Source organism: Crinia signifera, chromosome 6, assembly GCF_055691185.1.
Source record: "Crinia signifera chromosome 6, ASM5569118v1, whole genome shotgun sequence".
NCBI lineage: Eukaryota > Metazoa > Chordata > Amphibia > Anura > Myobatrachidae > Crinia > Crinia signifera.
Window position 1 is genome coordinate 269,076,125 of NC_139222.1, and position 118,494 is coordinate 269,194,618.

At 46.5% G+C, this 118,494-nt stretch overlaps 1 protein-coding gene across 1 annotated transcript; it reads left to right on the plus strand.

Moving 5' to 3' along the window:
• Positions 1-12,194: 12,194 nt before the first annotated feature.
• LOXL4 (lysyl oxidase like 4) lies at positions 12,195-93,880 on the plus strand. Its single transcript, XM_083149570.1, has 14 exons — positions 12,195-12,522; positions 14,708-14,877; positions 18,680-18,888; positions 52,779-52,817; positions 55,529-55,742; positions 60,022-60,205; positions 62,000-62,154; positions 74,637-74,804; positions 76,659-76,821; positions 77,820-78,063; positions 82,913-83,028; positions 84,020-84,156; positions 89,455-89,566; positions 93,518-93,880. Exons 1-14 carry the CDS (start codon positions 12,237-12,239, stop codon positions 93,586-93,588), a joined length of 2,268 nt encoding a protein of 755 aa, XP_083005696.1. The 5' UTR covers positions 12,195-12,236; the 3' UTR covers positions 93,589-93,880.
• Positions 93,881-118,494: the final 24,614 nt, after the last annotated feature.

The following is a 118,494-nucleotide window of genomic DNA, read 5'->3' on the forward strand; positions in this document are numbered from 1 at the left end:
TCCCCCCCATGCCATACGGTCTGCAATTCCCAATATGACATGAAGAGGTTTGCATAGCTGGGGGCAAACCTGGTGCCCATAGCTGTTCCAACCCGCTGAATGTAATAACATCCATTAAAGTAGAAATAATTATTCCTCAAAATAAACTTTATACTGTCCAAAATAAAGTTTTTCAAATCCTCTGAATGTGAGGTCTGATTGAGAAAATATTGTACCGCCTCTACACCTTTCTCCTCTTTAATAATAGTATACAGTGTAGAGACGTCGGCCGTTGCCATAATGTAGCTTTCTTTCCATGTTACTTCCTCCAAGAGTTGCAACACTTCATTTGAATCCCTAACATAAGCAAGGGTGTTTTTAACTAATGGTTGTAGATAATGGTCTACTAAAGCGGACAGATTTGAAGTAACACTATTTGTCCCAGAAATTATGGGCCTTCCGGGGGGGTGGAGGGGGTCCTTATGGATCTTTGGGAGGACATATATAGTTGGGGTGGATGCATCAGATATATTGAGAAACTCAAATTCGGATTTAGTTATCACATTTTTTTCTAATGCTTGTGTGGTGAGCACCAATAGTGCTTTCGAGATCCGTGTTAATGGATCACTTTTTAGTTTCTCATATGTTTTTCCATCTCCCAATTGTTTATTAATTTCCATAATATAGTCCTCAACATCCATAAGGACCACCCCTCCACCCTTATCTGCCGGTTTGATTATTACCTCTTTTTGTTTTTTCAAAGACTCCAAGGCCTGCCATTCTTTTCTGGTGAGGTTACAATTCTTTCTCTTTTTTTTGAGTGTTTTTTCCACTTCATCTAACACTATTTTATTAAAGCATTCAATGAATGCCCCTTTTTGGTGGGCGGGGTAGAATGTTGATTTGGGGCGAAATTGATTTGATTGGACCTGAGTATTTTCAACTTCTGCACCATCTTTATTTAAAAAGAACTTTTTAACAGTAAGTTTCCTGATGTATTTTTGGAGGTCCACATAAAAATCAAAGCTCTCCAATTTATTTGTTGGACAATATTTTAATCCCCTTTTAAGGACATTTTCTTCTGCTTTAGTTAGAGTTTTTTTGCTCAAATTAAAGATTTTTATGCTGTTTTCATGGGGTTCAACATTACAATCATTTGTTTGTGGATTGATTATTTTCTTCCTATTTTTATTCCTTCTGTTATTGAGACCTCCTCTTTTACCTCTGATTTTAAGTTTTATTTTTGTGTTCCATTTTGATTTCTCCATCTGGTTTTTGGGGCAAATCTGGGAAAAGGGGATCTGATCGGAATTTCCCTTCTCAGGGGTTCATACCGATTTGGTTCCTCATAGTTTTCAAACCTAGGGGAATCGTATAGTCTCCTATTAAATTGATGGTTATTTTCTTGATAATTAGGGTTATATCTCCAAGGAGAGGAATCCCTATCATCAGAGGGATTAAATCTAGTTCTCCAATTATTTTTAGGTCCCTTCCCTCTTTTTTGAAATTTTTGTGTGCGAGGTTTTCTATAGTTGGGGGTACCTAATTGGGGATTTAATGGGGTTGGTGGTGCAACTGAATTAGGGATATCTAGAGTGGGAGTATTCTGTATTTTTAGATCGTTAAGGTCCCTTTGATATTTTTTCCTTTTTTTATCTTTCAGTTCCCCAGTTTCTTTATTTAATTTCCTCATAATTTCTGTTTCTATCCTTTTATAGTCTTCTAGATCTTTTAATGGTTCTAAAACTTTTTGTAATTGAGTTATTTCCTCATTAAATTCTATAAGATTCCTTTTGCGTTCTCTGATTATTAGATTCATCAATTTCAGGGAACATTGTTCTAAAATTAAGTCCCAGTCTTTTTTAAAATCTCCATTGGTGGGTGGAAATGATGGGGCTTTTTGAATTTTAAGGCCTCTTGGTACTAAATTTTCAGATAGATACCTCTCGAGTGTGCTCACTTCCCACCAACATCTATTTTCTTTTAGAATAAGATTTTCTAATTTTCTCATAGTGGTGGTTAAATCAGTGTCAGCAACATTGGATTGCATATCATTATTGAATAAATCCTTCAGGAGATCTCTCCTGTTTTCTCTAAACGAGAACATTGTGCAGCTAGGGTATAAGGTGATGGTGAAAGAGTCAGAACAGAAAGAAGAATTTTACCAAATAACCCACAGCGCAAAAAACTCAGCCCAGGAAATACAACAAAAGCCTTCACCGTGGCTTTAAAACATAGACCATACAACAATTTTTGTGTATATCCACTGGCGAGTTTGCAAATATATAACACTTACACAATGTGCTAAGGTATATTCATAAAGAGTCTCTGTGATCTACAAAGAAACTCAAAGAGAAAAAGACCATAGTGCAATATTGTCTGAAATCAGATGCTGGTTTGATGCTGTAATTAATGCACTCACATTTCAGATAGATATTGTAGGCATATCACAAGGTCTTTTCCATCCTCTCCGGTAATTCACATGCAAATGTCCATGTGGTAGATAAAATCAAGCAGAAAAAACCCTCTCAGGGTAACAGGATCCCGGAACTGTGCCCTGGGACATGCAGGTCCTTCAAGCAACCGACCAGCGGTGGATGTTGGAAAATGCAGTCCCCCTCTTGCGGCCTCAGGAACAGGATCCGTTCGGTGGTGTTCACTCAGCTTAAGCGCGCTTTCGGGCTAATATGCCCTTCCTCAGAAGCGTAGTGGACACCATCGGACGGGGCCTTCTTATACCCCCCCCAATACAATTTAGCAGACTCTCATCAGCTGTTGCGGCTCCGATCGCCCGGAAGCCGCGCTCCGGTCTCAGTACCCGGAAGTGACGTCACGGGCGTCACGTACATGTTCCTCCGTCAGTTTCCTGGCTGTGGAACGCACAGTTTCTTACTTCCGGAACGCACCACCATTATTCATGACGCAGATCGCATTCAATTCATTTCATTGGTGAAGTCCAAGTTAGACATAAACAATGGGGCGTGAGTCCATTCAGCTCACGAGGTGCAGTCCATATTGTGGATATATGTAAAGAATATATGCAGAAAAAACGTATCAGTTACGTATATGCAGGAATTCATAAAAATAGTAATGCAATATACAACAATACTACATATCATAAATAAGGTAAAAAATGAATGAAATACATATGTTTAAAAGGAAGAAAAAAACATATATACATACATTATCAAAAAGATAAAAAGAGGAAAAAGAAGACTATTTCAGGATAAAAGGTACATGTCTACAAAAACCACTTGAGCTCAAACTCACTGTTTAAGCCCAGTGGTACTAGAGTGTGTAGTTTATAAATCCATTCCATTTCAGTCCTTGCTAATCTGGAGGCTATATTATTATACCTCCAGCTAGGACTGATGGTCTGGATCCCCCAAAAAGTTCTTATACACCCAGGATTTGAGCCATGTACCTTCTTAAAATGTGCAGACACCGTGTGATTTTCAAAGCCTTTTTTGATGTTATATATGTGTTCCGCTAAGCGGACTTTCAAACATCTCGTGGTTTTGCCTACGTATACTAATCCGCAATTACATTCCAGGGCATGTAATTGCAGATTAGTATACGTAGGCAAAACCACGAGATGTTTGAAAGTCCGCTTAGCGGAACACATATATAATATCAAAAAAGGCTTTGAAAATCACACGGTGTCTGCACATTTTAAGAAGGTACATGGCTCAAATCCTGGGTGTATAAGAACTTTTTGGGGGATCCAGACCATCAGTCCTAGCTGGAGGTATAATAATATAGCCTCCAGATTAGCAAGGACTGAAATGGAATGGATTTATAAACTACACACTCTAGTACCACTGGGCTTAAACAGTGAGTTTGAGCTCAAGTGGTTTTTGTAGACATGTACCTTTTATCCTGAAATAGTCTTCTTTTTCCTCTTTTTTCCTTTTTGATAATGTATGTATATATGTTTTTTTCTTCCTTTTAAACATATGTATTTCATTCATTTTTTACCTTATTTATGATATGTAGTATTGTTGTATATTGCATTACTATTTTTATGAATTCCTGCATATATGTAACTGATACGTTTTTTATGCATATATTTTTTACATATATCCACAATATGGACTGCACCTCGTGAGCTGAATGGACTCACGCCCCATTGTTTATGTCTAACTTGGACTTCACCAATGAAATGAATTGAATGCGATCTGCGTCATGAATAATGGTGGTGCGTTCCGGAAGTAAGAAACTGTGCGTTCCACAGCCAGGAAACTGACGGAGGAACATGTACGTGACGCCCGTGACGTCACTTCCGGGTACTGAGACCGGAGCGCGGCTTCCGGGCGATCGGAGCCGCAACAGCTGATGAGAGTCTGCTAAATTGTATTGGGGGGGGTATAAGAAGGCCCCGTCCGATGGTGTCCACTACGCTTCTGAGGAAGGGCATATTAGCCCGAAAGCGCGCTTAAGCTGAGTGAACACCACCGAACGGATCCTGTTCCTGAGGCCGCAAGAGGGGGACTGCATTTTCCAACATCCACCGCTGGTCGGTTGCTTGAAGGACCTGCATGTTCCAGGGCACAGTTCCGGGATCCTGTTACCCTGAGAGGGTTTTTTCTGCTTGATTTTATCTACCACATGGACATTTGCATGTGAATTACCGGAGAGGATGGAAAAGACCTTGTGATATGCCTACAATATCTATCTGAAATGTGAGTGCATTAATTACAGCATCAAACCAGCATCTGATTTCAGACAATATTGCACTATGGTCTTTTTCTCTTTGAGTTTCTTTGTAGATCACAGAGACTCTTTATGAATATACCTTAGCACATTGTGTAAGTGTTATATATTTGCAAACTCGCCAGTGGATATACACAAAAATTGTTGTATGGTCTATGTTTTAAAGCCACGGTGAAGGCTTTTGTTGTATTTCCTGGGCTGAGTTTTTTGCGCTGTGGGTTATTTGGTAAAATTCTTCTTTCAGAGGTGGTGGGGAGCAGCAGAGGTGATGGGAAGCAGCAGAGGTTATGGAGAGCAGCAGAGGTGGTGGGGAGCAGCAGAGGTGATGGGGAGCAGCAGAGGTAATGGGGAGCAGCAGAGGTAATAGGAAGCAGCAGAGGTAATGGGGAGCAGCAGAGGTGATGGAAAGCAGCAGAGGTTATGGGGAGCAGCAGAGGTGGTGGGGAGCAGCAGAAGTGATGGGGAGCAGCAGAGGTTATGGAGAGCAGCAGAGGTGGTGGGGAGCAGTAGAGGTGATGGGGAGCAGCAGAGGTTATGGAGAGCAGCAGAGGTGGTGGGGAGCAGCAGAGGTGATGGGGAGCAGCAGAGGTGGTGGGGAGCAGCAGAGGTAATGAGGAGCAGCAGGGGTGCTTAGGAACTGAGCACCTAGTGAAAGAAGCAGTGAGCACAGAATGTGCACTGGAGGCTGCTTCTATATGGGAATAGCCAGTATATGGCTACAAGAATGGAGGTCCCACTGTTGCCCCCAGAATACTGGGTATAAACAGTGGAAGTGGGTGCGTGATTTCTATGTCATCCTCGTTGCCTACACCAGTGTGCTTGCTCCCCCATCTCCCCCCTTAGTACAACCCTGATTCCAGTACATTTCTATGGCAATGCTTATACCAAATTTATTTTAAGACTGCAAGACTAGTGAATTGTAATTTTAGCGTTGGCAGTGCCAGTCTGCGGTCAGACCAGCATTTAGATGGCAGCCTGCACGGATACATACTGTACCATCATTACAGAGCTACAATATCTGCTTAGTTACATGTTTATCTAAATGGCTGGGTACGGTTCCCAGTTCTTCCTTTTATAGGTGTTTTGTCACTTAGTATATGTGCATGTGTACAGGGGGTGATTCTGATTGACTTGCTCTAATGCTCCCCGGATTCTTACATTCCCAGCGCTTTGCAAATGGATGTTTTGCCTATACTTTCATTTTAAGGGTAGCGTATAGGGGCCGAAGTCATTTGATGTATGCAAACGCCCCCTGCCCCCCCCCATTCGAGCGCCATGGCAACTATGCAAGTCATCGAAGGCGCCTGCACAGCAGCCCTGCACATACGCATATGCGAATATGTGCCGTGTGTTAACATCGGTCCCTGTTGCAAATTCGCCGTGGACGGAATAGACCAGAATTAGGGCCCATGATGTAATTTTTTAGTTACATTCTACCCCTTACATCCCCATTTATTGATCCCTGAAATCAAGACTTTTAAAAAGGAATCAGAGGCTTTGGACCAGGCATCAGTATAATACTATAATTAATAAACATATCTAACAGGGATCAGTAGAAAAGTAAACCTTTCAGTACAGTAAACATCTTACATACAGTAGTTTCCCATTTGCTTTGCAACTGGAATATTTTTGTCACAGCCGGGCTTTGGGCCTTCAGGGGGCAATACGAGGCTGTGGAACACCTTTCTGTGGAAGTTCTGACAGTCTACCTTGAATTAAGTGGGAGGGTATCAAAAGCTACTCTGTGACTTAGGAGCAAACATCTCAGTGAAAGCCAGTCAGTCATCCCAGGCTGTGAATGTATATTTGGGGAAGAGGGAATCAGGCTGGAATTTTGGCATAGAGAAGGAATTTCACTGAGCAACCCGGCTGCTTCTAACCACTTTCTGGTGAGTGAACACTTTTGCTGCTTTTGCATTATATTAATGATGTCTTATCACCTCTTTTTTATATATAATCTTAAATTGCGGACGCGCACATATCGCCAACAGTCCATTTCCCCTATATAATAATCCCTCTCACAACATGTGACAGTTGCTGAATAGAAGTTGAGGTGACAGCTTTTAAATGGGTCATTTTAATAAAGTGTGCATTTTTAAAAGTGAGAGATGTTTCCCATAGCAACCAACCGGATTTAATGATTATACTCTAGAAAGTGCTAGATAAATAAGTCGAATTTGTTTGGTTGCTATGGGAAACATCTTTTACTTCTCAAAACTAACACTTTAGTAAATTTATCCCTAACTTACTTGAAAATAAATGGATAATTTTAAGATCAAATGTAATTGAAATGTTATTATACTTGTAGGGGGGGTTAAAAAGTTAATAATAGTTTTAAGACTTTTCCGTATTCCAGGTACTCGTTACTTACGGTCACCGATGGCAGGAACGGTATTTCTGTAAGAATGAACGATGAAATGAAATGCTAATTAGAATTACTTTGTTCTTTTCTAAACTTCATTTTGAATTCATTGACTGAGAAGCTCAATATTCCGCTCCTGTGATGTTTGTAGCAATCGCAAGAATTCAAAGTGACAGCAAATTAACCCTTTAACTTACATAACAGTTTGTCCTGTCATTTTATTCCTAGAAAACTGACCTTTGAAATATTAGGAGTAAATGTAGCTTTAAGAAATCCTCTGTTTTGAAATTACCACCATGATGGCGATGATTTTGTCAGGGAATGTTGGCTTATTCGAAACTTAATTGACTTAGAAGAAAAAGTTTCAAACCAAAGTTAAGCTAAAGTTAAATAATGCATAAAGAAAGGCAACACTGTAATACTACTTGTCTGAATATGATATTGTCCTAGACTCTGTTTTCTATGATGTGTAAAAACCTTTGTGGGTCAGGAGAGTGCTTGGTAACCAAACATTTACACAGCAGTTTCGCACTGGATGGGGGATCTCTTGTGACCTTTTGTACATAAAACAAACTAATGTGGGAGATTTTAAATGTCAGTTCCTATCTTGCCCCCTCTCAGAGCCAATCTTTGCAGAATGTGGAAAACTTGGCGGAGGTGACACATGGAAAAAAGATTTTGGACTTTCCTAAACCAGTACACACACATGGCAAATGTTAGAGAAAGGCAAATAATGTTACACTGTAATACAGACATTTCCTGGGGTTTGCTTATCAGGCACGCGCGCCCTCTAGCTTTGTAAAACTACACATCCCAGCATGCCATGCAATAGTATAGCATTCCCTAATAGCAAAACTGTGGCAAGGCATGATGGGACTTGTAGTTTCACAACAGCTGAAGGGCCATAGTTTGGACATGCCTGGGTTAGATAGTCAAAGATGAATGCTACACAAATGATTATTAATGTTATTTATGACTTTTAAATGTTTTTCATTTCCAGATAACAAGGGGCCAGATGCACTAAGCTTCAAAAGTGATAAAATGGAGAGTGATAAACAACCAGCCAATCAGCTCCTACCTGCCATGTCACAGACTGTGTTTGAAAAATGTCAGGCAGAAGCTGATTGGTTGGCTGTTTATCACTATTCCATTTTATCACTTTTGAAGCTTAGTCCATCTGGCCCTGTATCTGTAATTAAGCATGTGTTTTGTGAATTGGATTATCGGCCCTGTGTAGATGCAATGGGGGAAATTTTTATATGAAGGAATAAGGAATACCCACTGAACGATATTGTTAGCGATTTCGTTCAGTGTGTATTCCTTATATCGTTTGTCTGGGAGCTATGCTGAGATTTTTAAGTATATTGTCGATGCCGCAAATCGTCTAGTGCGGCGTTTTCCGACCACTGTTTAACTGTTAATCACCGGTCTCTTGTTTTCATGTGAAGGCCAATGTATTTTATTTTTGTTACCTGTGGGGACCATTTTTTTCATATGGGGGCTAATAGGTCTGTTTTTTTTTATCTGCGGGGGCCAATGTGATTTTCCCTGTGGGGGTCTGATAGTGTGCCTTGGAAATGTTAAAATTGTGTTTGGTGTGCCGCGAGGTTTGAAAATCACTTATCTGGTCTGTACCCAGCTTAAAAACCTTGATTTTTCCTTTTGCAGATACCTCTTACCCGGTTCTGCAAATACAACATAACAAGCATTTGATGATCTACTTACTAAGTGAAAACCTATTGTCCTACACTGAATAAAGCTGGCCCCTCTAATCATTGCTGGAGAAGACTGAGCAGGTGAGTCACTGAGCAGGGAACACTTGTCTCTGTCTTTTCTGTTCTTCCAGTTTTATGTAGAACCACTGATCTCCCTGACGAGGGATTGAATGCTATTTTAAGGATGAGATTAACACTGTGTTACAAGGAGTTGTGGCAAAGGTTCTAAACCAGGCGTCTTCCGTTTCCTAGTGTAAACCTCTGTACATAATCGCCCTATTTGATCGTCTGCCCTTCTTTGCTCCTGACGCCCTACTAACTGCCCTCTTGACCCAAATTTGTGTTTCCTCAAGCTCACTTTTCTAAAGCCTGGATCTTTTTTTTTTTAGCCCACTTTGAAAACTCTTAAAGAGCGCTTCTCTTGATCTGACTTCCTTTTGAACACGCGGCCTTGAGTGTAACTTCCTGTTTCCAGCACAACTTTGAGAACCGCTGGTCTATAGTGGTCTGATCTGCTGTGTACAGTAGCTGCCCTCCCTCTGTTGGGAATCTGGATTCAGCCCACTACCATACATGTCACTAAAGTATCCAGTACTGCTGATAACTGTAACAAGTCCGGAAAGTGTCAGCTGTCTCAGGCCGCTTCGGCTTAGAGCACTTTTGGGACAGATGTATAAACTCTTTGAGTGCCAACATCTGTGTGAGAAATGCGCAAAATATCCACTAAAAAGGCCAACGTTGCTCACATTTGTTATATAAATTCAAATAAAAAAATGTGTAAAAAAAAAAAGATATTTCCTATATACAGTAAGGTAAACATTACACAGGTCAATATGATGAATAGAATTGTTTGCTTGGCAATTCTCACACCTATTTTGACAAATTCACTTGGCACTCAAAGGGTTAAGCCTGGTAAAGTGATAAAAAAAAAGTGGTGATAAAGTGGAAGGTGATAAGTTAACGCACCAGCCAATGAACCTCTAACTGTTGTTTTTCAAACACAGCTGATTGGCAGGGGTGTTATCACCTTCCTCCTTATCACTGCTTTATCACTTTACCTGGCTTAATACATCTGCCCCAGAGTCTGAAGGCCCCCATACACTAGGGCGACTTGTCCTTAGGACAAGTCGCCCCCGACTTCCCCCTGAGCTTCCCCGGCTGCTCCCCGGGGGAGCTTGATTAGATTGGCACTTGATGTGCCATTTTTTACATGTGATAAAACGTCTCGATTTATCACATGTAAAAAACCCGGGGAGCAGGGGGGGCTGCTGGTGGGAGCAGGGGGGCTGGGGACGCTGCGGGGACACAGACGCTCAGCCAATCACAGGCCGCCCATTCATTGTATGGGCTTTTTTTTATTTATTCAGTGCTGACAGCTCCCGGCTCCCCCTGCCTGGCTCTATGCCGCCTGTGTCCCTCGCAGCGTCCCCAGCCCCCCCTGCTCCCTCCACCGCCGCACCGCCCCACTAGGTCCCAAGTCGGGTGGTCGGACGTGCAGCAGGTCCGACCACCCGACGCAGATCCGATGCGCACGGGACCGCGCATCGGATCTGAGGGGACATCAAAACTAGCCGATTTTGGTCCGATTTAGGCCTGATCCGACTGATCTGGCCGAAATCTGACCAAAATTGGCTAGTGTATGGGGGCCTTGAGTTCCTAATGCGACACCTTCAATTCTAAATTACAATTCTCTTACAGGTCCTATCAGTGGCGTAACTACTGTAAGGCAGCCCCAGTTGCCGCTTGGGGGAGCAAGCCACAGTGGGGTCTATGTGGGCGCTGGCACCCGCTGGATGCACTGACATGCTGCTGCCTGCCACTGTCCGCTGGCTGAGCACCAGAGGCGAGTCAGCCTCAGCGCAGGTGCGGCCATGGCAGAGACGACAAATCCCCCCACTGATTCAATTGACTGTACACAGAGCCGGCTATTGGCTACTGTGTACAGGATGGGCAGGCAGATGGGCATGCTGGTGCGGTCTGGGATGCGTCGGAGCCAAGGGAATCAGCAGTGTCTGCTGGTTTCTCATCCTCTATCCTGCTTCAGCTATTTGTTATGCCTGTGACGTCATCACACCACACACTGGGGAAACGCGCTGGTGAGGAGCCCAGGGGAGGAGGGGAGGGGTGCCACAAAGTTTTTGGCAGAGGGGAGCAAAATTTATAGTTACGCCACTGGGTCCTATCGCCTCTCTACTTTCTCTTTCTGGTATGTAGCCTGGGTCCAGTGCTGGGACATTTGTGTTCTCACATTATACTTCCCTTTGAAATACATTTATTGCATACAGTACTTGCCTACTTTTTTTATCCTCTCCGGAAGATTCCCGGAGACTAGACCAGATGCCAGTCAAATGCGGCAATTCGCAGATTGGGGGAGGGGCTAAAACCTTCCTGGGGGGAGGGGATTTTCAGGAGTCTCCTGGTCATTCTGGGAGAGTAGGCGAGTATGATTTATTGGTTTCGGTGATTGGTACCTTAGCTGGCTGATGAATTCTATATCAGCACGGAACATGTGCGCTCCTCTAGATAACACAACAGGTTGTCTCAGCTTCTGTGACTTGAAAGTAAACGTCTCTCATATCAAACTGTCTATGTTATCTCTTTAAGGGGCCCTTTTATCATAGGATCACATTTTCACTGCAATCTGGATGGGATCTACCGCCCAGGATCGCACTGCAATAGGTGATCCTTTTGTGCCAATGTATGATCCTGCAGACACAGGGACCTAGGCTCCAAAATTAGCCTGTCCCTGTGATCTGCTTTGCTGTGTGTCGAGGGTCTGCGCTGACCCCTGCTGACTGCACTGCCCCGCCGGAAGTGTGGTCTGTAGTATAATAGATAGAATGACTGGTTGCCCTTAGCAACATCCCATCTTCAATAGAACTCCCATCTTAGTAAATAACCCCCTGGGAGGCAGGTAGGGAATAGTGCCCCGCTGCTCTAATTGTAATTCACAATCAGGATGGCCGGGTAACATTTTCGACTAGAAGCTCTGGAGACAGATTCCCCCACCCGCCCGGCTTCCCAAACTAGCCAGCCCCTGCTTGAAGGCCCCCAGAATTGAAAGGCCCTAGGCAGTTGCCATGTGCACCTATATGTAAGATGCCCTTAGGTGGATCATTCTCTGGGGACTCATTGGACTGCATGAACCTTGCGGGTGGCTGTATGAAGCAGTGATAAGGGAGGAGAACTGAGCCAGAGGAGAAGTGCCCATGGCAACCAATCAGCACAGAAGTAACATCTATAATTTGCATACTATAAAATTATACAGAGCAGCTGATTGGTTGCCATGGGCCACTCCTCCTCTGGCTCACTCCCATATCACTGCTTCATACATACAAGTTGCCTGTAGAAAAAAAGAACAAATCCTTGTCAAATAATTGCATTTCCTTATATCCATTCTGTTTTTGTTTGGTCCCTAGGTGTAATTATCGAAATACATCATCCACTAATCACTGTGAGACCAAGTCATGGAAGCATCCACGTTCGCTGTATCTTTATTTATTGCATCCCTATCGTGTCTGATAGACTTATGCCGACCGCAGCTCCAAGCGGGAGCACCGCAAATCCAGCTGCGTCTGGTTGGGACATCAAGGGTCCCCAACGAAGGTCGCCTGGAGGTTCTGTACAACGGTCAGTGGGGCACAGTTTGTGATGACGACTTCAACATAGAGGTGGCAAATGTGGTCTGCAAACAACTGGGCTTCGAGATGGCAATGAACTGGGCACATAGTGCGAAGTATGGACAGGGAGAAGGTAAATGCATCATGTATTGTATGCATATATTGTATGTATTGTATGTATGTTGTATGTATGTTTACTTAGTATGTGGTGGTCACCTCTTGAAGCATGTAAGACAGCAGGTTTGAAGATATTGCAGTGCATGTCTTGTTAAAGTCGGTGAGATCCTAGTTAGAATATCCAATGTTATACCTGTTTCGGCTGTCTGCATATCTTACTGTTCATTGTACCCTCACGTACCTTCCGATATTATCTGGTATCCATTTGTTCTGCACACACTACACTAGTTCCTGTACGTGTTCTAGGCTCTTCACACTACCCTGCGTATACCATTATGCACATGTGCAGCCACCTGGTGCGAGCAGGTGCCGCAAACTGCTTGTTCGCCATCTCGTTCGCACCTAGCAGTGCGGGAAGTGCCCATGGGCGTTCCCATGAAACTGCTGGGCGTTCCTATGCTAATGCATCCGTGACGAAGGTGTGGGGGGGGGGAGGGGCAGCTGATGTCAGTAGATGTCAGTCAACCCTCCCGCTTCCCTTACTGGGCGCCCACAGTTAAAAGACACAAGAGAGGTGTCTTACGTCTGCGAGCGCCTGCAAAATCATTTCATGGTCGGCGACCACGGTGGTGCGGGCAGCATTGGAATGACATGCAAAGCTATGAATATCGCAGCTTGGCATGGCCGCTTTCTGTACACATTATATCTTGTTAGACCTTAATAATAATTCAATAAGCAGAAATAATACATTTTCCCATTTTTTTTTAAAAAGTGGCAATCACGTACACTGCAAATCATGTGCATACACCGGGTGCGTACGGCCATGGCGAACAGACTGTTCACCGGGCACATGCACCCAAGACTGCGGGCAGGGGGGGATGGGACAGCGGCGGATAGTAATGCCCATGGGAACGCCCAGCATTTCATGGGCGTTCCCATGGTAATCGGACTGTGATGTGGGTGCTAGGGGCGGGCAGATGACATCACCGGATGTCCGCTGCCCGCCCACTTCCTGGCGAATGTGCACGGAGATCTAAGGTGATTTGAGAGTCACTATGGATATGCGTGCACTCACCACATCATTCGATCTCCAGCGACCATCGAATGATGTGGGTGTTGACACATAGCCTGCGAATAGATGTTCATGTTAAACATCCATTCACAGCCAGTGCGATCGGACACGGCCTATAAGGGGGGGTCGCTTCGGCATTCGACGGGTGGCGTCTGGGGGAAAAATCCGCAGCCTTGCAAATCGACCAGAATAACCCCCAGTGTGAGAGTGCCGCAGTGGGAGACGCTAGGTTTCCATTTAGCATCAGTGAGACTATTTCTTATTTATTACCAGTTTATTAAATAGCGCACACATGTTCCGCAGCGCTGTACAGAGAATAGTTGAACATTCACATCAGTCCCTGCCCCAGTGGAGCTTACAATCTATATTCCCTACCACATGTACACGCACACACAGACATTCTGGGGTTCATTTTTGTTAGGAGCCAAATAACCTACCAGTATATTTTTGGGTTGTGGGAGGAAACCGGAGTACCCGGAGGAAACCCACGCAAGCACGGGGAGAATATACAAACTCTGCACAGTTAGAGCCATGGTGGGGATCGAACCCATGACCTCAGTGCTGTGAGGCAATAATGCTAACCATTACACCGTCCTATCAATGGTTCCCTTGCAGATGGTGTTGCACCATTGAGGTGACCCATCAATGGTACCATCAATGGCAACCATTGATCAGTAACCAATCAATGGCCATCACTATGCACCACTACTTCATACCTACATACACACTGGCTGCTGTGCTGTATGACACCCGGCTCTGCTCCTCTCCATTTATCAGTGTCTATAACAGTGAGTACGGTAGTACCCAATTTAACTTAAAAAGAAAATCTTTCCACTGGTTTAATAACTGGACTGTTCATAGTTGTCAGGCATCTGCTGGAGTATACAGAGGCTCTGCTACATCCTCAAAGCCATACACAAATGTTTGCAACACAAATTGTAAGGATCTCCATTGCCGCATCCCAATAGCTGTAAACATCGCCCAATGTTTTACCTGGCGCCAGTTCTGAATCACCCACACAGAGAAATATTCCAATTGCACAGGTTGTCTCGGCTGAGTCTTAGTGGTCCGTAAAATCCAGTTTCCCCATGAACAGCAAGGTCTGAAGCTTGTTTATTGGTTTCCATAGGTCCCATCTGGTTGGATAACGTCCGCTGCTCAGGTGCCGAGAGCTCGCTGGCAGAATGTGAATCCAACGGCTGGGGTGTCACTGACTGCAAGCACTCCGAGGACGTTGGCATACTGTGTACAACAAGTCGCCTGCAGGGAGCAGCGCAGCCGCAAACAATAACTGCGCAGGTATCCGCCAAGCTCGACGCCAGATTACTCTTGCGGGCATTCATTTTATTGTGCTCATGGAACTAAATAGGAAACTCTGTTATCTAGTCCAAACATATGTTCTGCTGGTGCTGAAACATATGTTCTAAGAGAGAAGGAAGCTCCTGGTTATTAAGTATTGTTCTAGAGAACATTTTAAAGGAATCAACGGGTTTTACCTATTTATGATTACCATTAAGGTACCAACCACACATAGGGGTAGATGTATGAAGCAGTGATAAATAAGGGAGAAGTGATAAAGTAACTGGTACTTTATCACCGGCCAATCAGCTCCTGACTGTTGATTTTTAAACACAGCCTGTAACTTAACAGTCAGGAGCTGATTGGCCGGTGATAAAGTAACAGGCACTTTATCATTTCTCCTCCCTTATCACTGCTTCATGCATCTACCCCTAAAACAGACTAGGATCTTCAGCAGAGACACATTTTTATTTTACATTTGGCCTGCAGCACAGTTTAAAATTTGGAATATGTCTATCATTTTCTAGGATGCAATAGAGAAATTAAGGACAGAATCTTATCGGTTGCTATGGGAAACATCATTTCTTTTTATTCTTAGAAACTTTATTACATTTTCCCTTGAATCGCTGCAGATGCTTCGGGGCATGACCAGCATAGCTGCCTATACTCCTGCCTTCTGCAGGAGACTCCCTGAAAAAGCAGAAATCTCCCTCTCTCCCTAATTAGTCTAGCAATCTCCCTCATTTCACCTAGCCCACATTACACTGTTACATCATAGTTACCTCCCCTCCTGCATTCTGCAGGAGACTCCCTGACATAGCAGAAATCTCCCTCTCTCCCTAATTAGTCTAGCAATCTCCCTCATTTCACCTAGCCCACATTACACTGTTACAACATAGTTACCTCCCCTCCTGCATTCTGCAGGAGACTCCCTGACATAGCAGCAATCTCCCTCTCCCCCTCATTAGTCTAGCAATCTCCCTCATGTCACCTAGCCCACATTACACTGTTACATCATAGTTACCTCCCCTCCTGCATTCTGCAGGAGACTCCCTGAAAAAGCAGAAATCTCCCTCTCTCCCTAATTAGTCCAGCAATCTCCCTCATTTCACCTAGCCCACATTACACTGTTACATCACAGTTACCTCCCCTCCTGCATTCTGCAGGAGACTCCCTGACATAGCAGCAATCTCCCTCTCCCCCTCATTAGTCTAGCAATCTCCCTCATGTCACCTAGCCCACATTACACTGTTACATCACAGTTACCTCCCCCTCCTGCATTCTGCAGGAGACTCCCTGACATAGCAGCAATCTCCCTCTCCCCCTCATTAGTCTAGCAATCTCCCTCATGTCACCTAGCCCATATTACACTGTTACATCATAGTTACCTCCCCTCCTGCATTCTGCAGGAGACTCCCTGACATAGCAGCAATCTCCCTCTCTCCCCCATTAGTCTAGCAATCTCCCTCATGTCACCTAGCCCACATTACACTGTTACATTTTTGGGAAAAAAGGAATGAGAGACAGATACATTTACATTGAATCATCAGCACCATTTCCCAGCACATTACCAAGTACAGTATAGTAACTCTTACTAACTGCTTTGGGGATCATCTACATTTGGATCTAAGTCATTTTATAAGATTCCTCTCAGATGTAGCAGTACACACCCACACTTCTAGGTGCCACGTTCACAATCTCTCCATATATGGAACTAGACACACCCTTTAGGTGGAGCATGACACACCCCCTCAATGGAGCGCTGTGCAAAATTCTACTACCAACTAGAATCTCCCTGAAACTAGTTATCAAATGTAGTCACGTAAGATCCATCCGTAAAAGTAACTCACACACATCAGCACGTCTTTGACTAATCTGATTCTGGAAAACCTTAATTATTTGTTATCTTCCGAGACTTTAAAAAGGGCCCAATTCACACCTATCTCGCTAGACTGCATACATTTGCAGCCCAGCAAGCAGGCTGACTCCACCATGGCAAATCCCCTCGCTTCACCCGCACCGTTAGGAGCTGGTTGGTTGGTACTTTACCACTCTCCACTTTATCACTATCCATGCTTAGTACATCTGGCCCTATATGAGAGGCTGCATGATATCAGGGGCTGTGTGTATGAATACTGCGTATTATACTTGCTGCTATCACCTCACCCCCACCCCTTCCTGAGATGCCACTGGCTCTGCTTCGCATGCCAGGCCTTCACGCTGTCATTTGTGCAGATTGCCAGGCGCAGCACATTGTACATGACAACAAGCCAGAATTGTGTCTCCTCTCCGGGGAACATGTGCCTTCAGTTCCCTATTGGGAGCAGCAATCATTTTGTAAGCAGATTTCATTGGGCAGTAATAGCTGCAGAAGACACTCAGATACTAATCTAGGCTGGAAGATAAAAGTCCACATGTTCCTACCTGCAGAATTGTGATTGTACCACTACGTCTCTGACATTAAATGAATGTTTGTTTAAATTGCAGCCTTGTTCATTTTTCCCCTCCGCGCAGCAACTGTTGCTGTCTATTCAGAGATAACAGACACCTACAAAGCTCTGCACGCTCTGTACAATGCCACACAGACCCCTTCCATCAGATTTGTCTTTCATTACATCAATACAATGTTTCTGGTGTGTACGCCGGCTGGTTACAGTTGTACACCTCAGGTTACATTGATTTTTCTATAGATAATCCAAATTATCTAAACAGCGTAAATCCCCTGCTTAGCGAGCCATCTAGCGCCACTTGCTGGGCGAGTGGGCTAACGAACGGGTACATGCACGGCACATTGCAAATGGATGTTTTGCAGACGTCCCAATCCCGCACCCCACCTCTGTGCGAACACCTTGGCGACTGTGCAAGTCACAGAAGGCGTCCGTACAACAGCCCTGCACATGCGCATATGCTAATCAGGACCGATGTGACATAAACCGCTTGATGCAGCCGCTGCCGAGTCCGGGGGGTGGGTGGCGGTAGCTTGGTGCAGCGGCTGCTGAGTCCGGGGGAAGGGGTTGATGCGGACGCCGCTGAGTACGTGGGGAGGGGGATGCGGCTGCCGGACCGTGGTTGGGGGGGGGGGGGGGCTGCTCCCAAATGCCGCCCTCCAGTGGCCGGCGCTCCAGGTAAATGCCTAATGCTGCCTAGTGGTGGCGCCGGCCCTGATACTAATATACACCTGTGCAGAGGGGACCAAACGAACCAGGATCATTCCCTGTATTTTTAATGCAACACTATCTACATACTGTACATATACAAGGCAAACTACTCAGCTCTATGATGTGAAGTACGGCCAGAGACCACTAGAGGTCACTCAATGGACAAAATTACTCCTCTGTGTGCTAAAAAAATGTCATAACAGAAAGTGAAATCCATTTTTGCAGGGACACTAATCTGTGATGAAAAAGAGTGGAGCTAGGAGCAGATAGGGACTGGGGATGGGGTGGAGAGTTTGTGGTCAAGAAACGGTCACAGCTCAAAGTGAAAGTAAAAACTGTCACAGCTCAAAGTGAAAGTAAAAACTGTCACAGTTCAAAGTAAAAGTACATTGCAGAAGCTGTCATTTTGACGGGAATGATGATCCATCTGTGGATATGGGTAAATTCCCATATTCAAGAGAACTCCCATTTTAGTAAATTTACCCCTTACTGTCATTTTATAGAATATACTTGATACATTCTATATAGGAGTTGAATACTTGCAGCATTATGGGAAACTTCTCCATTTTATAGAAGGTTTAATACATTTTTGTTGTGTACTGTATATAGTAACTGGATCATGTTATTGTATTTTGTTCTTTTAGCACACAAAGAAAATAGAAGGTGTTAGACTGAAGCCCATATCGGCCCACGCCAAGGCTCGCCTCCCCGTCACCGAGGGCGTAGTGGAAGTGAAGCATCATGGCCGATGGAGGCAGGTCTGCGACCAAGGTTGGACCCTCGAAAACAGCAGGGTCGTGTGCGGAATGCTCGGATTTCCCGGAGAAGTGCAACCCAATAACAAGTTTTACAGGTAATGTACTATAACCGGGTCGCCACTTTTTTTGGCAACTTACAAAAGTTTCCTGTTAGGAGTTGATTTTTTTTAAAGTTTTTCTTTTCTAAATGTGTAAATTAAAGTTTATTTTATTTACTTTCATACAGGGCTGCCATCAGAGGGGGGGGGGGGGGGGGGGTAGGGGTGGTCGAGGGGACTGCCAGGGCTCCAGTCCCAGGCCCGACAGACAGAAGGCCTGGGACTTGATTGAAACAATAAAGAGTTAAGGTGTCCACACACTAGAAAGGTGTGCGCATAAGACGTGCGCATAAATCAACCTTAAAATATTTTGTCCTTCCTGGACAAAAGATTTCAGGCAAGCGCACATCTTTACCAAAGATTTATCTTAAGATCCCGTGTGCGTTCCTGTGGATATTTTTCTAATTCTTCTGATCTTTCATGCAGGATCGAAAACGAGATAGCAATTAGCCAATTTGCAACCAATTTCGCAATAAAAAAATCGACCGATCGTTCGGAAATCGGACTATCAGCAAAAAAAATCGTTTTAGTGTGTGGTCACCTTCAGATAGGTGCGTACACCAAAGGTCTCACCTGGTTGCCTATTCTGTCAGTCCCGGCTCTACCATTTCTGATGGCAGCCCTGCTTCCTTAAATAATTTATCAGCCCCCTAGACCTTCTGTTCTCCATCATTACTCACAAAGACACTTCGAAAGGTCATCAAATGATATCTGGATCTTAGAGTTCATTTCCGAGGTCCCCCGTTAGATTTGCTAAGGAAGAGACTCTCCGTTTTGGGAGAGCGTTGTTTTGTAGGTCAGATGCCGTATGAGGACAGTACTTTTGCAATGCACAACAGTGTTGAATGCCACGTTTGTTGTCCAAAATATTTCAAACCCGCTATCAGCGGCGAAGCCTAATTACACATTGTACCTCGCAGGAAAAGCCTGTGGTTAGGAAGAGTTGGATGAGTATAAAGAATATGTTTGATTGCTCCATGTAATAAATGTGCTATTCTTATGGGCACTCCTATGTAATTTATTCCTGTCCGATAGTGTTGCTTCATAACATAAATCTTTATGGGAAGCTGTTTGTGTTATTGTCTCATCCCGGAGGTTTTTGTTTTTTTTGTTCCGTCGTGTTCCATCCCAAACAGTGCGGCAGGAGTCATGGGCAAGAGGGGATAATGCGGAGAAATTATAATTTTTTAAAAATCCATCTTCAGAATTTCTTGCTGCAATTGAACAAATTGTAGTTGTCGGATAGATAATGTATGATAATGGGAGATAATAGAGGTGCTTAACATTTTTGAAAGCTCTTTTTGAATGGTTGAAGTGGTTTGAAAGGTCGCTAGAAATTCGAGCAAAGGTGAAAAAAGTTGAATGCTCTGCGCCGATGTTTCGTCTTCTTTCACTGGATTCCCTTCCCTTACAGGATCCACAGTAGTTTGAGTGCGTATAATCACTTCCTATCGAGCAGGTAACTCCGCCCCACCAAACGTCCACCCCTCCCACTAGCGTGCAAGGAGATTTGTACGCTAAAAAAAAATTATTCGATGGTCGCTCACATTGATTTTTCCAATGTATGCTAAGAAAAGTCAGTTTATGTTAAGTTGTGTATTCTGATTTCATTTTAGAAAGATTATGATTGTTATTTGTACCCCTGGATGTTTTTAAATGTATTTATTGTGTCCTCTACTGGAAGAGAGTTCCACAGTTTGGCTGCCCTGACCGTTAAAAAAAAAAAAAAGTCCTTCTAAGGGTGTGAAATCTTCTCTCCTCTAGTTTGAACTCATGCCCACGTGTCCTAGAGTCCTTCCTTGAAGCAAAAAAGAGCACCTGATAGTTCCTTATATTGGCCCCTGATATATTTGGACATGTTAAGTATGTCTCCCCTTATACGTCTCTTTTCCAGAGTAAACAAACGCATACCTCCCAACTTCTGTCCGAATAAAATAGGGACACTGCCTGCCGCGGGTGGGACAGCGGGACAGGACCCGAAAATCGGGACTGTCCCTCTAAAATCGTGACAGTTGGGAGGTATGCAAACCCAATCTGTCTTCTAGCTTAATTTATCCAACCTTATATTAGCTTAGTTGCTCTTCTTTGGGCTTTTTCTAGTTCTATGAGGTCCTTTATGTACCGCGGGGCCCAGAATTGTACTCCATATTCTAGATGCAGTCTAACCAATGCTTTGTACAGTGGCATAGTTACATTTGAGTCCCTAGTCTCTGTACCCCTTCTTATACAGGCTAGTATCCTGTTGGCCTTATTTGTTGCTACATGACACAGAGCACTACACCCTAGTTTGTACACTGAGCACTACACCCTAGTTTGTACACTGAACACTACACCCTAGTTGCTACATGACACAGACCACTACACCCTAGTTTGTACACTGAGCACTACACCCTAGTTTGTACACTGAGCACTACACCCTAGTTGCTACATGACACAGACCACTACACCATAGCCATACTCACTGTTACATTTCTTGATAGATGAAGCGTAGCTTGAAGTGGGGTTGGGTGCACACAGACAGGGCCGCCACTAGGATTTGCGGGGCCCGGGACTGACCTTAAGTCCGCCCCCTGCACGCTCCCGCATCATCGCAGGGAAAGCCGCTCGTCTGCTGGTTATACCAGCAGATGAGCGGCGTTGAGGACGGCTTTGCATAGCTCTGCGCTATACAACGCCGTCCTCCCCCCTTCCGTCGGCGCCAAGCAGGGGGAAAGCCGCTCAGTGTGTATGGTCCTTTAGCTTGAAAAGGCCGCATTGCAAAAAATTTTTAACATTTCTAAGATTCGTGAACTTTGAATTGCAAATATTCGTGATAGAACCCCAGAGGCAGAGAAGGATGAAGGCTTTCGAGTGTCCTGTACGTCCGTACCGTGAAAAAGTCGGCTTTTTCAGTGTCAACCATGTCCATGTCGACCTTGGGCTTGTCTCAACCTTCTGGCAACGTCGGCCTATGGAATGTTGGAATGGAATGTTGACCATTTTAAGGTGTCGCCCTAGTCACCATTAGTGGTCCACCTAGCGATTATTGACCTAGACATTACTGACCCACTATACTGTAACCATTTCTGCAGCTCTAGAAATGAACAAATATTTCTGTTGCTCAGTAATATCTATAATAGACATTGATCTGTATTATCTGTAACGAGGCTCGAGGTGCTGTAGCTTCTTATTCACTTCTTATTCCTGCTCCAGATTCTTATTTAGAACATGTTCTATTAAAATGATTAAAACAAGTTGGATCACAAAGTTACCACTGCATATACAAAAAGTGGGGGTTATTCTGGTTGGTTTGCAAGGCTGCGAATTTGCGGCCTTGCAAGTCCACCAGACAGCCGCCCACCGAATGCCGGTACACCCCCCCCCTCTCGCACAACACGTACACTCGCACGGGCTTGCGATGTTCAACATATCCATTCGCAGGCTGTGGGGGAACACTTACATCATTCGATGGTTGCCAATTATCGAATCATGTGGAAGGCCCACAGACGTCTAAGGTTACTCTTAGGTAACCTTAGATATGTGTGGCCATTTGGCAGGAAGTGTGGGGGGGGGGCAGTGGGCGGGAAGTGGGTGGCCGGCTGACATCCGGTCATCCGCCTCCTGCACCCACGTCACGGGCCGATTACCATGGGAACTATCCGCCGCCGCACCACGCCTTCTGTCTTGGGTGTGTGCACCCAGCGAACAGTTTGTGGGGTGGAGCTACCGGGTGGGTGCGGTCTTGGCCAGAGTTAGCGTTGCCTAGCGATCATGGCTGCTCCAGAGTACGCCGGCTGCCGTGATGTCCGGCTCCCTCCAACTCCCCCCCCAGCCGGGGGACACTGACACCTGCAGGAGGGACAGCAGGTCCAAATAGCGGGACTGTCCAGCTGTAATCGGGACAGTTGGGAGGTGTGGCATTCCTATATAGATTACTATACAGTGTCTTATCACTCCCCAACCAATTACAGAAAATGTCTTATTAACGTGCAATGTTCAGGGTCGCCTTATGTAAGTGACAAACCTTGTTGGGCACAGGCAAAAAAATCCAAGTGACATGTGAAATCACGCATACACACTACGCGACTCGCTCCCCAGGCGATATAGTTTCTCTTCTCCTCTGCCTGGCGCTCGCAACCACCACTTGACCCAGGAGCCATCAGAGAGAGGGGATGCCAACGTCAATGGCCCGCCCCGTCACGGATACGCCTGCGTTTGCCGGGCCCACCCAGCATTTCTCTGGGTGCGCCCACCATTTTTGTGGGCATGCCCATTCAACGCTGGGGGTCCACCCCGGAAAGCCCCCTGCCTGTTACTCAGGTTGCGAGATCCTCTACGAAGAAAAACTTAGACGAAGGAGCTCCGAGCCGATGCGCATTGGCGACAATGAGACCCAAATATTGTCACAGGGTGCGCGAGTTTGGAACTGCTGCAAGCACATCTGAATCGCCCCATGTCCAGTAGGTGGCAGTCACACAGAGCGCTGGGAAATGTCGGATGACGCATAACGTTTGTTGGAACACCTGGTAATATAATTGGGTCCTGTTGGCAGAAAAGAACCGGAAGGTGGCGGATAACCCTATCCTTGTGATGCTGATTATATTTCTTTTTGCCACTTAAGGCACCTTGTCGCAGTGATGCAATTAGATGATGCTCACGGCAGGCCGCTGTAATCCTCAGCACGAAGACCCTTTGTTTAAAATATTAGCTTGACGCGGCCTTCCATTCTTACAGTAAGTAGACATTCCATAATCAGTGTTCTTCTTCGCCCCTCCTCCCCACAGTTCTGACCCGCGCCGCTCTGATTTGTTACGTGGGGGTTTTCTTGCAAAGATAATAATAGATTTTCTGGTACACGTAGAACTAATTCTGTCTTTAAATATATCTTTTGTTCTGCATCCTTTACGTTTCCACGGTCACAGAAATAGTCGTTAGCGTGTTACGGTAAACGGTCATTGTGTGATTATAGTAAGTGCGAAGATTGTATTTCTGTAGTCAGAATGGAAATGGCTGCCAAAGTCTGAGTAAGCACAAATAAGAGGAAGTACATTCTCAGTACTATACCCGGAGACAGGTCAATTTCTGACTTGCAGGAGATAACTCTCAGCGAGGCTGGAACATTAATTATCTGAGCAAACCTCAGAATTGTTCTCTCCACAAATAGATTTGGCTTCATCGTAAGTCTCTTCGTTTTCCATGCATTGCTATCTACCGGGGAATGTATAATACGCAGCCGACCGGAAAAATTTTGTAGTGTGACGCTCAAGTTGCACATTCCACACAGATTTTGGGCCCAATTCGGACTCAGTAACACCCCCACATCCCCTTACATGTCCCCCCCCCCCCCTGCGCGCCCATGCCGCCCTCCCTCCCATATGCGATTAGTATCAATGTGATGTACCGCAATTGCTTAGTACAGTCCATCCCACCAGGGGTGTTGACAAGTCACCCAGGCCCCGGTAGAATGGAGGGGGCATGGTCACACCCCCATGAAAAAAAAAAAATGAGAGGGTGATAGATGACAGGCTGCCGCTGCAGCTGTCTGTATCCCCAACTCAGCATACGGAACTGAGCAGTGTGTGCTGAGTTGGGGGGAGAGGCTGTGCTGCAGCGGGAGCCTGTCATCTCTCTCACCACTACCCAGCTCCCTGCAATGGGAAAGAGGAGAGAGGACCCTCCAGCAGACCTGGACTGAGGTAAAAAGTACCCGACCCCCCCCCCCCACCTCTTGACGCCACTGCATCCCGATTGGAACAACAGTGGATGATAATTGACAGTCATAAAGGTGGGAGGGCCCTGCTCCCAAGCTTACACTCTATAGGGAAATAGGCTTAGATACACAAGCATAGGCGATATCTATTGCACAATGGTCCACCAGATTGCAGAGGTTCTTGCTGTGCTGTATGATATGGTGACCCAGCAATGGTTGCTAGGGTTCAGACTGATGGGAAAGAGTAGAAAAAGAAAAAAAAAGTCTATGGGGGAGATTCTATAAGAATCTCCGCCCCCCTTCGCCGCCCATCGCATATTTAATTATCACATATGCTGTAACATATGCTATAATTAAGGCAAAGGACAGCTCTTGCGTTAAGAGCTGTCCTTTGCGGTGAGAGTCGCCGGGTCCCAGCAGGTCCCGGCGGCTCTCCCCTCCCTCCCACACCCGGCGCTGCTGCTGCTGCGCCGGGCTCTCCTCCTCCCTGCACCCGGAAGAGGATCAGTGCAGGGAGGAGGTCACAGGTCTGGGCAGCACAGCTCTGTACTGCCCGGACACAGGTGAGGGGGCGATGCGGGGCGGCGGGGGGTCGGCGCGGGGCGGCGGAGGGTTGCGATAAAAGCCCATTGGCTTCTTTGGGGCATCGCCAGATTTTTCTGGCGATGCCCCCCGCCGCGGTAACCTGGCGGGGGATGCATACAGCATCCCAAAATGCGGTAAAAAACGATAACGGGGTTTTTACCGCATTTTTAGCTTAGAGAATCTCCCCCTATGTGGGTATGTGTGGACTGTGCTGTGATGTAATTAGATATGAGTATTTATGAAGGTTATATGGGTGGTTCTGGAATTAGATTAACTTCCTGAAGAGGTGAGTTTTCATGGAAGGTTTGGAGACTAGAGGGAAGTCTTATTGTGTGTGGGAGGGCATTCCACAGAGATGGAACATTCCTTCAATCATAGTAACATAGTAATTAAGGCTGAAAAAAGACGTTAATCCATCGAGTTCAACCTATCTAACTTGTAACTACTGACATGAGTAAGTCATATCTATAGGATTCCCTTAGTAGACAAAAATGCATCTAGTTTTGCTTTAAATTCATTAACAGTAGTTGCTGTAATCACCCCCACCGGCAATGAGTTCCAGAATGTTACTGCTCTAATGGTGAAGAATCCTCTTCTTAATTCAGTACGGAATTTATTTTCCTCGAGCCTCAGTACATGCCCGCGTGTCCTAAGTATAGGCCTGTTAGTGAACAAATCATCTCCCAGTTCCATATGATTCCCAATACTGTATTGGAACATACTAATCATATCACCTCTCAACCTCCGTTTCTCCAGTGAAAACATATTCAGCCTGGTTAACCTATCTTTGTATTCTAGTGATTTTACTAGCTTAGGCGCCCTTCTCTGTACCTGTTCCAATTCATTTATGTCCTATTTGAGGTGCGGTGCCCAGAACTGAACATAGATTGTAAGCTTGCAGCAGGGCCCTCTTACCTCCATGTCTGTCTGTTGTTACCCAGTTTGTTTTATCTCTGTTTACATTTGTAAAATGCAACGGAATCTGCTCCGCTTTATAAGAAACTGTAAATAAATGAAATAATAAATAAATATTCCAAGTGTGGTCTCACCAATGCCTTGTAAAGAGGCACTATCACATTGGCATCCCTTGAATCCATACCCCTTTTAATGCATGCCAGTGTCCTATTTGCTTTTGCTGCTGCACTTGAGCAGTGTGCACTATTACCTAATTTTTCATCTATGATGACCCCCAAGTCCTACTCGACAGCAGAATTCCCCATAATAACTGCATTTAGCCTATAAGTAGCTTGTTCATTTTTGTTGCCATAATGAATTACTTTACATTTTTCAACGTTAAACTGCATTTTCCACCTTTCTACCCACCTTTCCAGTTTATTTAAGTCACTTTGTAGAGTTTCCACATCCTCGCCTGAGTTAATTCCTTAATCAATCTCGTGTCGTCCACAAATATTGCAATTTTACTCACTAAGTCACTTTCAATCTCATTAATGAATATAATTTTAAACAAGGTGGGTCCTAATATTGAACCTTGCGGGACTCCACTTGGGACGTTACCCCAGCTGGAATGTATGCCATTTACCACCACTATCTGTCCCCGATTGTCAGGGCCGGACTGGCCATCTGGCACTTCTGGCAAATGCCAGAAGGGCCGATGGCCTTGTGGGCCGGTTCTGTGCAGACTGAGCGCAGCGCGGTAATTACATATCGACGTAATGACACTGCAGCGTCATGACGCGACAGTGTAAGCTGCACCAGCGGGGGTAGCTGAGGTGCCGACCGCGGGTGGGAGAAACTGAAAGGTCCCATGGAGGAGACAGAGAGAGCCGACGCTCCCTGCTCTGCATCCTCTATCATTTCTGCTGTGCTTCCGGTCTGCGCTGCACTACCTGTCACACTAGTCACAGTGTGTATGACAGGCAGCAGCAATGGAAGCCTTACCCACAAAGCTGATCACCCCTCCCAAGATGTCCGCGCAGGCTGGCTGTAATACCTGCATCGTCTGCCTGCTGCATGATGGATTTCTCTTCCTGCTACTAAGCACGGAAGTTTTCACCCTGCACTCCAGTCTCCTATTGCAAGCCCGGCCCTCCGTCGCTACAAACTGCTGCTTCACATCACAGGGAGCCAAGATAGACAGGAAGATTTAACCCTCTGCCATCCTGTTTTTTTACAGTAAGCTTCAAAAGTGTGTTTCATTTTTGTGTGTATGTGTGTGTGTGTGGGGGGTAATGGGAATAATGTATTGTGTCATATTCTGTAGTGGGCATTACAGTTTGTGCCACAGTGTGTAATGGGCATTATGGTGGGTGCCATGATGTGTAGTGGGCATTATGGTGGGTGCCATGATGTGTAGTGGGCATTATGATGTGTGCCAATGCCAAAATGTGTAATGGGCATTATGGTGGGTGCCATGATGTGTAGTGGGCATTATGATGTGTGCCAATGCCAAAATGTGTGATGGGCATAATGTATTGTCATAGTCTGTAATGGGCATTACGGTGTGTGCCACCATGTGTAATGGGCATAATGGTGTGTAATGCCTCCATAATGTGTAATGCCTCCTTTTTGTAATGCCACACCTCCTTTCCATGAGACCACGCCCCCTCTTCACCGCGCAAGGTGGGCCTGTGTGCTCAAAAATGCCAGGGCCGATTTCTGTTCCCAGTCCGGCCCTGCCGATTGTGCAACCAGTTTTTAATCCAATTACAAATTTTATCTCCTAACCCTAAATTACCTAGTTTCCTTAATAACTTTTTATGAGGCACCGTGTCAAAAGCTTTAGTGAAATGAAGCATTACTACATCAACAGATTTCCCTAAGTCCAACTCCCTACTGACTGCCTCATAGCAGCTAATAATATTAGTCTGACATGATTAGTCTGACATGATGAGGCCAGGTTTAGAATGGCAATCAAACAAACTAAAAATATAATTACCACAAACTGTGTCACTGGTAAAGTCACAGCACCCCCGTTGACACCAACAGTTGCTGGCAGAACCTGGGGTCCCGGCACACAGCAACTCTCCGGTTATGCAGGCTCAGTCAGTTGCTTTGTTCAGCACTCGATTCCTCCAGACTATGGCAGACTTTACAATCAATCTAAAATCCTCACAGCAAAGAACTGATTGTCGAGCAGTGCTTTGCATTGAGGAATTTAGATTTATTGTAAAGCCTAGATCCACCACTGAGCCCAAGTCCAGCTGCAGAGCAGTTGCACAGCGGGCCAGTATGTGGGTGGGTAGTAGAGGAGATGGTCAAGGGAGTGGCAGGTGGAAGGACCCAGGTGGAGGTCTCTCAGCACCTCCTCAAATGTTGTGCTCCCCTAGCCCTCCCTAGCTGCGGCCCTGGAGAAATGCGTTTGGTTGAGAGACGCAGATCTTGTCCAGAGCAGGGAGGTTTGTAAGAGGCTTGCACCATAATAGTGCCAATTTCTTTAAAAATATTATCTTAACTAATTCTATATGATTATTATAGCACCACGAAGGAACCGCAGACCTGATTCTCAAAGTCGTCAGAAAACCGTCTGGGAAAGTCATTTTACGATATATTTCATGTGATCCCAGCCGAGCCCGCATTAGGGGGTCTGTTCATTCAATAGCCCTAATTCAGACCCACTCGACCCTGGTATGGGTCTGCACATAAGTATCAGCACATATACACATGTATACACATATACACATATACAGTAGCTTGTCGCAGTAATAATTATACAATAATATAACACACTGCAGGGTGAGGCGCACTACAGCCACCTTTGTAAACGTGCACCTACTCTACCAAACCATAATAAATATCTGCTTTTTTATAAGAATTTTTATTTTAATTTAAAATGTTTCGGGACGACAGCCATGTACAATATTATTTGCATGCATACAGCACTCTCGCTCCTCGTCAAAAGAAATACGCATTACCCACATTTCACTTTGCAAACCTGAATAATTTTAGCTCTGAGGCATACTGAAATTAAAATTGAGAATGCAACATGGTTTTAAGGGCTGCATTATTACTGTATAACAGCGACCAGGAAAAAAAAAGGACAATACTAGTTTATGAATCTGCTGGAATATAAACCCGGCATCTGAATGTGTTACAGCAGGAAGATATTAGAACAGACGGCACATTTATGTAATACAGTATAAAGCAATGCTGAGACTTGTAGTACCACACAGAAAAAAAAGAGAAAATGCATGTAGACACTCATGGCCCTCCAGCTGTTGTGGAACTGCACATCCCTGCATGCCCTGCCACAGATTTTATATAATGGATTGCTAAAACTGTGGCTGGGCATTCTGGGACGTGTAGTTCCACAACAGCTGGAGGGCCATGCGTTTGAAACCACTGCTCTACACACTGTGGGCCTGATTCTAATTGCTTCTGTCCCCGGTGCAGTCCGATGTTGAGCCTCTGCGCCAGTGGTGCAGCTATAGTACCGCAGCCCCCGCAGTGGCGGGGAGGCACTGAGAAGGTGTGGGCTGCGGGGCTATAGTTACCCACTGCCGTCGGCCCCTGCCGCCGGCGCGGCGCTTCTGTCGGGTCCGGCTCCTGCAGCTAATAAAAAGTGACAATCAGAAAATGGCCGCTGCCTACTCTAGCATCCTCAAAAACTGTCTGCATTATGGGGGCAGCCATTTTCTGAGTGTCACTTTTTATATGCTGCAGGAGCCGGGAGTGCCGGGACCTGACAGAAGCGCCAGCGGCAGGAGGTACCGGCTGCACAGGGAGGGGGGGGTGTTAACCCTAGGGGTTGGAGGGGGGTTTGTTAACCCTCAAGGGGGGGGGGGGGGCGCAATGCACATGTGCAGGGCTGCTGTACGGACGGGGGGGGGGGGGGGGGCAGACGGGGCCCGGCGTATGTGGACGCCAAGCATTTCCTGGTCATACCTACGCAAACGCTGGGTGCGCTCAGGAAAACGCTGGGCGTCCAAATGCAAAAGCAACCAGCCAGCTGCCTGCTGGGGGACTGGCGGCTGGGATGTGTAGACCACAACGTTAGTTAGTTCTACCGTAATGAGTCAACCAGAATCACCCCTAAGACATACTTGCCGACTTTGTAAAACTCCTCTCCGGGAGAAGGCCGGAGAGGAGTGAAAGGGGGGCGGGGCGAGGCTACGTTTTGGGGGCGGGGCGAGGCTGCCGTCACCAAGCCCCGCACCCATGACAGGCACCAGCATCAATTTGCAGGTCCGTAGATGGGGGAAGGGGCTAAAATTACGCGAAATGATGCGATATTCGTCATATTAGCCCCTCCCCCTTCTTGCGGACTCGTGAAATTCGGAGTTTATTACCGCGGGGAAGGAGGAGCCGGGGCTCCTGCGAAAAAAGGGGGGACTTGCCCACCTTCCCGGGGGGCCGGGAGGGGGACCCGATTTGCGGGACCCTCCCGGCCATTCCGGGAGGGTAGGCAAGTATGCCCTAAGAACCAGGGCCGGATTTGTGCCTAGGCCCGTGAGGGCGGCACCAATTAAGGGCGGCAGGCAGGCTGACATTCTGATAAATAGCAGCATGGCACAGCGGGTGGGCAGCAGCGAGTGACGAGCGCCGCCGCCGCAGACATGAATTATCATATGTCGGCGGCAGCTCCTTTGGCCAAGAAACACGATGTCCAAGTACACGCTTAACGCGTTTCGGAAAAACTTCCTTCGTTTTTCCGAAACGCGTTAAGCGTGTACTTGGACATCGTGTTTTCTGGCCAAAGGATTGTGGCAGTGGAGTTCCGCGGACTGAGCCCCCCTTGCTGTCCGGATGCAAGAGACCCAGACCAGAGGACTTCACACAGACATCTATTTGCCTGCTGTTTGCCGGGATTACTTTGTCATATGCTTTTATGAAAGTCACCACTTTGTAAGTGCGCTGTCTTATTAAAACCTTTTATACTTGATTGATCTGCACTATGTTGCCTATTATTTCTCCCCCTCATACAGAATAAGGGGAGAAACTGTGGAAGTTGAATCATCCATCTCAATACCTACATACCTGTCGATTTCAGATGTGTAAAGTATAGGTTTATGCATGGTATCATATCGATTATACTTTGCTATATTCCTTTAATTGGTTACCTCTGAGCGCTATTGCACTTACTCATTCTCTTTCACAACCAATGTTGGGACCTGAGCAAGTGGACTCTAAATCCAGGGGCACCACATCCCAAGCCACACCCTGGATTGGTGCATTCCGTACTTTTGTATCACCAAATTGTGATGGATAGCATGCGTCCCTGCCACCCAGGAAGGTCCCGGGCGGCTCGCTAGGTATCGGGTGTCCGTACACTGCTGTCAGTGTATGGACACCCGATACCCACAGCAGTGTATGGGCACCTTAACATTTATTAACACTTTAGTCATACTAAAGTGTATTATAGTTTGTAGTAGAATTTTGCACAGCGCCCCATTGAGGGGGCGTATCATGCTCCACCCAAAGGGCGTGTCTAGTTCCTTATATGGAGAGATTGTGAAAAGAGATTGTGAACGTTGCACCTAGAAGCGTGGGTGTGTACTGCTACATCTGAGAGGAGTCTAGTAAAATGACTTATATCCAATTGTATATGAGCCCCAAAGCAGTTAGTAAGAGCTACTATACTTGGTAAAGTGCTGGGAAATGGCACTAATGATTCAATGTAACGGTATCTCTCATTCCTTTTTCCCCCCAAAATGTAACAGTGTAATGTGGGCTAGGTGACATGAGGGAGATTACTAGACTAATGAGGGAGAGAGGGAGATTGCTGCTGTGTCAGGGAGTCTCCTGCAGAATGCAGGAGGGGAGGTAACTATGATGTAACAGTGTAATATGGGCTAGGTGACATGAGGGAGATTGCTAGACTAATGAGGGAGAGAGGGACATTGCTGCTATGTCAGGGAGTCTCCTGCAGGATGGGAGATAACTATGATGTAACAGTGTAATGTGGGCTAGGTGACATGAGGGAGATTGCTAGACTAATCAGGGAGAGTGGGAGATTGCTGCTATGTCAGGGAGCCTCCGGCAGAATGCAGGAGGCAGTAGCGCACGCAGGGGGGGTTTCTGAGTACCCAGAAACCCCCCCAGGAGTCTAAGGGTCCTAGGCTGAAAGCTGAGGGTCCCCTCTTTCCATGGGTACAAGAATTTTTCAAATCGGCCCTTGGGAACCGGAGATATCTGATTTCAAAGCAGTGGTCCCCATCCAAGCCTGTTAATTGCTCTTCCCAGTCAGATATTTCAGGTTCTGTCTGACTTAGAGTTTTTCTGAGGGTATATTCCAAAAGCTGGGACTCTCCCCCTTTAAGGGACATTATAAGCTTGTCTCTTCTTTTCCCAGCACCAGAGATATCAGCCTTCCAGCAGCTGGTTACTGCTCCAGCTCCTCACACCTGGTATGTAGTTTTATATACTCGTTGGCAGATTGCTCTGCCTCCTGCACTCTGATCCCCTAGTCCCCAATACCATTTGGTAGGTGGGATCCTCTAGTGTTTAATTCCATTAAAATCTAAGAAATCTATTTCTGGGAACTGGAGATATCTGCAGTCAAGCAAGCTGTCCTCCCACCAGAAAATTATGAATAATAAGCCCACTCCACTATACACCCCTCCTCTGCATATTAAACATCCTCTACCACCCTGGAAGTTATGTATCAGGGCCCCTTCATTCAGCCCAATGCCCCCTTCTCCCACCATCTGTGCAGTAAAGGGGTAATTAGTGAAAATTACTGATCCAGGCCCTACATGATGAGCGGTTGATATGATACCCCTTCCACCCGGGGGACATCAAAGCTTCCCCCAGCCCTACCGCTGGAGGATCGGTAGGGGTCCCAATACATTGCTATGCCCAGGGGTCTACACTGCTGTTGATGCCCCTGTATGTATATATACTGTATATATATATATATATATATATATATATATATATATATATATATATATATATATATATGTGTATATATATTTTTTATTATTATTATTATTATTATTTATATACATTTGGTCTATCTATAATACTACTTTAACTGACCCGGCATATACTGGGTCACCTAAGTGTCCATCTCCGTGCTTTGCTCCGCCCCTCTGGAAACCCCCTTCTGAAAATCCTGCGTTTGCCACTGGGAGGGGAGGTAACTATGATGTAACAGTGTAATGTGGGCTAGCTGACATGAGGGAGATTGCTAGACTAATGAGGGAGAGAGGGACATTGCTGCTATGTCAGGGAGTCTCCTGCAGGATGGGAGATAACTATGATGTAACAGTGTAATGTGGGCTAGGTGACATGAGGGAGATTGCTAGACTAATCAGGGAGAGTGGGAGATTGCTGCTATGTCAGGGAGCCTCCGGCAGAATGCAGGAGGGGAGGTAACTATGGTGTAACAGTGTAATGTGGGCTAGGTGACATGAGGGAGATTGCTAGACTAATGAGGGAGAGAGGGAGATTGCTGCTGTGTCAGGGAGTCTCCTGCAGAATGCAGGAGGGGAGGTAACTATGATGTAACAGTGTAATGTGGGCTAGGTGACATGAGGGAGATTGCTAGACTAATCAGGGAGAGTGGGAGATTGCTGCTATGTCAGGGAGCCTCCGGCAGAATGCAGGAGGGTAGGCAACTATGGATTAAACCCAATTAACATTTGATCCTATATTATTGTTACTCTATAATTATAATACATAGCTAACCTAGAACACTTACTGCTGAACAGGACATGCTATACTCTAATGACAGAAAGTGCTGAGCTTCATAAATAAAAGTGCAACAAACTATGGTGGTATATCTATAAAATAAGCTGAAGAGTGTTTTTGTGTGTGTGCCACCAAATTCAGCAGCAAGATACCTCTGGACCCGGTGGTGTGCACCTCGAAGCCGTTTTTAAAAAACACCAAGTTTTAATTTGCCTTCATTGATGATTTGGGGAAAAGATAGACGATCTGGGAAACCGTTGACGAAGGAACAACTACACCTGATTTCATTGCTGTCATTGAGTATGAATGACACATTCTAACATTATGATGAAGGCTTTAAAACAATTAGGAATAGAATATGAAACATAGAATTTGACGGCAGATAAGAACCATTTGGCCCATCTAGTCTGCCCCTTTTTTTTACCCTTCAGGTAATCTCAACCCTTTTTAATCCTTATTTCTTTGTAAGGATATTCATATGCCTGTCCCAAGCATGTTTAAATTGTTCTACTGACTTAGCCTCTACCACCTCTGATGGGAGGCTATTCCACTTATCCACTACCCTTTCTGTGAAGTAATTTTTTCTAACATTTCCCCTGAACCTACCTCCATCCCAGAGGCGTAACTAGAACTTTGTGGGCCCCATAGCAAAATTTATAATGGGGCCCCCCTGGCAATGCCCATTACACATTATGCGACACACTGAAATGCCCCTTTCAGAATATGCTACACACCATATTACCCTTACACATTATGCGAAACACTGCAATACCCTTACACAATATGCGACACACCATAATACTCTTACACATTATGCAACACACCGCAATGGCCATTACACAATATGCAACACACCGAAATACCCTTACACATTGTGTGACACACCGCAAGGCCCCACACATTATGCAGCCCACCGTAATGGCCATTACCAGCTATGCCAATAGTCACAGCCTGATAAACACATAAAAAAAAGAAACACATAAACACAGATTATGGTTTTTGGTTTGTGCTGCGCTCTGCCCTTAACTGTACTCCTAAGTGAGTGGCATCTGTTATCTTACAAGAAGTATGAAAAATAGTGAAAATTAATAGAATATAAAAAATATAAAACTAGATCTGAAATTAAATGAATAAATATAGATAATAGTATTTGGCTCTGTAATATCTGGTATATCTGTAGGGTATTAAGATAAAGATGAATGTTTGGCTAAAATCAATGGTACATTTATTGTACACATCTAAAAACAATATTTTTTAAAAATCATGTCAATATTTGGCATACACATAAGGAAATATAAATATCAATCATAAAATGTAGGTATTCCATCCATTGCTACGAAAGGGTTGTGAACAAATGGGTGTTCCCAGTGATTGTGAAATTGATGCAATCACTTGAAGTCACTCTGTTCTTAATCCATAAATATAACCCGCTTGTCGGGGGATTGCTGGCTATTTGAAACACAGTATGCAGTCGGATTACTGGTATAGTTTACAGTATATGATGTTAAGCATACCGCTGGTGGATGGCCAGTCTGAGGCAGGATGGAGGACGCCGGGCGGACACCAGCAGGCTCCGTGCACTGTGCATCACTTCTCTCCCTGTTCAGCTTCTCCACTCCCCCCCTTTTCCGGCCCGGCTCCTTCTGCAACAGTGCACACTCACAGCGCCAATCCCGCCCCGGCTCGGCCCGGCTCGGCCCGGCTCCTTCAACACGCTGCTTCCCCTTGCCTGGCTCCTACTTCACGGCGCAGCATGGCGCGCCGCTACCCATGTCTGGCTCCTTCCCCACGGCGCAACCCCCACCGGCGGCTCTATAATAAACGAATGAAGCTACCGAGGGTGCAGGGGACTGCTTGCTGTCCATGGGGCCCCCCAGCCGCCGGGCCCCATAGCAGCTGCACCCCCTGCGCCCACGGTAGTTCCGCCACTGCTCCATCCAGTTTCAGTGCATGTCCTCGTGTTCTATTACTTCTTTTCCTTTGAAGAAAATTTCCCTCCTGTACTGCATACCTCCCAACTTTGGCACTCGAAATTTTCGGGGGGGGGGGGGTGGGGGGTTGGTGGCCTAATTTGAGGGTGTGGCCTATACTCGCGGCTCTTTCGCGAGGCCACGCCCCCATTTTGCCGCTATGGGGGCATGACCCAGAGGCTCTGTGAGCCTCTAGCCATGCCCCCAGCCCCCTGGCTGCGGGAATAGACGCTGTGCGCATGCGCACAGCGTTTATTCCCCGCTGCTTAGCAGCTGACAGGGGGGACTCCCAACAGCCCCCCCACACCGCGGGACACTGCCGCCCGCGGGTGGGACAGCGGGACAGGCCCTGAAAATCGGGACTGTTGGGAGGTATGGTACTATGTTAAAACCCTTGATATATTTGAAGATTTCTATAATCGAATAATTGAGGATATACATAGACTACACATAACAACCACACGTACACATTGTACACGCACACACACACACAGTACACCACATATGCACACAACACACACATATATACGTAGCGCACCTCACACACTTACACATTGGACAGATACACACAACAAAACACACACATAACACACCACATGCAGTACAACACAAACCCATATACACTACAACACACACCCAAAAACAGTACAACAAACACACAGAACACACACACACTTAAACATTGTGCTGATACAGAAACACACAGAACACACACACTTAAAAATTGTGCAGATACAGAAACACACAGAACACACACACTTAAACATTGCCGGGATACGCACAGCACACTACACACACATATATATATGTAGCGCACCTCACAAATTTACACATTCGGCAGATACACACAACACAACACACACACATAACACACCACTCACAGTACAACACACACCCACATTCACCACACACACCCAAAAAACAGTACAACACACACAAAACACACACTTAAACATTGCACAGATACACAAAGACACAATACACACATACACATACTGTATATAGATAGCAAACCTCACACACTTACGCATTGGACAGATACATACAACACAACACATACAACCACATACACTACAACACACAGACACACACACAAACAGTACAACACACACAAACACAGAACACATAAAAAGAATTTGCCATTTATTTAACAGTCTGTACCGGCAAATAAAAACTGTACCTAATGTAATTTTTTTTTTTTTTTTGCACTGCTCTGCCTTAACGGTTTCTCAGACCCTTTTGGTTCATAGATAATGTTTGGTCGGGTGTGGTACAGAGGTCCGATAGTCGGGATCCCGACAGTCATTAGCCTGACGTCGGGATCCCGACTGACCAGACCCAGACAGCATGGTGTGCGCAACTAAGCCTCTTGCGGGCTCGCTGCGCTCGCCACCTATTCTATTCTCCCTCTATGGGGGTCGTGGACCCCCACGAGGGAAAATAGCAGGTGGCCTTCGGGAACCCGGCTTTCTGTGTTTTGACAGTTGGGATCCCGACATCGGGTAAATGCCTGTCGGGATCCCGACTGTCGGGACCCCGTCCGGCACCCGTTTGGTCGATGGGCATGAACGCTGCATGTATTTGTTTGAATGTTATGAGTGTAAGAAGTTGAAGAATAAGACTGAGATGAAGATTTGTCACGTTATCGTGTACAATTTACTCAATAAATCGTGAAATAAATATAAGTGTACATAGAAATACAATGAAGAAATGAAAGTAGGATTAAAAAAAAAATTCTGATTCAAACTGATAATTGTTTGGATGTGGGTGGGTTGCGAAACAAATCTATAGGTGGAGGGGGGTATGGATATTGTGGGCATAATTGGTGTTTGGTACACCTACAGGGGGTCCCCAGTTGATGATAAATTTTCACTACAGTGTCACCGTAGGGGGATTTCCAATTGGGGTTCAGGTGGTCTTTTAGGGACCCCTTTACAATCCTGTTGGTCTCTTCTCCTGGAGCCTACAGTCTCCCTCAGTGATTAACTATCATTAAGGGAGACCATAGGCTCAAGGAGAAGAGACCTATGGGATTGTAAAGGGTCCCTAAAAGACCACCTGGACCCCAATTGGGAATCCCTCTCTGGTGACACTGTGACCGTGACACTGTAGTGAAAATCCCATCAATTGAGGACCCCCTGTAGGTGTAACAAACACCAATTATACCCACAATATCCATACCCCCCACCTATAGATTTGTTTCGTAACCCAAACAATTATCAGTTTGAATCAGAACTTATTTTTAAATCCTACTTTAATTTCTTGATTGTACTTCTATGTACACTTATATTTATTTTCACGATTTATTGAGTAAATTGTACACTATAACGTGATAAATCTTTATCAGTGTTATTCTTCAACTTCTTACACTCCAAACCTTATCAATACCAATCCACCGGCCAATGGCTGGATCGGCCAATCCAACGATCCAGCTATCGCAATTATCAATGGGTGTATACCCATTGATGATTGCGATGGCTGGATCGGTGGATTGGCCCGGCGGGTGTAGGGAAGAATTTGGCCCATTGCACCCATTCCCAGTGGTACATTGCAGTCCAGGTAGTGTGCCTCGCGTCATAATATCATGTGGCCAGGCCCGTGGACCTGCTCCCACACTCAGGGCCTGACCCACTGTTTGGTAGAGATGGCCGGTGCATGTGCTTTACAAATCTCCAGACCTCAGAGACTGCTGCAGGCAGCATCTGTGAAGGGAGTGGCATTGTCAGGGAGCGGTGAATTTTTTATTAATTATAGAAACATAGAAACATAGAATTTGACGGCAGATAAGAACCACTTGGCCCATCTAGTCTGCCCCTTTTTTTAAACATGTTTCCATCAAACCATATTTGATCCTTATTTTTTTTGTAAGGATATCAATATGCTTATCCCAAGCATGTTTAAATTGTACAGGTTGAGTATCCCGTATCCGAGTATCCGTTATCCGAATTATTCCGAAAACCACACATTCCAGAAAGTGAAAAAAAAAAATTTTTTTTGCTAAAAACTCACTGGGGACATTTGTAACAGCACTACTGGTGACATGATATGTAACTGGCACTATATATGTGCAAGAAAATTATTGCTTGGCATTCAAATTCAATATCTGAGATAGTACACAAATTTTGTTTCATGTTTTGAAACCTTGTTTTTTGAACAAATAAAATATATTTGTGTGTATTTTATGTGGTAATAAAATATATTTGTGTGTATTTTATGTGTTTATACAGCATACATGCAAGATACTTCAACATACATAATTGAAATATTAAAATATTCCGAAATATGGAATAATCCGTTATCCAAAATTCTCCTGGTCCCGAGCATTTTGGATACGGGATACTCAACCTGTACTACTGTATTTGCGTCTACCACCTCTGTTGGGAGGCTATTCCACTTATCTACTACTCTTTCTGTGAAAAAAATCTTCCTCACATTTCCCCTGAATCTTCCTCCCTCTAGTTTCAGTGCATGTCCTAGTGTTCTGCTGCTCCTCTTCCTGTGAAGAATGTCTCCCACCTGTACCTTGTTAAAGCCCTTGATATATTTGAAAGTTTCTATCATGTCCCCCCTTTCCCTTCTCTGCTCTAAAGTATACATATTAAGATCTTTTAGTCTTTCCTGGTACGTTTTGTGATGTAGGCCATGCACCATTTTAGTTGCTCTTCTTTGTACAGTCTCTAATGTATTTATATCCTTCTGGAGATATGGCCTCCAGAACTGGACACAGAACTCTAGGTGAGGTCGTACCAATGACCTATACAGTGGCATTATTACTTCTTTCTTTCTACTGCTGATACCTCTCCCTATGCAACCAAGCATCTGACTTACCTTCTTCATTGCTTTGTTACATTGCCTACCTGCTTTTAACTCCCCTGAAATAGTGACACCTAGATCCCTCTCTTCCTCAGTAGTTTCCATTATAGTGCCATTTATACTATATTGAGTCTTTGGATTTCTGAGACCCAAGTGCCTGATTTTGTATTTTTTGGCATTAAACTGTAGTTGCCATTCTCTTGACCATTTCTCTAATCTACCTAGATCATCAATCATTTGTTTTACCCCTCCTGGTGTGTCTACCCTGCTGCATACCTTTGTGTCATCTGCAAAAAGGCACTCCACGCACTACACACCCTATAAACTGTACCATTGAAAGTATAGATATGGAGGTGTGGTCTAGCCCCATTTCCCGTGGCCATGTCCCTTTCTGATTTTGTACCGATTTCTGACCCTCAGATGTTGATGTCATAGGTGCTAAATCTCAGGAGTGGATGTGGAATTCATCAATACATAGAAGTTATCAACTCAGGAGCGTTGTGTTTCAAACAACAACACCACACCTGATTTCATTGCCGTCATTGAGTATCAATGCAAACACATTCTAACATTATGGTGGAATCTTTAACAAATAACAATCTTAGGTCTTTGGCACAGCATATTGTAAGATGACATTTTTCAGCAATTTTGGAAATAAAAAAAGGTACTTGTTTCCTAGCACGGCCACACCGATTCAGATCGGGGTGGTCGTGTCGGAAAAATCGGGTCGATCGCATCGCATGCGATTTGGTCGCATGCGATGCGATCGACGCGACCGACCGATTTTTGACCCGATTTTTTTCATTGAATCCAATGTAAATTGGGTCCCTGGGACCCAATTTTACATTGGATTCAATGAAAAAAATTCCCAACCCCCCCAAATTTAAGCGCGTTAACCCCAGCCCACGATAGACGCCAACCCGAAGCGTGGCGAGCGCAGCGAGCCCGCGAGGGGCGGCGGTACGCGTCCTCCGACCTTTTCATGCCCTACTATCCACGTCGGCGTGGAGTGAGAATAGAATAGTGTGGCGAGCGCAGCGAGCCACCGAGCCCGAAGCGTGGCGAGCGCAGCGAGCCCCGCGTGGGGACGCGGATACCTTCACAGGTAAACGCGTCCCTTCGCGGGCTTCACAGGTGTCCGCGTCGCCACGGACACCTGTGAAGCCCGCAAGGGGACGCGTATAACTGTGAAGGTATCCGCGTCCCCTCGCGGGGCTCGCTGCGCTCGCCACGCTTCGGGCTCGGTGGCTCGCTGCGCTCGCCACACTATTCTATTCTCACTCCACGCCGTCGTGGATAGTAGGGCATGAAAAGGTCGGAGGACGCGTACCGCCGCCCCTCGCGGGCTCGCTGCGCTCGCCACGCTTCGGGTTGGCGTCTATCGTGGGGTGACGACGGGGACATCTATAATGTGAAATGGGTCATATTGGCCCATTTCACATTTTTTCACATTTTTACAGCATTTCAATGTTAAAAAATATTTTAACATTGAAGCCTATGCAAAAATCGGGTGCATCGCGTCGCATCGCGTCGGGACCAATGTTAATGGTCCCGACCGACGCGATGCCCCCGATATTTTACCTTTCCCGACAAGATTTCAATGTTAAAATATTTTTTAACATTGAAGCCTATGGAAATATCGGGGGCATCGCGTCGGTCGCGTCGGGACCAATGTTAATGGTCCCGACCGACGCGATGCCCCCGATATTGTCTCCTAGCCGGCAAAATGGACCTGATTTCAAAAGAAATCGGGTCCATCGGGGGTAATCGTGTCCCTTAAGTAAGGGACACGATTACTTAAGATTGTGGCCGTGCTAGGAAACAAGTACCTAAAAAAAACCCAAAGTTTTCCCGGGCAACGCCGGGCGGGTCAGCTAGTTAATAATATAAGGTGTAACAGCATGGGATTCCTTCCTGTCCCCGCACTGATTGTGTAACCATACTGGACGCTGCGTGACCTGCTGAATACAGGAGAGGTTTAATGGGTCATGTGACCGACTTGGGAAACATCTTATTACTATGGACTGACTGCTGTAGCCTGTTATTTGCAGAAATGCTCTCTGGTATATAGTTTACTGTGATTGAAAGTATTCCCTGGCTGTACCACAATGGATGTTCTTTACGTGGCAATAAGAACAATTATCCATGAAGACAACTGGAGGTCTCAGGGTGACTTTCGCACATAAAGGTCATTTAACAAATAACTACTTATTGTATCCAATTATAAATGACCTAATTGGCGACTCTGCAGGACCTCCATCAGTGGCATAACTACCGGAGGTCCATGTGCCGGAGGTCCATGTGACTTATGCATTTTTGTGTCATGCATAAGGACAAGGAAAGAGGCCCCGTGGTGAGTATTGCTGCTGCACAGTCCTGCAGCCTTGGGATTGTGGACAGGATTCAGAACTGGGACAGCGCATCGGATTCACAAATAGAATCATAAATAAATGACATACGATTTGACACTATTCACAGGATTTATTGGCCCAGTGCTAGAAAAGTGTCATATCGTACAAGTGTATGACAGCATTGTACTTGTGGACAGATGAAAGTGGAACTTTGATAAGGATTCTTATGTTTATCATGAGCTAGTGTTTATCTACGCTATGGTGTCAGGTGACATGCATGTAGGTGTTCAGGTGACATGCATGTAGGTGTTCAGGTGACCAGGTGACATGCATGTAGGTGTTAAGGTGACCAGGTGACATGCATGTAGGTTAAGGTGACCAGGTGACATGCATGTAGGTGTTAAGGTGACCAGGTGACATGCATGTAGGTGTTAAGGTGACCAGGTGACATGCATGTAGGTGTTCAGGTGACCAGGTGACATGCATGTAGGTGTTCAGGTGACCAGGTGACATGCATGTAGGTTAAGGTGACCAGGTGACATGCATGTAGGTGTTCAGGTGACATGCATGTAGGTGTTAAGGTGACCAGGTGACATGCATGTAGGTGTTCAGGTGACATGCATGTAGGTGTTAAGGTGACATGCATGCATGTGTTAAGGTGACCAGGTGACATGCATGTAGGTGTTCAGGTGACATGCATGTAGGTGTTCAGGTGACCAGGTGACATGCATGCAGGTGTTAAGGTGACCAGGTGACATGCATGTATATGTTAAGGTGACCAGGTGACATGCATGTAGGTTAAGGTGACCAGGTGACATGCATGTAGGTGTTCAGGTGACATGCATGCATGTGTTAAGGTGACCAGGTGACATGCATGTAGGTGTTCAGGTGACATGCATGTAGGTGTTCAGGTGACCAGGTGACATGCATGCAGGTGTTAAGGTGACCAGGTGACATGCATGTATATGTTAAGGTGACCAGGTGACATGCATGTAGGTGTTAAGTTGACCAGGTGACATGCATGTAGGTTAAGGTGACCAGGTGACATGCATGTAGGTGTTAAGGTGACCAGGTGACATGCATGTAGGTGTTAAGTTGACCAGGTGACATGCATGTAGGTGTTCAGGTGATATGCATGTAGGTTAAGGTAACCAGGTGACATGCATGTAGGTGTCCAGGTGATATGCATGTAGGTTAACGTGACCAGGTGACATGCATGTAGATGTTAAGGTGAGCAGGTGACATGCATGTAGGTGTTCAGGTGACCAGGTGACATGCATGTAGGTGTTAAGGTGACCAGGTGACATGCATGTAGGTTAAGGTGACCAGGTGACATGCATGTAGGTGTTAAGGTGACCAGGTGACATGCATGTAGGTGTTAAGGTGACCAGGTGACATGCATGTAGGTGTTCAGGTGACCAGGTGACATGCATGTAGGTTAAGGTGACCAGGTGACATGCATGTAGGTGTTCAGGTGACATGCATGTAGGTGTTAAGGTGACATGCATGCATGTGTTAAGGTGACCAGGTGACATGCATGTAGGTGTTCAGGTGACATGCATGTAGGTGTTCAGGTGACCAGGTGACATGCATGCAGGTGTTAAGGTGACCAGGTGACATGCATGTATATGTTAAGGTGACCAGGTGACATGCATGTAGGTGTTAAGTTGACCAGGTGACATGCATGTAGGTTAAGGTGACCAGGTGACATGCATGTAGATGTTAAGGTGAGCAGGTGACATGCATGTAGGTTAAGGTGACCAGGTGACATGCATGTAGGTTAAAGTGACCAGGTGACATGCATGTAGGTGTTAAGTTGACCAGGTGACATGCATGTAGGTGTTCAGGTGATATGCATGTAGGTTAAGGTGACCAGGTGACATGCATGTAGGTGTCCAGGTGATATGCATGTAGGTTAAGGTGACCAGGTGACATGCATGTAGATGTTAAGGTGAGCAGGTGACATGCATGTAGGTTAAGGTGACCAGGGGACATGCATGTAGGTGTTCAGGTGACATGCATGTTGATGTTAAGGTGACCAGGTGACATGCATGTAGATGTTAAGGTGACCAGGTGACATGCATGTAGATGTCAAGGTGACCAGGTGACATGCATGTTGGTTAAGGTGACCAGGTGACATGCAAGTAGGTGTTAAGGTGACCAGGTGACATGCATGTAGGTTAAGGTGACCAGGTGACATGCATGTAGGTTAAGTTGACCAGGTGACATGCATGTAGGTTAAAGTGACCAGGTGACATGCATGCAGGTGTTAAGGTGACCAGGTGACATGCATGTAGGTTAAGGTGACCAGGTGACATGCATGTAGGTTAAGGTGACCAGGTGATATGCATGTAGGTGACCAGGTGACATGCATGTAGGTTAAGGTGACCAGGTGACATGCATGTAGGTTAAGGTGACCAGGTGACATGCATGTAGGTGATCAGGTGATATGCATGTAGGTGTCCAGGTGATATGCATGTAGGTTAAGGTGACCAGGTGACATGCATGTAGATGTTAAGGTGAGCAGGTGACATGCATGTAGGTTAAGGTGACCAGGGGACATGCATGTAGGTGTTCAGGTGACCAGGTGACATGCATGTAGGTGTTAAGGTGACCAGGTGACATGCATGTAGGTTAAGGTGACCAGGTGACATGCATGTAGGTGTTAAGGTGACCAGGTGACATGCATGTAGGTGTTAAGGTGACCAGGTGACATGCATGTAGGTGTTCAGGTGACCAGGTGACATGCATGTAGGTGTTCAGGTGACCAGGTGACATGCATGTAGGTTAAGGTGACCAGGTGACATGCATGTAGGTGTTCAGGTGACATGCATGTAGGTGTTAAGGTGACATGCATGCATGCATGTGTTAAGGTGACATGCATGTAGGTGTTCAGGTGACATGCATGTAGGTGTTCAGGTGACCAGGTGACATGCATGCAGGTGTTAAGGTGACCAGGTGACATGCATGTAGGTGTTAAGTTGACCAGGTGACATGCATGTAGGTTAAGGTGACCAGGTGACATGCATGTAGATGTTAAGGTGAGCAGGTGACATGCATGTAGGTTAAGGTGACCAGGTGACATGCATGTAGGTTAAAGTGACCAGGTGACATGCATGTAGGTGTTAAGTTGACCAGGTGACATGCATGTAGGTGTTCAGGTGATATGCATGTAGGTTAAGGTGACCAGGTGACATGCATGTAGGTGTCCAGGTGATATGCATGTAGGTTAAGGTGACCAGGTGACATGCATGTAGATGTTAAGGTGAGCAGGTGACATGCATGTAGGTTAAGGTGACCAGGGGACATGCATGTAGGTGTTCAGGTGACATGCATGTTGATGTTAAGGTGACCAGGTGACATGCATGTAGATGTTAAGGTGACCAGGTGACATGCATGTAGATGTCAAGGTGACCAGGTGACATGCATGTCGGTTAAGGTGACCAGGTGACATGCAAGTAGGTGTTAAGGTGACCAGGTGACATGCATGTAGGTTAAGTTGACCAGGTGACATGCATGTAGGTTAAAGTGACCAGGTGACATGCATGCAGGTGTTAAGGTGACCAGGTGACATGCATGTAGGTTAAGGTGACCAGGTGACATGCATGTAGGTTAAGGTGACCAGGTGACATGCATGTAGGTGATCAGGTGATATGCATGTAGGTTAAGGTGACCAGGTGACATGCATGTAGGTGATCAGGTGATATGCATGTAGGTGACCAGGTGACATGCATGTAGGTTAAGGTGACCAGGTGACATGCATGTAGGTGATCAGGTGATATGCATGTAGGTGTTCAGGTGATCAGGTGATATGCATGTAGGTGTTAAGTTGACCAGGTGACATGCATGTAGGTGTTAAGTTGACCAGGTGACATGCATGTAGGTGTTCAGGTGACCAGGTGACATGCATGCAGGTTAAGGTGACCAGGTGACATGCATGTAGATGTTAAGGTGACCAGGTGACATGCATGTAGGTTAAGGTGACCAGGTGACATGCATGTAGATTTTAAGGTGACCAGGTGACATGCATGTAGGTTAAGGTGACCAGGTGACATGCATGTAGGTTAAGGTGACCAGGTGACATGCATGTAGGTGTTAAGGTGACCAGGTGACATGCATGTAGGTTAAGGTGACCAGGTGACATGCATGTAGGTGTTAAGGTGACCAGGTTTACATGCATGTAGGTGTTAAGGTGACCAGGTTTACATGCATGTAGGTGTTAAGGTGACCAGATGACATGCATGTAGGTTAAGGTGACCAGGTGACATGCATGTAGGTGTTAAGGTGACCAGGTTTACATGCATGTAGGTGTTAAGGTGACCAGGTTTACATGCATGTAGGTGTTAAGGTGACCAGGTGACATGCATGTAGGTTAAGGTGACCAGGTGACATGCATGTAGATGTTAAGGTGACCAGGTGACATGCATGTAGGTTAAGGTGTCCAGGTGGCATGCATGTAGGTGTTAAGGTGATAAGGTGACATGCATGTAGGTGTTAAGGTGACCAGATGACATGCATGTAGGTTAAGGTGACCAGGTGACATGCATGTATGTTAAGGTGACCAGGTGACATGCATGTAGGTTAAGGTGACCAGGTGACATGCATGTATGTTAAGGTGACCAGGTGACATGCATGTATGTTAAGGTGACCAGGTGGCATGTAAAATAGATGTTAAGGTGACATACAAATCAGAGTGAGTGGTGTCTTTAAGACATATTATACTTTACTGCCTCCAATAGGTTCAATCCCCCCTCATGACTGATGGGTGTGGAGTTTGTATGTGCTCCTCTGTTTGTGTGGGTTTCCTCCAGGAACTCTGGTTTCAGATTTCTGATGGAATAAAGGTAAAAGTCCATTCAAGACCAGCCTGATTATGATTCCATAATATCCTAGACAAAATACCATGTTTGAGCCTCGCACACCCTTCTGTTTGTCAAAATACCATACAGTGCATAATAATGTACCATTTAGCGCCCATTAAGACCTGGCCGAAAGTCTAGATTGTCCTGCATCATAGGACACAGGGATCGGATCACTGACTCTTCATTGGGTAGATTGCCTCTCCCAGCCCCCTTATCTATGTATTCACAAACTGAGGTTGTCGCCGATTCGCCGCCCCCAAATGTCATCAGTCTGTCAATCACTGACAATCTAATACCAGACTGCATCCACTATTGCAGGGCATGTTCACTCACGGGCAGGATGCGTCCTCAGGGCCGGCAACAGAAATCTTGTGGCCCTGTACACTAATATTTCTGGGGCCCCCCACGTAATCCCAAACCCACACATTTTGTATTGCGGTGGTACAGAGACTCAGAGTGCACGCTAACTTTCCCTTACTATTATGGTGCCTCCACCGTTATCTGCGGCTTCTACTGCTGGGCGATCACCAACAGAACATATTTTTAAATTACAATATCTGCTTTTTGGGATTTACAGAAGTTCCTATAAAAGTATTCTTGTTGATCGCCCAGCAGTAGAAGCCGCAGATAACAGCGGAGGCACCATAATAGTAAGGGAAAGCTAGCGTGCGCTCTGAGTCTCTGTACCACCGCAACAAATAAAAAAATAGCTGTACCATTACAATCTCTTATTTATTTTTATTGCTATTGCGTCTTTATTTTGATGCTCTTTTACACACCATGGGGTGAGATTTAATAGGATGAGAGTTTCAGAAAGTGAGAGATTTCGTGAGAAATCTCCAGGTTTTTTAAAGCGGCAATCATTTACACTGCAAAATCAGGTTTACAGTGGCGTAACTATAGCACCGCAGCCCCCGCCACCGCGGGGGGGCGCTGTGCATGTGGGGGCGCCGGGGGCTGCGGTGCTATAGTTACACCCCCCCCCCCCAATCCCCTGGAGACTTACCTATCTCGCTGGTCCTGGCGACTCCGTTCTTCCGCTGAGAACCACCACAAAATGGCCGCCCCCATATAGCACACAGTTCTCTGAAACTGTCTGCTGAATGGGGGCAGCCATTTTGTGGTGGTCCTCAGCAGAAGAACGGAGCCGCCGGGACCAGCGAGATAGGTAAGGCTGCGGGGGATTGGGGGGGGGGGTTTGCATGGGTGGCGGGGCGGGGAGGGGGGGTGCTTGGCAGGGCGGCGGCGCGGGGGGGGTGTGTGTGCTTGGCAGGGCGGTGGCGGGGCTGCCTCTGCCTCCTGCTGCGACAAGAAGACACTAGGTAGCAGTGCTGAGCAGATTTCACAATAGGGCCGCGCATGCGCAGTAAGGTCTGTGCGCAGTGCAGAGCAGACAAGAGACAGCCGTCTCAGCCACCGAGTGGCTGCTGCCTGCTGCACTGTATGCACGGACGGTCACGGACAGACACTAGTCTCCAGTCCCCACACATGTCACTCACAGCAGCTGGAGAGACATAGCGGCGGCGCGTGGCTGCACACTGTGTGCACACAGACATGGGCCGGGGAAGAGCGACTACATCCTAGAGGGCCACAGCGGGGGTAACACAGCTTACAGCCAGGCCCTGGGCGGGCTCTGGGGCCCTTCAGATTGCCGGGGCCCATCACACATGTCCCCCTTGACCCCCCTGTTGCCGGCCCTGTGCGTCCTGCACATGCACAACTTACTAGACCTGAATGAGGTCCCATGGTCACACAGATCATGCTTAGAACCTCCTTGATTAATATCCACCTTCTGCTTCTACGTGTGTGTATATGGCACAAGATTGAAGGGTACTTGTGTAGTTTGCCCTCACCATTTTACTTAGGTTTATTTAGATCATGTTTTAATCCTATGTTATTTTGCTGCTCCATTTTGGATGCAAAAAGTTGATCATTGCGGCATCAAGTTTTTGTTTTACTTTACTGCATTTTTATATTTACTTCTAAAACTAAAAGTTTTTCTTCCAATTTTTTTTTTTTTTTAGTGCAGATCAGTGGAAGAAGCTTTATTAATCCCCAGCTTCAGTGTCTGTCAGGAACCTTTGGTTCCGAAACAATTTAACATTTAACTTGCTCATCTTTGAAAGTAAATTAAATATCAGAAGTCTTAAATATTAATACACATTTAATTAAAAGTTTGGGGACAAGAATATGTGTATCATTGCCTCTTTAATTAGCAGGATGGTTTCCTACGCTGTGCGAATGTTCTGGTTATGCCGCATGAATGATGCATCTCTGTGTTTGCAGCACTTACACCCCCAAAAAGTGATGACAAAGTGCGACAACAATTAACAATCTTGTTCGCCTAAGAATACACGCACATTACAAAAATACAGAAACGCCAACATCGCCAAAAGCAATTAACCCTGCGAGAGATTTGCAAAATATCAGTTGATGCCGGCGTCGCTCACATTTGTTATGTAAATTCAAATAAAAAATGTTGTGTAAAAAAAGGTTATGGGTGACATTTAATAGGATACGAACATTTTTTAGCGATATTTAAAAAAAAAAAAAAAAAAAATCAGTTTTCGCATACGGTTTTTTAATGAGGTGCGAAATGCGCCAAAAAAACACGCATTTTGCCCATTCTGTAGTGGCGATTTTTAGTAACGCCAGAACTCGCATCCAGATGTTTTCCCATTAAAAAAGTATGCAAATCGCATATTTAATGGAATGCAAAATCGGGAAGAGGTTACTAAAAACCGCCACACAAACAGACCATGTTGTGATGGGTGAACTTGACAGAACCATGCACAGAGCAGTGTGATCTATGCATGGTTCTGTTCCTTAAAAAAGAAAAATGATTAAAAACAGGAAAAAGTGGTGTGGGGTCCCCCCTCCTGAGCATAACCAGCCCCAGACACAAAGAACTGCTCCTGGTTTCATGAAATCACAGGGCAAAAAAAAATAGGGGACCCCTAGATTTTAGAAAACCAGCTCCAGGCTCAAGGGCCGCTCCTGGTTCCCAAAATACAGGGGGCAAAATGAATAGGGGTCCCCCATATTTCAAGTACCAGCACTGGGCCCAACCAGCCAGCAGGGTAATGCCACAGCTGGCGGAGACTTTTTATACAAGTCCCCCCTGGCCAAAGCATTCACCCCCAGACCAGTCAGCATGGGCAGGGGTCCTGGGGAAGTGGGGACCCCCAAAGAAGGGGTGTCCCTCTCCAGAACTTACCTGCCCATGTTGAAGCCAGGGGCTGTCCCCGATGCTCGTGGGCGGTGGGCATCGGGCTGATAAATTGTGTAAAATTAGAAAAAACTATTATGTATTGCTGTGGAACTGGGAGTCCCAGCAGGCAGGGACTTGGAGAACTACAAGTCCCAGCATGCAGGGAAATAAAGGGCCCCCTGGGACTTGTAGTCCCACAGTAGTACAAATAGTAAAAAAACACACACACACTTACAGTACAACTTTATCACACACGGAGCCCATTCATTCATTACTCACCTATGTTGCCACAAGCATCGGTCTCCTTCTCCAGTAGAATCCATTTGGGGTACCTGTGGATAGAAAACATACTCACCAGATGTCATCGGTGCTTCTTCAGGAATCCTGCTCCGCTGTAGCCATGCTACAGTGTCCTGTTTACTTCTGGGGCTCCGCCCCCCCCTACTGGGGCTTAGGCTCACCCACCAGCCAATCATGGTCCGGCATCGGTATTTCCCGTGATTTTATTAAACCAGTACTGGTTCTTTGAGCCCGGGGCTGGTTATGCTCAGGAGGGGGACCCCACGCCATTTTTTAAAAAGCTTTTTTGGTTTGGGGGGGGGGGGGTATTCAATTTGTGGTAATATTTCCTAACAGGGGAAATATCAGCAATCCCTATTCAATGCTGCCATTAACAACAGTATTGAAGGCTGTCAGAGCTGACTTTTTTTAAAAGTTGGATCTTTTTTGTCAGAAACGGCCATGGATTGTCCAATTCACGGCCGTTTTTGGACAATCCGCAGCCGTTGTCGCCGATCCACTGACTTTTCGACGCTCAGAAACATTCAATTCCAACTGTCGAGTAACTGTCGGATCAGACGAAAACTGCCCGGGATTCCGACTGTCTGGACAATCTAACAGAACCCCAAATTAAATACCCACTATAATTCTCTCTAGTTTTTCTCTCTCCAGTCTTTAATAAACCTCCAAAATATAATTCAAACACTGCTTAATTAGTCTAGTGATGATGACCTCCTTGCCCTCCTATACTCCAAGTATTTTATCCCTCCCAATCCCTAAACTGTCAATTGTCATTTGCTCCCAGAAATTCCCAACTCTCTCTGGTTATACAATTTGTATATAAAAAAAATAAAAAAAATCAATAAATGCAAATTTTAATTTTGAATGTTTTTTTTTTATTTTGAAATACAGAGATTGTTATTTAAAAAAAAAATTAAATATGAAACAAACAACAACTATTTAATGCACATTTTAATTTAGGAAATGTTTGTTTTCATTTGATACCCCTTTCACATCGCATAAATAACCCTTTATCATATAAATCACACTGTACGTTGACCCAGGTCTACCCAACCCAGGTCCGACCCAGGTCGACGTGAAGTGTAAAAGCACCACTAGTCAATAATCCGGGTCGACCAACGCGGGATTTGAACCGGGTTGTTGTGTAGTTAAAAGCTATTCAACCCAAATCTGTGAAAAAGGATGTTGATTGGCTGGGAGGGGGGTTGCTTCGGTGGGGTGTCATTTAGGTGCTCCCTAGGTAGCGAATATATGCAGTGGGCGTGGGGCAGGATCATACAGTACTTTGTGATTGGAAGCCATAAGCCCTGGTTTTGCCTATAATTTGAGTTGGTCATGGACCACCAACCGAGACATCCCCGCAAGTTCCCTGCAGCACCCAGTTTGCGAATGAATGATCTACAGTACGTACAAAATTTCCAATATTTCTTAAAACTGTTAAACCAAAATTGACTTTAAAAAGATGTCACAAGAGATTCACAGAAAGGCAATTGGGGTCAAAATATTTACAGCACAGGACATTTAAAAACATCAATGCTTTCCTTTGTGATTTAAGAAAGTAAAACGCGTCAGTAAAAACACATTTCATTGTTTTCAGCAAGTATGTGAGAACAAGTTAAATGATGAAAGCCCTATTAAGAAGTGGGACAGAATGTGTCTCCGTTGGTAGTTAGAAATCTGTTAATGAAATATTATTACTGCAGCTTGGCTGACGGTTCGCAGATCTTATTTAGAAACAATCTTTTTTTCTTTTCTTTTCGGTGGTTGTTTCCATTCTCTTGCAATGATCCTTTTTTTTCTGCTTCATAAAACAGCTGAAACCGGTCTCTAAGCTTCTTTTAATGGAACAATAAAACCTACGTATATTTTCTCCCACTTTGATGTATACTGATTCTCCTCTGTCCGCAGTTTGCTGGAGCTGTGGAATTATCATTCTCCAGTTTCTATTTCATAGACCAGCATCTTAAGCCACATAAGTTTGTTGTTGCGCTTTGTCGCCGGGGATGACAGCGAATGTCGGTTTGATGCTTGCAATCTGGTGTGCAGATAAACAAGGTGGCTTATTCTCTAGAATATAATCTACGGCATCAATGATTGCTCTGTTCTGTAGACCGGGAGTAGAGATGTAACCGCTTGCTGTCTACATGTTTAACCCTTTGAGTGTCAATATCTCTGTGAGAGATGTTCAGAATATCAGCTGAAAATGTCGGCGCCGTTCACATTTGTTATATAAATTCAAATAAAAAATGTTGTGTAAAAAAAAAAAAAGAGTCACATTTTCCAGAGCACCATGGTGATGCATTGTACATGGCAGGTGGAGATTTTGCTACATAAGGAAGAAACCATTTAAAATGCCAACTGCGCCCGAGTGAAAAAATCATAAAATTCGCCACGCCTGTGTAAATATGGATGCCTCTGCGTTCCTATTTAGATCAGGCTCATTGTGTGCCAAACGCTGAATAGCTGTGAGCCTGACCAGGACAAATACTGACTCGTCCTTTACCTTTATTGCAGGAAACTTTGGAACATGAAGATAAAAGTACCAAAATCTAGGTAAGTGCACAATGCTCTGTGACATATTACTGTATTATGACATAATAATATGTATTAGACATAATAAGTCCCTAATAATACATCCATATGGCACTTTACGCTAGCCCACACGACATGACAACTGTGCAACATCCTGTGGTGCCTGACTGTACCAGCTAACTAATATAATAAATACTAAAATGTACTTATGTTCCATAGTTAATTAGCACATTATAGTACAGTATCTATATAATAATTCGGTACTTGTTTCCTATCTGGGCGCCCGCTAAGTTAATTGCGCACCATGCTATTCTCCGTAGAGAAATCGGATCGCATCGCATCGTACACATACACGATATTGAACGATGCGATGCGATGCGATGCGATCCGATTCGATTTCCCATAGGAAACAATGTTAAATGGCTCAATTTAGCCAAATTATCATAGGAAAATAGTAAATGGGCCAAAAACACCCCTGAACATTGAAATGTCCCCCCAAAAGTAGTTGACGCCACCCCGCCATCAACGTGAACCCGAAGCGTGGCGAGCGCAGCGAGCCCGCGAGGGGCGGCGGTACGCGTCCTCCGACCTTTTCATGCCCTACTATCCACTAGGGCGTGGAGTGAGAATAGAATAGTGTGGCGAGCGCAGCGAGCCACCGAGCCCGAAGCGTGGTGAGCGCAGCGAGCCCCGCGAGGGGACGCGGATACCTTCACAGGTAAACGCGTCCCTTCGCGGGCTTCCCAGGTGTCCGCGTCGCCATGGACACCTGGGAAGCCCGCGAGGGGACGCGTATAACTGTGAAGGTATCCGCGTCCCCTCGCGGGGCTCGCTGCGCTCACCACGCTTCGGGCTCGGTGGCTCGCTGCGCTCGCCACACTATTCTATTCTCACTCCACGCCCTAGTGGATAGTAGGGCATGAAAAGGTCGGAGGACGCGTACCGCCGCCCCTCGCGGGCTCGCTGCGCTCGCCACGCTTCGGGTTCACGTTGATGGCGGGGTGGCGTCAACTACTTTTGGGGGGACATTTCAATGTTCAGGGGTGTTTTTGGCCCATTTACTATTGTTCCTATGAGAATTTGGCTAAATTGAGCCATTTCACATTGTTTCCTATGGGAAATCGAATCGGATCGCATCGTTCAATATCGTGTATGTGTACGATGCGATGCGATCCGATTTCATTACAGTGCCGTACGTAGAAAACCTGGGCGCCCAGATAGGAAACAAGTACCAATAATTCATCAAATCTCCAACATACAAGCTCAGTGGGAGGGAGGTGGCACAGACCATGCACCACAAAAGTGGAAAATTTGGACGGCTACCAGGAACTGGGTAAGTATGGGAATGGGTGGTGGTGTGGAGCACAGGAAAAGGGGGAAGGTGGTTGGGACAGAGCAAAAGGGCAGGTGGGAATCGGAGGCGGTTCCAGAGTTGGGGCTGCTGGGCAGTCCAAAATTCAAATAGAGGAGCCACATCAGATATCAGCATGGGCGGCAGACAAGAAATGATCAGGACAAGCAGAGACCAGAGTAGGTATTTTCCAAACTGGTAGAGGACAATGCCGCAGTGATCTAACCCTATAATAAGCAAAGTTCAAAGACTGTTATAAAGCAGCAGTAGCCGTTCCTAGCAGCAGACCAACCAGCCCTCACATTGCGCCTGAGTGTCAGAGAAATTAATAAATGTCACAGCAACAAACTCATGTCGACCTTTTCCCATTCTCTGGGCTTTCCTACCGCCCCACGGCCGCAGTCTTGGGTGCAAACAGATTGTTCGCAGTGGCTGCATGCACCCGACGTATGACCATGCACAGAAATGCGACTGCCCATACATCAAATATCGGTCCCCTGTGCGAACAAACGCCGCTTGCGAACAGACCAGAATAAGGTCCATTGACTATTGTCCTTTTTACTGTAGATCTAATGACCCGTACCCGTGTAAGCAATAGTAGCACCTTAATGGTCCACTCTTTCTATCCCAAACTGTGGTTTTTAAGCCACGCACCTCCAGACACCCAGCTTGTTCCTAGCAAGAGACGATGCAGCCCATAATCACAGTTCCACCCACTATTTTTTCAATGTAACTCAATTTTCTTTAGGACCGATTCAGACCCGTCAGCATACACATCCCCTCCATTGTTAGAGAAGGGATTCGATCAGTGGGGGCATTCGGCACTGCAGCGTTTACCTGTTGACTAGTCTGCGAATCAGGTCCTTCATTTCTTACGTTCCTGAAGTGTTTTTTTCTTATGGTAATAAGCCAGCTGTAACCTGAATATGTATGTTGGTCTCTGATTGTAGAATGTAAAGTACCCAGACCCTTTAAGGAGCCTTGAACCTGTGGAATTATTATTTCATACGGCTACATTAGGCCCGACTTACAGCACTTACTGTATGGATTCATAAAAGCATTCAAGGCTTTTTTTTTTTTCATTAAAAGCTTTATTAGTCGGTGAATGTTGAACGCAACTTCATGAAACAAACTGAAAGAAGAACCTTGAAAAGTTATTATTCATTTCTGTTACAGACTGCCTGCATGATATTACTGCATAGCAACAAAGCAAGTAGACCTAGCCAGCGATAAAATGTACATTTAATATAATGTATCTTTTTACTTCAAGTGTTTTTACACAGAATGGGATGTTTAATTATTATTCTCTATTAAAAGGAATTTTATAAATGTATTAATTTTTTTAGAGTGTACTAATATATATGACATGTCTATCTCCCAGGTTACAAATGCTGAGTCAGAGGAAAATGTTCTGGATCCACAAAGTCAGCTGCTCAGGAACGGAACCCCACCTCGCTAACTGCAATGTCCAAGTTTCACCCAAAAAGCTTAAACCAGCTTGCAAGAATGGGATGCACGCTATAGCGAAATGCGTCGCGTCGCCCAGCTTCAGCAACGGAAACAACAATAACTACAAGAAAGCATTCAGGTCTATGGTAAGAGATTTATGATATATTAATGTTAAGTAAACTAATATGCTTTCAAACTAATAGTAAACTATAATAATATAACCAATGTTTTTATTAAATGTTAAAATTTATATCTAGAACTTCCTCTAGGCTCCCTTCTTCTTTAACTAATGGGAAGCTATTGGTGTCTTATGGCAGTGTCATCATACTTAAGTGCTTCTCTAATATATACTGTATTATTTCCTTTCCCATTCTCTAGAGCAGCGGTTCCCAACCTTTTCTCTCTTCCATACCCCTTGATTAGGCTTCTCATTTATGAGTACCCCCTCCTCTCAATTTGAAACATCCACAGTACTTACGAGTGGAGTGGCAGTGGGCGGTATGCATATCGTTATAGTAAGGAGTAGCAGAGGAGTAGTGTGCGGTCAGGAATCAGTTCCCCCTGTGTCTGGCCGCTGGCTGTGTACTGTCTCCGGTAGCGGAGGAGTAGTGTGCGGTCAGGAATCTGGTCCCCCTGTGTCTGGCCGCTGGCTGTGTACTGTCTCCAGTAGCGGAGGAGTAGTGGGGGTTATTCTGATTCACTCGGAAAGGCACAATCATTCTCTAATGGACAAAACCATGTGCACTGCAGGTGGGGCTGATGTAACGTGCAGAGAGAGTTAGATTTGGGTGGGGTTTTACTTCAAACTGATATCTATATTGCAGTGTAAAAATAAAGCAGCCAGTATTTACCCTGCACAGAAACAATAAAACACCCAAATCTAACTCACCCTGCACATGTTACATCTACCCCACCTGCAGTGCACATGGTTTTGTCCATTAAAGAGTGATTGTGCCTTTCCGAGAGAATCAGAATAACCCCCAGTGTGCGGTCAGGAATCGGGTCCCTCTGTGTCTGGCCGCTGGCTGTGTACTGTCTCCAGTAGCGGAGGAGTAGTGTGCGGACAGGAATCAGGTCCTCCTGTGTCTGGCCGCTGGCTGTGTACTGTCTCCGGTAGCGGAGGAGTAGTGTGTGGTCAGGAATCGGGTCCCTCTGTGTCTGGTCGCTGGCTGTGTACTGTCTCCGGTAGTGGAGGAGTAGTGTGTGGTCAGGAATCGGGTCCCTCTGTGTCTGGCCGCTGGCTGTGTACTGTCTCCGGTAGTGGAGGAGTAGTGTGCGGTCAGGAATCAGGTCCTCCTGTGTCTGGCCGCTGGCTGTGTACTGTCTCCAGTAGCGGAGGAGTAGTGTGCGGACAGGAATCAGGTCCTCCTGTGTCTGGCCGCTGGCTGTGTACTGTCTCCGGTAGTGGAGGAGTAGTGTGTGGTCAGGAATCGGCAGGGGCTGGCTGGCAACTTTCAGCCTGGGGGGCAACACAAGCAAGTGGCCCACCACCATCGCCATCGTTTCACCACCCTAAGCTCTCCCTTCTCCCCTCTAGTATGCAGCAAAGATTAAACAATCATCCCCCCCCCCCACACACATACACCAGAAACGGGGACAGTGCGTGCCGAAGGCACGTTGCAAAAATTTACACTGTAATGCCGATTACACATAATGCCACACACCGTAATGCCCATCAAACATAATGTCACACCGTAATGCTCATTACACATGATGCCAACACCGTAATGCCCATTACACATATTGCCGCACACCGTAATGCCCATTGCACATAATGCCACCAGCGTAATGCCCATTACACATAATTACACATAATGCCAACACCGTAATGCTCATTACACATATTGCCGCACACCGTAATGCCCATTGCACATAATGCCAACAGCGTAATGCCCATTACACATAATTACACATAATGCCAACACCGTAATGCTCATTACACATGATGCCAACACCGTAATACCCATTACACATAATGCTGCACACCGTAATGCCCATCACACATAAAGCCAACACCCATTAAACATAATTTATAGGTATATTGCTCGTTGTCATGGGTTACATGCTAATTGCCAGGCAGTTTATGTACATATGACAGATGCAGTATATGTATATATGAGAAAGGTAGTGTATGAATGTATATATATGTATGGAGGCCGTGGATGGATGTATGAATGTGTATATACTGTATGAGAGGCAGTGAAGGGATGTGGGGACATACAGTAAAAGGGGGGTGTCAGACTTGGGGAGGTACAATGAAGTGGGTCAGGCTGGGGCACATACAAAGGGGGGCAGGCCTGTTGCATAGTATATTTCATCTTCCAACAGCATAACAGACCCTCTCTGTATATTTTTTATTTATTTATTAGCAGTTTCTTTAAATAAATTAATATGTGGGGTACTGGGAAGAGGGTATTTGGGGGAGCAGGGGCGGTATTCTGCAGCTTTGCCTAGGGTGTCTATAACCCTTGCGCCGGCCCTGCCTCTGTCACCACTGAACCTCTCCATCCCACTGCACCTCTATGCCCGTTACCCCTGCACTTCGCCCCATGTCACCGCTGCACAGCACACATACACCCCCTAACAGCTATCACCATACTCCTATAACCTTACATTACTCCCCCTGACCACCCACACACTACTTCTGCCCATGTCTTCCCACATGCACCCCATACCCCTCTAGCCCCAACATACCCTACTCCCCCTATCTCCTACAAACACTCTATATACCAACACATCCTGCACTTCAGTTCCTGTCCCCCAATATACACCCCATAATAACACTCTACCCTGGCCACAGACACATTCTGATAGCCACTGACAGTCCCTAACATTCCTATACACATCCCATAACACCCTCCTTGCCCCCTTTCTTCATATAACACATTACCTTCTTTATATTTGCTGGTCGTGGTCCCTTCTGGTAGCCACATTGTGGGAGCTGGGCAGGAGGAGGTTAGCTGCGGCGGGCGGCTGTCAGCTGGATTTGTTCACCATCCTGCAGCCTGTGCAGGCCCTGCGCAGGCTGTACCATTACAGACAGGTCAGAAGTCAGCCGTCACAGCCCGCACTGCGACGGCGGTTGTGACGGCTGTAACTGGGCTGGGAGAGCGGGCAGGCAGGCGGGAGGGGTTGGGGGCAGCCGACGGTTTTAGGGGGGGTGGCGCCGCGCCGCGCCACTGAACTTTAATAGTAAAAAAAAAAAAAGCACACAGAAATGATAGCCGCCTCTGTGGCTAGGGGTTCCTCTTTAATCAGCGCGCCAGCGCTACCCGAAACCGCACCTCCGGGTAGCGCTGGCAGCACTGACAGACACTAGAGGTATGGTAAGACCTCTAGTGTCTGTCTCCTCCAAGTCGGCGGCCATTTTTGGAGGGTCGCCTTACAGAAGGCTGAATGCGGGTGGACCCGGAGGCGGCAGCGACGACAAGATGCATTGGGCACAGCGGCAGCCGGCCCAGCCCCAGCAGGTAGATACCGGCCCGGGGGGCATTTGGCACCCTGCCCCCCGGCCCAGCCCGCCCCTGGGAATCGGGTCCCTCTGTGTCTGGCCGCTGGCTGTGTACTGTCTCCGGTAGTGGAGGAGTAGTGTGTGGTCAGGAATCAGGTCCCTCTGTGTCTGGCCGCTGGCTGTGTACTGTCTCCGGTAGCAGAGGAGTAGTGTGCGGTCATGAATCAGGTCCCTCTGTGTCTGGCCGCTGGCTGTGTACTGTCTCCGGTAGCGGAGGAGTAGTGTGCGGTCAGGAATCGGGTCCCTCTGTGTCTGGCCGCTGGCTGTGTACTGTCTCCGGGATTCCCGCTAACAACTGTAGGATTAATGCAGCTGATTGCTCCAGATGAACGCTGATGTCTGAGAGCAGCGCAGGTAGCTCCCAGTGGATTGATGGTGCGGCAAAAGCTTGAGGAGATGCTGATAACGGAACCGGAAGTGACCCAATGTGCTTCATCTCCAACGGTAGACTTCTTCCGCCATCGGGAGACTTCTTCCTCATCTTCCACCATAATTTCAAGTACCCCAAGGTTACGAACCACATGCTCTAGACACCCCAACATTCTTATCCTATGTGCAAGGCCGTAACTGCGATCAGTTTCTCAGGTGACACTTTTGTGCAGATGAAAAAATAGGGTCCTTATCAAGTTATATTAATGCATACCACCCAACTTCCTCGTTAAGAGGGGCCATGTAGTTTTCGTCACCATGTGGTAATGCCTATTGCTTTTGCATTACATTTCACCAGCAGCATCTGATTGGTTGCTATTGGAAACATCTCTCACTTCTAAAAACTGTCAATTTAATAAATTTACTCCTACTGTAAGTGTTGATTTACAGTATCTGTAATCTGTTTTTTTCCACTGCTGATAAATAGTTTCTTAGGTTGTAAATTTTGGAAATAAAAAAAAAAAAAACATTTTCATTCTTCTCAGGAACCTCTGGTAAGATTAAGGTCTGGACCACACGCTGGAGAAGGGAGAGTGGAGGTGCTAAAAAATGGAAAATGGGGAACAATATGTGACGACAAGTGGAATCTCCTATCCGCCGGCGTGGTGTGCCGGGAGCTGGGCTACGGATCGGCTAAAGAGGCAATTCTAGGCGCTCAGTTGGGACAAGGTGAAAAAGCGTAACGCTGCGAAAATGATCCTCCTCCTAATTAACACACTTTCAATTACGCTTTATTAATCCGGCATGCTAAAATGTAATCGTAGTAAAACATTTACGAGAATATAATTACAATACTAACATCGTACTTGTTACAGCAAGCTAGTAATTATGCAAGCAGTAAACTATTAGACTTAGCAGGAGATGTGAGAATGCAGAATTATTGGTATTTGTTAAATGTCACTATGCAAATGTTATACAGACATAACACTTATTTCTCAGCTCAGAGTTTCCTGGAGAAAGTGGTTCTTAATCAAATCACATTCAACCATTAATTCCTCTTTGTACTTGGGAATGTTTTGTACATGCGGTGCTTTTATCTTCCGAGTGTTTGTTTATTATCTGTTTTGTAGCTGCCATTTTTCCTTGTTATCCCCGCGTTACCAGAAAGGCCTGTCATTTATTTATGCCAGGAGAGAATTAGAAATAGCAGCACATTATTCATTGAAATGTATCGTCTTTATTTCAGCCATTTGTTGCTGATGAAAGTGGCGGTAACAGAACTTATTAAGCACGGTGGTCCATTTAAAACGTGGTCGGGCTCAGTGGTGGCGTAAATAGTAGAAATTTTGTGCACGCCCTACCAAAAAAGTTTCCAGTGTCGCCCCCCATCCATTAATTAGAATTTTTTTAACTGCATGCTTGTTGCCAGGGTTTTTGGCTTGTTGCCAGGGGTTACATGGTCATTGCCAGGGGTTACATGCTCGTTGCCAAGGTGTTACATGCTCGTTTCCAGGGGTTTTTTGCTCATTGCCGGGGGTTTACATGCTTGTTGCCAAGGTGTTACATGCTCGTTTCCAGGGATTTATTGCTCATTGCCAGGGGTTTACATGCTCGTAAACCCCTGGCATAAGACCTCTAGCTTCTATCTTCAACAATGCAGTGGCCATTTTTGGAGAGCCATTTTAGCAGATTCCATGCAGACATAAACGCCACATGGAATCTGCAGAGACCCTGCGCTCCCGTGCCTGTTGGTTCCTCCAAGCCACCGCTTGGACTGCGGTGCTATATTTACACCGCTGGCTGGGCTGACAGCACTGTAAAACTAAGAACACCTTTGTGCATTTAGTGCTACTTTTACAACTGGTGGGTATGTCCTTGCAGTAATGTACCAAGGGCTTTGTATGAGCAAAGGGGGCGGTGCGGGCTGGTAGGGAGTCTGAAGTCTCCTTCCCACCAGCGCATGAGCAGAGTAGACTTTGGCCCCAAGTGCACAGGAAGCGGTTGAACGGTCTCCAGTTTCTAGGTACACAGTCAATAGGTCTAAACACAAAAGGTTCTAAACATTGCAGACCTTTCAACCCAACCTCTACTGCACATACCGCTGGGAAAATGTCACCATTAACCTAGTGATTTTACTGTCATGTATTCCCATATCTCCGAGAAAAAGGAGCTGGCACATTCGCTCAATGGTTGGAAGGGGACGGGCATGGGGCGGAACTATAAAAGGCCGGGCGTACCCCTGCTGATGCAGGGGTGTTAACCCCTGCTTGAGGAGGGTGGCTAAGTGCCCAACCCCTTTTTGGCCTAGTGAATGGATTCGTGGGGGCGGGGGCAGGCATTCGGCAGGGCGGCAGGCAGCGTTTATCTGTTTGCTAGGCTGCGAACATACGCAGCCTAGTGGAAAGGTCTGAATCAGACCCATTGTGTGAGCACTGCTACATCTGTGTCTCTAAAGCTCCTCCCCCATCCTTCTCCTACCCAGTACCGTCTGCTTTTCACCAAGTGCTGTTTTGTGTAATCCAGGGTTAGGTCCTATACACATGAACGAGGTTCTCTGCACCGGTCGGGAAAGGTCCATCACCGAATGCAAGTTCAAGGAGGCGAGTATCGCAGGGTGTCAGCATGAGGAAGATGCAGCCGTCAGGTGTAACATTCCCCACATGAATTACAGCAGCCAGGTAAGAAATAACCATGATACAAATGTAGTAGATCAGAGGTGGCCAAACCGGTCTTTGAGATCTACCAACACGCCATGTTTTCCAGGCAACCTGTGGATCTATAGAATGTGGCAGTTAGGAAAGACTGTACCTGATCACCAGCTAGGGAGTCTGGGAAATGTGACAGTAATGACTACAGCTGTGCACCAGCTAAGGAATCTGGGAAATGAGGCAGTTAGTAATGACTGTACCTGATCACCAGCTATGGAGTCTTGGAAATGTGACAGTTAGTAATGACTACAGCTGTGCATCAGCTAGGGAGTCTGGGAAATGTGACAGTTAGTAATGACTACAGCTGTGCACCAGCTAGGGAGTCTGGGAAATGTGACAGTTAGTAATGATTACAGCTGTGCACCAGCTAGGGAGTCTGGGAAATGTGACAGTTAGTAATGACTACAGCTGTGCACCAGCTAAGGAGTCTGGGAAATGTGACAGTTAGTAATGACTACAACTGTGCACCAGCTAGGGAGTCTGGGAAATGTGACAGTTATGAAAGACTGCATCTGATCACCAGCTAGGGAGTCTGGGAAATGTGACAGTTAGTAATGACTACAGCTGTGCACCAGATAGATGGTCTGGGAAACGTTGACCTGTTGGTAGATCTAATTTAAATTACAGTGGATCCAGCATGCACTAGTGCAACCGTCAATAGGTCGACACAAGCAAATGGTCGACATTGTAATAGGCGTCACATAAAAGGGTCACCATGCTTTGGCACCTGGCCTAAAACATAGCAAAGGAAGAGTTTTTGGACAGGGGGAAGCTAAATGTATAGTAACGCCACACTGCCACATGGAGCTGGTACTGTGATACTATGAACAGTCTACATCACCGCCAGATCATAGTAAAGCTTTGGCCCTCATTGTAGTTGACACCGTAAGCTGTGAAGCTCGCAATTTACCGAGTCCTACAGGGCCCGCCCAGCTGAATCACCCTCAACGCCGTATCCCCTCGCAGCTATGGCGATCATTTGAATGATTCCTCCTGCTTTCGCCAATATAACAGTCAGTGGACCCCGTTATCCCATGGACACCCGGACCCGCCGCCCCACGTCCCCGACCCACACCGTATCGTGCGAACGGCCCGGCGTCTAGTAGGCCGCACATGCATTCGATTCACATGCCGCCAGCGTCCCAGTGGTTACTGCTCGGAGATGCAGAACAGAACTGATTGCACTGTCTGTGGGAGGCAGGGGACGTTCTGGTGGTAACAAAGGGGTCGGCAAATGTGGGAAGGTCAACGGCTGCATTTAAAGATGCAGAACCTCTGCACCGGCGGCTATCTTCAGATGGAGAAACTGCACATGTCATGGGGCTGGTCTGAGTTTAGATGATGGGACCGATGGTGCACCGATGGTGTGTCTATGTACGGACTGCGATTATTTGCACCACAGCCAGTAAGAAGACCATCAGATGCGGCATAAGCAAGACGAAGAAGTGGCTGCAACAAAAGACAGTCTCACCCCTAATATCTCAGGGTAAGCAGTGGCGTAACTAAAGGGCCGCAGCCCCCGCGGTGGCGGGGAGGCGCCGGGGGTCTGCGGGCGCTGTTGTTTCTTCGCCAGCTCCCCACTGCTTGTGGGTGCAGCGGGGAGCTGGCAGGGGGGTCCGTGCGCCCCCCCGCTGGGACAATATCGTCGCCCCCCCCCCGGGGAGCTGGCAGGGGGGTTCGTGCGGCGCGGGGGCACCTGTGGTCAGGGACTCGGGAGAGCCTGGAGGTCCCTGCGGCGCTGATTATGAGTTGCCGGGGTCCCTGCAGCGAAGTGGAAATACTGCGCTACCGCCGTGCGGCGGCGCGGGAAGCGCTTCTAACTTTGAAAACACTGGCCGCGGCCGCACACTGATTGGCTGAGATTCAGCCAATCAGCATGCGCCCAGTGTAAAATTTTCTGTTACGCCACTGAGGGTGAGGATCATTATGTCGACCAAAGTAAGGTCGACATGCATTGGGTCGACAACTGAAGGTCGACACATGACAAAGGTCAACACGGCTTAGGTAGACAGGGTCAATAGGTCGACACAAGCATTAGGCAGGGTTGCTGACTTTTACAGTTTCCTCACCGGGAGAACCCCAGAGAGGAGACTGTCAGCATCTGTTCTGGGGGCGGGGCCTGATGGAGACATCATCAGTCCCTGCCCCCAGTAATGCAAATCCGGCAATATGCGTGTCTCCGACGAGGGGGTGGGGCTAAATATGCACGATTTGCATGTTTAGCCCCGCCCCATTCCGCAGAAAAGCCGCGAATCGCAGTTAGGAATGGCCATCGTTGCAATTGCCATCGATGGTTGCCATCGATGGCAATTCTGCAACTGGCCATCGATAGTGCTAAACTATGCAATGGCTGACCATCGATATTTTTACATATCGATGGTCATCCATTGTGTTTGATTGATTGGCCTGTGGGCCAATCAAAACACAGGGGCGGGGCTTCACGGGTGTTGGGGGCGAAGCTATGCTCCGTGTCCCGGCACTTTGAAGTAAAAAAAAATGCAAAATATCGTTTTGCAGTTCCATCGATGGAGGGAAACCATCTGGCTCTCCCCCATAGATGGCAAAAGTATTCGACATCGGCCATGAACCATCGATGATTTCGAATCATCGATGGTCGATGGCCATCCCTAATCGCAGCAGTTTAAAGCTTCTGCCACTGGGGACATGAGGTGGAGGGGGGGTCCGCGTAGGGTTACCTCCTCATCCCTTTAATTCCGGACACATATTAATTACACAGGTTCTGTGGCTGGCTGACTTCAAGACTCCATTTCAACAGTTTTTTTTTAAATCAGCCACAGAACCTGTGTAATTAATATGTGTCCGGAATTAAAGGGATGAGGTGGTAACCCTAGGTCCGCCGGTATGGGGAGGGTTGCATACCCTTTCCGGGGGACCCCATTTTCGGGAGCTTCCCGGCCATTCCGGGAGGGTTGGCAACCCTGGCATTAGGTGAATGCCTCGGTGCCTATAGTCGCTGAAGGAGTTCCCACAGCGGCCCGTCGCATGCGTATAATCACCCATACACATGCGCAGAGCCGCACCATCGGTCCTTGGAGCAAACGCACCAGGGATCACTTCAAGTAGAATCAGGCCCGATATCAGGATGAAAGGGAGAAAAGTGCGGATCAGATATCAGGTCAGGAGGGTGAGTAACTCGTGTTCTTATAGTTACTGAATCCCAGAACTCTTCTGCATCTGGGAATAGATGAGTTTGTCTCCTGCCAGGGTTCTCTCTGTGGGCGGCTTGGAGGAGATGGAGCTTGTAGTGAGAGCTGATCGTGCAGAGATTAGGAACAGCCAGAAAGTTATGGAGATCATCTCCGCAGTGTCTGCTTTCTTGTTAACCAAGTACGTTCTCGATTCTTCCCTATCCTAAGCTCCACACTCGCACGGCAGCTGGCAGAGATGTTAATGTGGTTTCTGTTATGGAGTTGAATTGCTCCCGGGTAAATGCGTGATCGTCCGGCATATTGCAGATCCTGCATCACTTATACATATGCCTCTTGTGCATGAGAGGTGAGGCCTGGTGTCATTTGTGCGCACCTTGTCCATGTCCCAGTCAGAGGGTTATGTGGAGAGATTGAGACGTGATCACGATTCACAGACTATGGGCAGATTCATCAAGCTCTAAAAAGTGATAAAATGGAGAGTGACAAACAACCAGCCAATCAGCTCCTGTCATTTTACATACTGGGTTTGAAAAATGACAGGTAGGAGCTGATTGGCTGGCTGTTTATCACTGTCCACTTTATCACTTTTTGAAGCTTGATACATCTGGCCATAGTGACTTATTTCTGAATTTAGCCTCTTATTCTGCACAAAGGCCCTTATTCTGATTGACTTGCTCGGGCACGTATTCGTATGCAGAGCGGTTCTTAGCTCACCGCGCATGCATACTACTCGCAAGGCGCATGTGCAGACCTGGCAAGCCGTGCGCGCTCGTGACCTTACGAGTAGAAATGGGCTAGCAAACAAACTCGTAGGCGTATTGTGGGCGTATTGATGGGCGCAGCCACAAAACTGGGGAAAACTGGGCGGTAACCAGGGCGTACACTGGGGTGGTGGCTACATGTGCTGGGTGGTGGCTTCGCTCCCCTGTGTGAGCGCTCGGACTGATCCGGCTCAAAATCACTCGATCCGTAAAAGTAAGTTTCACGCCTCGGAAGGCAGGCGCTTCTTGGCCCCGCATTCGCACAGGCGATCAATACGCACAATTGAAAAATTACATGCACCTGCACGCAATACACCCCCATGCAGCATTAATCAATTAGCTGACTACATGGCAGCCACACGGGAAGCAAAAAGGGATTTTTGTAAGAACTTACTGTTCGAATCCCTTTCTCTGATATGGTCCTGGTGACACAGCTCAACATTGGGATGTAGGAGGGTCCGCAGGAGCCAGGCACCTATCCTAAAGCTTTTGGAGGGTAGGCTCCTCCCTTCTGCATCCCAGACTCCTCAGTTCAATCTTTCAAAGCCACCGGAATACATTAACTCAGTACAAACGCCTGCACATATTATATGCACAATTTAAAAAAATAACTTTTCAACCATATATAACATGAAACATCATGAACACTGGCATACTTACTGAGCTTAAGGGAGGGATCGCTGTGTCACCAGGACCATATCAGAGAAAGGGATTCGAACGGTAAGTTCTTACAAAAATCCCTTTTTCTATTTCAGTGGTCCTGGTGACACAGCTCAACATTGGGATGTTCCAGAGCCGGTCCTTTGGGTGGGTACGCTCAGGTCTGCAGCTCTCATCACTGCTCGCCCGAATGATGCATCCTCCGACGCGAACTCATGGATCCTATAGAATTTGGCAAAAGTGTGAACAGATGACCAAGTGGCGGCCCTGAAAACCTGCTCAGCTGTGGCCCCATGTCAAACCGCCCAAGAGGTGGCGACCGACCTGGTGGTATGCGCATTAATCCTGGCCAGCACAGGCCTACCAACCTTAGTATATGCAAAAGCAATGACGGAACGCAACCACCTAGCAATGGTCTGCTTAGAAGCTGGCCAACCAATCTTGTGCACATCATACAAGACTAGCAAAGTGTGGGGGTTGGAATACAGGCAGAACTATCTCCTGATTCAGATGAAAAGCAGAGACTACTTTTGGTAAAAATTGGGGTACTGTTAGAAGAACAGCCCTGTCATCATGAAATATAAGGAAAGGAGACTTGCATGACAATGCTCCCAACTCCGATACTCTCTTTGCTGACGCAACCGCCAACAAAAATACAAGCTTCCATGTAAGGAACTTAAGGTCAGCCGACCTCAACGGCTCAAAAGGCGCCTTTTGAAGACACTCCAGAACCAGCGATAAATCCCATAAAGCCACTGGTTGTTTGTAGGGAGGTTTCAATCGAGAAACCCCTTGCAGGAAAGTTTGCACCTCCGGTAACAATGCTATCCTTTTCTGGAAATAAATTGACAAAGCCGAAATCTGTACCTTGAGTGACTGAAGGCTTAACCGAGACGAGAAGCCATCCTGCAAAAACTCCAGCAATTTAGAAAGTCGAAATCGCGATGTGTGCAACTTCTGCCTTTCACACCACCTAATATAGGTCTTCCAGACCCTATAATAGTTTGCCGAAGACACTGACTTCCTAGCTTTCACCATGGTGTTAACCACAGCCTCCGAGAACCCCTTGTTCTTCAAGATGGCGGTCTCAATAGCCAAGCTGTCAAATTTAGCCGAGATGAATCCAGGTGTAAGAACGGGTCTTGGCTTAACAGGTCTGACCTCAGAGGTAGACGCCACGAGTCCACAGACAATCTCTGAAGCCTCGAGTACCAGGACCTCCTTGGCCAATCTGGGGCCACTAGAATCACCGGAATTCCTTGGGACTGGACTCTTTTCAATACCCTCGCCAGCATTGGAAACGGCGGGAAGACATAAAGCAGATTCCCCTCCCAGGGGATAGTCATTGCATCCACTGCTTCGGCTCATGAATCTCTCGTCCTGGCATGGAACCTGGGCACCTGATGATTGAACCCTGATGCCATCGGGTCCACATCCGGAGTTCCCCACTTCAATGTAATCTGAAGAAATACCTGTGGGTTCACGCTCCATTCCCCTTCCAGCAGCTCCTCCCTGCTCAGGAAATCGGCCTCGATATTCTCCACCCCTGGGATGAATATCGCTGACAACGCTGAAACATTCAGCTCCGCCCACAAGAAAATCCAGGAAACCTCCCACATGGCCAGCTTGCTGCGTGTGCCTCCCTGGTGATTCAGGTATGCCACAGCCGTGGCGTTGTCGGTCTGAATCCTCAAAGGAAGGCCCTGCAATCTTTCTCCTGCCAGAGATATCACTTTCCACACAGCCCGCAGTTCCAGGATGTTGATCGGCAAGGCAGACTCCTCCGAGGTCCATAGGCCCTGAAGGCGTAGGTCCAAAACCACTGCCCCCCAGCCCCTGAGACTGGCGTCGGTAGTCACTACCAGCCAGTCCCAGGACTGCAGAGACCGACCCCACTGAAGGGAATCCACCTGCATCCACCATTGCAGAGAAGACCGTATCTCTGGAGACAACACTATGTGCTCTGACTTCATGGTGTGAGTATTTCCTGACCAAGATGTCAGAATGTCCCACTGAAACACTCGAGAGTGGAACCTGGCAAACTGTAGCGTCTCGAAAGTCGCCACCATTTTCCCCAACAGTTTTAGACACCTCCAAACCGATGGACTCTGAGGCCCCAGGATCTCCCGAACCAAGGTGGCTATGTCCCTGGCCTTTGTCTCTGGCAGAAATACCCGATGTAGATGGGTATCCAGGACAACCCCCAGGAACTGGATTCTCTGTGACGGCACAAGCTGAGACTTTTGCAAGTTTAAAAGCCATCCGTGAGTCTGTAAAAAACTGATGGCCTCTGCCAAGTGACTCTGCAACTTCTCCGCCGACTCTGCTTTGAACAGTAGGTCGTCTAAATACGGAATCACCGTGATTCCTTTCAGGCGGAGAGCAGCCGCCATACAGACATAATTTTGGTGAATACCCTTGGCGCTGTGGCCAGACCGAAGGGCAATGCCTGAAATTGCAAATGCAGGTCTCCTATCGCAAACCTCAAGAGAGCCTGATGCTCCGGATGGATAGGGACGTGAAGATATGCGTCCTGGACATCCATGGATGCCTAAAATTCTCCCTGGTCCAAGCTTAGCAGCACAGACCGTAGAGATTCCATCTTGAAATGGTCTACCCACAGATGGAGATTCAAAGACTTTAGATTTAAGATTGGTCTGAAAGACCCGTCTGGCCTGGGCACCAAAAACAGTGTGGAATAAAAGCCTTTCTTCCACTCTGCTCGAGGGACAGGGATCACCACACCCTTCTCAAAGAGATAGAGCCGCCCCCAAAAGAGCAGCCCGGCGCCGAGACTCCTTTGGTAGTGGTGTAGGAATGAATCTTCTCGGAGGAAGACCTTTGAAGGGAATTCTGTAACCCTGGGATGTAATGTTCAACACCCAAGGATCCCGGCCCAACAATGCCCAAGTGTCCCTGAACCATCTCAGACGTCCCCCCACTTTGACCACCGTCAGGATAATTCCCAGGTAGTCATGCTGAGGGCTTGTCCTCACCTTTGGTGCTTGGTTTCTTATTAAAGGAACCAAACTTTGACTTAGGGGCCTTGCCCCTGGAGGACTGAAATTTTCCCCTAAAGGACTGTCCACGAAAGGACGCACCCCCTCTAGGGGAGGGCCGAAAAGACGGCCTGAAAGCAGAAAACCTTGAGGCCTGCTTAGCTGCAGGAGCCGGCAGGAAAGTACTTTTGCCTCCCGTGGCCTGCTTAATAATCTCTTCCAGCTCTGAACCAAACAACAGCTTTCCTTTAAAAGCTAAAGCCTCTAAGGCCTTTTTAGATTCATTATCCGCTTCCCAGGCTTTAAGTCAAAGCACTCTCCTAGCATTGACGGACACTGTGGAAACTCTGGAAGCCATTTTGAGAGCTTCCTCCTCAGCCTCAAGCACATACTCCGCAGCTGCTTTAAGCTTCTCAGCAAGCAGCAACACACATGGATCAGCATGTAAAATTGTACACAGGTCATTGGCCCACACAATCATGGCCTTAGAGACCCAGGCTGATGCTATATGCGGGCGTACAGTGAAGCCTACCCTCTCAAATATTGCCTTGAGGTTACCTTCCAGCTTTTTGTCTACGGGGTCCTTAAATGCTGCCCCCCCCCCCTGGACAGGTAGCACCGTGGCTTTAGAAAGCCGAGCCACAGAAGCATCCACCACCGGAACTTTTTCCCAGAGGTCTGCATGAGCCTCAGGCATGGGGTATAGACTTAAAAATCTCTTAGGCATCTGCAGCCTTTTATCTGGCGTTTTCCAAGCCCCTTCCAATAGATCCTGTAAACCTTCATCCGCAGGGAAGGTAACAGTCTCCTTACGCTGCCGTTTAAAAACACCCTTTGCAGGAGTTTTATCCTCCACAGACAAATTCAAAGCCTGCTTAACAGCAGTAATAAAGTCCTCCAACCCTGAGGCTGAGGACTCTTCAGAATCATCACCCTGATCCCAGGGGATGTCTGTGTACTCTCCCTCCTCTTCAGCAACAAGCAACGGCACTGAATAAAACCTTTTAGGGGTCCCCACAGTATTACCATCAAATTTGTCTAACAAATCATTAAACCTGCTGATCCCTTTTGCAGTATCCTGCATGACCTGTAAGAAGCTTGGATCTGCCTGGGTCAGAGGCAAGGAGCCAGAGGACTGCTGAGATGATGAACTAGGTCTCAGGGAAGCTACCAACACATCACTCTGCCTATCCAGCAATTGCACTAAGGCATTCACAGACCTGCCCAGGGCACTGGCCCACGCAGGCTCTGCTTGCTCTACCCTCTGGGGTTCACTCCCCATGGGTCTCACAGCAGCGCATGTAATACACAAGCCCCCATTGGCCATCTGCTCAGGGGCAAATTTCAGTGTACAAACACTGCAAGCGCTCAATGCATTAAGGGCTCCCTCCCCCAAAGCCACAGACTGTTGCTCAGACATGATGTAAATTTAACACAGTCACAGCGCAAAATGTACAGGCGTTTTATACAGAGCCAATGTACACAGTCACTTATCTGTCTGAAGCCTTCAGAAGTGGGGAAACGATGCCCAGGAAATCCATCACTCTGCCAGGATCTGTCAGCCAGCTCAGCTCCGCTGCAAGCGTTCCGAATGGTGCCAAAACAGAGTGAGGGAAGAGACCAAGTCCCTGCTGCTGCGGGGTTCGTGGCTTTTGGCGCCAACCACCCCCAGACAGCTGCTCCCATTGCAGGATCTCCAAGTTCCAGTGTCTCCCCCTCTGCTGGGGACCACTTGGAACGCGCCTGTAACACGCTGCTGTCCTCTCATATAGGAGCTCAGTGTGTAAGCTCCGCAGAAAATGGCCGCCGTCATCACGGAGCGCCTGTCCCCCATGATCCCCACCTAGCGTGAAGCCGGTTTCAGAGCGCTCCGGAGCCCAGGCAGCTTCTTAATAGAAGCTGTAAGCGCTGCACAGGGAGACCAGACAGCGTCTCCCATGTGCACAGTGAGCTGACAGGACGCGCTTCTGTCAGCTCCTGCTGCGCTGTCAGTGTGAGGATTCAGTAAGAATTCTCACACTGTGCCTACCTAGCTAGTGTAAAAGTTAATAAAATAAACAAACGGTACTTGTGAGTTATCTGGGCGCCCGATTTCTAAATCGGGTCGGATCGGGCACATCGCATCGCATCGCATGCGACCATCGGATGCGATGCGATGCGATGACCCGATTTTTCCATAGGAATCAATGTTAAAATGGACTGAGTCCATTTTAACATGGAATTCAATGGGAAAAAGGGGTCCTTTTCATACCCCTACTATCCAAGTGGGCATGGAGTTGGATATAAACCTGTGGCGAGCGTAGCGAGCCACCGAGCCCGAAGCGTGGCGAGCGTAGCGAGCCCCGCGAGGGGACACAGAATACCGTCCCCTCGCGGGGCTCGCTTCGCTCGCCACGCTTCGGGCTCGGTGGCTCGCTACGCTCGCCACAGGTTTATATCCAACTCCATGCCCACTTGGATAGTAGGGGTATGAAAAGGACCCCTTTTTCCCATTGAATTCCATGTTAAAATGGACTCCGTCCATTTTAACATTGATTCCTATGGAAAAATCGGGTCATCGCATCCGATGGTCGCATGCGATGCGATGCGATGCGATATCGCATCGCATCGCATCTGATTGTATGCCTTAACTTAAGGCATACAATAAAAAAATCGGGCGCCCAGATAACTCATAAGTACCAAAAAAACTCCTAACTAACTCTAATCCTTCGGCTGCTCCAGCAGCCTTTTAGAATAGCACCCACTCCAGTGGGCACCTAACACGAACTGAGGAGTCTGGGATGCAGAAGGGAGGAGCCTACCCTCCAAAAGCTTTAGGATAGGTGCCTGGCTCCTGCGGACCCTCCTACATCCCAATGTTGAGCTGTGTCACCAGGACCATTGAAAGAGAAAAGTTTTCAACTTTAATCAGCTTTTAGGCCACAAAAAAAAACAAAGGAGATAGTGACATTCATTTCCAGAACCTTTGTGGGACACATAGATTGAGAGTTACTTAGGAAAGTGGCAGTTTCAGAACACAAGAAAGACACATGTAATAAGGGTTAATTAGTAGCGTAATTGGGGAAGGAAATTAGTAAATGGATTTCAATGAACACTATAAAATGAGGAATGGGTTGGTTATTACTTCCGAGCGAATTCGGCGTGTGGTGTGTGAAACACCCACAGAGCCTGTTCGCTCAACCGCCGCTTGGCTGCACACTGGATGTCAGAGCGGACAGGCCGAGCTCCGTGTGAACACGTTAGGGTACTGCAGTAGCATACCAATCTCCTTTGGATTTAGATACGAACGAACGGGTTTGTCGGTTTTATGGGCGTGACTTCGCTGCCCGTGTTCATGTGAGGTCTATTCGCTCTGCTACGTCCAATAGAATTCCCATTTTAGTAAATTTACTCCATAGTGTCCTGGGCACATACAGTAGGATTGGTGCTCACTTGTACTCACTCTTGTTCACCAAGGTTAGCATCCAAGTAGGAAACAGCAGCTGCATTCAATACCAGCGCCAGTGCCCAGGTTACTGAGAGACGGGATGGCTCAGCCCATATCAATCAGGCCCATATAGGACAGTGCAGGCATGTATAAGGTCTGCATGGTTGGACGTATGGCATGGCTTTGTCACAATGTCCATGGCAAACAAAATGATGATATTGTATGTGATTGGAGGACAGATTTATGTGGACACGCTGTGATTGGTCTGGGAACACTGTCTGCCTTCCGCTTCCCAGGGCTATCTTGAAAGGCTATTGCATGTCTGGGGCTCCATAAACAATTTCCCAATTATTTCATTTTGTGCCCACTTTGGAAGGTCGATTTTGGTGGACTTCTTGTGATAGTACATTCATAACTGAGGGAGAGATGTATCAAAGCTTCTAAAGGGCCTTCTATAAAATGATAGCTTCTGTAGTATCTGTATCTGGTTGGTTGCTATTGGAAACTTCTCCACGTGTCCTTTTTTAGAAGGTTTGATACATTCCAAGTTCCTATCGCACCCTGTTGACAACCTGTGCTGTGTTCCATACTGAAACTATGCCTCATCACGCCATGGCTTTTGGGAATGGGTAAAAACGCGGAAAAAGAACAGACTCTGGACCGCTGGACCGGAAAGGCTCCATTAATTAAACTCTGCCATTCCAGCGCTTGTAGTGCCCCACCCGGGGGGGTGGGTCTATCTGGGGGGTGTCCTATCTGGTGGAGGTGCCTGTGACACGTCACCAGAAAGGGGGGGAGGAGATGACAGCCTCTCTGTATGGTCTGGGGTTGTAGTAATGGTCCAGACCATACGGGGAGGCTGGACACCCCCCGATCAGGCACCCCCTTCATGGGACACTACAAGCTCCGGAACTGCAGTTTGTGGATTGGAGCCTGTCCGGTCCGGCGTTCCGGGGTCTAGTGCAGTTCTGGTTTTTACTTAGTCCTTGACTCTTTGTGGGCAATTAGATGTGATGGCCACATGTGCAATTATGGAGTGACACATACAGAAACAATCAGCACCGTTGCTAGTTTCCCCTCACGTCCCATAAGAGGTGCCCAGTAAAGGATTCTATGGCGCATATAATCGCAGCCGCGCATCACTGCGATGTGTGTCAGCACATCCTGCCCAAATGCATCACCCGCAGTCTACAGCATTTTGTCTATCAGCGTCTGCTTAAACCATTTTTGCATTTTGTGAGTAAATAACGATCCCACTGATATATTATTTCGCTGCAATAAAGCTGTTCTGGGTAATCACTCATATTGTACGCTGGATGTTCTTTCCCAAGAAATTTTTTAATCAGTCTGCTTTAACCTTTACATAATTAACAATCCCACTGATTAGCAGGCGCTGAAAATGACTGTATCAAGTGTGTTTTTTTTCTTATTGCAGATACGCCTGGTGGGAGGAAGGTCGAATGAAGAGGGCAAAGTGGAAGTCCAGATGGTAATTAAAGGTGTGAAGAAGTGGGGAGCGGTGTGCGGAGAACTCTGGAGTATAAACGAGGCCATGGTTGTGTGTCGGCAATTAGGCCTGGGCTTTGCCAACCACGCGTTACAAGTAAGGAGCGGCTGCATGCCTTCGTACAATTACAAGTCTGTTTGTGCAGGAAGAGTGCGGAAAGAAACACACGTACAGTAACCAGACGGGTCCCCCGAAAATGTCAATTGCAGTTACTGATTTACAAGGGCTGAACTTTTATTTTTTAAGTTTTTTTTTAATTTTCTATAATAATAATAATAATAATAATAATAATAATAATAATAATAATAATAATAATGTAATTTGTCAGATATACTAATAAATATCTGTCCACTGTACATTATGGGGCATATATAGTAATATAGAACCCCTTACCTGTCTGTAACTGTGAGTTGCAGGTGCTGCTGCTGTTACCATGGTAACGGCGGTTTCTTTTTATGTCGCTCCTTGTTGCCAGGCGCTGCTGCGACCCAGGGGTTGGAATCATGTATTCTGCGTTTGAACTGAGGGATGAAAAAAACTTTTCAAAACTGTTTTCATCAAATATTTGCCTCATTTTACATGGGGCGGAAACTAAAGTGCTCATTTTAAGTTCGCCCCCGTTTCCTACTCCCACCGCGGCGCACAGCGGTCGCCTGAGACATGGGTTGCGGCAAACGAGCTTCATTTAGAAGTTATATATTTCAAGAAATGCGGATATGGGATGGCAAAACAAAGTGAGACTTAAAGACTACGAGTCTGATTCGGAACGGAACGCTTTTTCGGGTGCTTTATCGTATAGATGCGGCAGCCTGCTTACTGGTTTTTACTAAGGGGTAAATTTAAGTTTTTAAAATGAGAAATGGTGATGTTGCCCGTAGAAACCAATCAGATGATGGCTTTCATTTTCTAGGATACAACAGAGAACTGACAGACAGAATCTGATTGGTTGCTATGGAGAACATCACCTCATTTCATTTTTAGAAGCTTTAGTAAATGTACTCCTAATGCGGGAATCCACCCATGTACAGTTAAAGCCGCTTTCATCAGAGAGGATACCGGCGTGACTACCGCCATGCTCCATTCGGCGATCTCCGCCAGAATGGGAAACGCGAGGGCCCCATTCCCGGCAATGGGATGCACGAGCATGTCAGACGCTCGCAAGTCCTTGTACCACCGTCCGCCATCCGCCAGCTTTAGCAATATGGCGCGCTGGCGGAAATACTAAGTATGGCTATATCTGTATGTCGATTTTCTGGCTGTCTACATCTGGATGTCCATCCCGCCCACTGTTACCTCCGACTGAGGGGGAAATTTACTAAGATGGGAGTTCTATTTTTGAGTGTTGCTATGGGCAACCAATCAAATATAGAACTCCCATCTTAGTAAATCCCCCCACCCCCCCTTAAAATCAGGCTCTATATACTGTAGCTGTAACTTTGTACCTCCTAGAATATACCTCTTAGGCCACAAAAACCTAATTCAGCCAAAGCTTTGCCACTTGTCCTATTTATCTGGCTCCGTTGCTGCAGCGTGATTGGATGACCGAGAGTCTGGCCTAGTTACCCCTACTGAGACACGGGTAGCATGGAACGCTGAGTCAGAGCCGCCACCAGCTGCAGCTTGTGGCAGTCTGATATGGTCACGCTATAACTTACAAACTCCCAATGTAGGTTCATCCCGATGTATTCCAACACCGTACCGCACCTGTGCAGGGCTGCAGTCCATTGTTACATGGAGGCTCAACAAAAAATGAGATCCCAACCTTTGAGGATGAAAGATCCAGTTGTTACTTGGCACCCATGCTCCTCTGGACATGATTCCTGACCGGGTGAATGTATGGTAGCCATGTGTAATAGTGATTTCATTTAACTTTAACACATAATAGTGACTTTAAATGAACTTGTAACATATTGCCCGAATAAATTGACCTTCTTTGCTTTCCCACTATAGGAGACATGGTACTGGCAAGGGACGCCTGGCGCTGACGATGTTGTCATAAGTGGCGTACGTTGCTCCGGCACAGAGATGTCTATTCAGCATTGCCGCTACCATGGTGTGGTACACTGCCCACGAGGAGGGGGCCGTCGCTCTGCTGGGGTCTCCTGTACAGAGCGTAAGTTCCATATATGGTCCTGGGTTCTATTACTCAGAAGAAGAATGCATCTCTCAGAGGAATTGGATGCCTGTAGTTACTGTGAGATAGTATTTTCCCGATGCAATGTCAGTAGTAATTCATGCACATGTACAATATTATTACACTAAACTACAACACATAATTCCATGCACAATATTTCCATACCACTGTCCGAGTCATGCCGCTGTCATGTGTTGTCACTCCTGATTCTTTATCAACTTTAACTTAACTTCGGCTCAGTTATACCACTGCAGAGAGAGGCTGCACAAGGGATTTTATACCCAGCTCCAACCTGGTGTGACCCAGCTTGAAACTCCTTTTACACTGGTGGTGCCCCTATGCGGTGTAATGCCGGGTAGGTGACATCACTGGAGGCGGGTCCTGTGACCACACTGGGAGATGAAATCATCTCCCAGCGCCGGCTGTTTCATTGTTGTGAACACTGGGTTCAATCCGCATCCAAACTCTGCTTGCTATGCCTGGTTCCTCGACCCGGGTCATTTTTAACTGGGTGCTTTTATACTGCACAATGGGCCCGATTCAGACCTTCTCGCTGGGCTGCAAGTTTTTGGAGCCCATCGAGCAGGTAAAGGTCGCCCCATACCGCCACGCCTGAGTAAAAACTGTCTGTCTTCGTACAGTGTACCGTGCGCACGGGCGGTCATCCCATAATCGCTTATGCTGCGAATTCACAACAGAGCAAACAGGTATGAATCAGGCCCAATATCCCAGGTTGCTGCGTGTTTATGTGCAATAACCCGGGATATCTATGGCAGTGAAAAGAGGGGTAAGGATATCATGTTATTTGATTTAATGTCTACCTTTATTTTGTATACCTTGCATGTCCCTGATGATTTATGTATGCCCTGTTCTTGCTACTGGCACTGCCGATCACTGCGGCATCTTAGACGTTAGTGCCAAAATTATTATAGAGAATCATTCCAGGCTGAAGTGTAATCCGTGTAATCTCCTGCTAGATGCACCGGACCTCATACTGAATGCCCAGCTGGCACAGGAGTCTGCCTACCTAGAGGACCGCCCCCTCCACATGCTGGAGTGTGCCCACGAAGAGGAGTGCCTTTCCAAATCAGCAGATGACATGTCCTGGCCGTATGGGCACCGAAGGCTGCTCCGCTTCTCCTCTCAGATACACAACATTGGCAGAGCGGATTTCACCCCACGGAACGGGAGGCACACCTGGGTCTGGCACGAATGTCACAGGTATCTGTTTAAGGCACCGCGAATACAATGCAAAATAGATGATAGAATATGACGAAATTAAATAATATAATATAAACTATTACTTTTCTAAAAACTTTGTATTAGAATTAGAAATATCATTACAACGTCTGTCTGATTTGCTGCCACACTACCTCCATTTACAACAGGGGTGGCCAAACCTGTCCTCAAGATCTACCAACAGTTCATGTATGTCAGCCAACCTGTGGATCTATAGTAGGAATGAATGCAGCATGTTTGACAATGTGACAGTTAGTAATGACTACAGCTGTGCACCAGCTAGGGAGTGTGGGAAATATGACAGTTAGTAATGACTACAGCTGTGCACCAGCTAGGGAGTGTGGGAAATATGACAGTTAGTAATGACTACAGCTGTGCACCAGCTAAGTGATTTTGAAAATGGGGACCATTGGTAGATCTCGAGGACTGGTTTGGCCACCCCTGATTTACAGGATACATTAGGTCTTTCTCACTGTAACCGCTGCCATGATTAAGCAATAGCACCTCCTAGTTTCCACAGGAATGTAAATACTATAATCCAGCATCCGCCTTTACGTCCTGGGAGCCAGGGCGATACTGGATCTTAAAGTCAAATCTTGAGAAGAACATAGACCATCGTGACTGATGGGAATTCAGGCACTGAGCTGTTTAAACGTAGAGCAGATTCTTGTGATCGGTGATGATGTTGATCCGGAACTTAACACTCTCCAAGAGATACCTCCACTCTTCCAATGCCAACCAATGCCAACTTAAAGGCCAATAGCTCTTGGTCGCCGATTCTTCTCGGCAGGAAGACATTTTTGGGAGAACAAGCCGCAAGGATGTAGTTTACAATCTACTGCAGTCTTGGAGAGAACCGCAGTGACGCCAACATTAGAGGCATCAACTTCCAGGGAGAAGGGTTTATCAGTGTTCAGCTTCTAAAGGATGGAACCAGAGAAAAAGGCTTGTTTCAGCAGATGAAATGCAGATGACGCTTCTTCCGACTACACTGAAGGATTGGCTCCTTTTTGGATAAAAGCCGTAATGGGAGAAATGAGGGCAGAAAATCCCTTTATAAAACTTTCTATAGTAGTTGACAAAGCCAATGAAACGCTGGACAAGCGTGGTGGGATTTGACCATCCTGTGATAGCATCAAGCTTCTTGGGATCTACGCTTAACTCTGAACCTGAAATAACGTACCCCAAGATGGGTATATAGGATACTTTAAATACACATTTAAAATGTTTACCACACAATTATTTTTTTGATGACGAGACAATTTGGCAATGATGGGACTAGAGATCCTGGTAAAAAGATTAGGATGTTGTCGAAGTATACTATGAGAGATTTGTATAAGACATCTCTGAAGATCTCAATGATGAACCTATGAAAAACAGCAGGGGCAATAGTGGGGGCATTACAAAGTCCAAATGGCATTACCAGATACTCATAATGCCCATCCCTGGTGTTGAAAGCTGTTTTTCACTCATCGCCTTTGCGGATTCTGATCAGATTCTAGGCGCCTCTAAGGTCTAGCTTGGTGAAAACCTTTGTCCCTTCAAAGAGCTCAAAAATTAGCGGAAGGGGGTTGCTGTTTTTGACTATTATGTCATTGAGACCTCTATAGTCAATGCATAGGCGAAGACCCGACCCGTCTTTCTTCTTCACAAAGAAAAACCCTGCTCCCGCTGGGGAGGAAGAAGGACGTATAAATCCCTTCTGTAGATTTTCTTGGATGTATCATGACATTGCCTTGGATTTAGGTACAGACTGAGGATATGTGCGTCCACTCAGAGGGAGTTTTCCATGGAGTAATTCAATGGGACAATCCCACTCTCAGTGGGGAGGTAGCACATTGGCATCTTCCTCACTAAAGACGTCTTTGAATTCTGCATAGGCAGCAGGAAGACCAGTCCCTGATGATCTTATTGAAGGGAATGGGAGTGACTGGAGCTATCTCATGCGTAATATCACCGCCGACAATCTTACTACATCTTCCTGACAAACTTGGAGGTAATGAAGTTCCGAGCTTCCCTAGAATCAGCTAGCGCAGAAACATGCTGGGAACCAGCTTGTGTCACAAGGGTAACTGGTAAAACCAGATCCAGAGATGGATGAGATTTTACTAAGTGTCCTAACCTGACTCCCCCTCCGTAGAAGATCTATCTTAATACACAGGGAAATTAATTTGCAAATTGACTGACAGGCAGGGGGCAGTTGCTCGCCCCCCCCCCCCCCCCCCAGCGTATCATGGTCATGCCCACAAAAACGGTGGCCACACCCATAAAAACACTGGGCATACCCCAGAAAACGCAGGCACGGCCCTGACTTCTTGGGGCGGGCAGATGATGTCACATGAGGTCAACACCCACCATGAATTTGGAACGGCCAGGATAAAAGTTAGTTAAGGCTCACTTTTATCTACGAAGAGAGGAAAAACAATAATTCGATGGTGAGTAACTAGTGTTCATTCTAGCACCCGCTATCTTTGAAAACCCATGCAGTTCCTCTTCCCTGCCTGGGGTGTCACTGTCTGCTGTGGTGCTTCTAGCACAGTTTGATTTGTATATCAGCACTGATAAGCAAACCAGACCTGTGCTAGAAACACCACAGCAGACAGCGACACCCCAGGCAGGGAAGAGGAACTGCATGGATTTTCAAAGATAGTGGGTGCTAGAATAAACACTAAGTAACCATCAAAGAATTTTTCCTCTGTGTGGGCGCATGCGAGCGGATGTGTAAACGTACACACCCGCTCGCATCGCAGCATAGGGATTCAGGCGGCGGGGTGTGCCCGACTTCAGTGGAGTGGCTTTTACCTGCTCAATAGGCAAGAAATATACGCAGCCTAGCAAGCAGGCCTGAATGATCCCCTATGTGACCGTTGTGCTTTAATGTACAATTATTTTTCTGGGAAAATAAAATAAAAAGATTTAAGAAATAGCATTAAGCATTTCCTTTGATCATGATGGATTTTTATCCAGGCAGGAGCCCAAGCGAGGAAAAAAAAATATATTATAGAAGTTGTGATCACGCTAGATGTGCTTCTCTCTAACGAGCCCTCTCTCCCAGCGGTTACTTGTCTGTATCAGCAGGCAACAGCTAAGCGCTGTGAAAGTGATTTCTATTAGCAGTAAAGCGTCCGCGGTTAATATAAGCTTCCCCCAGCATCTCTATCAGAGCCAAAACGCCACGCCTGTCTGCTACAACGATTCCGATCAGTGTACCACAACCAAACCCCCGACTGCTCGGCCTGGGAGAATTTCCCAGCGACGGACGCGCTATTACAGGCCGCTCATATTCCCAACCAGTAAAAGGGCACGCCATCATTTCTAACTGACAATGTGCCAAACAATGGATCAACGTCGCGGCTTTCAGCATTGTGTCCTAGATAAAGAGGTGCCAGGCTTTGCGGCCTTTTAATTAAGGTTTGGTTCAGAGAGGAAGTGATCTCTGCGGGCGTTCTGATATAAAGCCAGAGGTTACATTGTACCGCGACCTTAGCGTGCTAGATACTGTTACATGTCTGGGCCACCTTACCTTTCCCTCTACTTAGATTTAAGGTTCCTTTCTAGATCTGAAGTCTCAGTTCTCTTATATACAGTGGGACATTTCTATACACAATGAATGGGGTTCGCACACTGTATCCTGATACTGTACAGATAGGTGACTGATGCTTTATAATGAGGAGAATCTCACAGATGGATCTCTCTCTGCCGGAGATACCGGGTTCCTTCTGTCTGTACAGAATGTAGCCGGCCAATGCAATGCAAAGGGTATGATGTTGTTAGGTAGACACTGAATATGTCGACCACTATTGATCGACATGGCCTACGTCAACATTATCAAAGGTCGATACAGGCAAAATGTCGACATGTTCATAGTTTGTCATTCCAGTGGGTATAGAGGGAGAATATATGGCAAGTGCATGACATCAAAAATTATGAAAAAATTGTGTCGGCTTTTCCTGTGTCAACTATATACATGTCAACCTGTTGCTTGTTTCTAAACTTTGTCAAATAGACTAGAACATGTCAACCTTTTTTCATGTGTCGACAAATAGTGGTTGACCTATTGCATGCCGACATTTCGGGGACGGAGCTTTGCGTCATCAAGCCCCACCCCCACTGCAGTAAATACCGCAAATCGTGGGTGTACTTGGAGGGGCAGGGCTAAAATAATGTAATGATCTCTCTGTGTACACCCGCAGATTCCAGTATATGACTGGCAAAGTAATTAAAGTAATTGAACACATGAGGGAGAATGTCAAGGATCCAGGGAAATGCGAGAGGCTCGCCCACCCTTCCGGGTAGCCGGGAGGAGGGCCAAATTTTCGGGAACGGAGCCCTACCATCCACTAGGGCTTTTGGAGAGAATATAATAGTGTGCCCAAAGTATGGTGAGCACAGTGAGCCATGCGAGGGGACGCGGCACACTTTGACGGTGTCCATGTTGACTATGTCGACATTCAAGACAAAAAAACTGTGAAAAACTAATTTCGACCTTTCGACTGTCAACCTTGCCATTGTCGACATAATGCTGGTGTCCACCTCCCAATCCTGTTGACATTAACCATGTCAACCTATTTTATGTGTCGACCTAAGCCATGTCGATCTTCAGTGATCGACCTATGGTTGCCCTGGTACACCCACCACATACAACTGCGATCAGTAGGTGGGAATTGCCTGTAAGCCACAGTTGTGTATGTAGACACTGGCTCAGTTTGCTAAAGTTTCCAAGATCTGAGTACAGACTTGTGTGCAACACTAAAGTGAAGCTCCACCACAGAATCTCTCCATGCCGGTACCAGGTGCCCACATGTAACTTGTTATGCTGTTCTTCCAATAGGCATTACCACAGTATTGAAGTTTTTACCCACTACGACCTCCTGACCTTGAACGGATCCAAGGTCGCTGAAGGACACAAAGCAAGTTTTTGCCTGGAGGACACACATTGTGCAAAAGGTACAGTATACCCAAGGACACACAACCTATATAATATACACAGTCCTCCACCATAGCTTAATTCTGCGTTTCCCAACTACAGTCCTCAGGGACCCCTAACAGCACTTGTGGTACAGATCTCCTCAGTATCACATGTGAAATATTTAGCAGCACTCGTGGATCTTTTAAAAATGTATAAATAGCTAAGGAATACACCTGTGTACAGCGCTAGGAGTTCTGCAACACGTGTACTGAGAGGGGTCCCTGGGGGCTGAAGTTGGGGAACAGTGACATCATGTAGTTTAATACATACAATTTTCTCTCTTTACAATACAGCTTGGTATTCCAATGTTGGCATTATGAAGAGAGTAACCAAGATTGTTAGTAATACACTTTCATGCATTTCTATAATAAGAAGTACAGTAGTTCACAAAGCTTGCATTGCAAGGAGAGCAAATATTGTACATTTATGTTTTCTGTGCAGGGTAAATACTGGCTGCTTTTGCACTTAGATCACAGATGTTAGCTTTATTTTTACACTGCAATTTAGAATTCAGTTTGAACAACGCCGGACCCAAATTTAAATGTCTATGCAAATGTTACATCTGGCCCCACCTCATACTTGCCTACTCTCCGGAAATGGCTGAGAGGCTCCAGGAAATCGGGTGGCGCTCCCAGCCACCAGGAAAATGGGCAGGTCACCTATCAAAGCACTCATGATGATCAAATTACGTTTGAGAGCTATACCGCCTAAGGGGCCCGAAGGACTATTTTAAATGCTAATTGAAATTATTTTATAACCATTTTAACTGTATATGGATTGGAAATGACATGCTCTGCTATATGGAGACAGTTTAATATTTTTATTGTTTATCTATCTGATTTCTGTTCTCTACCTGCACCAAATAACACACCATGAAACAATTCTTATTTTATTACCTCCAATCTGTTGCTCCATTAGTACATTCACCAATCTGCAACGTATAACTAATGGCAATGCTTTAATACTCAGGAATACAGAAACGCTATGAGTGCGCCAACTTCGGAGAACAAGGAATAACCGTGGGCTGCTGGGACACATATCGCCATGACATCGATTGTCAGTGGGTGGACATAACCGATGTTGGACCTGGAGACTACATTTTCCAGGTGAGAAGAAAGTATCATATTAATGCTCTCATTATGATAATGGGCCAGATGTATCAACAGGGCCGGCGCCACCACTAGGCAAATCTAGGCATTTGCCTAGGGCGCCAGCCACTGGAGGGCGGCACTTCGCCCCTCGCCTCTCGCATGGAGGCTGCAGGGGTGTCCGTGCCGGGTACCTGCGGCGCTGTGTGATCTGGCGGCGGGGTCCCTGCAGTGATGCGTGCTATCCGGCAGCCAGGCGGCGCGGGAAGCGCTGCTGGGTTTGAAAACATTCCGCATGCTGATTGGCTGAGATTCAACCAATCAGCGTGCGGCGAGTTTTCAAACCCATCAGCGCTTCCCGCACCGCCGCCTGGCTGCCGGATAGCGCGCATCCGGCCGGATAGCGCTATCCGGCAGCCAGGCGGCGGCGCGGGAAGCGCTGCTGGGTTTGAAAACATTCCGCATGCTGATTGGCTGAGATTCAGCCAATCAGCGTGCGGCGAGTTTTCAAACCCATCAGCGCTTCCCGCGCCGCCTGGCTGCCGAATAGCGCGCATCACTGCAGGGACCCCGCCGCCAGATCACACAGCGCCGCAGGTACCCCCCCCCCCCCCCCCCCCCCCGTAGGCACCGGGGCGCCCCACCCCCCCTCGCCTGGGGCGCTACGGTGCCTTGCACCGGCCCTGTGTATCAAGCTTCAAAAAGTGATAAAATGGAGAGTGATAAACAGCCAGCCAATCAGCTCCTACCTGCCATGTTACAGGCTGAGTTTGAAAAATGACAGATACAAGCTGATTGGCTGGTTGTTTATCACTCTCCATTTTATCACTTTTTGAAGCTTGATACATCTGGCCCATTGACAGGGAGGAGACACACATAATGTGCAACAGTAGCCTAGGACCATTTGTATTAGAAAGAAAATGACTTAGCAATTGCTAGGCCAAGGAAACTGCTTTGTGCAACACAGTCTTTGGCTTTGCCATGCCCGGGAATGCCAGCCACCCCTGCCCCCCTCCCTCCCCGTGAATGCCTCTGTTGGTCAATCAGGAAGAAGCGATAACATTTCTGCGCTGCGAGCCCCGCATTCGGAAAATCTGAATTAGCCCCTTTCTGTGGAGAAGTTACCAATCCCCTGCATGTATTAATGCAGAAACATCAGCAGAATGACAGAACGTGCAGCCAGGGATTGCAAATACAAAAAATATTAAAGTTTTTCTATTATTTTCGACGCTGCTCTGTCAGCCTCTCACCCCATCTCAGCACGCGCTGCTCAGGAGAGAGGCAGCAGCAGCCAGTCCTCTCTCTCTCTCTCTCTCTCTGTGCGCGCTGGATCCCTCCCTTCCACCCACCTGTGCTGCCCGCACAAAATATTTTTTAACATTTTTTCCATGGCCATGGCACTCCAGTAACCACGTCCCCTTCATTTTACCAGGGCAGTCCTGTCGGTGCCCTTGTTTACACCATACCACCCAACTGTCCCAATTACAGCGGGACTACCCCACTAATTTTTGCTGGTTGGCGGAAACTACATTTGTGTAGATTTAACGTTGAGAAAATTATGAAAATGTGACTACTTTTGTGACAGTTTGTGTGGATTAGTGGCCTATTTGGGGTTTCAAATAACAACAGGTATGATTATTTATTAACTGACAGTTATTTATATAGAGCAGTGATTTTCAACCTTTTTCAAGCCGCGGCACACCAGACAAGACTTTAAAATTGCCAAGGCACACCAACAGTTTTTAATCAAATATAAGACAAGTAATAACAAATATTGACATTTATATATAATATGTTGATATCTGTTATTATTTCCTTTAAAATTAGTTTATTATAGTACATAGTACATTATACATATGCCCCACACCGTCATGCCCATTATACATATGCCCCACACTGTACCGCTTATTATACATATGCCGCACACAGAGATGCCCATTATACATATGCCACACACCGAGATGCCCATTATACATAAGGCCCACACAGAAATGCCCATTATACATATGTCCCATACCGACATGCCCATTATACATAAGGCCCACACAGAATTGCCCATTATACATATGCCCCACACCGACATGCCCATTATACATAAGGCCCACACAGAAATGTCCATTATACATATGCCCCACACCGACATGCCCATTATACATAAGGCCCACACAGATATGCCCATTATACAAATGCCCCACACCGACTTGCCCATTATACATATGCCCCACACTGTACCTCTTATTATACATATGCCACACACAGAGATGCCCATTATACATAAGGCCCACACAGAAATGCCCATTATACATAATGCCCACACAGAGGTGCCCAATATACATAAGGCCAACACAGAGATGCCCATTATACATATGCCCCACACCGACATGCCCATTATACATAAGGCCCACACAGAAATGCCCATTATACATAATGCCCACACAGAGGTGCCCAATATACATAAGGCCAACACAGAGATGCCCATTATACATAAGGCCAACACAAGGATGCCCATTATACATAAGGCCCACACAGAGGTGCCCATTATACATAAGGCCCACACAGAAATGCCCATTATACATATGCCCCACACCGACATGCCCATTATACATAAGGCCCACACAGAAATGCCCATTATACATAATGCCCACACAGAGGTGCCCAATATACATAAGGCCAACACAGAGATGCCCATTATACATAAGGCCAACACAGAGATGCCCATTATACATAAGGCCAACACAGGGATGCCCATTATACATAAGGCCCACACAGAGATGCCCATTATACATAAGGCCAACACAGGGATGCCCATTATACATAAGGCCCACACAGAGATGCCCATTATACATAAGGCCAACACAGAGATGCCCATTATACATAAGGCCAACACAGGGATGCCCATTATACATAAGGCCCACACAGAGATGCCCATGTAGCCCACACAGAGATGCCCGTCAAACATATGGCCCACACCAAGATGCCCATACCTGGAGCTGCTCGCCTGAGAGATCTCCAATAGGCAGGCAGGCGGAGGGAGGAGACAGAGAGTGGATCCTGGGGGTGCTTGCCGCGCTTCAGACAGGAGGGCGCCGCGGCCTGGGTGGGAAATAGGATGATGCTGGAGCCGTCCAGAGTGTGCCTCGGCGGGTGGGGGGGCGGGCACCATGGATGATGCGCGCTGACACTGACGTCAGGCGCACACATCCATTGGAGTAGAGCGGGCGGGCGGCGTGAGTCTCGGCGGGTGGGGGGGAGGGCACAATGGATGATGCGCGCTGACACTGACGTCTGGCGCGCACATCCATTGGAGTAGGGCGGGCGGCTGCGGGAGGACCTGGGTGTGTCGCCGTGATCAGCTGTCGCGCGGCACACCTGAGGGTTGGCCGCGGCACACTAGTGTGCCGCGGCACACCGGTTGAAAAACCCTGATATAGAGCACACATATTCCGCAGTGCTATACAGAGAATATTTCAGGCATTTACCTCAGCCCCTTCTCCATGGAGCTTACTATATATATATATATATATATATATATAATTTTTTCTAATACATGTACGCACAGGGGTGGGTTGGCCCTAGGCCTCTCAGGAAAGATTCCCGGTAGGCCAAGCACCTGTGAGGTGCCACTTATTACTTATTAATTATGATCTGGCACCGCCCACAGCATTGGCCCCGCCCCCTTCTGTTTTCCACACACACATTAGCATCATTATGCCCGAGTTTAAACACTACTTACAGTATGTGCACATCTGATCTGCAGGAAATGTATCAGATCCAAGTATATGTATGAGTATTGTTTTGAGACTTACTAAAGAATATACACTCATCAACTCATACAGGAAATTAATACCCAGAGTTCCAGACTGTGTTTAACCAGGGTTGCCGTCCCTCATGGAATGGTTGAGAAGGTCTCGGAAATTGGGCCCCCCTCCCGGCCCCACGGGGAAAGGGGGTAACCCTCCCACAGAGCTTTTTATCTTTTCTGACCCACCCCTTGGCGGGAGGGTCCGTCATTGTAGCCTTGTCCACCGCAGTGCAATGCCTGGAATGCTGGCATTGCACAGTGGAGGCGTGGCTAAAATGATGTGGTCACTCTGACCATGCCCCCAACCAAGTCACCCCTCCCATGGCTCCACTCTGACCCGCCCCTTTTCGCTCCCACCGACGGCCCCACCCCCATGCCACACTGAGCTGGCTGCTCTCTACCGGAGAGGGCAACCAGAAAGTAGGCAAGTATGTCTTTAACCCTTTAAGTGCCAACGTTGCTGTGAGAGATCCTCAATATGGGCCTTATTCTAGTTCACTCTTTCTGACAAAATCCTTCTTAGATGGACAAAACCATGTGCACTGCAGGTGGGGCAGATGTAAAATGTGCAGAGAGAATTAGATTTGGGTGGGGTTTTACTTTAAATTGAGATCTATATTGCAGTCAGTGGCGTAACTATAGCTCCGCAGCCCCCGCGGTGGCGGGGAGGCGCTTAGTAAGTGAGGGCGCCGGGGGGCTGCTATTGTTACCCGCTGCCTCCACTTAATGCCGCCGCCGGTACCTGCCGCTGTGCCTCATCAGTCTGCAGTCCCGGGCGGCTCTCCCTGCTCCTGCTAATGTAAACTGACACTTAGAAAATGGCTGCCCCCGTACTGCAGACCGTTTTTGAGGATGCTAGAGGAGCCCCCATTAGGGTGCTTATACAATTTAAAATCGCATCGCTGCGCATCGGGTGTATGGCATGCGATTATAAATCGTACGACTTAATATCGTGGGCGCCGTGATAATACACAAGTACCCCACCATCTGTCACAACAAAATTGTGCGGAACGATGAGTTATAAACTCCAAATAAATAAAATAAAAGATTTTTTTTTTACATATTCGATCATACATAAAAACTGAGCTCACTCCAAATATAGAACTTCCATATTTATCAACGTGGTCATAAATCATCTGTTTTTTATGGCACAGAAGCATTTTTGTGTTTGTTTGCATGTTGGACCATATCAATATGAGCAAAACTGCATTGTCTCCAGCAACCCATAACTCTTCATAAATCTATAGTCATTACCCGCAATGTCACCGGGGTAAGGATACAATTCATAGTGCAGCTGTTTGATATATAACGTGCACATTAACGGAATACTGTACAGGCCGACCTTGGGTGTAAGGTTTACAGCCTTATTAGTTTTTTCCCCGCACCGCGCAGATTAGGCGAATGGAACTCATATATAGTCAGTCTATTAGACTTCAGGATTTTATTTTACAGCAGATTTCTGATGTTCTAGGGTGAATAATGGATTGCTGCATCTCATTTCCCATGAAATACAGGTTGTTTTGAACCCAAAATTTGAAGTAGCCGAATCGGATTTCAGGAACAACGTGATGAGATGTCGGTGCAGATATGACGGCCACAAAATATGGGTGCACAACTGTCACACAGGTAAGAATGACAACATTTCACGCCAATGTACTGTGTTCTCTACCCCTCCGTATCAGACTCTCCACCTGTCCTACAAAACTTTAAAACGTGCTCTCCAAGACCCACTAATTTTTTTATATTTTCATTCTTCTTGTGTATTGTACTGACAAGGAAAAATAATAATAAAAATCACAGGCAAAAAAATAAAAGATTTATTCTGCATACTGTCACTCCTGTACCCCCCCCCCCCCCCCCTTGAATGTAAGCTTCCACAAGCAAGGCCTTCTCTCCTCATGTGCTTTTCTTAGAGTATAGAGCTGCTGGTACTTGTGTAGTTTCACGGTGCCACCGCGCGCACAGTGAAACTTTGAAACTTGGCAGTCTGCCAGACTCTGTGTTTACTGTGCGCGTGCCGCTCTAGCTGTTCTCAGCGCAGCGCGTGGCTGCTTTCCTTATGTAAGCTACGTTATCAGCATAGCGCTGGGCAGCAGCAGTGCACCCAGCGCTGACAGGTCACTGTGGTACTTGTAGTTCCACAGTGAAATAGGCAGTCCTGCGCACCGCTGACAACCCGGCAATTTAGACGCTAAAGCGTCTAAATCCAGACTCCCTGAACTGGACACCCCGGCAATTTAGACGTCTAGATTTAGACGTCTAAATCCAGACTCCCTGCAAACCGCTAAGATGGGGGCATCTAAATTTAGACGGTAAAGCGTCTAAATTTAGTAGGGTCTAGGGGTACACTATTAAACCTGTTCACAATGACACTAGTCGACGTTACAGCTGTCGACCTTGTTAATTCCACTATCTACGCCAACCCGAAGTGTGGCGAGCCCGCGAGGTGTGGCGGTACGCGTCCTACAACCTTTTCATACCCCCACTATCCACGTCGGCGTGGAGTTGATTTTATAAAGTGTGGCGAGCGCAGCGAGCCACCGAGCCCAAAGCGTGGCGAGCGCAGCGAGCCCCGCGAGGGGACGCGGATACCTTCACAGGTATCCGCGTCCCCTAGCAGGCTTCACAGGTATCCGTGTCCCCTCGCGGGCTTCACAGGTATCCGCGTCCCCTCGCCACGCTTCGGGCTCGGTGGCTCGCTGCGCTCGCCACACTTTATAAAATCAACTATCAACCGACGTGGATAGTGGGGGTATGAAAAGGTCGTAGGACGCGTACCGCCGCCCCTCGCGGGCTCGCTGCGCTCGCCACGCTTCGGGTCAACAGCTGTTACGTCGACTAGTGTCATTGTGAACAGGTTTAATAGTGTACCCCTAGACCCTACTAAATTTAGACGCTTTACCGTCTAAATTTAGATGCCCCCATTTTAGCGGTTTGCAGGGAGTCTGGATTTAGACGTCTAAATCTAGACTTCTAAATAGCCGGAGTAGTCTAAATTGCCGGGTTGTCAGCGGTGCGCAGGACTGCCTATTTCACTGTGGAACTACAAGTACCACAGTGACCTGTCAGCGCTGGGTGCACTGCTGCTGCCCAGCGCTATGCTGATAACGTAGCTTACATAAGGAAAGCAGCCACGTGCTGCCCTGAGAACAGCTAGAGCGGCACGCGCACAGTAAACACAGAGTCTGGCAGACTGCCAAGTTTCAAAGTTTCACTGTGCGCGCGGTGGCGCCGTGAAACTACACAAGTACCGAGCTGCTTCTGGTGTTAGAATCGCCATCGTTACAGCAGGGTTGCCGACTTTCTTATTCTCCTCTCCAGGAGAAGCCCGGAGAGGAGAGATTCAGTAGCCGCTCAGGGGGTGGGGCTTAAGCGTGACATCACCAAGCCCCGCCCCCATGCTGTTAAACCAGCGAATTCAGGGATCCCCGTGGAGGGGGCGAGCTAAAATGACGCGATTGTGTCATTTTAGCTCCGCCCCCTCCTCTGAGACCCGAGGATTGCAGCATTTTAATGCCGCGATCCGGGGGACAGCGGGGGTCCCCCCTGAATCCGGGAGGGATTTTCGGGAGACTCCCGGAAATTCCGGGAGGGTCGGCAACCCTTGTGTTACAGTAGAGTGCATGCGTTGGCGCTGCAACTGAGAATATAATTAAAAAAAAAATAAAGAACATAAATCATAAATTTCACAAATTACATTTCGTGAAAACTTTACATAGAACGTAACTGTATAAACAGAGCTATGGGTGAAATGTAATAGGGTCAAAGAATCATTAAGTGAGAGATTTTGTAAGAAATCTCCAGGTTGTTTTTTTAAAGCGGCAATCATTTACACTGCAAAAATCACACTGGTTTTAAATGATTGCCACTTTAAAAAACAAAAAACCCTGGGAGATTTCTTACCAGATCTCTCGCTTTCTGAATGTCTCATCCTATTAAATTCCCCCCAGAACCTCAAGGTGCGTGACGGATAGTCAGGGGCGAATTGTTATCTGAATGTAGCCATGGAATATTATTTAGAAGTACGGTGGGCTGTCTGTGGGTTGTGTAATATCAATCGGCCCACCAGGAATTTTTCCTGTCAGCACTATGGCCAATCCACCTCTGAAATAATAATAATAAAAAAAACCACACAGCTTATTATATTCACCTATAAAATCAGCTGGAATTATCGCAATTTGCATTTTCACAAATATGCTGCAATTAGCATCACGGGTCATTGCTAAGCCAGTACTGATGTCACAGCAAAGACTTCCAGGTAAGGCAGGCTGCATCTTCACACACTACATACAGTGGAAACATGGTTGTTTTATTCATTTATTAAGCTCATCGTGTTGAGTTGTGCCAAATCTAGCAGACGCTCCTGTTCACAACTTACCGTGTCCTTAATAATAAGTCTCTAGAGTCTAATTATAAACTTTACAAACAAACACAAAAGACGCTGCTTCTATTTTTGTAGCCTTCTTAGAATTGTCATCTTCCGGTCAGACCTATTATTAGTCCTCACAGACAAACATTTGCACAGACAGAGCTGTCAGTCTGGCGGGTTTCTCTGCCGCACCCACAGCACACGGCCATTAGTGATGTTGTTAAGTGAAATCAGCTGCTACACTCTCTGGCTTCACCGTTAGAACATGTAGGACGCTGCGTTTTCAATCGTTCAAGTCAGCGCTGTTAAGGTGCCCATACACTAATAAGATTTATCTTCAGATCTGGCTGGTTGGAACAAAAACATGGATATGGATGAGTGACAGTTTGTCTGTTTTCCAGCATTTCCAAGCAAATGGTCAACTGTCATTTGCTCTCATCCATAACCATGTTTTTGTTCCAACCAGACAGATCTGCAGATAAATCTGCGTGTGTATGGCCACCTTTAGACCGACATTAATACAAAACCTGTGCATAAACAGAATGCATTCATTGAATTAAGGTGGCAGGGCTGTAATTAGTGTGTGGGGACATGTGGGGGCATGAGAAGAACATTCAATGGAATTTTGAAAACAAATAGGAGATATGAGCGATGTTCTGATATGTGGGGCAGTTGTTCTGCCATTTCATATTGTTTTCACTGGGACACGTGAGAACCTCTTCAGGGGCGGATCTAGACTTTTCTTCTGGGGGGGGGGGATTTACTGTTTAATCTTGACCACCCCCCTCCAGTCCTGACTCCTCCCCCTTCCCATTCCTGATAGATATTACACTCTTCCATGCAAGAAGACAATGCTGGAATAATGAGGGACGGCGGCAGGCACCAAGGTGTCATACAGGTAGGGGAGGGGGTGTGCAGGGGGTGGCATCATGGGAACACCCAACAATTTTATGAGTGTCCCCATTAAAACACTGGGTGTTCCCCTGGGAATGTGGGCAGGCCTGCCGGGGTGGGCAACTGGCGTCACTGGACGTCAGCACCCGCCCCCTCATTGGCGGACACCGAAGGAAATAAAGGTCAGTTCAGACAAACTTTTATTTCCAAAAGGGAGAGAAATCACTCGATGGTCGGCGTGTTTATATGAACTTATATTTCATCCTACCTGGTCACAAGGTACCTCCCTGACACAGTGTATTCTCCTTCATCAGGTGATGCCTACAGCGCAGACCTAGAAGAAGAGTTTGAGAACCAGCAAAGACTCTCTAACAACCTCGTGTAAACCTGTTGTTGCGTTCCCGAGACTTTTTCACAACAGACAATGGTCTCTCTGACGGACTACACACACAAGGGGTTAACATTGGAAGAAACAAAAGACTCAACTCACTCAGGTCCTCAGACTTTTCCCCCTACAACCGGTGCTGCCATATGGCCTTCGGCAAACAAGACCACCAAACATCAGGAGGCATCTAAAGCTACATGGACGGAGCAGGAAAAGGACAGGGACAATGGCCGGAGAAGAGTACTGCTTACTCCATGTATCTGCACATTGGCCCTTATTCTGGTTCACTTGCAAAGGCAAATTTCGTCTCAAATGGACAAAACCATGTGCACTGCAGGTGGGGCACATGTAACTTGTGCAGAGAGATTTAGATTTGAGTAAGTTATTTTGTTTCTGTGCAGGGTAAATACTGACTGCTTCATTTTTAGCACTGCAATATAGATAGATATCAGTTTGAAGTAAAACCCCCACCCAAATCTAATTCTCTCTACACAAGTTACATCTGCCCCCCTGCAGTGCAGCATGGTTTTGTCCATTTGAGAAGGGATTTGCCTTTACGAGTGAACCAGAATAAGGGCCATTATCTAGTAGGGATCAGTTACACAGTCATTCCGTATTGTGTTGTACTTACTGAACACACCTACAAAATCTAGGGGTGGCTACAATATGCCAAACGGTGGCTTTTGCCACCCCCCCCCCCCCCCCCCCCGAAATTTAAACAAGCAATAATACTAGATATAGACTTTGAAAAACTCTCACCTTAGTAAATTTACCCCTAAAGGTGTTTATTTACTATGATGGATGTTCTGTTTCGGATGGACGGTCGCTACGGGCAACAATCACATTTTATCTTCTAGAAGGTGCTAAATAAATACGTAGATTTGGATTGGTTGCCCAGAGCAACATCTCATCTTAAATACAACGGTCATCGTAGTTAATGAACTGTGGAATGATCAGTATTGTACCTCCTGCCCTTCAACAGTGTCTGGAAAGGTGGAATATCTGACTTTCTAAAGATCCATTAATCTATGAACCCAGTGGCAGATGTTCAAAGCCCCGGAGTGTAATAAAGCAGAGATAAACTGCCAACCAACCAGCTCCTAACTGCCATATTTCAAATACATCTTGTAACATGGCAGTTAGCAGCTGATCGGTTGCTAATTTATCTCTCTTCGAGGCTTTAGTACATCTCCCGGATATGTTTCAAAATCTGTTAATTATAAAATACGGTAAAAGCTCGAACGGGGAAAAAACGTTGTCAGTTATTCCCGATACAACGGTGTAATTTTTACACCTTGTCACTCAGAAAAGATTCAATAGAACAAGTTGGTCTAACTGACAAGTCATTTTGACAGAGACTAGAAAACATGACACTTCTTATAGTCAAATATGTATTTACTATCTTATTTAAAAAACAGAACAATGTTGTTTTACAAATGACAGACTACAAATGCTATGTCGGTGTCTTCTAATTTCAAGGTACTCTCAAAAGTGAGACAGATGATTGATTTTTTTTTTTTACTCCTTTTGAAGAATACGCTCCTTTGTATTCCGTGCTGTAACCTTTGTAAACAGCGCAAAACCTTTACACCCAACTTCCAGCAAGAATAACATTGGACCGGTCACTACATACAGGGGGTGATTCGGGTTGGTTTGAAAAGGCTTCTTTAATGGACAATACCATGCTGCACTGCAGGTGGGGCAGATGTAAAGTGTGCAGAGAATGTTACATTTGGGGAAGTTATTTTGTTTCTGTGGAGAGTAAATACTGGCTGCTTTATTTTTACACTGCAATTTAGATTTCAGTTTGAACATAAGCCACCCAAATGTAACTCTCTCTGCACATGTTACATCTGCCCCACCTAGGCCCACAGAACGGTATTTGGTTGATCGGAGTTGAAGGCCAATAACATAATTTTTCAGTTCCCCGCCTATTTACCATAAGTACTAGTAAAATAACCAGTATGACACCATTTGAATACATGTCAGATTGCAACTCGTCATTACCGATATTGTGCATAAAACACTTTCCCTGTCACGGGATTTTACGGTTTTCTGGCTGCTGTGGTCATCCTCAACAATTGGGTCATTTTGTTTTACATAATACGGAAGGTCAACGAGCCAATGAAAATGTTCCCTTGTGACAAGGGTATTATTTAATAGAATAAATTCAAAAACACAATAGATGGAGAAAATGCTAAAAACAAATCTCTTTACATTCGGCTGGGGGCTTAGGTACGTATAATTTGACAGAGTGCTGGGTCCTTCAAGTCCCATCTTGAGTAGGGTCGGAAACTCAAGGCACTAAAGGATGCCCATACACTAGTAAGATTTATCTTCAGATCTGGCTGGTTGGAACAAACACCTGGTTATGGATGAATGACAGTTTGTCAGTTTTCCAGCATTTCCAAGCAAATGGTCAACTGTCATTTGCTCTCATCCATAACCAGGACTTTATTCCAACCAGCCAGATCTGAAGATAAAAAAAAAAAAAAAAAAGACCCCGGAACGCCGGGTGTGTGTGTGTCTTGTAGATGCCTGTACACCAGGGACCTTAGCTTTCACCAGGGACATGGGGAAGGGGAGATTACAGCCTCCCCGAGTGGTCTGGACCATTCCGGTTTTTGCTACATGACCAGACACAACAGGGAGGCTTTATTCTCCCCCTCCTCCTCTCCCTGGTGACAGTCCCCCCCCCCCATCCCCGACAGGACACCCCCCGGACCAGGCACTATAAGCTCCGAAATGCAGAGTTTGATGTCCTATCCGGCATTCCGGTGTCTTATCTGGGTCTGGTTTTTACCCATACCCAGATTCCAAGTGTACTGGGAAAACGGCACCTCGCACCTCATGTGGATCTGTAAACAGATTTTCCTGTGTAATTACTATTTGCTTACTTACAGACCTTAGCTGCTCATAAACCGATTGTAAGCTTCTGATCTTGATCATGGCGGTGTAGAATGGAAATCCTGTAACAGTCACATCAAAAGCACGAGATTATTGTATATTTCAGCACCAAAGGGTTTCAGCCTAATGATACAAAATCCCCTAATTACTTAACTGCGGGATCTAAAGATAACGAGGCTCCGTTTCTAAGGACAAACCCCCAATAGGAGATCATTATTTCTACAACAAATGTCAGGCCGTGACCTTCTCACACTGGTTTCTGTGACCAATGTATACAGTATTCACATATGTAAAGTCAGAAAAGCACATTAAGAAACTTTGTACAATGTGCACTTTAGCTCATAAAAGAAAAAAACTTTTGTACGTATAAAATTGAAAAAGGAGAAAGCTCAGTGACGCAATACTTCAAGGTAAAGAAGAAGCGGAGCAATATAGTCTAGTCTGAGCCACCCATGGCTGTGAGATTCTTCGGAGGGAGGTGTGATCTGAAGATCCAATGAGAATCCACAGACTCTGGGCAACTCATTGATCCTCCCACTCACACCCACAGGGATTTTGAAGTGATCACTTTAGGTGCTAGCTAAGACTTGCATGTGACAGGTGCTCACTGAAAACTTTCAGTTCCGTCTATAAATCACTGTACACACACTAAATTGCTAATTGATCTGAAAAAAATACCCCATTTAAATATATATATATATATATATATATATATATATATATATAAAATGCTAATTACTCCTCACCTCTATGAGGTGAAGTACCGTCAGTGACCACTAGGGGCCACTGGACGGCCCAAATGACTCATTTGACTGCTAAAAGATGTCAGAACAGAAAGTGAAAGTAATTGTTCCAGGGGCACTGGTCTGTTTCTAACTTGCTGTATACGGAGAGCGAGCTGTGAAGACAGAGATTGGAGGTAGGAGCAGATAGGGGGCTGTGTGGAGAGTTTGTGGCCTAAAAACTGTCACAGCTCAAAGAGAAAGAAATAACTGTGACAGCTCAATGTGAAAGTACATTGCAGAAGCCGTTATTTTGGCAGGCCTTGAACTAGTACTAAATACCTCCCAACAATCCCACTTATCGCAGGATTTTTTGGGAAGTTCTCACGTCCCTCATGGGGCTGGCGGGGGGGGGGGCAGTTGGGAGTCTCCCCCTGTCACCCTGAATAGATGCTGTGTGCTAGGGGCATAGCCAGCAGCTCACGGAACTGCTGGGCATGGCCCCACAGTGGTGAAAATGGGGGCGTGGCCTCGCTAGGGGAGCTGCGAGTATAGGCCACACCCCCAGAATTTTCATTGCACCTTAGACGCGCATGGGGGTGTCTCTCCTCCAGAGGAATGGAAGTTGGGAGGTATGGTACTATAACGAGAAAGACTGTCATAATGTATTTATATGTGCACAGTAGGATCAAGCTGGTTGACCTTAGGAACCTTACGTCTAGCGGGCCAGCTAGACTTGGTGACTAAGGACATGGTGCTGACCAGTTTTTTAACAGTCCTAGCAGCTACCTGGTTTATGGTGGTGCACTTCTGCTACTTGACCCTACAAGTATCACCTAAAATCTGTAATACTGCAGTAGTGGGTTACACACTAATACACAAACAATTGTTTACCAATTGCAAGCAGGAAAACTCATTGGGGGAAATTTACTAAGATGTGTATTCTACTTCACATGTGATGTTGCTATGGTCAATCAATCAGAATCTACTTATTATTTATTTCAGCACCCTCTAGAAGATAGTAGACCTGATCTGATTGGTTTCCCATAGCAACATCACATGCGAAGTAGAATACACATCTTAGTAAATTTCCCCCGTAGTATTTTGACAATCAGATTGGATGCAGTACAATTCCTTTGAGCCTCTTTCCACATAAAAAAGTGATAAAGTAATAAAACCAAAAACAAAGAAAAGAAAAATGATTTCTCAGTCTACGCCAAACATATTCCTTCATTGGTTTAGACAGATATTGCTTTTTATATAGTTAGAATAGTGGTTCAAATATTACTTGTATGGGCAACATATAGCCCACATGGGCACAACAGGGTAAATCATTCTTACACCATTCCTTTCCAGAGGCGTAACTAATATTGTGGCACCCCCCCGCCAAAAAATTACCTTACCCCCTCCGCATGCCGCCGCCGCCGGCCCCGCATTTAGTCCGGCACCGCAGATAGCCTCCGGGCTCCGTCTCCTGCAGTAATGAAAAATGACACGACAAAATGGCTGCCCCCGTACAGCGGACAGTTTTTTTAGGGATGTTAGAGGAGGCGGCGGCCTCCTCTAGCATCCTTAAAAACTGTCTGCTATTAGGGGGCAGCCATTTTGTCGTGTCATTTTTCATTACTGCAGGAAACGGAGCCCGGAGGCTATCTGCGGTGCCGGACTGAATGCGGTGGCGGCGGCATGCGGAGGGGTAAGGGGGGGGTCTGACCAGAGTGCCAGGGCACCGGGGGCGTCCCGCTGGCGCTTGCTCCCCCAAGCAGCCGCGGTGGCTGCCTTACGGTAGCTACGCCTCTCCATAGTTACTTTAATGCAGTTGACGCGCTCAGATATTTTACCCAAGAATGCGTATTGTTTGTTCTGAAAGGGATTTGTGTATAATGCTGTACAGATACTGGTCCAAAGGTTCCATGCATTTCAGTGGGCCCAAATCCCTGAGTTTAACACTGATTTATCCTGCGTTTTCCAAGGTATAGTATTTTGAAAAGTGATAGTACTGTACAGGAATTCTTTTCCTGCTGTGTAATACCTCGTGCATTCAGTACATTAATGTTTAGCTAATGCAAAATGTTCAAAATACTCTATGTACTGTACCACCAACAGGACTGGTTCACTCTGCAGAGATGAATTACTTTTGGCTTTACAATGTATGATACTGTACTGACGTGTTTGTCGTGGAGGGCATGTTACACGCTGGAACAAACTGATAAACACAATAAACCACTGCGGTCAATTGCAAATGGCCTTTTGTGTGTGTTTTCATTTTTACTGGCCACAGTCAGTGGCGTAACTACTGTAAGGCAGCCCCAGCAGCCACTTGGGGGAGCAAATGGCAGCAGGGTCTGTGTGGGCGCCGGCACCAGCTCGACGCACTGACATGCTGCTGCCTGCCGCTGCCCACTGACTGAGCACTGGAGGCGAGTCAGCCACAGCGCAGGTGGAGCCATGGCAGAGATGACAAATCCCTCCACTGATTCAATTGACTGTGCACAGAGCCGGCTATTGGCTACTGTGTACAGGATGGGCAGGCGGATGGGTGTGCTGGGGCGGCCTGGGATGCGTTGAAGCCAAGGGAAACAGCAGTGTCGGCTGGTCTCTCTTCCTCTCTCCTGCTTCAGCTTCTCCGTTATGCGTGTGATGTCATCACGTCACACATTGGGGAAACACGCTGGAGAGGAGCCTGGAGGAAGGGGGGGACAAACTTTTTGGCAGGGGGGAGAAAAATTTATAGTTACGCCACAGTAATAGCGCTGCTTATACACATAGGCCTTGATTCAAATTGATTTGTACCGCCCCACCCCCGCCTCCGTTTCCCCTCGCAAACGTGCGAGGGGATGTGCCCACAGCAGGAGAAATCATACAATGGTCGCGACCATCAATTGATTTCTAAAGGGCCTGCAAATATAAGTCAGTGGAGACTGACTTATATTTGCAGGCTTCCAGCCATAGACAGGGCGGTTTATGTCATGTGACGTCAGTCGTCGGCCCCCAGCCCATAGGGACATGTGACACCGCCGCCTCTGGCCTGCTTATCTCCGTGTTAATGGCTCAGCAACTCTGCAAGTCACCAAGTCCGTCCCCCCAGGGACCCTGCACATGCGCATAAACCATTATGCACAAGCACACAAGAATAACATTGGCCCCTTGTGCAAACACGCTGGGTACCAAATCAATTAGAATGAACCCCATAATCCCCCCCACAATAGTGCCACTTATACACGTAATGCCCCCAGTAGAGCTGCTTACAAATTATGTCCCCAGGAGTGCTGCTTATACACATAATGCCCCCAGTAGTGCCACTTATACACATAATGCCCCCAGTAGAGCTGCTTACAAATAATGCCCCCAGGAGTGCTGCTTATACACATAATGCCCCCAGTAGTGCCACTTATACAAATAATGCCCCCAGGAGTGCTGCTTATACACATAATTTTTTTTTTTAAATAAACTCACAAGATGAAGGTTTCAAATTGTTCAACAAAACCAGTCTGATTATACTGTGTTTTGGCTCCAGGTGATTTCACAAGCGCACAGAATGGACACACACGTACTGTATCTTACAAATAAAAAAAAAAAGACAGGAGAGCGACTGAGCAAACACGAGAAATATGTTCTTGGGCGCAGAGCAGGACTTCTGGCCAAAGGCTGCAGAGGGGACTTGTTGACTTGGGCAGCTCGTCAGCTATGATTTAGCTACTGGGAGGATTATAGGGTAAAGCACATTCATTTACTGGCAGAAAACTCATCTGGAAAAGGGAATTACAGAGTGCCACAAAACAAACAGAAAATCAACATTTCAGACTTCTTCACATTTTTCAGATAAACTTACATTCCTCAAATAGTCTCGCACTTGGAGAACCTAACACAGCACAGAAGGCTCCTCACATAGACGGTTACACCTTCAGACTCAGAAATTCACCTTTACTTACGGCTACTCGCACCTTCTGAAGTGAAGCCAAGGCTCGCTAGACTATAAAGAAAGCCCAATATTATGGCTTGGCCCATCCCAGCCTCCGATTCTACCTGGAAATTATTCCACAGGAACATTCTGTTTCCTAAACATCCTGGTATATATTTTATTAAGGTATAAAAGGGAAAACAACACTCAAACTGCTACTTTCACCCTCTTCCTAAAAATGTGCAAAAATAAACTAAATTAAGTGCAAAAGGTATAAAAATAAGCCAAATGACCAATTATTTAACTAGCCTTTAGGCACCTGGTTATTTCAAGACTTAAATGTATCTATTTTCACGTCCCTTTTTGGAATGTAGTCATATGCCTTAAATCTATAGCCAGGGTTATTAATTATACCCCTTTCCCACTCAAACCCTCTATCTGAACCAGGTAACGTTAATGGTTTCATATGATATCACAGCCCCTTACCCCTTTCTTACCGCACATTGGACCTGGGTTATTCCTGGTCCATCATCTCAACACCGTACCCACGTTACACCTTTGTCATGTCGCTCCCTTGAAGTAGGACTCATGAACCATGACTAACCAAGAGCTTTGAAAGGTAACGCGAGTCATACTGTTTTAGACTGCACCGTATCTGGGTTGGTCCTATGTTCCACTCTGGTCGTAGACCTGGATGGAAGACCAGGACATATAACTTGGGTAGACTCAATCCAAGACCTGGGAATCTCTGCCAATATCGTGAGTCAGAGACTCAATGTTAAATGAGCGAGTACAAGTCTGGGGAGAGTTTCCCCCAGGCAGCCAATGGTATGGCCATATTCACTTTCAGCTGCATGCTGCCGGCTGCCGGTTTGACCCATCTGACGTACAGAACAGCAGATGGGAAGACCCCAGGAGTCATGAAAACTCCCCCAAAAAAACATTGCCCAGATCCACAAACATCGTTGTTGTGTACAATTCCGAAAGAGGTCCCAAGTGCATCATTTAAAACAGGGGTTATCAACTCCAGTCCACAAGGCTAGTAGTTTTCTGGAGGTCCACCAACAGTAGTTTTCTGGAGGTCTTCAATCATTCCCAGGTGTTGCTGGGTCAGTAATTGTCCCACTTGCTTCCACAGACTGACACACACACACAGAAGACGATCTGTAAGGAACTTGAGGGAGAGGACCACTGGTTTACAATCTGGATGGTGGTAAATACCGTAGATCAGGGGTGTCAAACTCAAATTCATCGGGGGCCGCATCAGCAGTTTGGTCACCCTCAAAGGGCCGGTTGTATCTGTAGGACTATGTGTCCACTCTTTATTATCATAATAGTGTCCTTCATACAAGTATATCCCAAATAATACCACTGTAACTCAGCAGTAGCATTTCCCTCCTGCTATTGCTGTGAACTGCAGTGCATTAGGGCACACGCGGGCAGCAATCAGTCTTAGGGCATATGTCCTGCTTATTATCATGGGACACAGCAATTAATGATGGGCTGCAATGTGCCAGTGCACACACACACACATAGGCAGAGAGTTTGACACTTACCCGCACTGATGCGTCCACTCCAGTCTGAGCTGCTCCACCACCAAGGACACAGCTGCGCTCTCACACAGGTGCATTTCCCCCTCCCTCCTGTGAGTAGCGCTCCTCGCACTATCTATTTAGAGTGGGGGGCAGCGTGCTCCCGGTCACTGTGCAGTGCACACTCAGCAGTAAGTGACCTGGAGCGCACAGCAACAGCAGCAGCAGCACCATTCACCACGACGGACCTGCTCTTTCCTCTCTCTGGCTCCTATACAGCAGGTGGGAGCGGAGGAGGGGTTGACGACCGGCGGCACTGCGCTAGAGGGTAGACGTTCTCTGGCTTGTAGGCTGCCGCGCATGCGCTGAAGAGGCGGCTTTCTTGTTTAAAAAAAAAAAATCGAGAATAGAAGGTGAAGGCTGGCGGCGGCTGCGCAGGCCACATGAAGAGGTCTGGCGGGCCGGATTTGGACCACGGGCCTTGTGTTTGACACCCCTGCCGTAGATGTTATGGATTTTATGACAGATCAGCAATATAGCCATTTTTAAGCAAAGTGAGAACGCACTTACCTTATCTGCCGTCTCCTCATTATACTGACTTATAAGTTAAAGAAAAAAGGTGTTTTAAAGCGTAGAATGAAAAGGCAATTAAAAAGTTTTTTTTGTTGAACACACCGTCAACTAAGCTACTCCTAACTTGATGTGATTTAATCGGGAGAGAGCAGAGTTTGACTTTATTTACCAGATCATTAAGAAAGAACAGTGGAAGATTTCAAATGTGGAACACAGACGGGGTCAAACGTAAAAGGCTTAAAAAGAAACATAAAATGAATCTTTGTTTTTAGCAAGTCACTTTATCCAGCAACGCAGTTTTCTTTCATCTTTGGTCTGTGAGCGGGAAACAAATAAGGCCGGGTCTCCATCAAGATGACCAAAAATAAAGTAAATAAAGAAGCCAGTCTGGACAACTTCATCCATGTCAATACAGATTCCGTAACTATCGAATCTGACAAATTCCGAGTTCTGATTATACACTAGTACGATTTGGCCCGAATTCACCCAATTCCCAAGAATCGAGGCAGAGAAACCGTGTGAAATGTGGCCAAATTGTATTTGTTTGACATCTGCTCCGACCCGATGCGCGGTCCTGGAGGTCAGACGTATTGCAAATTGAAATCGTATGTAGAGCCGTCAGCGGCACACCACCGGTGCTTTTTAGCACCCACGATGTATCGCATCCATATTGCCGCAGCCCAATGTATTTCCTATGGCGGCAGGTACATGCGCACCACATAGTAAATGCGCACACTAGCCACGCCAACTAGGAAGCTTAGTGCCAAAGCTGAGCATGGCTACATCTGTACCTTAATCATTTTGATTTAACCCTATGTGCTAAACCATGAATATCCTTAAACCATGGACTGTTTATAGTGTGCATTGAGGATTGAGCATAGGAAACACTGCCCTATCAGCATTTATTTCATGGCTTTCCTAAGCCGAAAGTGTATTTTTGATAAATTCATCAAAAATGATTGAATTCCACAGCTGTGCTTACCGGTCGCCCTTAGGGTCAGTTACCTGGTAGTGGACAGGGCCACACTTGTATTTATTCATGTTTCATGATTGACAGCCACCAGGACTGGTTTTGCCCATTGTCACATTGGCCCATATTCTGGCTCACTCGCAAAGGCAAATTACTTCACAAATGGACAAAACCATGTGCACTGCAGGTGGGGCAGATGTAACTTGTGCAGAGAGATTTAGATTTGGGTGGGGTTTTACTTCAAACTGATATCTATCTATATTGCAGTGTTAAAAATAAAGCAGTCAGTATATAATTTATCTTGGTCCTAGACCACCAACCCAGGGTACCCCTGCAAGTGCCCAGTGGCACCCAGTTTGGGGACAGATGTGTTAAGCAGATATGGAGTTATGCAGTGGGTTTGCCTGGCCATGCATTAATTGTAGTAAATCAGTAGAAAATAGACCATCCAAAGCACTGCATCTAGAGCAAGGATGGGGAACCTTCGGCCCTCTAGTGGTTGTTGAACTACACATCCCAGCATGCCCAGCAACAGTTTTAGCATGGCCAAATATTGAAACTGTTGCAGGGCATGCTGGGATGCGTAGTTTGACAACAGCTGGAGGGCCAAAGGTTCCCCATGCCTGATCTAGAGACGATACACCTCTGTCTACTCTTCACGGAGGCATATTTGTCTCTCATTTGCATACAGATAGATGTACGTTTAATGGCTGAGGTAACCCCTGCAGAATATCAATATACTGTACATCTCCCTAATTATTATCACATAATCTTTTATTTAAAACAAGCAATTTTCCAATGAACTGGACCCTTAAGGCGCCATTTTCTTTTACACAGAGAGTGAAGCTCAGACATACATTAATTATATCTGCTGCACCTTGGGAAATAGAATGAGCTTTTACTTATAAGATAGGGTTATTTATTCCAGCACGTACAGTATTACACGATAACAGACAGCTTAGTGCAGGCGTGTCCAAACTTTGCCCTTCAGCTGTTTTGAAACTACACATCCCAGCATGCCTTGCAATAGTTGTAGCATTCCCTTATAGCAAAACTGTGGCAAGGCATGATGGGAATTGTAGTTTCCCAACAGCTGGAGGGCCGCATGGTTGATATGCCTGTCTTAGTGGGTAAATGCAAAGGTCAGGACAGCAGTGGGAGGTTGTGTATGAGAGATACTGTCGCTAGGATGACACCCATTAGGTCCACCACTAAAGGTCGACATGACTAAGGTAAACAAGTTCGGAAGATTGACATAAACATTTTTGGAACAAAAAAATTGAAAAAATCATGTCGACCTTCATACAGAAAACCCTATGACCCGAACCAGTGTATACTAGTATTGATTGATGGTGGCGCTCAAACCTAGATTTGCCGGCTGCTGTGTCGAGTGGGTCCCAACTCAGAGAATTATAGCTAATACTTGGTGACCAGCGTTCAGGCCCTGTCATACATATGGTGTGATATATGGGTACTGTGTGCGTACTGCAACAGACAAGTCTGTGAGCCAGTAGTGAAAATAAAATGTATTTATTGAAACCGGTGCACAAAATGACTGTACTGGTGTGATCTGTGTTGCAGCAGCTGTTGATAGCCGGGCAGGGCTAAAGGACACAGCGGGCTACAGTCACCTGTAGGGAAGTGCACAGTCTGGGTGAGGAGGGGGGGTGGTGGTGGGTGGGGGCAAATGGGGGGTAAGGGAAGAACAGTCTGGTAGTTCTGGGTTGGGCGGTGCCCAGATAGTCCCCGACTGGAATGGAGGAGTGGAAACACTGGATGCCCACAAAGGGGGGAGGACAGTCCTGGGTCAAGGAAGGTGACAGGGTGTCGTCGAAGGCTGGTGTCCCAAGCACCTCCGGCGGTGCACCGTGCATGTACCTGATACCTGCTGGTTCTTCTCCCATCTGGAGGGTCCTTCGGCATTGTCCACGGCCTGGAGACTTTACCGGCGTCTGCTTCAGGGGAGGACGCCGGCTGTCGATCCACGCCGCTTCTACAGCAAGCAGCCACACTTCCGGGTTCTGCGGGGATCGCGTAGTCGGAAGTGTGAGCTGGTTGGTAGAGCAGGGTTGGCTTGACTCCCGGATGGGAGGAGACTTGGAGGATGATGCTGTGGTGTGTGAGCCAACGCGTTTCTGCCCTTGTGGGGCCTTTCTCAAGGATGAGCCTTACCAGTGTATAATGGATTTCTGAGGCGCAATGTCTCCCACAGCATCAATAATACAGGACCCGAATCACAGAGATACGTTAGGTGGCTATCATGCACATTTCTGGTGTGCCAAGATCTGAACATGGCAGGAGCTGCAGTGCTCATGTATGAGGGCTCTCGCAGTACCCCCAACTGGCATTTGGGGGCAGCATTACAGAAAATGTTATGTTACTGGACATCCTGAGTTACTTGGCGTAGTACAGACGCAGTAGCGGTGAGGACAGCAGTCACCACCGAATCAGCCGCATAGACTGGTAAATAGTAAAATGACAACGAGTCACAGATTTAGGTACTTATGTAGTATCTGGGTGCCCGATTTTAAAATCGGGTCAGAAAAATCGCATCGAATCGCATGCGATCTGATGCGATTTTCCATAGGATTCAATGTTAACAAGGTCCTGTTCATTTCCCCACTATCCAAGTGGGCATAGAGTTGATTTTATAAAGCGTGGCGAGCGCAGCGAGCCACCGAGCCCGAAGCGTGGCGAGCGCAGCGAGGGGCCACGGATTACTTAAAATGTTTTCCGCGTCCCCTCGCGGGGCTCGCCACGCTATATAAAATCAACTCTATGCCCACTTGGATAGTGGGGAAATGAACAGGACCTTGTTAACATTGAATCCTATGCAAAATCGCATCGAATCGCATCGCATGCAATATCGCATGCAATATCGCATGCTATGAGATTTTGCCGAAAATCGCGTTGAATCGCATCTGATTGTATGCCTTAAGGTAAGGCATACAATCAGAAAATCAGGCGCCCAGATACTACATAAGTACCGATTTATTATTAATCACATAAGAATGTGGTGCGTTATCACCTTGATCTCTTCTCCAGGCTTAATACATCTGCCCCCCTGTGCGCTACTGGGTGCCAATGAGGCGTGCCCATGTCAGAGGAGAAGACAAACTACTGTACTCACAGTTGTGCGTTTTCAGTCGCATCTTCTGCACCTTGCATCGTGCACGATGGCCACTGTAGTAGCAGCTGGGGGTGGGGCAAACAAGCAGATGGTGGCACAAGACTTTTGGAATTGTGACGAGACTAGATGTGGCTCCATAAAATGTTCCAGAACTTATTGTTTAGTGAATGTGCAACGCACTTAGACAAAATGATTAATTCATACCAGCAATGTAACAAAATGAAAACTAATAATATACTGTAACTATATTGCATGATTGAATATGCCAAATTACAAAAACTTTATAAAAACTTTCCCTGTACCCTTTTGAGGGCAGCGTGCCCACTCTGTTTAGTGGGAGTCTGCCAACAGTGTTGCAGGTGATCAGATGCTGGATCCTTGGACACAGCAGAGGATCAGGGACTATGTAAAAACCGGACATCAAAATATGCATTCCGGAGCTTGTGGTGTCCCGTCCGGTGGGTATCTTGTCCTGGGGGGTCCCTGTGATAGCTATCATCAGGGACATGGGGAAGGGGAGATTACAGCCTCCCCGTGTGGTCCGGACCGTCTGGTTTTTGCTACATGCCCGGACCATACAGGGAGGCTTTATTCTCTCCCTCCTCCTCTCCCTGGTGACAGGTGTCACAGGCAGCCCCCCCAGACAGAACACCCCCGGACAGGGCACCCCCCGGACCGGACGCTACAAGTAGTAGTAGTAGTACTACGTTTATTTATAAGGCGCCACAAAGTGTCCGCAGCGCCGTACATAGCAAACAAAAAAAACAAATGACAAGGTAACGTACAGGGTGTGTTGAAAAATACAGTATAAATAGGGGTATAGCTGGTAGAAATAAAATCAGCATCAGTTTAGAAGTAGGTGTCAAAATTGTCGAGGAGACTGAAGATGAAGTAGAGGAAGGGAAGAACAGGTCAGGAGGACAGGTGAGGTAATGAGGTAGGGTGAGTACGTGAGGAAGGAGGACCCTACTCATAAGAGTTAACATACTAAAAATAGGTGGGTGGACTAACGAAAAACAATAGGATAATTAGGAACGGAGGGGAACGGAGGCAGGATAGGAGGATCAAAAGAGGTTAGGAGGAGGGATAGGCTAGTCGAAAAAAGTACTAGCTCCGTAATGCAGATTTTGAGGTCCGGTCTGGCGGTCCGGGGGTCTTGTCCTGGTCCGGTTTTTACCCATACCCAGAGGATCACGATACCAGACGCCTCCTGTTGCGTTACTATATTTCTGCGCCACTGCTGATTCCAACCACATCCGAACCGCCCTCAGTGCGTGTAGTGTCTACAATCTGCGGAACTTGCAGGAATATTTTAACTCTGGCATCACTGGTAGGTGCATGCAGATGGAGCAGACTTTGGGTTGTATGCTGCATATAAACAAGCAGAGGAATAAAGAAATAAGATATCTGCAACTTTGCAAATCTAATCAAACTGTACTAACAACTGTGACTGTTCCTCAAAATCTACTTATTACATGCTAAATCCATTATTTGCTTTGTGTTTTATTATTTATACAATCATTATGCACCTACCCCATGTGCAGTATTTCTTCTTTTTTTATTCAATACCATAATCCCTTGAATTTCACATTTATCCCGACCCCTCCCCCATGCAGCCCAGAAACACCCCAGCAATTGTTACACACACAGATAACACCCCCTCGGGCCACCAAGTGGGGGGTGCTGCGGGTACAGCTGTCCCGGGCTCCGGCCTCTGGAAGGACCCGTGCAGCTCATTTTTCCCACCGCAACTGCCTCCGCTGCGCTCAGTGCGCTGAACAAAGCAGGTCCCGGAGCGCAGGCCTATTTAAACCAGGATGCTAGCGGCCAATTAAAATGCTGCACCGGCTATTGAGCCAATCAGAGCTTGCGTACTGGTACACAAGCTCTGATTGGCTCACCAGCCAGTGCTGCATTTTAAGTGGCCGCCGGCATCCTGAGTTGAAGAAGGTTGCACTCTGGGACCTCCAGCAGCAGCGGATAGAGATGGGCATCAGCCTTAGATGAGTTTTTGCAGCGTCGGGTACTGGCAAAGGTCGTTCATGTGGGAGACAGGAGGGGGTGCGACTGTGCCAGCACCCTCCCAAATATGGCAGATAGCGAGTACTGGGAATTTCAGTCTAGGCTGACTTCTCTTAGCGAACAGTGGAGAAATCATTGAATAGAGTGACATCTAATGATTTCCCTTCCGCATGTGAACAGATGATTAGGGCAATGCAGCCGCTTGCATGCTAGGGGACGGATTCACGCAGCAGGTGGAGGGGCATTCGGTGTGGTGGCAAATTACCTGTTCGCTAAGCTGCGAGTACATGCCGCCTAGCAAACCGGTTTGAATCAGTCCTTAAAAGGGAATATTCAGCCTTATGCCGTGTTGTACGCAGCTTGCGGTTGGGAAGGCCGCTTTCTCTGTTCACCTGGGTCCATTGATTACATCATCTGTGTCCAGGTCTGCTAACACTACACTCTGTGTAACAAGGCATCATTACATGTATGTCCTGCGCCATCACATCCACTTTGAGCGTAGCTTGTGCATGAACTTCCCTATACACCAACTCAGGTACAAGTCCGGATGGGAATGAATTCAGTACGGCGCCGGATCTCCCGTAATTGCATAAGTTAAGACTAGAAGACACAAAGGAGGCATCCACAAACCTAGGGGGTCATTCTGGTTTGTTCAGATGGGGATGAATTCAGTCCCGTTCCAATGGTTGGTGGACTGCGCATGCGCACAGTCTTTTGTGTGCATGTGCAGATCCACTGTGTGAACGGCCGCGGCAATATGCGGTTTTGCTGAAAACGGACATGGATCGTCGAGGTCACTGCCGTTTTCCCAGACAAACCACCTTTGGTACTTGTTTCCTAGCACGGCCACAAATCTTATGGATCGTGTACCTTTAGTTAAGGTACACGATCCATAAGATGGACCCGATTTCCTTTGAAATCAGGTCCATTTGGCCGGCTAGGATAAAATATCGGGGGCATCGCGTCGGTCGGGACCGTTAACAATGGTCCCGACGCGACCGACGCGATGCCCGCGATTTCCCCATAGGCTTCAATGTTAAAAAATATTTTAACATTGAAATCGTGTCGGGAAAGGTAAAATATCGGGGGCATCGCGTCGGTCGGGACCATTAACAATGGTCACGACGCGATGCCCCCGATTTTTCTATCGGGTTCAATGTTAAAATATGTTTTGACATTGAAATAGTGAAAAAATGTGAAAAATGTGAAATGGGCCAATATGACCCATTTCACATTATAGATGTCCCCGTCGTCACCCCACGATAGACGCCAACCCGAAGCGTGGCGAGCGCAGCGAGCCCGCGAGGGGCGGCGGTGCGCGTCCTCCGACCTTTTCATTCCCCTACTATCCACGTCGGCGTGGAGTTGAGAATAGAATAGTGTGGCGAGCGCAGCGAGCCACCGTGCCCGAAGCGTGGCGAGCCCCGCGAGGGGACGCGGATACCTTCACAGTTATACGCGTCCCCTCGCGGGCTTCACAGGTGTCCGTGGCGACGCGGACACCTGTGAAGTCCGCGAAGGGACGCGTTTACCTGTGAAGGTATCCGCGTCCGCTCGCCACGCTTCGGGCTCGGTGGCTCGCTGCGCTCGCCACACTATTCTATTCTCAACTCCATGCCGACGTGGATAGTAGGGGAATGAAAAGGTCGGAGGACGCGCACCGCCGCCCCTCGCGGGCTCGCTGCGCTCGCCACGCTTCGGGTTGGCGTCTATCGTGGGGTGCGGTGTACGCCGTTAAATTTGGGGGGGTTGGGAATATTTTTACATTGAATACAATGTAAAATCGGGTCCCAGGGACCCGATTTACATTTCATTAAAAAAAAAAATCGGGTCCAAAATCGGTCGGTCGCGACGACCAAATCGCATGCGATGCGATCGACCCGATTTTTCCGACACGACCACCCCGATGTAAATCGGGGTGGCCGTGCTAGGAAACAAGTACCCCACCTTTTTCGCCACTCAACAGACGGAACATTGGATTCCGCCTGCCGATAAGCTGGCGAAAGGACCGAAAATGGGTCAGGGTTTCCGACAGTCAGAAACCGGGATTGAATACCCATTCTCTGTCCTGAACTAAAAATGATGGCCCAAATTCATAAGGTCCCCCCCCAAAAAAATAAAATTCATACCTGCTTGGTCAGGTCCGGATTTGCTCCCTCTCACTGTGTTCGGTCGGGTGGCGTTTACCTGTTTGCTAGTAAGCAGGTCCGAATGTGGCAATGTAAGGGGAGAAAATAATTTTGTATTGTTTCTGTGCTGAATAAATACTGCTTGTGCATGTAGCCTACAAATATCAGGCAGCAATTTCTTAGACTGTAAATTAAAATTTCAGTTTAAACACACCCCACCCAAATCTAACTCTCTCTGCACATGTTACATCTGCCCCCCTGCATTGCAGCATTTTCCCCACCCAGTAACTTGCTTTTTTTTTTCTTTACATACAAACATGAAACAGGCCCTATGTACAGACAAGAACATCACATTGCATGTGAAGTGTCCACGTCATTACCCTGAGGATTGTGAGTGATCATTACTTTACACACTACAGTATGTGAATATCAGATTGTCACAGAATAGCATTTATTACATTCTGTACGCATTGCAAGCATTAGCGGATTAATGGAGCATAGACATCCCACACTTATACTTTATATTCAGTAGCACCCTCACTACTGAATGCAATAAGCAATAAATTAGCTCTAAGGGAACAGGAGTCTGGAGACGGACAAGGAGGTCTCCTGGTAAAGGCTGCCTGTGTACATTCATTCACCAACACTCCTTTCCCTCTCCCCGGTCACAATCTGATCACCTGCATGCTCTCCTCTCAATATCACTGAAGTCCCCCAATCCTCCTCAAACCGTTAGAAATAGTAATGCTGATACATTTCAAGAATTTTTCACCTCTCTGCAACAATGGCTCACACCAATTACTGCATTTATTTCTCCTGAGACTTCTGTATCACACTTTATCCGGACTCTGGGAATAGTCCTAGATCAGGGGTGGCCAAACCGGTCCTCAAGATCTACCAACAGGTTGTGTGTCTCAGGCAACCTGCAGATCTATAGTAGGAATAAATGCAGCAGGTTTTAAAAAGTGAGACAGTTAGTAATGACTACAGCTGTGCTCCAGCTAGGGAGTCTGGGAAATGTGACAGTTAGTAATGACTACAGCTGTGCACCAGCTAGGGAGTGTGGGAAATGTGACAGTTAGTAATGACTACAGATGTGCACCAAGCTAGGGAGTGTGGGAAATGTGACAGTTAGTAATGACTACAGTTGTGCACACACCAGCTCGGTGGTCTGGAAAACGTGGACCGATGGTAGATCACAAGGACCAGTTTGCCACCCCTGTCCTAGATGAGGTGGATCCAGCAACCCATCACACATAGAGGTCAACTGTGGCACTCCATATTAACAAGGGACCTACAAAAACTTACGTAAAAGTTGAACATCAGTGTCATAAATTTCGTACTCCAAGTGAATTCCTTTGACTTGTACACTGCTAGACAAACATATTGCCAGTCTCTCATCTCTGCTCAGGCTTGTAACACCAAACATCTCTTTTCATACATTTAATTCACTTCTCAACCCTCCCTCACCCAAGCCCCCAGCCAGTATCAATGTGCAAGACCTTGCTTCCTACTTCAAGGACAAGATCTGAGATGAACTGGTATGCTCCTCTTCAGGCAGTGACCTACTCAATTCCCTATCTGAATCCTCTGGCACATTCTCCTCATTTGATCCCACAAATAAATTACATATATTACCACTTTTTTCTTCCTCCTACTCCACTACCTCTCTTCCTGACCCTATACCCCAGAAATAAGTAAAGCTCTCTCTCTCTTGTGCTCCTCCTGACCCCTAGCCAACATTGCTGCGTGACCACATCGTACAGCCCGCCAAGAACCTTTGCAGTCTGGCTGGACCATTTTGTTCTAGATAGCACCTATCCTTGTGGCTCAATCCCTATTTCTCTATTGTAAGCAAGACAGCAGAGCTCTTCTAAAGGCCCATACACACTGGGCGACTTTGAGTTGAAAGTTGCTCAAAACACAGGTTGTGTGTATGGGCCGGCGATGAGCGCAGCTGCGCGCTCCCGCAACATCGCCGGGAAAGCGGCTCATCTGCTGGTTATACCAGCAGATGAGCGGCTTTCAGGACGGCTTTGCATAGCTCTCCATTATGCAACGCCGCCCCACCCCCTCCCTCCGTCGGCGCTGGGCAGGGGGAAAGCCGCTCAGTGTGTATGCACTGAGCGGCTTTCCCCGCAGCGATGATTAGCATCATCGCTGTCCATACACGCTGGGCATAATCTATTTCATAATGTCAACCATTGAGGTTCATTATTAAGAAAATAATATAGTTGCATTAATATGCCATGTTTTAGATAGCAAGTTCTGGTTGTGAAAGGTCTTTGACATGGCCGTCAGAACACGGATGACCAGCACACTATACTCCTGAAAGAAACAAGTTTTTATTCAATTAAGAATCAATTTGGGCACCTATAATAGGAGCTGGTTCTCAATGAGCAGCTGCTAGGGGGTAGGGGTAGTCAATCCCTACATGAAATCACAAAAAAGAAAATCTAAAAGAAGATAGCAGCACTAATACAATAACGTACCATAAAAAGTAGGGTATAATGTGTGAAAAACTCTACTGTATAAAAATAAACATGACTTAAAAATGACTTGTATGAATACAAGGAAATCTAGAAATTTTAAATAAATAAAAATGCTTCACTGACAGGTGAATGGGTGTTGGAGCACCCACTGCTATGGAGAATATGGTTGAAACCCCCAGGGGGGTGTCAGAGTCCTGACTAGTTGTACGGTGTCCAATACGGGACCGCTGGAGAAAGAATGTCCTGGTGAACCTCAAAGTTGGAACCAACAGTCTCAAGGGTTTCTGCCACCGGAGGATATCCAGAAAAGGGGGAAGGGGGGGTGCTGATGGTAGGGACCAAAACTTGTCGTGGCAGCAGTTGGTTAACTCCAATTTAGCAGTGAGCAAAGATGACAGTGGAAAGATGGTCAGCTCCTTCAGTAGGTAACCTGGTCCTGAAAGTAAGGCAGTAACTCTAACGCGTTTCACTACCTACTGTAGCTTTCTTAAGGGACTAACCCTATACTCATGGATGGATGCCAGGGAGTCTATTGGCTGATTACAAATTCTGCAATTGCATATGGATGATATAAGCATTGATTGATATTTCTCTCTCCCCAGTTCATTTTCATAAATTTCCCTTTTAAATAAGGTACGGTCTAGAAAGTGTGTATAGACCACCTGCTGAAGGCTGGATCTTCTGTCCCTCAGTACGAATCCCCTAAACCAGAGGTTCCCAACATTTTTTCTCTCCCATACTCTTGATTACACTTCATTTAGGAGTACCCCTCCTCTCAATTTGAAATATCCACAGTACTTACGGGTGGAAGTGAGCGGTATACCTGTCCTTATATTAAGGGGTAGCGGAGGAGTAGTGTGTGGTCAGGAATCGGGTCTGTATCTTGCCGCTGGTTGTGTACTGTCTCTGGGGATCCTGCTAGCGCCTGTAGGATTAATGCTGCTGCTTCCTCCACCCGTGTCATTGGGGGCAGATGATCGCTGATGCCTGAGGGCAGCGTTGGTAGCTCCCACTGGATTAGTGGTCGGGCAAAAGTAGGAGACACTGATGATGCTGCAGATGTAACCAAAAGTGACGCAACGTGGTTCATCTTCACGGCAATGGTAGACTTCTTCCTCCATTATTTTTCCGCATATACCAATTTTATTTTCAAGTACCCCTAACCGATTTCCAGTGTACCCCAGGTTGGGAACCACTGCCCTAAACAATGTATTGATGTAAACTACATAATTCCCTTTATAGATAACCAGCAGATTCTCCACAAAACGAGAACAGAAATGGGTCCCAATCTGTGAAGTTGGATCTCGCCATGAGGGACATGCTCATTTACCACATCCAAATCCACGTATATCAGATGAAGAATTATTTGGAGGTTACAATGGTCCTGTATACACACAGTGGTCCTTATTCTGGTTAACTCACAAGGCAACGAAGACGCTGCATGCATGGACCATCAATGATACAGGAAAAGATGTTGTTAGTACCGGCAACATAGAAATATAGGACACCTACAAAGGCAGTAACTACTGTACCTTGGCATCCTCTTGTACACCCGTATATACAGACATATGGATGAGGAAGTGCTGGGGCAAATGTGCAGGGAATCTCTGTGCAAGGTAAACAAAATCACATGTCCCACCGACTATGAAGGTCGTTACGGGAGTGATGTCAAGAGATTGAATATACAGTATGATGTGAAAAATGGCTGAAAACATTAGAAAATAAGACATTGGTAAAGAAGAAGCAAGCAGCTCTAACAAAGGGGTGTATTCAACGCTGACGGCTCGCTGTGACATCTCGCACGGTCAGTATTCAACTGACCCCCTGCACACACGTTTCCCTGGCGCTAGGTTTTTGGAGCGAGGGGGGAAATGGCGTATGCAGCTGCTAAAACCGCGAGGCTCGTGGCTAAATGCAGCGGGCTACCTGCACTAGCCTGGGGGTTAAATGTCGAGAATCTCATGTTTTTGGTGATCCCCGCCATTTAACCCCGTCGTCGGCCGCATTGAGTATGGCCCAAAGTGTCCCTCCGTGTTCAGACGCACCATGAAAGTTGATTAGTGATCTGGTGTTTATTAGTTAAAATTGGCCATAGAGAAAGTCTAATTCTTTAGTTGCATGTGATATACGATCCAGTCACTCAGCTCCAACGGTCAGTCTTCAGATACGTTTGAACAGTTGGGAGCGGATTGGCTGAAGCACCATTTGTCATACAAAAACGTTTTAAAATCAGCCACATAATCCAGTACAAAGAAGCCAGGCCTCTCTTGTCTTTGGGAGTGGAAAAAACAAAACAAAAAAAAAACAAAAAAACATTTAATTTAGTCCAAAAAATAAATCACACATTTCTAATATAAAAACACATCTGTATTATAACAGTTAATAGGATTTCACTTATACAAAACACAATTGTATAAAATTTTCAAATTTGAGAAATTATTTGACAAGCGTTAACAACGTACCAAACATGAAATGAACCATTGTCACAAGGTTATATACAAAATGCTACATGGTACAAAGTGGCAGACTGTTAGAATGCGTTCACAGCTCTTCAGGTGGGATGCACACATTACTAAGGGACCACATCCTATAAAACCATCATTAAAGCAGAATTATAATTTTTAATTTTTTTTAAACAAGCTCTTGTCATTTCTGCTAGAAAAAAAACAAACCAGAACAGCTGCTTCCAGTGATTTTCGTAATAGGGATAAATAAAGTTAGGAAAAAAAAAAATCCTTGCAAAACAGTTTTTATGCAGGACTTTTTTTATAGTGAATTTTTCATGTAAGAACTAATTCAAGTTATCTGTTTACTAGAAAAGAGGGTGCAGACTGTTCAAAATCTAATATATAAATCCCAGGAAAACACGGAGGACTCTAGAACGAATGGTCAGGTGACTCGCATAGAGTATTCTATCAGAATCTGTAGATCAGTAGTGTCAAACTCATGGTCCTCTCCAGCTGTTTTGGAACTACATGTCCCAGCATGCCCTGCCACATATTTTAGATCATGGATTGCTAAAACTGTGGCAGGGCATGCTGGGCCGTGTAGTTCCACAAAGGCTGGAGGGCCATAAGTTTGACACCACTGCTGTAGATCAACAAATGTATAACCTGCACTAAACTAGAAAAACATTCCACTATTGTAAGAGGAATCAAGAGAAAATTCCACATAATAAAATCAAACAAAAACATTCACGGAACATTGGGAATTAGCAATGATTAGTAGACTACGGGACAGATGTAATGACACCTGACTTTAGCCGAACTTAGACGTTTTTATAAAGGGGCAATCACTTCCAAGTGAAAACTATGCCTTGCCCCTTTAAAAAACATCTGGATTCAGGAGTTACTACATCCCGTCCTTCGAGCGCAAACCTTGATATATATATATATATATATAGAAAAAGTAGAAAGAAAGGAGGCGCACCATAGTGTAGTATTTTAGGTTTTAAAACAACAATCCTTTACTGATGGGTAAAAAACACTCACAAGAATAGATGTGCTATATCGCTATAACACAATTTTCGCATAAAACATAATATGACAGGGTATATCACCGCATTGATAGAAAACACGTTTTTTCCTCGTCAGCCTGGCTCCTGGACCCCGCTGCGTCACCGCGTCACAGCCAGCGTCCTCTCAGTTCCGCCCAAACGCGTTTCGTCCTATAGGGACTTCGTCAGTGGGTGTGACTGACGAAGTCCCTATAGGACGAAACGCGTTTGGGCGGAACTGGGAGGACGCTGGCTGTGACGCGGTGACGCAGCGGGGTCCAGGAGCCAGGCTGACGAGGAAAAAACGTGTTTTCTATCAATGCGGTGATATACCCTGTCATATTATGTTTTATGCGAAAATTGTGTTATAGCGATATAGCACATCTATTCTTGTGAGTGTTTTTTACCCATCAGTAAAGGATTGTTGTTTTAAAACCTAAAATACTACACTATGGTGCGCCTCCTTTCTTTCTACACATACAGCTTGGGCTAGTTGGAAGAGCCCTGTGTAAGGAGTGCAGCACAAGCCTGTAATAAATATCTCCTGGAGGATATTTGTGATCTACAGACAATCAGCGCTTTAAGGATACTCGTTTTTGCATATATATATATATATATATATATATATATATATATATATATATATATATATATACCGTCTTTCCCCGATAATTAGACCTACCCCGATAATAAGCCCTACCCCAGATTTTGGACGCTGGTCCAAAATAAGCCCTCCCCCGAAATTAAGCCCTACCATTTTCCCAATGTTATTGTATGTGCACCATATGTGCAGTCTCCGCTCAGCCCCCGCTGCCCTCCGCTCACCTCCTCTTACTCACCAGCAGCACCGCAGCTCCCGTTCCCAGGGATGCATTGCGGTAGGCGCGGCGTGACGTCACGCCGCGCACATCACGCGGCTGAACTGGCTGGCTGCTGCTCACCACACAGCGCCATCAACGGACATCAAGTTAAACAGGTGGGGGCATGTAAAATACTGGCACAGTACCATAAATTATGGATCATTTGGGGGGC

What these genes read in the sequence shown, in the direction of transcription:
- LOXL4 (XM_083149570.1), top strand. Translation starts at nt 12,237, where the DNA reads ATGGAAGCATCCACGTTCGCTGTATCTTTATTTATTGCATCCCTATCG. An exon ending in AGGCGCTCAGTTGGGACAAG is followed by an intron (nt 60,206 to 61,999) that starts GTGAAAAAGCGT and finishes TGTGTAATCCAG; the next exon opens with GGTTAGGTCCTATACACATG. An exon ending in GGTGCACAACTGTCACACAG is followed by an intron (nt 89,567 to 93,517) that starts GTAAGAATGACA and finishes CTCCTTCATCAG; the next exon opens with GTGATGCCTACAGCGCAGAC.